This window comes from Ranitomeya variabilis, chromosome 2 (genome assembly GCF_051348905.1).
Source record: "Ranitomeya variabilis isolate aRanVar5 chromosome 2, aRanVar5.hap1, whole genome shotgun sequence".
Taxonomy (NCBI): domain Eukaryota; kingdom Metazoa; phylum Chordata; class Amphibia; order Anura; family Dendrobatidae; genus Ranitomeya; species Ranitomeya variabilis.
In genome coordinates, this window is record NC_135233.1 from 341,110,703 (window position 1) to 341,254,881 (window position 144,179).

General features: G+C 42.9%; 1 protein-coding gene and 1 pseudogene across 3 annotated transcripts; one reads left to right on the forward strand and one right to left on the reverse strand.

Moving 5' to 3' along the window:
* The first annotated feature begins 1,181 nt into the window (after positions 1–1,181).
* LOC143803737 (growth hormone secretagogue receptor type 1 pseudogene) lies at positions 1,182–10,826 on the forward strand (annotated as a pseudogene).
* Positions 10,827–19,126: 8,300 nt separating this feature from the next.
* On the reverse strand, positions 19,127–120,758 carry LOC143805766 (fibronectin type-III domain-containing protein 3A-like). 3 transcript variants are annotated; one of them, XM_077285396.1, is made up of 26 exons: positions 120,592–120,758; positions 67,998–68,135; positions 51,344–51,419; positions 50,779–50,855; positions 47,314–47,545; positions 46,658–46,936; positions 42,720–42,778; positions 40,582–40,739; positions 39,700–39,759; positions 39,403–39,541; positions 39,238–39,291; positions 38,023–38,144; positions 36,883–37,057; positions 36,705–36,791; positions 35,415–35,553; positions 35,258–35,326; positions 34,031–34,149; positions 28,156–28,261; positions 26,903–27,078; positions 26,387–26,500; positions 25,075–25,224; positions 24,005–24,288; positions 23,608–23,820; positions 23,055–23,221; positions 22,250–22,371; positions 19,127–20,717 (listed from the first exon to the last, which is right to left on the reverse strand). In XM_077285396.1, exons 2-26 carry the CDS (start codon positions 68,106–68,108, stop codon positions 20,400–20,402), a joined length of 3,606 nt encoding a protein of 1,201 aa, XP_077141511.1. In that variant the 5' UTR covers positions 68,109–68,135; positions 120,592–120,758; the 3' UTR covers positions 19,127–20,399. The 3 variants fall into 3 exon arrangements, with proteins under 3 accessions (XP_077141511.1, XP_077141510.1, XP_077141512.1); XM_077285395.1 differs by having other exon boundaries at positions 51,344–51,434; positions 120,592–120,727; XM_077285397.1 differs by lacking the exon at positions 67,998–68,135 and having other exon boundaries at positions 120,592–120,729.
* Between the last annotated feature and the right edge of the window lie 23,421 nt (positions 120,759–144,179).

The following is a 144,179-nucleotide window of genomic DNA, read 5'->3' on the forward strand; positions in this document are numbered from 1 at the left end:
AGGCATTGAGGACCTGAAAATTACGTCACGGCTTGCTGTGATTGGTCGCGTCGCGGCCACATGGGCGGCACGCGACCAATCACAAGCCGTGACGTCACGGAAGGAAGTAAACGCGCGCATTTTAAGCAAAGAACGCTGCCGGTCCCATCGGTGAGGTCCAGGCTGCGTCGGAGAGGTGAGTATAGCAATATTTTTTATTTTAATTCTTTCTTTTACACATTTAATATGGATCCCAGGGCCTGAAGGAGAGTTTCCTCTCCTTCAGACCCTGGGAAAGAAGCAATTTCTATGGGGCCGCAGCCGGCGGCCGGCGTGTCACTGAAAATGACTACGCATGTCAGCACTGACACGCGTGTCATAGGTTCGCCATCACTGATCTAGCCTCTCATCCACCATACTCCTCTGCCACTGCCTGACCAAGATCTCCAACCATTATCACAGCAGGTCTCACTCCTATTAGGTGCTCAGACAATCACGAAAGGCACCAAAAATAATAGCTTTATGAATGAACCTCAACTTCCCCAAACTCCCCAAGTCACTTGCTCCAATAATGGCCCTTTAATGGCGGAATGACATCAGGAATCATCAGCTAACACAGGGACGATGGGCTTATTGGTGCATGCAGTTCACCCCTATTACACATTCACTTTAATTCCCCTGTTGATTTCTGAAAACAAACTCATTTGTAATATATAAAAAATGGGTAAAATGTTACTAATGACTAAGACATGATGTCGTTACTCATGGGTAATGTATCACTAACGCTCCGTGTTGTGGCAGTGTCATGAGACTCTCAAAGCTAATGACTAAATATGTATATTTATCTTTCATGCTTCATGTAAAGAGTAATAAAGACTTGTTCAAAAATGGTGACAAATGTGATTTTGCAAAGGGTAATGGACTGTTAAAGCACACAAGGGCAGGTTTTTAATTCACTAATTGAGCATTAAAGTACATTATTATCAAATAAGGTCAGATACTCTCTCAGTTCTTTAAGATTTTCGGATCAAGCCCGACATCGAAAACTAACTTCCATCCTGACAAGACCTGCCAAAATTTTCCTATACTCAAGGATATTTTATACAACTGTCCTCTTTCAATGGGCACGACAGCTGAGAACACATTATCGGACTCCTCTATCAAAGACTCTATAAGGATTCTATCAAGATAGTGGTCAAAATATGGGTGTAAACCAACCTGACGTCGAACCTGCGAGTAATGAGATCAATACTCTGGATAAGACAACAGCACTTTTTGATATTTACATATTGGTTCCGGTTACAATCATTTGCATTGTGCTCTTCCTGTTGGGTGTGACGGGAAATCTGGTTACAATTTTGATCTATAAGAGATACAAGGACATGAGGTCCACAGTTAACATGTACCTTTCCAGTATGGCAGTGTCGGACATTCTGATTTTCCTTGGTCTACCATCTGATTTGTACAGAATCTGGAAATACAAACCTTATATTTTTGGGAACTTCCTCTGCAAGTTTTTGGTCTACCTGAGCGAGACTTGCACCTACTGTACAATCCTTCACATCACCACTGTTAGTGTAGAAAGGTATCTTGCCATTTGTTACCCCCTTAAGGCCAAAATCATGATCACTAAGAAGAGAGTGAAGATCATCATCATATTCTTGTGGATCCTTGCCTTAATCACGGCCGGACCTGTTTTGTTTTTGTTTGGAGTAGAACATCGTAATGGAACAGAACCGGAAGAGACCAAGGAATGCAAATACATGGAGCATGCCGCCCACAATGGCTTTCTCGGAGTTGTGGCATGGGTCTCAACCATATATTTTTTCATTCCAGTCTTTTTTCTCACACTCCTTTATGGTCTAATCTGTAGGAAGCTTTGGAAGAACAAGCATGGGGTACAGGGCCCTATCGCAGCCAATAGAATGAAACAACACAAACAGACCGTAAAAATGTTGGGTAAGTCAACTCTAGAGTTGCATGGTTCCTTTAGAAAATGATGTAGTCCCCTCTAGCTAATTTTGGAAAACTTTTATAAACTGGTGGCATATATTATAATATGTATAATTAGGGATAACCTTTGCTGGTGTATGGTGGGAAAAAAACCCACTTATAACTTTATTAGGTCAATTAAGCCAAAAATACATTCAAAGCTTTAAGACTAGTGATGAGCGAACATGCTGGGATAAGGCGTTATGTGCTAACCGAGTGTCTTCAACGTTCTCGAATACTATGTTCAAGTCCCCGCGGCTCGACAGCCACAACACATGCAAGGATTACCTGTTTGTTAGACAATCGGTGCATGTGTTGCTGCTGTCGAACAGCCACGATATATCCAGGCGCCGGGACTAAAGCATATTTTTCGAGCACGCTGACGACCCTCGGTTAGCACACGAGCATGGCGGATAACACCTTATCTCAGCACATTCGCTCATCATTATTTAAGGTATAAGAAGGAATCACAAAAGTGAAACTGGTATGCTAGAAAAGTTTTTTTTCTGTTTCTCTTTTCATTTAGCAATAGACATTGGTCCAATGCTATGATTCAGATATTTGCAATTCTAGAGTTTGTAATATCCCTGATGATGTCTATTTTTCTGGACTGACTGGGAGGCCTCTTGCACTAAGTAGTTTGTGGAATCACTTATGGGTCCATATTATGGAGATGTAGGCACTCTATGTGCTATGGAAAGATGCCCCGATATGGCACTATATTCTCTTCTAGGTCACTATATGCCATCATTTTTTCGTAGAAGCCATGTAAATCAGTCAGAAGAAAACTTTTTAAGGCTTTGTATGAATTTGGAGACACACAAATATACAGGATGGGTGGTTTCTAAGGGTGCACTGTCATAGATCCTTAGAAAGCGCATCCATAATACAACAATGTGCCTGCATAGTACCAAGAATATAAGTTGCCCCCTATTGATAGAATAAGATAAGTCATTGATCACTGGGTGTCCATCCAAAAGGAAACCCACCAATCTTGACAATGGGATTTACAAAGCTCTGTCAGAAAGAAGTGAAGGTTAAGAGTGCTCAACCTTCACAGCATATATTCTTCACAGGATTGCCGTAAATTGTCTAGCACAGTAATCAGCTAGCTCCAGAAGTCTCATAGAAAATAACAAAGAGTAGAAATCACTGCACTCCTGTTGATGGTGCTCAAGTAGGATCCTATCCCATGAATCAAATTGTAGAGAACTTGTCACTCAAGAATGGGCATGAAGAAACCTTATTGAGTGCAGACAATCCAAAGAAATAAATGTTTCGGTCGCATTGACCTTCGTCAGTAATACGGATTGCTGTGAGTAAAATAGAAGGCAATGCTGAGGAATGACAGTGTGACTTCAACTGCAGCGAGTGATGGCATTCCTCAGCGATGCCTTCTATCTATTCTGTTCACAGCAGATCATAGTACTGACGAAGGTTAATGTGACCGAAAAGTTTATTTGTTTGGGTTGTCTGCACCTAAAAAAAGTTTCTTCATACTCATCCTTGAGTGCCAAGTTCTCTACAATTTGATTCAGGAAAAATAGGCATGCTCTCCTCCATTCAGATGGGGCTCTGGAAAGTCACTTTATTGGGTCCCAGTGGTCCACTGTCCTATAAGTAGGCAATAACTTATGTACTTGCTACAGCCCCTTTAACCTTTTAACAGAAAATTACATGCATGTACACCACCCTTGGGGTCATAGTGGGCAGAGTGGACTTAGGAGCTGAAACTCTGTCCACACACAGTATACCGGTTATGTTACATAGCCAACATCTGTCTCTAACAGCATCAGCTGTGCTTCAATTTCTGCTATTAACCATTTACATGCTACTGTCAATCTCTGACAGCACAGGACCTTTCACCAAGTGTTTTATGTTGATCTGACACACATATAATAGAGGCTACAGAGCTGAAAAAAATATTTTTGTTATTTTTTTATTTCTCCTCTCCGTTGTGGAGATATTAGCAATCAAAATATTTGACACCTAATGAGTTAACTTTTGTTAAGTCTAAGTGGGTGTTAAGTTAAAGGGGTTTTCCCATGAACTAAAGTTCATTTTACTCAATAGATCTTGGAATAAAAATAATAATTTCCACAATTGGATGTGTTTAAATTAAATGTTCCTGTGCTGAGATAATCTTATAAACGTGTCCCTGCTGTATAATGTGTAATGGCCGTTTCTGACCGTGCAGGAACATGGTCTGATCATACCACATCTCCTGGGCAGGGGAGGAAAGACAAGAGAATGCAGACAGGACAGCATGGGATCACTAAAGTGAAGTACTTACTGAAGTAAAACATTCTTTAAAAAAAAAAAGGCAGGGAAATATTTTACCACTCAAAAAGAATCAGCTGCAATCCCCTGCTGTCCTGTCTGTACACTCTTTTGCTTCTTCCCCTGCTCAGGAGATGAGGTATGATCAGACTATGTCCCTGTGCCGTCCGACTCAGCCATTACACAGTACACAGCAGGGGCGCGTGTATAAGATTATCTCGGGACAGGAACATTTTATTTAAGTACATCCAATTGTGAAAATTATTATTCCAAGATCTATTGAGTATAATCAACTGTTGTTCATGGGAAAACCCGTTTAACTCATTAGGTGTCAAATACTTTGATTGCTAATATCTCCGCTCTGTAGTGACTATTATATTGGATGTCCAGGTAAACATGAAAAAATTGGTGTTAGGTCCTCTTTAAACAGAATCGTTGCTTATGTGCATACATCGACTCCCATCGGATTGCTAAAGTCACTGCCATCCTGGTATTCCTGTGAAGATTAGCCACAAGCTGAACTTCATAGGACACTACGATTTACACTGTATGCTGCAATACAGTATATAGTACACTGCTCAAAAAAATAAAGTGAACACTAAAATCCCACATCCGAGATAACACTGAATGAAATATTCCAGTTGTAAATCTTTATTCATTACATAGTGGAATGTGTTGAGAACAATAAAACCTAAAAATGATCAACGTAAATCACAACTAATATCCCACGGAGGTCTGGACTTAGAATGATGCTCAAAATCAAAGTAGAAAATGAAGTTACAGGCTGATCCAACTTCAGTGGAAATGCCTCAAGACAAGGAAATGATGCTCAGTAGTGTGTGGCCTCCACGTGCCTGTATGACCTCCCTTCAACACCTGGGCATGCTCCTGATGAGCTGGCAGATTGTCTCCTGAGGGATCTCCTCCCAGACCTGGACTAAAGCATCCACAAACTTCTGGACAGTCTGTGGTGCAACATGACGTTGGTGGATGGTGCGAGACATGATGTTCCAGATGTGTTCAATCGGATTCAGGTCTGGGGAACGGGCGGGCCAGTCCAAAGCTTCAATGCCTTCATCTTGCAGGAACTACTGACACACTCCAGCCACATGAGGTCTGGCATTGTCCTGCATCAGGAGAAACCCAGGGCCAACTGCACCAACATTTGGTCTCACAAGGGGTCTGAGGATCTCATCTCGGTACCTAATGGCAGTCAGGCTACCTCTGGTGAGCACATGGAGGGCTGTGCAACTCTCCAAAGAAATGCCACCCCATACCATTACTGAACCACTGCCAAACCGTTCATGCTAAAGGATGTTGCAGGCAGATCGCTCTCCACTGCATCTCCAGACTCTGTCTCGTTTGTCACATGTGCTTAGTGTGAACCTTTCATCTGTGAAGAGCACAGGCCAATTTGCCAATCCTGGTGTTGTGGCAAATGCAAGCGTCCTGCACGGTGTTGGGTTGTGAGCACAACCCCCATCTGTGGATGTCGGGCACACGTACCATCCTCATGGAGTCGGTTTCTATCCGTTTGTGCAGACACATGCACATTTGTGGCCTGCTGGAGGTCATTTTGCAGGGCTCTGGCAGTGCCCCTCCTGTTCCTCCTTGCACAAAGGCTGAGGTAGCGGTCCTGCTGCTGTGTTGTTGCCCTCCTAAGGTCCCCTCCACGTCTCCTGGCATACTGGCATGTCTTCTGGTAGCGCCTCCAGCCTCTGGACACTATGCTGACTGACACAGAAAACCTTCTTGCCACAGCTCGCATTGATGTGCCATCCTGGATGAGCTGCACTACCTGAGCCACTTGTGTGGATTGTAGAGTCCATCTCATGCTACCACGAGTGTGAAAGCACAACCAACATTCAAAAGTGACCAAAACATCAGCCAGAAAGCATTGGTACTGAGATGTGGCCTGTGGTCCCCACCTGCAGAACCACTCCTTTATTGAGTGTGTCTTGATAATTGCCAATAATTTCCATCTGTTGTCTATTCCATTTGCACAACAGCATGTGAAATGGATTGTCAAACGGTGTTGCTTCCTAAGTGGACAGATTGATTTCACAGAAGTTTGATTGACTTGGAGTTAGATTCTGTTGTTTAAGTGTTCCCTTTAGTTTTTTGAGCAGTGTATATGTGATCAGACAAACACAGGTATAATACCCCTAATGGGTCTAATAAATGTACTGACTCTGAGCTAATGTGTTCCATCCTGTGGATCACTTAGTTCGAGCCACTGCCGGACCAATTTCCAGCTGATCGGTGGGGGACTGACACCTGGTACCACCACTGAGTAGCCGGAGGTGTCGGACCACACTGATATATTATATATGGATGGATCATTAGTTCAGTTCTGGACAATGCCAGGGAAGTCAGGATTCACATTACTGCCTCTATTGACCGTAAGGAGCTAATTAGTATATAATACAGTAATATATGTACTATTTTTCTGTGACTAATAATGAAAAAAATTCTGAAACCTAAATCGACGGCGAAGGTGAACATGATGGTCATATTTGATTGTGTTTCCTTGGTTGTTCTCTATGAGTAACTTTACCAGCACTATAATACTAGAATATTTATAGTAGAAATTTTTCATTTACAAAAACAAATAAAGATAAAAGCTTTTCTAGTCATGTTCTACAAGCAGGTCATTGCGTGGGTTTCAAGAGTGTTCTGTCCAGAACACACTGAAATGAGACAATCAAAGACTTTTCACAGCACCGTGCGTTATGCCAGCTGTCTAGCCAGCTATTGACAAGAGGTACCGGTTATTTTTCTTCTGCGGAAACCATTTTTATATATTCCAGTGTTTTAATAAAATAAAACAATGGAAACATATTCCTACATAGTTTCAGGCAGATACAATACCTTTCAAAAGTGAGCAATTGGATAAAGATCACATATAAACAGATTCTTACACTGACTGGAGTCCAGAAAATACTAATGAAACAGAATGGAGTTTGCCATTTGTGGCTGCTTAACCTTCTCAGGAACAGGACATTTTATATTTTTGCTCTTTTTTTTTTTCCTCCTCTTCTTTCAAGTGTCATGCCTCTTATTTTTCCTCTCATAACTGTAGGATGGATTGCTTTTTTCGCAGGACAAGTTGTAGTTTTTAATGACACCCTTTATTTAACATATAATGCCCTGAAAACCATGAAAAGAATTCAAAATTGGATGAAATGGTCAGAATACAACCCCATGAGGATCCCGCTATTCAGCCCTAGTGGTGGAAGAAGCAGAGGAGGATGATCCCCTGACCCGATCTGCTTCAACATCTTCAAACGTGGGCAAATCTCCCAAGGGAAAGGACTCTGATCTTGCTGAAACATCTCTGAGGGAATTCCCCCTCCCTTCTGGACGTATTTAATGTCGTAACCAAAATTAACACCAATCTGGTCTCATTGATTTGCCAGGTAGGCCCCATTCAAGAAACTATTGCCATTATCCACCATGATATCCAAAAACTGGCGGAACGTGCTACAGCAGTCGAGGGGAGAGTGGGGCTGCCTGAGGATGCTCTCCCCCCATCCAGGGCGACATCCAAAATTATTTACAGTTGGTGGCAGCTCCCGTAGCCAAGGTGGATGACCTGGAAAACCGCCAAAGGCACAACAATGTCCGGCTGGTAGGCGTCTCGGAGAAACTGGAGGGAAGGGATCCTGATGGGTTAATCGAAAGTGGCTGTTGGATATTTTTGGAAAAGAGTCTCTCTCCCCATTGTTTGCAGTGGAGAGGGCTCACAGAGACCCTACAAGATCGAAAATTGGAAGATAAGAGTCAGGGAGACGGAGTAAATGTATATCTTAAACAAATGCTCTGAGAATTTGGCACAGCGGAAGGATGCTCAAAAGCTGCTATGGTCCTTCCTGCTGGAGCAGCAGTATGTTTTTAAAGCAGCAGGATTATGAGGAGGGAAAGCCAACCTGTCTGCTAGCTAATTTAGCTAAAGCACAAAGAGAAAACTCCTACATATATAGCTTAAAGGACAATGAGGGAAATGTTAAAACTCAAACAGTGGAAATATTAGAAGTATTATAGGGTTTTTACTCTTAATCACAAGAGGAGCTGGAGCTACTGGACAATCTGGGTAGGGTGGGTCTACCAGGTTCTGAGGGACAAGGATAGGGATGCTCTAGAGAGTCCAATTTCTTTTCAAGAAGTGCAGCAGGCGATGGGGAAGACACCTAATAAGACCCCAGGGTTAGATGGCCTGCAAATAAAACTCTATAAGCGGTTTAAGGAAGTGTTGGGGCAAAAATACCTAGATATGATTAATAATGCATTCCTGTCAGGAAGCCTGCCGAACTCTTTACGTGAAGCAACAATCGTAGTGATTCCAAAAGAAGGGAAGGAGAAAGATCTCACGGATTTATATAGGCCTAGATCATTACCGACATTCAAGATTCTAGCAAAAATCCTGGCCACCCGGTTGAATACAGTTACAGATAATTATTGCTAAAATACTCTACCAGACTAGAAAATCTATAGCCACACACTGGCTGGCAACCAGACCTCCCTATGTAGAACATGTGGTCCAAGCTCTCAACTCTATTATCTTAATGGAAAAAAGGGTTTATAGCAAGAGGGGATCGGTTGATAAACTTGGTAAAGTATGGTGAGACTGGATTAGGTGCTCAGCTGTGGTTTCGGCGGAGCTGGATAGAGGTCTTATTTTATTTAATGATCCTGTAAATTATGATTACCACTTGTCTGGGTAGTAGGATAATGTATTTGACTACTTGTCCAAGAGTAACACCTATGTCAGTATGGGTATGGTTTTATTGTAATGCAGACTGTGGGAGAGGGTGGGGAGGGTGAATGTTGAAGGGGAGAACTATTTGGTGGTTATTTGAATAATTGGATTATATAGGCACTATTCCTATATGTACTGTATGACGTAAAATAATTATTCTGTAAACTATGTTATTTGGCATTCAATAAAAGTTTGATTAAAAAAAATAAATATTACACAATGGCAAGATCCTACTGAGCATTCATCGGAATTGACAACCAATGCATACTCAGTAGAGCAGGGACTGGCCCAGCCTCTGACATGGGTACCAGAGGGCGCTTCTTTTCAGGCAGGGGCAGAGTCTGCAGCAGTAACCACAGTCTCTGCCCTAATGATGTCCAGTTTGAGTATCCCAGCATGCACTGGGATTCTCAAATGAAATCTCACCAAAAAGTAAATTGGTAAGAAAAAAAAAATTTGATGAGAGGAAACGGAAGGGACTTTTTAATCAAGGTATATTAGAAAAGAGATTAAATTATTACATTAAATAGATCATTATGATATGGCAGCCTTATAAAACAAAATGCAATATTTCTATACTATACACTAATGTATATAATGATATTGTGTTTTCCAGCTGTTGTCGTATTGTCCTTTGTGTTGTGTTGGCTGCCCTTCCACATTGGCCGGATCCTGTTTGCCTGGACTGGACAAGAAGTCATTTTATATCACCTCACTCAGTACCTTAATCTCCTCTCTATGGTTCTGTTTTACCTGAATGCCTCCATAAACCCCATGCTGTACAACATCATGTCACAAAAATATAGGGCCGCCATGAGTAAAATCCTCAATCCAAAGGAAGATCTGCAATCCAGGAACATGCCAAGAAGTGAGCAATCTTCACTAGAAGGGACAGAGATGACTTCTTTCATGTAGTACTGTTATTCACCATTCTTGTCTTCGGGGCCGAGCTCCTCTCCCTTCCCCTATAACTGATGCCCTTTGTTGTGCTCCAAGTCAGGTCCTACAAGTGACGTTCCTCAGTGACATCTCCCATTGTCAACTAAAGCCCAATTAGACACATCCCTGTGTCTAAGCATTGACTCTGTAATGTGTTAATTCTGTGTCTTCTGCTACCATCATACCCTCAGATTCCAGTCATTTGTACAATTTCCACCGTAAACGCCTCAAGACGCGATCATTCACCCATTTTCAGGTCAACTTTGTATACAAGACTGGTAGTGATGAGCGAGTATACTTGTTGCTCAGGTTTCTCCCAGCACGCTCAGGTGGTTACCGAGTATTTGTGACTGCTCGGAGATTTGTTTTTTGTTGACACAGCTGCATGATTTACGGCTGCTGGACAGCCCGAGTACATGTGGGGGTTGCCTCATTGCTAGGGAATCCCCACATGTATTCAAGCTGTCTAGAAGCTGTAAACCATGCACCTGCGTCAACAAAAAATAAATACTTGGGAGACCACCTGAGCATGCTAGGAGAAACCCGAGCAACGAGTATACTCGCTCATCACTAAAGACTGGCCAATGTAACATGTATTTTACCAAATTTTAAAATAAACTTGGTATTAGAATAGAACAGGCAAACTCTTACTGCAATTTTTATATTTTTTATTAGACATTAAATATATTATCTATTTCAAAGTAACAATTTAGTAATACATATGCAAGGTCATCTTATATTGTAGAAGATACCTGAAATAACAATGAAGTACAAAGCAACATATTTCTTACAAGAACACCACTAATAATTAAGGCTGGAATGTATAATAATTTGTAAATGGTATAATAGAAAAAAAAAACAGATTCAGGAAGGTCAAAACTGGAATATTTCAGAGGCCATATTTATTACAAGAACTGTAAAATATAGAACCAATATATCCCATAATTGCCTTAATGAACATATCCAGGAAAAAAAAAATATAGCGGTGTGCTAAATTAGTACATTTATCCTCTGAACAACTAGGTATCGTGTAGTGAGGGACAGAAAAAAATTGTTATGTAAAATGTATAAAGAGAAATAAAAAAAAAAGTGTCTTAATGCTTATGAGCTTTGAGTCCATTGTGAGAAGCGCAATAGAAATATTTGTTGTTCAGGATCATTCTTGATGTGTTTTGGAAAAATAAAAAAAAACCTTTGGCAATGGATAAAGTATTTTTTTTCCTAGGATGAAAAATGGTACAAAAATAAAAATTCAAAGTATGTAAACATGCCTGTAAACTACGGAGACTGATGTGTGTACAGAAACAAATGCATAGACATGAACACAGATGAAACGCATTGAACCCATTCCTTGAAATGACGATCATTATAGTGATGTAGTAAGGGGTAATGTGATTGGATGCGATATTTAAACTTTTTTTTATTTATTTTTTTCTTCCTTTTTGGTACAGTTAAAACAGAACATTCACACTTTTCATGACTTAAAAATGAAAATAAATAAAATACACAGATTATACGTGTAGGTAAAAAAAAATGTAATTTTTTTTTAGATTGCACCATGTAACTACTGTAATGAAAGTGGCAATACACGTCTCTATAAAATATTTAGAAATGAAATTATGCGCGGAAATATTCATAGATAACTGACATGAATCAGAAAAGTACATGTAATGTCTAATAATTCAGTATCGATGCTATACATGAATACAATTTTTTCTCTAGTGTATGTTTTGCGCAACTGCAAACAAAAAATAAATCAACAGGATTGATCCAAAAGTAGAGAAATATTCCTCTCATTAAATCTTAACGCTACAATAACATCTACAATTATTCTTTTTTATTTATTTTCTTTAATTGTAGAACAGTATTTTTATTTTTTTTAAATCTGAGATATGATTGACATGGGGAAGTTGAACACCAAATAAAAACCATACCAAGATTTCTGGTCATATGAAGACGCAATTTTAAAAATCGATGCAAATTACGCTTGCACAGCAGAAAGCTGCGCAAAACAGAAAAAACTATTCTAAATGAAAAAAACAAAACAAAACACAACGTGAGAGATTAAAAGAAAAAAATCTCAAATATAAAGTGATGGAATGTATATTTATATATATTTATATTTTCAGCATAATTTCTTACAAAAAAAAAAACATCTTACATGTAAAAATATTTAGGTTAGTAGATAATACATAATATGGGCATCTCATTAAAAAAACGTGCACTTTTATTTTTTTTTGCCTTTTTTAAGGTTATAGACAGTATAAAAACATTTGCTCAGTTTGAGCCAAATAGTGTAACATTTATAATAAATGCACTTTTTTTCTCCTCCATAAAACAAATCTGTGCTTTTTTCAGAAAGTGCTGCAATATATTCTTGAGAAGCACAGAAATTACATTTTTTCTCTTTTTTTGCGTAACACATAAATGAAATGCAAAGCAGGTCAACAGATGAATACAGGTTCAACGCCGGGATACGTAGAATGTGGGTAAGGCCTGTGTATATTGCAGTGGTAAAAGCATCACTAGGAATAACATTGACATATTGAAACACAACGGTATAACACTTCAATGTTGAGTATACGAGTAACCCGCTGGGGTGATAGCAGCTAAAGCCATGCAAAACATTACAGAGACAACCAAATATAGAAAAAGACTCTAATATTTGCATCAACGTTCACATGTATCCTCTACGCTTGGAGGAGAGGGGTACTTTCTCCGCTAGACCAACTTTCGAAACACCTATTTACTACAAACTAATGGCATCATAGAGGTCACTGGCTCCTAATGAATGATCAGACCCCATTCTTACGAATATGGACCATCTACTCTTGTCCAATGGTGCCATCTTGTATTGCAGCCCAGTCCCATTCTCTAAACTGTATTATGTGTGGCACCATTTCTAAGAAAGAAAAAAGTAGATAACCTTTTTAAGACAGGCACATTGTATTTCCTATCTTTTATTATTAAAGATGTGAAGGAGGTTCTCGGTGGCATTTTTCTGATGAAAACAGACATTCGCTGGTGTGCGACACGGAATGGGTCATGGCCAACAGTGACAATTATTAGGGTCATGGCCAACAGCGACAATCATTAGGTCATGGCCAACAGTGACAATTATTAGGGTAATGGCCAACAGCGACAATTATTAGGTCATGTCCAACAATGACAATTATTAGGGTAATGGCCAACAGCGACAATTATTAGGTCATGGCCAACAGTTACAATTATTAGGTCATGGCCAACAGTGACAATTATTAGGGTCATGGCCAACAGCGACAATTATTAGGTCATGGCCAAGTGACAATTATTAGGGTAATGGCCAACAGCGACAATTATTAGGTCATGGCCAACAGTGAAAAATTATTAGGTCATGGCCAACAGTGACAATTATTAGGGTCATGGCCAACAGTGACAATTATTAGGGTCATGGCCAACAGCGACAATTATTAGGTCATGGCCAAGTGACAATTATTAGGGTAATGGCCAACAGCGACAATTATTAGGTCATGGCCAACAGTGAAAAATTATTAGGGCCATGGCCAACAGTGACAATTATTAGGGTCATGGCCAACAGTGACAATTATTAGGGTCATGGCCAACAGTGACAATTATTAAGTCATGGCCAATAGTGACAAGTCTTAGGGTCATGGCCAATAGTGACAAGTATTAGGGTCAAGGCCAATAGTGACAATTATTAGGGTCATGGCCAACACTGACAATTCTTAGGGTCATAGCCAATAGTGACAAGTCTTAGGGTCATGGCCAATAGTGACAAGTATTAGGGTCAAGGCCAATACTGACAATTCTTAGGGTTATTGCCAATAGTGACAATTATTAGGGTCATGGCCAATATTGACAATTATTAGGGTCATGGCCAATAGTGATAATTATTTGTATTCTAAAAGGTTAGACTTGAAAGAACAAATCTAATAAAAACTACAGATCTCTATACATAGAATTATTTGGGATATATAGTGTAATATAGTATATTGTATAAAGTATATCAGTTTTTATAGCTTTATTTTCAGACAAAAAAAAAAACACACTAATTGAGTTAGCCGAATTAGGCTTACAGAGGCACAAACAATGTAGAATAAGGTTTTATTCTTTTGATCTAAAAAGTTAATCTAAAAAGGTGCATTTACACTGCATTAGTACCGGGAATGAGTGTTCCCAGAAATGCTCTTTTCTTAATAATCACACATTATAAAACAGACAGCTGATCACCTGATGAAAAACTTTTTTTTGGCCAACCTCAAAGATCATCGATCTCGGCAGCGCATCATCCTGTGTAAACGTACTGCCGAGAATAATAGCAGCAGCCTATGTGCACAAATCAATCTGTTACTGATAATTTTGTGCGTATATTAAAGGGTTTTCTAGGATGAGAAGAAAATTCTGCAGATTGCCAAATCATGACAGAGTGCACAGTTATGAATCCCATATACTCCCTTGTGTGAGTGGGTGGTCTCGTGACCAAATGTATGTAATTTGCATGCTTGTTAGGCTCTCCTCCGCTAGAGCATTGAGAAATGGAGGGGGCTAGTGGGCACGTGACTGCAAGTATGCAATTTTCCCACTCAAATAGGGAAAACAAGAGAATCATGACAGTGTGCACATCTCACAATGTCAAGCTTCAGCTGTCTACAGTAACAGATTGCCTGCAGACTTCTTATCTCACCCTGAAAAAAACCTTTAAATGTAGTCTGGTTGTCAAAAAATAGGCTACTAACAAACAAGTAGCTGATCGGCCATCGTTTAGCTCCTCCGGTTGGGCTGGTGTAAGCCTAGTTTAACAGTCAATCAAGAGTGAAAAGGTAACCACATAAATACCAGACAGTAGCCAAAAACTACAACCAACCACATTCCCTGTAAAGTTTACAGAGAAAAATGTTTTGCCAACATCAGCAGTGGGGTATCAGTTAGTCGAAAGACCTAGCGGCAGATCTGACCCTTCCCTTTTCTAAAACTGGCCATACACATTAATTGTTTATTGACTGAACCTTCATGCTGGCCAACCATCTAATGCGTATAGGGGTCTCCAGGTTGCTCCATATTGGTAGATTTCGGGGGTTAAATGGGAATAAAGACCAAATAGCTTTGTTCTTTGGTGAAGTAAGTCACAACCTGATCAATCATGCAGGTACATTTAGACAAGCCTATTAACCCACTATGGCATCAGGAATTTTAGATTTTTGCGCTTTTGTTTTTTAACTCTCCTTTTTGATATATAGCCATGTGAGGGCTTGTTTTTTGTGGAACGAGTTGTAGTTTTGAATTACACCATTTATTGCAACATAAAATTTACTGAAAAAATAAGCAAAAAAAATTACAAGTGTGGTACGATTGAGAAGCACTCCCACCGCAATTCAACCATTTTTTACACCATTTATAGTGTGGTAAAAATGATCTGGCATAATTATTATGGTGATACAAAACTTCTTTTTTTTCATACTTTAATGGTGTGAAAAAATTTGCTTTGAGAGGACATTTGTACTGATACCATCTTGGGATACATTTCGATCCTTTTTTTTTGGCGGGGGATGCAGCGATTCTGGTGTTTTGATTTTGATAGATCGGACTTTATGGGACATGATAGCAGCAAATATTTTTCTTTTTACTTTATTTGTAATGGTGGAAAATGGAGACAATTCTAATTTTTAGATTTCTTACTTTTTATATATAATTTTTTAGCTTAATTTTTTTCTTCCCCGTAGGTGACTTGAACCCAAAAATACTATATACTGCAAAAGTACAGTATAAGGAAAGCGCGGTTTTCCTATGGAACTCGGCCTGTAGTTGAGCTTCACTGGAGGACCAAGATGGCAGTTAACATGGTAGCCCATTGGTTCCCCTAAATTACATTATGTAAAGCCAATGAAAGTGTGCGCAGGTACTGGCACCATTTAAATGCTGCTCACAGATTGGCATGTAAGTACACTACAGCGATCGGATGTGGTTACATGCAGATGCCAGCTATGTAACAGCCGGCATCTGCTTGTTCTCGTGCGGGCTCAGCTCCTGAGATTGCTTCATGTACTACTTATTGACCTATGTAAAAATGTACATCATTAGTTAAGGAGTTAATGAGCACCAATCAACTACATAAAAGTAAAATTGACGCTTTTTTAGGGCCCTGTTTACTGGGGCTAACAAAAACTAATGGGAGCAGAATGATCGTAATTAGATCCCATCGAGCATCAAGTCGGCAGCACATCTTGTGTTTACTCTGGGAGATGTGCTGCCGATAACGATGATGAACGATTGACGCCAAGTTAACACAGGCCAATAATCAGAAACTCTCGTATGCCAAACTAATTTTACTTTTCCTACTAAGAACGTGTGTACGGGTGTACGCACGGTTTGGGAGAGTTCACCATAAGCCCAAAGATGGCTTCCAACTATCTAATGAGTAAGGCCAGTTTTTACTACCATGGGTCAAAATATCGGAAAAAGATTGTACGATCATAATCAAAACCAAAAGAAGTGAATGCTTTTAAGACAAGCACCCGGAAGGGAAATAGCGTGCCACGACGCTTGGCTGGGGTATTTAGATGTAAGCCTTTCCGCCGCCACCACCACAGATAAGTCTCCGATAAACAGTACACCCTCCATCGCTCTTATATCTACTGTCTGGAAGTATCTGTATACCTTTTCATGTTTTTTTTTTCTACAGTTATGTAGTATGAACGTGGGTTTTTTTTTTTATTATTACTTTACTTGCATGGTCCATATGCAAATGATAAATCTTTTTTCCCTGACAGTGTTAAAAATAGCTAGGAATTAAAATTACACAACCAGAATAGGGGAAAATGGTAACACAAAATTCACAATATCCACTGTTTCACGTTTACAAGGCACCTATGTCTACAAGGAATGATGTGCCCTGTTAAAAGTAGCAATATCTTACATTTCTCTCTCTTTTTTTTTTTTTTTGGTGTCATGTCTAACGAATATATTTCATTCTACCATATAAAAAGGCAACATGATCAGGATTGTGTTGTCTACAGATCTCATCTAATAAACACGACAGCTATGTTCCATAAAAATCAGTAATATATCCCATGACGGATCAGTTTATTTACCTCACCAAAATGCATGGTAGACTACCTCTATAAAACCGTTCTATAGTTAAAAAAATAAAAATAAAATACAGTATGTACATTTAAAAATAAAATATACATTCAGAGCTTAACCACCAGCAAGAAATACCAGTCAGGCTGCATTTTACGACACAACACACTAGGCCTCATAAAATGGCCGTGTTACTGTTGCCTATAGCAACCAGAGCAGGCGCTTCATTTTTCCAGTGCTGTTTAGTAACTGAACTCTGATTTTTTTTAGGACATAAAACCTCACGGATAACATAGCGTAGTTCCATTAGACGTATCGGTTACAGTGTTATTCCAGAAAGTGCTTTCACAGTGATTTTAATACAAAAGAAAATCCATGAAAAGCTTTAAAAGAGGTAGACAGACATTTTCTTTTTTTTTTCTTTTGGTCAGGCAAACAAAATGTAGTTATGTCTGTTACTATTCCTTTAGTTTTATGGGATGTCTGATCTCTCGCCTTTTTAGTGCAGGCCACATGTAATAACAGCCGCGCGACGGTCTACACACAAGTCTCATCTAAGAAAATAGAGATATTTCAATAAAATCACCTATATAATAAAATTCTGATAGAAGACTGAAATATATAAGTTGCATGAAACTAATGATTTTGCGTGATTTTTTTTTTATTTTTTTTTTTAAAGGAAGCCTTAAAGGGATATTTCCAACTCCAAGATCCTATCCTAATAATAATAATCTTTATTTTTATATAGCGCCGACATATTCCGCAGCGCTTTACAGCTTGCACACATTGTCTATCCTAATATGTAATAGGTGTAATAATAATATAAAATACCTTCAATTAGAAATGTAGTATAGTTCTTTCGATTCGCTGTCGCTCACCCCATGTTCGGGGCATTGCAGTAGCTTAGGTATCCATGGTTACGAACACTCTTAGTGGTTGTAACCATGGATACCAAAGCTACTGTAATGCCATGCACATGGGGTACGAGACAGAGAATCAGAAGAACTATTTATACTACACTTCAAATTGGAGGTATTTGCTAAAATTATTATTATACCTACTACATATTGGGATAGGATCTTGGAGATAAGAATACCCCTTTAACATTTACGTTCCAGTTATGAAGCACGTCAAACTTAAAACGGACAGCGGGAAATGTTGTATAGTGAAATGTCAGGAGTCCAAATTTTACCTGATGTATTCAGCCCCTGCAGTTTTTTTTAGGGGAAGATCAGTTGAGCTTTACAACTCAAATTACGCTTTAGTAATACAGAACTAGTAGGGCTTTAATGCACCCTTATGATCCCATCAACTTCTGAGGTACTCTCTTAAATTCCATTTCTCAAGTAACAGGAATTCTGGGGTATTCACTTATTCGTGCCTTCCGCTTGGCAATTATAAATGTGTGTATGTAGGGAAGAAAGCTGTCAGTCATGGTGACCGCGGTGGGGAGAAGCCGGCTGGGGATCACATACTATTCTTTGCTCTTGAAAAACGCAATGCTGGAAATAAACTGATAACTAGAGATGATAAAGATTCACAAGACCCTGATCCAGTAGTCCATGTTCGCCCACCAGAACACTGCAAACTTCCTCCAAACTGCCATAGGTACAGTTCACACATAACATCGCGCTGAGCCTACTAATCAGGAGAGGCGCTGGAACTGTCACAGGTAGGACGAGGTTCACAGTGCTCTTAGCTGGTGGTGAAGGGCTACTGAGGTCATCTCTACAGATTCCTATATAAAAAAAAAAAAACATGCATGACCTTCAATAATATTGTATATATCAAATTACTAAAGTATCTTTTTAGACACTAGCTCCCACGAGTAAAAAAATAATGGCCAATAATGGCTCAGCGTAATATCTCAAGAGATGCTTGGGTGGTTCCTCAAATTGACATACCCTGTATAATTAATGAAGTCTTAACAATCTGATAAAATTGACCTTCTCACACGTCAAATAGGCCACCTAGGGCTGCGGAGAGAGAGCAGTCACTCATAACTGCCAACAATATTAACATTTTAGAGCACAGGCGGCCACGCTTTACAGCACATTTACTTTCCATACATATCTCTCCATTGTTTTTTTTGTTTTTTTTAAGACCCAGCTCTCCTGAAACAGAACTAGAATTCACTTTCCAAAGCTTTTCCTGCCATCACTCCATTGATATAATCAATGTGTCGTTATCGAAATCTCACAATCTTTCTAAAAGCCTCCTACGGTTTCTATACCTTTCATCAAAAGAAACCACAGAGTTGGAGGACAAGACCGTGTCCCCCCTATATGAAACAGGATTTGGTTATTCTGCAAAAACAAGACCCCGAATTTTTAATTTGAACTTTTGATTAGTTGCACTAGCAAATACTGTAGCTTTATATGGACATATAAAAGCATAACTGGAGAATAAATAAAGATTAATGGGAATATTTTTGAATGTCCACATGGGAAGTGTAAGGTTTATTCATTTCATATGACCATCCAAGCAAGCCATGCCCCCAAGGATCTCTGGAATAAATAGGTTTTTTTAATAAAGAGAGGGCCAACATGGTTCCTCTCCACTAAAAGAATGGGAGTTGAGGAAACATGAGTGTGAAGACACCTTTCCAACAAAACCGGTACTGGGATCTGGTTGATCTTGAGGTCAAAAGGGTGATCTTCTCGAAATCAAATGGGGACCTCAGCTCCTGGATCCAATAACATGGATATTAGTGGATGATAAAATTATCAAAATGAATGAAAAATATTTTTACGTTAATCTTGGATTTTTGACCCAATTTTGGTCTACATTAATCGTCTCTGTTCCTTTTTGAAAATTGGTCAATAGCAGTAGAATATGGCAGTGAAAAAAACCCCCGGACGCACCCCAACACATATCTTTAAAATAAAAACGGTATCTTTGTAGATGCCACAAAATCGTAATTCACTAAGGTGCCACTTAGGAGTTAGATTTGCTTCTCCGTGAAGGCCACAAGAGAGCGGAAAAACGGCAAACTTGTGTAACAAACATCATTCTTTTATGAGCTACCACATGCAAAGCTGAACATTTAAAAGGGACACGCTTTGAAAGCAAATGGTCCAATACATAAACGAACAGCACCGTCTTGACCTTTAAGAGTGTATTAAGGCAATAAACACCATGGCCCTAGAAACACAGGAGTGAAGTTCCCTTTCTAAGAGTTTCATGATGTCTTATGTTCCACATACAGGAGGATTCTACTAACCCAGCCTCATGATGAATGAGCAGCAAGAATGGAAATGCACTTATATATAATACAATCATTTCCATCTATAAATTTAATTAAAATAATTAAACATAAATATTGAAAAAAAAAATATTGTACGGATAATCTCAGGAACAGGGCACTTAAAAGCTACTTAATTACAAAGTACTGGATGACGACGGCAAAGAGGAAGGCCACGACAGCGAACATCATGAGGAGCAAGATGGCGAACTGCTCGTCGCTGAGAGGCTTCCTTTTGCTTTTCATGGTCTCCAATGCAGCATTAACACACGGCAAATCCAACTCTGGTCTTTGAGATGAGAATATGGTGCTTGGACTGTAAGGGCCAAACAATTCTTGTAATCCATTGGAATCCTGGTATTGCCGTCCAGCACAAACTCGGAACCGGTATTCACAGTTTGTTTGAAAGTTTGACAGAGTGAATGAGGTGTCTGTTCCTTTGTATACCTGGTTGGGAGAAGAATGGAAGAGCAGTGGTCAGACTACAAGTATGTCCACAAACATGACCATAGGCATAAAACCCTGCCCAGAGTGAGCAGATGGCATATACATATGGTAAAAGATATCTATCTATCGTCTATCTATCAAAACAAATTGGTGTAATTATGGCTTTTATTGAGACAGAATGCTATTTCTTTGTGTGTATATATACGTGTGTGTAATATTATACATGTGTTATATACAAGTGCACACACAAGCAACCCCCCATATACATGTATATGTGTATATACACACACACTATGAGCAGTGCCTGGAGATAGAATATATATATATATATATATATATATATATATATATATATATATATATATATATATATATATATATATATATATATATATATATATATATATATATATATACAGGCACTGTTCATCACCTGCGCAATACAATCCCATCAGTGAAACATGGTGGTGGCGGCATCATGCTATGGGTGTGTTTTTCGGCTGCAGGGACAGGACCACTGGTCGTCATTGAAGGAAACATGACTGCGGCCAAGTACAGAGATATCCTGAATGAAAACCTCTTCCAGAGTGCTCTGGACCTCAAACTTGGCCGAAGGTTCACCTCCCAACAAGACAATGACCCTAAGAACAGAGCTAAAAACACAAAGGAGTGGCTTCAGAACAACTCTGTGACCATTCGCGACTGGCCCAGCCAAAGCCCTGACCTCACACTATTTGGCCAAATTTTGTGCAAAGAGTCTCATAAATATTTTTCCTAATGTTCAAAAGCCATTTTGTTATTCATGTTTCATGTATTTGATATTAGACATGCTTTGGCACGATAGAGTGCAACCTTTTTTTGTACATTGTATATGGAGGTAGCTGCTCCTGGTATGCACCTATTCACACTAGTTTGGATGTGCCAGTCCTTTTTCTGTCATTTCAAAGCCCTGACCTAAACCCAATTGAGTATCTCTGGAGAGACCTGAAAATGGCTGTCCACCAACGTTCACCATCCAACCTGACGGAACTGGAGAGGATCTGCAAGGAAGAATGGCAGAGGATCCTCAATTCCAGGTGTGAAAAACTTGTTGCATCATTCCCAAGAAGACTCGTGACTGTACTAGCTCAAAAGGGTGCTTCTACTCAATACTGAGCAAAGGGTCTGAATACTTATGACCATGTGATATTTCAGTTTTTCTTTTTTAATAAATTTGCAAAAATTTCTACACTACTGTTTTTTTTTTCAGTCAAGATGGGGTGCAGAGTGTACATTATTTGGGTCATTTGTAGAAAAAAAACAACATGACTTATACAGTGGTGAGAACACAGACGAGGAGGTCTTCCAGACATTGGATAGTTACCTCCATCGTAGGCTCTGAATATAATATGATTAGAGCCATGGAATAGACTATTAACATGCATCTTTAGCTCACTCTATACATGGGGGAGTTACAAATCTTGGAGGAGTCTCTGGCATTCTTTATTCTCTAGGGTCATACAGCTGGAAAAAGAAGAATCTCACAATCTCACCTGATCAAACTCTTTCCCATTGGTAAGTTGAAGGATGTAAACAATTGAATCTCCCCTCATCGGCGGCAGTGTCTCCCAAGATACTTCACATGAATTGCTATCTATCTGTTGTACTTTGGGCGCTATGATAGAAGTTGAGAATTATTTAGCAAACACCAAGAGGCAGTAACAACTATAATACACAATGCAATAGTCAAACATAGGCCAGAAAACGTAATGGCAAACACTTCTGACTTCATGGTCTTTAAAGTTAATCTGTCACCAGGTTTTTGCTACCCAATCCAAAAGCAGCATGACGTGGAGACCCTGATTCCAGTGATGTGTCACTTACAGGTCTCCTTGTTGCAGTTTTGAAAATATCACTGTTTTCTCTCTTACAGATCTAGCAGTCCTCTGAAAGCTGAGCTCTGTATAACCCCGCCCACACCACTAATTGGCAGCTTTCTATGAACACTGTGCATAGGCAGAAAGCTACCAATCAGTGGTGGGGTTATAAAGAGCTCGTGAATATGGAGGACTACATGACAGCAGTTTTACTATTCCACTACTGGTAACCTGCTGCTGATAAACCAGTGATTTTAATATCCGCTTGATCACTGGGGATCAGTGGCGCAGCTGTGATGCAGGAAGGATGGGGATTTAGCATGGCAGCAATTGTTAGCTTTTATTTTATACTGTTTCCTGCCAACTGTCTTCAAATCCTGCCCATCACATTTAACATGGTTGTAAAATATCGTCCTCCTTTACGCGGCCTCCTGGAAATCATCAACCTGTCTCAGCAGGCAGTGAAATCATGGCTGCCTACCTTTTAATGCAGCTGGAACAGATTTGGTCGTTGCAAAACTGTAGACTTCGGAAAACGAGCCTTCCCCTGCGTCATTGTACGCCTGGATCCTGAAGTTATAGGTCGTCGATTCGCTCAGTCTTTGCACCTTATACGTATGACATGGTCCATTGTAGATGGTAAAAAACCTATAACCAAAAAATATATATAAATCATTAAGTAATAAAACAATCTTTCCAATTCCATTTCTTAGTCTCACTAGTAGGTTTTTTTTCCCCTGCAATATTAGAGTCATTTAGGCGGAATGACATCTACTGTGGACTTTCGACAGCCTCCATGGACAAGGCAGAAATCCAGCGAGCCGATAGTAATGAGCAAACATGACGGGATCCCTCCAAGATTAATGAGCTCGTCCGATGTCCATTAAATAAGAATATGAGCGCACCGATAATGTGAGCCTATTAAACAGTAACCGCTACCAGGTATGAAACTAATGGAGACCTAAGAAACCGAGCGGCTGGTGGTGAAGGACACATCCATCACGTGTGATGCTTTCAGTCGGCCGCGCACTCACCTGCTGACTTTGTCTTCCAATTGTAGATTGTACTGGGAGGTTTCCGTAGCTAAAGCTTTACTTGTCCCGTCCCCCCATTTTAACTTAAGGCTCTGGTGACTGAAGACTGCGCACTCCAGATGGGGAGGATTGGGAGGAGGCGGCTTGGTTTTGGCTTTAATAGACGGACTGAAGGGACCCGCTCCAAAGCTGTTTATCGCCTGAATCCGTATCCTAGGGAGAAAGAGAAAATTCTACTCAATTATCTGCAAACTGGCACAAAAAATGCGAAATAATAATCATGACCGCGGCAGTGATGACATATTGCAGGAAATGGAGGATTGCACCAGACAACAGTCACTCTGCTGAACCCATACGTGTACAGATACACACACACTTTTTTCTTCTTTTAATATACCTGTAAGTGCGGTCAGGGAGCAGATTTGTGAGAACACAGCTAGTGGCAGAGTCGACTGTAACCTGCTGCTTTTCGCCGTACTCGATGGTGTACCCAGTGATCTCTGCCCCATTGCAGCATGGCTCCTTCCACTGAAGAGCAAGGCACTCTGATGGCGGGGGTAAAGGAGTCTCCAGAAGATCTTCATCAACAGCCTGCAGTACAGATACCGCTGCAGGAGCAGATGCTGGCGTCGTGATGACTGCGGTGTCTCCGAACAGCCCTGTGCCGGCAATGTTCACAGCCTGCAACGGAGAGAAAACGCAGTCATATGAGATCTTCTTAATGGGAAAAAAACAAGCAAGGCTGCAATTTACCTATTATTTACTGCTCATTGTCAGCATGTTTTTGCTATTTAATTTGAGAGCAGCATGATGTAGGGGCAGACTGATTCCAGTGATGTTCACTTACTAGGCTGCGTGTTGCTGTTTCAATAAAATCAGTGTTTTATCATCAGGAGATTATCATTTGAGGACTAGACTAGGTGCCTCGTAGCTAACTTGTCCGTATAACCCCGCCCCCACCGATTAGCACCTTTTTGCCTATGCACAGGTATGTAGGTACCTGCTAATCAGTGGTCTGGGAGAAGGTTTATACAAGGCTCAGCATTCAGAGCACTGCTATATCTGCACCAGGGAAAACTGTGATTGTATCAAAACTGCTGCACCCAGTAAACTAAGTGACATATCGCTGGAATCAGGGTCTCTGCCCCTACATCATGCTGCAGTCAGATTCCATAGCAAAAACTTGCTGACAGATTCCCTTTGTATAGGTTTGATCTTTTAAAATAAATAAATTAGTATATATAGAATAGTACTTGTTTCTGGGTGACTACTAAATGATTCTACTGAAGCAGTTATTTTCTTTTATCATTATCTTGCCCAGCTCTGTGCAGAACATTGGTTTTGATGCTGCCAGTGTGATAATTGTTAAGGACTAATTTCCAAGATGGCTCCACTTACAGCAGCCTGCATGTCGCTCTATTGCAAATTTGGAAGTTAGTAATAAAATGCACCCATTACTATACATACCTGAACTCTACAGAAATACGTGGTTGCTGGTGTCAGACCTTTGACTTCATAGCTCGAGGACGCGCCGGTATAGATGACTTGCATGCAACCTTCCACCCGGCCCCACTCTAACCGATATTCTGTGATTTCTGCTCCATTACTTCCAGGAACCTGAAACCAGATGACGTTTATTTACTGCATATCAGAAACCAAAAAACAAACAGGAACAGACTACAAAGAGATTTGAATAGTGATCAAAGCAACCAAACAAATCAGGATGCAGAAATGGCCGGATACAAACAGGGGTAAACAGCGCATGGGATCAAATTAACCCAAACTATGCTCAGCCTGTGGGTTGTGGACTTCGCACGCTGGGCAAAGGAACAAGCCACAGGTCTCCGCAATGAAACACGAGCAGATGGCTTTATCTCATAAGCCTCTGAGGCTTCAGCCCAACCGGGAGTGTCTGAACACCGCGTCATCCTAACAATCCCTGCAAAGTTCCATCTATTCCCAGGAGACAGAGCACAAATCAAGGCAAAGTCTGTTCCACAAACGTGGTCTGGGTCGGTCATCAGTCAGCTCGCCGCAATAAGTCCGGGAAGCATAATTCCTGTTCTGCCATAGATTCACAGCCCTGTCCTTATCATGGGATGGCAAGCTATTTGGATGCCATGGTGGAATAAAAATAAATAAATAATAATAATAATAATAATAAAAAAAGAGACGGTCGTGGAACACAGCCAGTGAGACAGAAAAGCAGCGATGGACGGTGTAAAGTGAGTATAACCCATTTCTTATTTTCTACTTTAATGGTGTTGTTTCACAATCCTTCTTCAGGAGCGCACGGCTCCCCTGCCTCCCACAGTTCTGCTTGCCAGTGGGCGCTGTGCTCCTGCTTAACTAATGGTTCAAACCAGCTGCATGATCGGCCTGATCTGAGCACTGTAGGGTCCTGCAAGCACAGGCAGCTATGCCTCCGCAGCATCGGAGGAACGTACGGGCGCTGAAGATCCAGAACAGTGCTTGAAAGCTCCATCAGTAAGAGCACTGCGCTCCTTGCCTAGGAGATCGGCCACCTCTTAAATACTGCAGAGGTGGCCAGTTAACTGGGCAGTAAACATTAAAAATCCCTCTGTTCTTGATAATGCAGAGTGCTGTTCACAAAAGGTAAACTGCAAGAGTTGCTGGCTTATACAAGCACTTTGCAAATTTAATTATATATATATATATATATATATATATATATATATATATATATATATATATATATATAATGCACGGATGGAAAAGTCCTGTTTTAAATTTTAAAAAAAAGTCAGTCTTAACTCACCTCCCAGCTTGATAGCACACAATTTGCACTCTTGCATATTACTAATGGGATTTTGCATCTTTCTGGCGGTCCGGGTGCGGTGCAGAACTCAGATGCTTCTGAATAAGGGCCACACTATATAAAATAAAAGAAAAAAAATTAAAGGATCCAGAATAAAATACAAGTATCAAATGGGTTTAATTAATTCCAAATAATATGTATCATCTGTGAATGTATAAGCTGCAGATTGCTGGGTGGAACGCTCTGCAACTTTCCCATTCAGATGAACGGAACCGATCTCCAGTGGCCGAAGTTTCAGAACTAATTTACACTAAGTATCTGGGCACAGCCGCTTTAGAAAACACACATGGATTACTGGTCATTGCAGGTTTTTTTAGCCAAAGGCAGGAAAAAATAAAGGAGCATATTTACATGCTGTGATCACATTGCAGATCTCGAGAAATAGATCCTGTTACTTCTCGGTTTTTGATTTTGTATGAATACCTGCATGTATGGTCAGCCCATGAAAACACATACCCCAGCCTTATTGGAAGCCTTTATCCAGAAGCTGTAGGTCTGGCCTGGCAGCAGGTTGCTCACTGTACACTCCAGGTCGGGACCTTGATAGACCGCTCCTCGATCTTCTTGTTCCAAAAATGCCATCTCTACCGTATAGGACGTTACTGTGGAGCCGCCATCTACACCGGGAGGATCTGCAGAAACGGTGGAAGGTTATTAAAAGGAGAGAAACAACAACAATAAGACATTTAGTCTACAAAAACCATTACCACAAAGTCTGAGATCTTTAGGGTTGCAACAATTAAAGGCTATTTCAAAACTTAAACAAAAATTTGCCACCAAAGACGTACATCCCCTTTTAATGTCAACGAGCTCTTTCTAAGGCCACGTTCAGTATTTGGTCAGTATTTTACATCAGTATTTGTAAGCCAAAACCAGGCGTGGGTGATAAATACAGAAGTGGTGCATATGTTTCTATTATACTTTTCCTCTGATTGTTCCACTCCTGCTTTTGGCTTACAAATACTGATGTAAAATACTGACCAAATACTGAATGTGTGAACGTGGCCTAAGGGTCAGACAGGCGAATTTTTAACTCTTTGATCTGTCTTTTTCCAAGCTATTCTTGGCTGATTTAGGCTCATAAACTGCATCAAAGTTGAATGTACAAGATCCTATAAAAGCAAAACGATAATCCACACCGAATACACAGCACGAGTGCGCTTACTCCCATTAATTGAAAAATTGTTTGCATGAAAAATCAGGCCGCACTGGTCTACCAGCAAAGGCTGAGAAAACTGCCATACAAAAGCAAATTTTTAATTCGGCGCCAATCTGTCACCAGATTTCACAATACAATATGCGCACAATAATATGTCAGACCTGATTTAGACGTACGTACTTTTTAAAACCATGTCAGAATAGCTGTATAATCCTCTTTGAAAGTTTAATCACAATCTCAGCCCACCTAGCCCAATTGACAGCTCCTCAGTGACCCTCCTCCCTGCTGCTGGGAGAACTCACACTGCTCAGTACAAGCTGCAGCTCTCAGTCAGGCAGGGTGGGCGCAGACTGAATAAATCGGACTCTTGAGATCTCTCCCTTTTTTGCTGGAGTTATAAAATGCTCATTTTAATTTCAGGATTATACACCATCGATTTTCAGCAAGTCCACCAGTGACATATGCACCGTTAGATTTATTAGGTGTTTTTTTATTAGTTTTTATATCCCAATTGACCAATCAGACTACAAACAACACAAATGAAACATACCCCACTGCAGATTCAACTCCTTGGATTTGGCTTTTCCAGCTAAACGTGGTGGGAGACAGGGACCTGGAGGAACAACGCCTGTCTGGACTGTTAATACATCGGAAGGCTAAATGGTGAGGAAAAAAAAAGGGAAGAATATTTAGGGCTGTATGAGGTTACAAATAAATATATAAATATATATATTTAAGTTTAAGTCCTCTTTTTCTCAGAAGAGGCAATTTGAATATTTAATTTCCCAGAGGAGAATTGCACGGCGAATAAGCCTCCTTACCTTGACAAGCCAGCTGGTATGTCACTCTCCATAAGGAGAAACGTTACCCCTTAGACCCCAGTCCAGAGCCTCTCACCTAGCCAAATCAGTTCTCATGCTTCGCACTGACGAGGGTCCACAGCCCGAAACACCGTGTCTGCATATTGAGATACTGATTTGGCTTTTATCCTAAGTCATATTGCACGACTCAAAGGGTTGATTGTGACTTGTAGGATCGCTACTTCCAACAGGTGGCGCTATAGAGTTTAAGTCCGCTTTTTCTCGGAAGAGGCAATTGGAATATATATACAGTACAGACCAAAAGTTTGGACACACCTTCTCATTTCAAGATTTATCTGTATTTTCATGACTATGAAAATTGTACATTCACACTGAAGGCATCAAAACTATGAATTAACACATGTGGAATTATATACTTAACAAAAAAGTGTGAAACAACTGAAATTATGTCTTATATTCTAGGTTCTTCAAAGTAGCCACCTTTTGCTTTGATGACTGCTTTGCACACTCTTGGCATTCTCTTGATAACCTACAAGAGGTAGTCTTTTGGTCTGTACTGTGTATATATATATATATATATATATATATATATATATATATATATATATATATATATATATATATATATATATATATATATATATATATATATATATATATATATATATATGTATGGGGAAAAAAAAAGGAAAAAAAAAAAGCCAATCAGCACTCCCAATGTGAACACGTGCACGCTGCAAACTGCAACACATAGATAAAAAAATCACAGCAGCACATGTACATGAATCGGCCATGTGAAAACACAGACAAATATACATTTCTCAAAAATATTTTTTTCATAAAAATTTTTTCAAAATTTTTTTTTTTCATAAAACTTAGTTAAATGGAGATTCTTAGCGCATAAATTGGCCAATTCATGTATGCCCATCAACCACGGCAAGGTGATCTCCCCCTGATGGGTCCTACTCTACTGTACATGCCACTCTTGGGCCACCAGCCTACAACTCTGGACAAAACATGTCACTCTGGGCTAAGCCTACAATTTATGGGCAGGTAGAGTTGATTACCGCCACCTGCAAGGTCAATGGGAGGAGTGCAAGATAAGTCTGGATGCTGCCACATCCATATAAACAGAGGAAAAAAAAAAACAATCAGCACTCCAACAATCACAGCAGCACATGTACATGAATCGGCCATGTGAAAACACAGACAAATATACATTTCTCAAAAATATTTTTTTCATAAAAATTTTTTCAAAATTTTTTTTTTCATAAAACTTACAGTTAAATGGAAATGTATATTTGTCTGTGTTTTCACATGGCCGATTCATGTACATGTGCTGCTGTGATTTTTTTATCTATGTGTTGCAGTTTGCAGCGTGCACGTGTTCACATTGGGAGTGCTGATTGTTTTTTTTTTCCTCTGTTTATATGGATGTGGCAGCATCCAGACTTATCTTGCACTCCCTCCCATTGACCTTGCAGGTGGCGGTAATCAACTCTACCTGCCCATAAATTGTAGGCTTAGCCCAGAGTGACATGTTTTGTCCAGAGTTGTAGGCTGGTGGCCCAAGAGTGGCATGTACAGTAGAGTAGGACCCATCAGGGGGAGATCACCTTGCCGTGGTTGATGGGCATACATGAATTGGCCAATTTATGTGCTAAGAATCTCCATTTAACTGTAAGTTTTATGAAAAAAAAAAAATTTTGAAAAAATTTTTATGAAAAAAATATATTTGAGAAATGTATATTTGTCTGTGTTTTCACATTGCCGATTCATGTACATGTGCTGCTGTGATATTTATATATATATATATATATCAGGTTAGCATCCTCAATAATCAGAACCTCCCACTCCCGTCTCCAAGACTTTACACGTGCGGCGCCGATTCTTTGGAATGCACTACCTAGGTTAATACAATTAATCCCCAATCCCCACAGTTTTAAGCGTGCACTAAAAACTCATTTGTTCAGATTGGCCTACCGCCTCAACGCATTAACCTAATTATCCCTGTGTGGCCTATTAATAAAAAACAACAACATAATCACGTTCCTCCATCATGTTCTCATACACTTTATGCAGTTAATAGCCTCTGTGTCTGTACTGTTACATACTTAGGCAGTTAACTGGTTCATGCAGCTTTACATGAACACCCGAGCCTTACACTATGGCTGGTCCAAATAACTAAAGCAATTGTTACCATCCACCTCTTGTGACTCCCCTTTTCCTCATAGATTGTAAGCTTGCGAGCAGCAGGGCCCTCATTCCTCCTGGTATCTGTTTTGAACTGTGATTTCTGTTATGCTGTAATGTCTGTTGTCTGTATAAGTCCCCTCTATAAGTTGTAAAGCGCTGCGGAATATGTTGGCGCTATATAAATAAAATTATTATATATATATATATATATATATATATATATATATATATATATATAGAACCAGGGACTGCACCGCGCCAGAAGCAGGTGAGTATAGTGGAGAGGGGGAGCGCTGCGCGATATTCACCTGTTCCTCGCTCCGGGCGCCGCTCCGTCTTCAGCGTCTTCTGCAGTGACGCTCAGGTCAGAGGGCGCGGTGACGTGGTTAGTGCGAGCCCTCTGCCTGAACATCAGTGCAGAAGACGCTGAAGATGGAGCGGAGCCGGAACAAAGTCAGGTGAATATTGAAAGTGCCGGGGGGCCTGAGCGACGAGAGGCGAGTATGTGATTTTTTTTTTTATCGCAGCAACAGCAAATTTGGGCAAGTGTCCGTATGGAACATCTTATGGGGCCATAATCAACGTTTGTGCAGTACTATATGGGGCAAGTGTCTGTATGGATCATCTTATGGGGCCATAACGTTTGTGCAGCACTATATGAGGCAAATATCTCTATGGAGCATCTTACGGGGCCATAATCAACGTTTGTGCAGCACTGTATGGGGCAACTATCTTTATGGAGCATCTTATGGGGCCATAACGTTTGTGCAGCACTATATGGGGTAAATATCTCTGGAGCATCTTATGGGGCCATAATCAACATTTGTGCAGCATTATATAGGGGCAAATGTGTCTATGGAGCATCTTATGAGGCCATTATTAACCTTTAAGCAGGATTATATGGGGCATATTTTAATATGGAGCATCTTATGGGGCCATCATAAACTGTATGGAGCATTATATGGGGCTCCTGATTCAATATGGATATTCAAAAACACTTAACCTACTGATGTCTCAATTAATTTTACTTTTATTGGTATCTATTTTTACTTTTGACATTTACCGGTAGCTGCTGCTTTTCCCACCCTAGGCTTATACTCGAGTCATTAAGTTTTCCCAGTTTTTGTGGCAAAATTAGGGGGGTCGGCTTATACTCGAATATATATATATATATATATATATATATATATATATATATATATATATATATATATATATATATACAGTTAGGTCCATATATATTTGGACAGAGACAACCTTTTTCTAATTTTGGTTATAGACATTACCACAATGAATTTTAAACAAAACAATTCAGATGCAGTTGAAGTTCAGACTTTTAGCTTTCATTTGAGGGTATCCACATTAAAATTGGATGAAGGGTTTAGGAGCTTCCGCTCCTTAACATGTGCCACCCTGTTTTTAAAGGGACCAAAAGTAATTGGACAATTGACTCCAAGGCTATTTCATGGACAGTTGTGGGCAATCCCTTCATTATGTCATTCTGAATTAAGCAGATAAAAGGCCTGGAGTTGATTTGAGGTGTGGTGCTTCCATTTGGAAGGTTTTGCTGTGAAGTAAACATGCGGTAAAGGAGCTCTCCATGCAGGTGAAACAAGCCATCCTTAAGCTGTGAAAACAGAAAAAAACCCATCCGAGAAATTGCTACAATATTAGGAGTGGCAAAATCTACAGTTTGGGACATCCTGAGAAAGAAAGAAAGCACTGGTGAACTCATCAATGCAAAAAGACCTGGGTGCCCACGGAAGACAACAGTGGTGGATGGTCGCAGAATAATCTCCATGGTGAAGAGAAACCCCTTCACAACAGCCAACCAAGTGACCAACACTCTCCAGGAGGTCGGCGTATCAATATCCAAATCTACCATAAAGAGAAGACTGCATGAAAGTAACTACAGAGGGTTCACTGCACGGTGCAAGCCACTCATAAGCATCAAGAATAAAAAGGCTAGACTGGACTTTGCTAAAAAAACATCTAAAAAAGCCAGCACAGTTCTGGAAGAACATTCTTTGGACAGATGAAACCAAGATCAACTTCTACCAGAATGATGGAAAGAGAAAAGTATGGCGAAGGCGTGGTACAGCTCATGATCCAAAGCATACCACATCATCTGTAAAACACGGCGGAGGCAGTGTGATGGCTTGGGCATGCATGGCTGCCAGTGGCACTGGGTCACTAGTGTTTATTGATGATGTGACACAGGACAGAAGCAGCCGAATGAATTCTGAGGTATTCAGAGCCATACTGTGTGCTCAGATCCAGCCAAATGCAGCCAAACTGGTTGGTTGTCGTTTCATACTACAGATGGACAATGACCCAAAACATGAAGCCAAAGCAACCCAGGAGTTTATTAAAGCAAAGAAGTGGAATATTCTTGAATGGCCAAGTCAGTCACCTGATCTGAACCCAATTGAACATGCATTTCACTTGTTATAGACTAAACTTGAGACAGAAAGGCCCATAAACAAACAGCAACTGAAAACCACCGCAGTGAAGGCCTGGCAGAGCATCAAAAAGGAGGAAACACAGCGTCTGGTGATGTCCATGAGTTCAAGACTTCAGGCAGTCATTGCCAACAAAGGATTTTCAACCAAGTACTAGAAATGAACATTTTATTTACAATTATTTAATCTGTCCAATTACTTTTGGTCCCTTTAAAAACAGGGTGGCACATTTTAAGGAGCTGAAACTCCTAAACCCTTCATCCAATTTTAATGTGGACACGCTCAAATGAAAGCTGAAAGTCTGAACTTCAACTGCATCTGAATCGTTTTGTTTAAAATTTATTGTGGTATTGTCTAGAACCAAAATTAGAATAATGTTGTCTCTGTCCAAATATATATGGACCTAACTGTGTATGTATATATATATATATATATATATATATATATATATATATATATATATTTTGACCCAGGGGATTCGCTTTGGAAGCAATGTCTCCTCCGCTTGGACGTTACCAGGACTGGTGTCGTCGGATGACATGCTCTCTTAGACACCTGACCGCTGCAGGCAATCACAGGCTGCAGCAGTCCTGGTTACTTAAGAATGGAGCAGATATTGCTTCCAGAGCAGACGCAGATCGCTGGATCCACAGGGGGTGTATAAGGGCACACATGCCTCTGTTTATTATTTGAAAACCATCCATGCCTACAAAAAAATGTTATTCAAATGTCAGACCAAACATTTACATTTTTATCTATTTTTGCCATATTTTGTGCAGCAGCATCATACATAATCATAGAAAAGAAAGTGCTGTTTGGCGGTTTTTGAAGGAAATGGACCTGACTAGACGGTGACTACCACAAACCCATGAATTTTTTTGATACTTGGAAGTATACATAAATGACAACAACTTTTACACCAGGGTGGAGGAAAAGCTCTCCTTACCTGACTGGAGCCCACAACATTGGCGCAATACACCTTAAACCTATAGGAAGTACCAGGCTTGAGATGATCGCACACATGTTCTTTACAAGGGCCACTGTACATGGTCTCCCATTTACTCCCTGTAAGAGAAGAAAAAAAAACATTCAAGGATCTTCATAGACTTTCCTTCGTTCCCTCAATTTTTCCCCTTAATAGCAAACCCCGACTATGCAAGGAACTGCAACAAGCCCCATTTAAGTACAGTATATGGGTGTAGCTGCAACTTCCTGCAAAACCAGGTTGCCAGGAGTGCTGCCGTGCCAAAAACTATGACGAATGAGCACACCAGAGCTGTGCCCACTTCATACACAAAAGCGCCAGGATATGCTCCCCTCTGGGACCCCGCTAAACAATAAGAGATGGCGTTTTACGAGACGGGAACAGCATTTTATGTAGTTCCAAAACTTAAAGGAGTATTCCCAAGTCCAAGATCCCATCCCAAAATGTAGTAGATGTAATAATAATAATATTGGCAATTACCTCCAATTAGAACTGTAGTATAGTTTTCCTGATTCACTCTGTATTTTCCTTCATGTACAGGCATTGCAGGACCTTAGGCATCCATGGTTACGACCACTAGCAACTAGCTGCCACTATATCAGTGGTTGTAACCATGGATACCTAAGGTCCTGCAATGCCGCACATGAGAAAAAAGACATAGCAAATCAGAAAAACTATACTACATTTCTAATTGTAGTTACAGTATTTGCTTAGATGATAAGTACTACACCTACTACATACTGGGATAGGATCTTGGAGATGGGAATATCCCTTCAATACACAAGTTTCTGCACACTAGTTTAGCCCAAAGAAGGACTCAGAGATTAACATTTGGACCATCAGAACGACTGCACCATTGGCCCAAACTGGCCGCTACCCCATGCAACAAGCAGAAGCCGCATCAGAGGACTGGAGCTGAACGAATCCAGCCATCCGGCGAGCTTAAGAGCAGCAAGCACTGCACTCCCTGCCTAGGAGACTAACTGGTGTGGGTAGACGGCAGAGGTGGCCGGTAACCTTGGCATCAAGCAGTAAACTACAGAATTCAAAGAAAAGAAAAAGATCTTGGGAACAGAGAGAGTTTTTAATAAGCAAATTTGCAATTTTAGCCATTTAACCAGTGGAGAGAACCCCTTTAATTTCAAGCCCCCCGCTCCATAACAATACACACGATTCTGATGCGCTCACCATTTAAGTTTTCGGCCATTTCGAGGACGTATTTAATAACTTCGGAACCTCCGTTGTCTTTTGGGGCGTCTGCAATAAAATATGACTGTTATAGGGATTCAAGAGAAGGAAAAAAAACAGAAGGGAAAAGCAGCGTGATCACACAGGTCACACTCACCCCACGTGACTTTTACGTTGTGCGCGTGGATTTTGCCCTTTGTACTTGGCTTACATGGGGGTCCGGGTTTATCGGGGGAAGTTGTGTATTCTACAATGTCACTCGGACTACTTCTGCCTTCACTGTTTACGGCAAAGACCTGCCAAGACAAAGCACTTCATGACACAAAGGGCGACACGGGAACCTTTGTAGTTACTTCCCGAATCAATGCGAAACTTCACCTTTTATGGGAGATAAAGTATAGTTAACATTTTAAAGGGGTTACTAAACTGTAAAGCTTTTGAGACAGGACATGTAGAAAAGAATCTTAATCACCGGGTAACAAGTCCGTTCATGACATTTCTTCCCTCCTATATGTTCCCCCATCATTTGTGAGTGATAGAGTGGAAAGAACTGCAGCAGCTCAGCCTCGAAGTGGAGACCCCGTAACATTACAGAGCAGGGGGCCGAGTGCTGAGGGGCAGAGGGCAGAAGAGCCACCAACGCTCTGCTGACTCCACAACTGCAGAGTCCAGGCCTCCTCTGGTAATAACGTCAGCACAAACACTGCGTCCCCGCCGGGAGCTTCATAGCCAAGCAGCTGTATGCAGCCTTACATCACCAAGCACAATACCGAGCACTGAATGGAGTGGTGTAAAGCCACCACCACAGGAGACGTGTTCTGTGCAGTCACGGATCACACTTCTCTATCTGGCATTTGATGGATGAGTTTAGATTTGGTGAATGTCGGGGGAGAAAAATTCCCGCCTGATTGCATTGTACAGCTGTACAGTTTGGTTTGTTTTTCCGGCATGGGCCCAGACCCCTTTGTTCCAGTCATGAGAAATCCTAATGCTTCACTGCAAGACATTTTGGACAATTGTAGCCTCCAACCTTGTGGGAACAGTTTGGCGAATGCCCTTCCCTGTTTCCCATAACTGTGCCCAGTGCACAAAATCAATAAAAAGATGGTTGCATGAGACTGGTGTGAAAGAACATGACCCGCCACACAGAGCACAGACCTAGGCCTTATTGAACACCTTTGGGATAAACTAGAAAGGAGGTTGTGAGCCCGGCCTCTCCCAACTTCACAAATGCGCTTTTGGATTCATACAAACACCTCCATAACCTTGTAGAAATCTTCCCAGAAGAGCAGAAACGGTTATAACAGTAAAGGGGGGCAGAAACAACTATACATTAATAATGTGTATGAGCCTAGAATGGGGGGTGACAAAAGCTCCCAGATATGGAACAGTGTACGGCAATACAAAGGGCTGAGCACACGATGCAAATGGCAGTCACACAACGTACCCTAAACTTGTAGGAAGTGTTCCTTCTCAGGTTTCGTAAAGTGCATGTGAGGTCTTCACTGTTCTGTTTAGGTTTGAAACCATAACCCTAGGAAATAAAAGAAAACGGGTGTGAAATTCCCAAGAGCTGGTGTGGGATAATCCGGCAGCGCGAGAGATACATGGCATGGAGCACTCACCGAGCCTTCCTCCTCCATTTCTAGGACATATGTTAGTGTTTCATCGGAGAGCATGTCATTCGGTGGACTCCATTCTAGGCAGAGCCAGGATATGCCAGCTTGCCTAAGCCTTGGCGGTGAGGGCACAGGTGGCACGCTCCCGGCGGTGTAGTACACCACTGCTTCACTGAATCCACTGAAAGAGAAATACAGTCGCTGCACACGGCTTCATAGCAAAAATCTATTCCAGGCATTAAAATAACAAATGTGATGAAAGCTTGTCAGTTTTCTAAATATATATGTTTTTGGCACCCTCTGTTATTAAATCAGTTGTCAGTGTGACCCGTCTTTACTGTCCAAATAGTGCCGATTGTGTCAGACAGTGAAAGGACATCCTCAAAGGGAATCGGTCAGCAGGTCTTTGCAATATAATCTGAGAGAGAGCAGCATGATGTGGGGGCAGGGACCTGGATTCCCGCGATGTATCTCTTACTAGACTGTATTTTGCGGTTTCAATAAAATCAGTCTTTTATCAGCAAGAGATTATCACTACAGGACTAGGTGTCTCGTGCCTCCTAGTCCAACCCTGCCCTCACCACTGATTGGAGGCTTTCTGTCAGTAAACAGTGTACATAGAAAGCTGCCAGTTCACAGAAAGTTGCTAATCAGTGGTATAAGCTGAAATACACAGGGCTCAGCATTCTGAGCTCTGCTAGATCTGTAGCAGAGCAAGTTGTGATAGTTCTCAAAATGACAGCATGCAGACCAGAAAGTGACACACCGCTGGAATTAGGGACTCTGCCCCTACATCATGCTGCTCTCAGAATACATAGCAAAAACCTGGTAACATATTCCTTATAACAATGGAAATGATAGCGATCAATTGTTAATTTATTCAGATATATACATGAAAAGTAACAGAGGAAAGACACAATCCAAGCAAGCTAGGAAAGCCCGGAGAGCGGAGAAGGTTAGGAGGGTAGCATCTCTTGACAAGCCCAGGCACGCAGCACCCTTAGGGATGTACAAGACAAAAACTAAAGAACTAGAACGAAAGAAATCATCACAAGGAGATTTTTATTTTTCTGTTCTAACAAGGCATCTGAAAAGCATTTCTCTTGTAAGACAGACGGCTAGACATCGCCATGAAATGGATCTTACCTCATTCCAATGTCATTTTTGGCTGCTATTCTAAAGGCATACTTCGTGGATGGAGACAGCTTTGTTAACTTGTATTGCTTAAGGTGACCGAAGTAGCATTCTTTATATGGTCCATGTTTCCCCTGAAGAACGAGAAAACCACAAACTTCTTATTAGAATGTGTAAAAGGTTTCCACTAAATCCCACTTGGTTGTCTCTACCCTTGGCCAAAATGGCTGCAGCACCCCTTCCACTTAATACAGATATACATGCATTTGTTACAATACACAAGCAGCTGCTCGGTGCTGTTCAGTCTCAATACTCCCTGCTAGCGCAGTCAGCGGCCCAGGTGTCCCTCCGGAACGGGCACGATTGGGTATGTTTTGAGCTTAGACATGTGCAGCCACAAGAGGTGAGATACAGGCTACAGGCTGAGCCAATACGGAGCTGCCTATTTGAATTGAGACTAAACAGAACGGAGCAGCTTGCTGTGGCTTGTAATACATGCAGGCTGCAGAAGAAAAATCTTAAAAAAGGTTTTAATAAAATGTAGTAAAACTAGTTCATCCTATTATTCTAACATCAACAGCTTAAAAAAAAAAAAAAAAAGACTTGACAACTCAAAACTTCCTCTTCCTGCTTTGTAGCAGCAGCACTGAAATACCAGTATACTGTGCAAGTTAACAGCAGAGGTGCATTCAAAAGCATATGCAAGTTTTGTTATAGGAGCTTCAAAGTGCTTTAGTGATTGTTAAAAGGAATCTATTTGCAGTTTTTTTCTATATATTCTGAAAGCAGCATGATGTTGGGCTGCTACACTGACTCCAGCGATGTGTCACTTAATAGGCTGTGCATTATGATTTCAATAAAATCAGTGTATTAGCAGGGGATTATCACTACAGGACTAGCTGCCTTGTGCCTCCTAGTCATCCTGTTCTGTGTAACCCCACCCACACCATTGATCGGCAGCTTTTAGGCAATATACAGAAAGCAGCCAATCAGTGAGGTGGGTGCGGTTACTCAGAGCTGAGTATTCTGAGCTCTGCCAAATCAGCAGCAGAGAAAACTGTGATTGAATAAAAATGACAGCAAGCAGCCCAGCAAGTGACACATCGCTAGAATCGGGGTCTCGGCCCCTATATCATGCTGCTCTCAGATTACATAGCAAAACCTGCTGACAGATTCTCTTTTAAAGTATATGTGTACGTGTGCCAATAAAGCTACAAAATCCATTACCTCATCCCATTCCAACAGGTAGCCATTAATTTTGGATCCATTGTCATTAGACGCCTGAAAGTTAAGAAGCGAAAGATACATTTCTAAATGAACAATCAGCAGGATCTGAAATAATAAGTTTAGCTAAGATAATAAGATAACTAAGGATAACCCGGCTTCACACACCTTCCACTGCAGGTTTAGATAATTTCGACTTCTATTAATGAGTTTTGGCGGCGCTGGTGAATCCGGCTCACAGCTTTCCGTAGTAAAACTCACTAATTCAGAGATGGATCCTTCTAAAGGCGGACAGGTGACAGTAACTCTGCAACACAAATATCAGCATCACCCATTATATTCAGCAACAAATCCTCCCCCAGGCGAACCGGCCAGGAGAGACACTGAATATAGGAATGGAAGATTCTTGGTTCTATCAAAAATAAAGATTTGGCCATGCATAGCGGGTCAGTCCTAGTTACATACCGCACATGGTAGTCCGTGGCTGGCCGCAGGTCTGTGAGTGTGCACGTCGTGATATCTCCTCTGAAAAAGAAAAAACACAATTCTTTCCCAACCAAAAAGCCAACTTATGTAAGACCACACACATAAGGGGGTATTCCACGCTCAGAACGCTAGGTTATGTCATCACTTCGTAGCCAGCGGTGGTCTGCAGATCTTGAGAATGAAGGGACACTGTGCTGGCCTTCACAAATGGATTTCTCATAACTTAGAGGTGGACGCAGCGTTAGAGTATCACTAAAGCTACTTCAATCGGAGAATCGTCAGGGTCTCAGAATTTGGACACACAATGTAAAATAGCAAAATGCTAGCGATATTCTATTACTTTATAATAAAAAAAAAAAAAAAAGCCAACATCAACAATAACCCAAGGACGTTGGTGTGGTGGACCTGGTGTTGGCCAATACCCATCCTCATAAGGCAGCTCCTAGATGATTAAAGCATGGATACAACCGATTTCTAGTCATTTTCCTCATGCAAATGAAAACCTCTTGGACATTACATACTAGTCACCATCAAGAAGCGCCACAGACTGTCAAGAAAGTCAATGATGCCTTTCCCCAGATCTGGAGACAGGTCCCACAGGACTCCATCTGCCGCATCAATGCCCAGAGGTTGTCGCGAACAAAAGAGGCACGTTGGGGTCGTACACACTACAGAGTCACACATTGGGTGATCAGTTTTGTTTCCACTGACCGTTGATGCATCATTTTGTTTTCAACTAATTCCATAATTTATATTTTCATCTTGAATCTTTGATCGAGATCCTCCATACAATTTAAGTAGCATTTACTGTCCCCAAATCCCCGGTTCTCAAGTTCATAGACAGGACGATTTACTACTTACGAGGAAGCAGGCTTGAACTTTCCGTTTTTGCCGCTGTTGGATACAGTGACCTCATACATAAATGCTCCTGGTGAATGGCTGCTGGGACTGTCTCGGTTCTGGGAGGTGATCTGCACGCTCCAGGACAACACAACGGACCTAGCTTCCAAGTTTGAAATCTATATGAAAAGGACAAACCAATATACATAAGAAGCATGTCAGGTTATAGGGTCTTACACACAAGATCTCTCACAAGAAACAATACACACAACCTTTTCTACTGGAGGTATATAAGCAAAGCAAAGTATAAATACAAATAACCAAGAAAAATGATTTCCTTCTTTCTTAGATTACTGACAAAATGTAATATGAGATAAAAGAAAAAGCTGAGAAATGGCCGGCTAGGTTACAGTGAGAACCGCCAATGAGAATGAAAGCCTTTATTCAGGAAGTGTGGCTGGAGAATGCATTGTTAATGGAGTGATGTAATGTGATGAGAATGAACTGTGTGTCCTTGAATACCCCCATAACATACAAGAAATAGAGCCATCTGACTGGGTCTGACCTCAGAGCACATAAGGCTGCAGCCTACGGAGGCCTCCCTATCCAGAGGAAGGACTGGGCAGAATTCCAGCCCTTGCATTGGGTTGCGCAGAGTGACTTCCATAAAAAAAAAGTGCATCTTGAAGTGGTTGGCCTGCCATAACTTCCCAGCTCTCCTGTGGACAGACAACTTGCAGATCACTGGGACCACAACTAATCCAAAGTATGGAGCTCTTGGATCTCTCATTTTTGATGGTCCTGCATGTGCACCACTGATGCACTTAGTCTCTAAGGAACTGATGGAGTTAGTGGAGCTCTGTACTCGTCTACTTCCTCCTTTCTAGTAGAGAATCATGGAGGCGGAGGTGTGAATGCAAGACCATCAAAAACAGGGTACCCCAGAGCTCTATTCTTTGGATCAGTGGAGGTCCCAGTGGTCAGGGTAACCCAGAGCTCCATACTCCGGATCAGTGGAGGTCCCAGTGGTCAGGGTAACCCAGAGCTCCATACTCTGGATCAGTGGAAGTCCCAGTACTCAGGGTACCCCAGGGCTCCATACTCTGGATCACTGAAGGTCCCAGTAGTCAAGGTATCCCAGGACTCCATACTTTGGATCAGTGGAGGTCCCAGTGGTCAGGGTACCCCTGCCCTCCATACTCTAGATCAGTGGAGGTCCCAGTTGTCAGGGTAGCCCAGGGCTCCATACTCTGGATCAGTGGAGGTCCAAGTGGTCAGGGTACCACTGCCCTCCATACTCTGGATCAGTGGAGGTCCCAGTGGTCAGGGTACCCCTGCCCTCCATACTCTGGATCAGTGGAGGTCCCAGTTGTCAGGGTAGCCCAGGGCTCCATACTCTGGATAGGTGGAGGTCCAAGCAGCCAGCACCTAGGAACCAATTCACCTATCCTGTTGCTTTGATGGGACAACCTTTTAATTACGCTCACCTGTACTATCCCTAATTGTTTACGACAAGATCACTTCCATATTGAGAGGCGAATGGTCGGGTGGTGTCACACCTACCAATTACTTCTATTAAAATGGACAGGTGCATGATACCGACTGATCACGTACGTGTTCCTTGATGAAGACATCACCTTCCCTGCTCACCTTTATACTGGGAAGTGAGACGAACGGGACTAACTTATGTAAGCAAGAAAACATACGACACTGAAAAAAATATTTGTATTTCCAAAAGTGTCTGTATCAACAGTTCTAATTAGAGATGGTGAAACTTGCCAGTTTCGGACAGTAATCTGTGGACCCTAGACAGGAGCCCAGCAAATCACTTACTACCTGGCGCATGTCACATGTGCATCACGCTACCACGATGACAGGGCACCACGATGACGGCTAATCAAAAGAGGAGTACAGGGTGTCAACCTCTAGCTCTGGTCGCATGTCACGGCCAACACGCCATACATTGCTCCCGTGATCCCACTTGGCTGATTGAGCTTCCTAATGTGCAGGATGTCATCCTTGATGTTTCTTACAAGGGGGGAATTTATCTAGTACATCTACTAAGCTTGTGCTCTTCAATCATATGCTCAGAGTCCTGGCACACAAAGTCAATAGGATGGCAGGAAAACCGCCATTCTTGTAGATCAGAATATACTTACAACTGGTTTCGCCATGCTGGGACTTAAATGTTGTAGCTTTTTCGGTTCTGCTTCTCCATCTAATACAAAGACATAGAATGCAAAATATCTTATACGTCCTCTGCACACACACAGTAGGCTCACCGGCCAAAAACGTTTTCTGGGTTTATTTTTATCTAAAGCTTTTAAGAAACCGCCGACTGGTATTGATTTCACAGTCAGGGGACGGGCGAGAGGCACAGGTGTTATTCTCTAATCTGTTGGGGACTAGTATTTGCATATGAAGACAATGCACTTTACCACCATCTGAGCACAGGAATGATGCAAGCACCAAGCATTGCAGGACACAAGGTATTATTCATCCGGAAAATCCTATCCCACACTTCCGGCTCGGCTGCGGCCATGCTTGGGCCAGTGTCTCCGGCTGCATATCCTGGATTAGTGTTGCCAAGAGTTGTGCATTTCCAAAGAAGTGTAGTAAAAGTTCATTGATGGCACAAACAAGTGCAAAGGGATGTGTATATGTGAGAAGGGGCAAGAATTGGGAAAACAAGGTAAGAGCACAATATGGCTGCCATATAAAAGTCCTATAGACGTTCTTAAAGGGCTTGCCCTACTTTGTAAACGCCTGTCCATATAATGGGGCCCCTACCTATAATCACATGAGCTGCACAAATCACAAGGGATCTTCAGATTAATCTGTCTAATAAACTAAACATCGGGGAACGAAAAATTGTGATACAATAAAGGAGATTTTTAATTCCGAAGACTGGGACGTTGTTCCATAAAGGAGCAGTGATGGTTCTTGGTCATTAGCAACAGATGTAAGAAAAGAACGTGATTACTAAAAAATTTGTTTTCCAGGATCTTTATAGATTACGTGCCATTAGAAAATTACCTATAGTTTATATCAGGTTTTTATATTGAATGTCATTTTTATAGCTGTTTTTTTCATATCACAATCTATATTTAAAATAAATAAATAAATAAAATATTAGACTTCACTTACTCCGGGGCATACTGATATTATCAGCAATCAACTTACTCAGATCCTGTCTGCATAGAAGCATATCACTGTGTAGAGAGGGGGGAGGCGAGCTGTGACATCACCTATAGTGAATGGTGGATCCTGTGTTATCTACTGTATATAGAGGTGTTATCAGTCTTTGCACAGGAGGAGGTGAGGTGTGATATCACCTATTGTGAATGGTGGATCCTGTGTTATCTACTGTATATAGAGGTGTTATCAGTCATTGTACAGGAGGAGAAGGTGAGCTGTGATATCACCTATTGTGAATGGTGGATCCTGTTTTATCTACTGTATATAGAGGTGTTATCAGTCATTGTGCAGGGGGAGGAGGTGAGCTGTGATATCACCTATTGTGAATGGTGGATCCTGTGTTATCTACTGTATATAGAGGTGTTATCAGTCACTGCACAGGAGGAGGAGGTGAGGTGTGATATCACCTATTGTCAATGGTGTATCCTGTGTTATCTACTGTATATAGAGGTGTAATCAGTCATTGTACAGGGGGAGGAGGTGAGCTGTGATATCCTCTATTGTGAATGGTGGATCCTGAGTTATCTACTGTATATAGAGGTGTTATCTGTCATTGTACAGGAGGAGGTGAGCTGTGATATCACCTACTGTGAATGGTGGATCCTGTGTTATCTACTGTATATAGAGGTGTTATCAGTCATTGCACAGGAGGAGGAGGTGAGATGTGATATCACCTATTGTGAATGGTGTATCCTGTGTTATCTACTGTATACAGAGGTGTTATCAGTCATTGTACAGGGGGCGGAGGTGAGCTGTGATATCCTCTATTGTGAATGGTGGATCCTGTGTTATCTACTGTATATAGAGGTGTTATCAGTCATTGTACAGGAGGAGGAGGTGAGCTGTGACATCACCTATTGTGAAGGGTGGATCCTGTGTTATCTATTGCATATAGAGGTGTTATCAGTCACTGTACAGGAGGAGAAGGTGTGCCGTGACTTCACCTGTTGGGAATGGGGGATCCTGTTTTGATATAGTGTATATAGAGTTGTTACTGTGTTCACAAAGGACAGACATTTTTTGCTAAAATGCTCAACACAATTCTATATTGAATTTACATGTGGATTTTGCTGCAGATTGACCCAGAACGTCACCCTTTTACATAAAAGTGATGAATTCCAGCGAAAAATCCGCAATAAAGCCTCAATGGCACAAGCGTTCTTACACTCCAGAATGGAAAGAGCTGAAAACTGTGGTAGAGAATTTCTCGTTTCTCATTGCAGATATTAACTGTGCAAATATAAATCGATAGCAATTCCGTCTTATGTGGATTTACCCAAGCTACACACACTGCTATTTCATTCTGCTACCATCTGGGGGTCCTAGGGGCCAGACCCTAAGATGGCTTAACAGAAAACCCTGGAAAAATAAAACTTAACAGATGCTACAAATGGAGGGCAAATACATTTACTGGTAGCGGTTTTATAGGAGTGTCAATGTTCTTTACATACAAAAAGGAAATAACTGAGCAGATGTTATGCCCCGAATTCCTAATATACACTGTGCAAGAACCTGGATCGCAAGGGCGGCCTCAGCTGCAGGGGTCGTGTTTACATCCACATGGACGGGATGCAGACTGAGAACATATCCTGGATCGGAGGATGATGGATTTACATCTGATTCTCACATCTGCTTGTAATTTAATCAAAGAAAGTGACCATTCCAAAACATTTCTAATCTGCAGGCAACAAGAAATGATCTCTTCACACATAATTCTTACATCCATTCTCTCACCAGCAAAATCATGGGGGAGCAGAGTAAAAAATGCAGGCAACCGCAGCAGGGGATGTTTCAATGGTGATAATTCAAGTAAAGTTGACCAACACCTTAGAGAACTATTGGATGAACACACATTTGGCCAACAGCTAATCATGTTGAAAAAAAGATAATAAGCCAGAGTCAGACATTTCTGGCACTAGCTTATTTTCCGAGAGAACAAGAAAGGATTGGGCTTACTGAATTCCATATGCTTGATTTTTTTTCACCATCCGTCTGTCGTGAAACCACCATACGCATTAGATGATCCCACTCCGACAATGTTCATTTCATGTTTATGGCCACTTTTACAGCCTTAAAGAGATTGTCTGGAACACCCTTTTTCCAAAGAGAGCACCCGAGCCTTAGGGCTGTGTGTGGTATTACAGCTGCAGCTTTGCACCATCACTTTAAGGTTACTGAGCTGCAATATTAGACACGACCTGTAGATAAAGTTAACGCTGTTTTTGGTTCCCCCATAAAAGGGACAGTCACCTTTGCACTTTAAGGGGTTATTACCACTCTTTATTAGATGGATATTTTATCGGATAGTGTTTGTAAAAACAAACACTTTTGCAATTCACTGCTTAGTAAAATTTGCAGCCGTTTGTGAGATATTAACATTTTTCTTTATGGCGAGTTGTCAAGAAGACCGACCACCGGTGCTCTTTGCTTACAAGCTCTTTGCTTACAAAGTCTTTGCTGGTAAGCAAAGAGCTGAAACCGGCCTGAATTAGGAGGCAAAAGTGCGATTCACAGATTGTGGTCACCTTCAAAATCAATGCTTACAAGCTCAACAGAAAAGAGCACTGCAATGTTGTATCTAGCAGTGGTGGTCGGTCTCCAAGGAGACGAACTGTAAACAGAAGAAAAGGATGAATATCTCAAAAACGGATGAAAATTTTAATAAGCGATAAACAGCAAAATTGCTTGTATTTACAAGTACTATCTAAGAACATAAGAATAATCCTTTAAACTTGATCCCATGATAAAGGGAAATCAACACCAAAGAAAGGCAATTCCGCTATCCCATGAAAGCGCCAAATCCTTCATGGTGGTCTATACAATATATGCTTCAGGTGTCAATCGGTTAGCCCCCTCTATATACAGATGATGCAGAGGACACATGCCGAGCACCACATACCTCCCGACTCATTCTCCGCAGGCGGACTGCCTCGTATTCGGGTTGCTTGCTTCAGTTTAATAGGCCCCCCTGCTAGGTGCGGACCTTTGGTGTATCCGTTTTGCATGTGTGAATTGGCAGCAATGTGTGCTTTGTGAGGGGAGGAGGGTGGGCTGTGCAATTTGTTGTTGTTGTGGGCGCTAATCTGACGGTCTTTTAATTTTTTCCGAAGTTGCTCTTGCACTTTCATGCTTCTCTCGTCCCGCTGGGGGAAGTTCATCCTCCCGTGCGACCGTAGTTCTAAAGTGGGAAAGAAGATTGACAATCAATAACACAAGCAACAAGAAATAAAAATTAAAAAAAGTAGACAAATAACAACCCTACATTAAAAAAAAAAATAATAATAATAATTTGAAGATTACTCTACAGTGCCAGTGCGTACAGTGAGTCCTCTGCTGCTACTAGTGTCTGCTACTGCTGGCATCACATTGACGGTGCTGCAGCCAATCAGAAAACCCCTTTAAGTCATGTAGTGTATTCACATTTAGAGGGAGGTTCAGATAGAAGGGGCTGCCGAAGTGCAACTACAGATGGTCTGTAATGTCGGTTTTATCAGTCACATTGTGGATGTGAGTATGCAACAAAACCAGAGAGAAGAATCCTGTAAAATGACTAACCTTGTTCCTGGAAAATATGTGGTGGGGGCGGAGGATGCTGGTGTATAAACTGAGGCGGCAGCTCTCCTGTGCCAGGCACTGGTGGGTACACGTGATGGGGAGGATGAGGGAGCAGAGCCGGGTGATGGTGCATGAAATGGGTGACGTGAGGTGGCGGTGCGTGCATCGATGGATGGAACTCTGTCGAATGTGGCAAGACCAGCACTTTGCGCACTCCATTCTCTTCCACAACCTGTAACAATAGAGATATAGGATCAGCTCTCCAGCAATCACAATCATCTGACACTTTTACAATATTCTGCACTGTAGTATTCTTAAAGGGGACCTGTCACCAAGTCTAAAGTGGCCAGTTTTTGCTTTTATTGTTTTCCTGCTGCTCCTGAGTAATCATTTTTTTGTCTTCTGTATATCCTCCATGCAGTTCCAGAGATATGTTCCTTTTTTAACTTTATGCACATTTTTAAGGTCTTTACAAGGAGGCATGGCTCAAATGATTCCTCGGGGGCGTGTCTTTACATTTGGTAAAGAACATAAAAGTTAGCAGTAAATTAAAAGGCCCGTATCTCAAACCGTATGACAAATATTAAAGACAAAACAAACTGGGATACTCAGGGGAACAGATCAAATAAAGTACGAGTAAACTCTGGCACTTTTAACCTGGTAACAGGTCTTCTTTAAAGGGGTTGTCCGTTCAAAACCGCAAAGTCTACAGTCACTCTGCACAAACTATGCGCTGCAGGGATTCACTGGTTTTAGCCCCGGGAATGAAGGGTATGTATGAGTTATGCAAACCCCCGGCCAGTGGGCGAGGGCCCCACAATAAGTCACTGATGGGGTTTGTATGAGTTATGCATATCATATCCCTGGCCAGTGGGCACAGCCTCTCTCCATACACTTGTATGGAGCGAGTCCGCGCCTTCTAGTAGGACTCACCCACTGGCCGGCTAAGTCACTGGTCGGGGTGCGGAGTCACGCCATAAAAGTGTATGGGGCGAGGCTGTGCCCACTGGCCGGGGATATGATATGTATAACTCATACAGACGCCATCAGGGACTTATTGTTGGGGTTGTAACTGTAGCAGGGTCCAACCAAGGGGGAAAAAAAAGGTGGGGTGATTGTCAGCTCACCCGTATAACCAAGACCAATGCAGGGGAAACTTGCAGTGCCACAAAAATTGGAAAATGGAGAAAAATTCCAGCATCCAAATCTTCATAAAATTATTCTTTATTGTAGAGAAATATTTAAAAAGTCACAAGGTGATAAGCAACGGATTACAAGCATGCTCGTTTCAGGCTGCTGTCTTTTGTCTAAAGACAGCAGCCTGACACACGTTTGCACTGAAAGCATCGGTCCGTGCACACATCCTTATCCAGGCGCCTCTGGAGACTTCTATGTAGGAGTACTCGTTGCTCGGTTTTTCCAGAGCACGCTCGGGTGGTCTCCGAGTATTTGTAACTGCTCGAAGATTTAGTTTTTGTTGACACAGCTGCATGATTTACGGCTGCTACCCAGCCTGAGTACATGTGGGGGTTGCCTGGTTGCTAGGGAATCCCCACATGTAATCAAGCTGTCTATCAGCAGTTAATCATTCAGCTGCCGATCTCGAGCACTTACAAATACTCGGAGGTCCCCCGAGCATGATCTGGAGAACCCGAGCAACGAGTACACTCGCTCATCACTATCAGCTATCTAATGGCCACTGGATCAGGGTAGTGATCTTTTTGCCCATTTCTCGTGATTACATATGATCTGGGCCATGTAATGGAACAAATGAACATTTTAGGTACTTGCAGCATTAACATATTTTCCAGTCTGGTTTCCAACCGCTGAAAGGATGGGAAATACTTAAGACCCAACCACAAATTCTACATAAGCACAATATAAAGAAAAATCTGTCAAAATGCACAGATATAAATGTAAGACAGCAGGCCTAAAAATTGTGGGGAAAACACGTTTTTTACCATTTAAAGGGCATGTATCAGTAATAGCGCAAATAGGCCGCTGGATGAGAGTGCGCGGGCGAGAGAGAGTGCGCGGGCGAGAGAGAGTGCGCGGGCGAGAGAAGAGTGCGCGGGCGAGAGAGAGTGCGCGGGCGAGAGAGAGTGCGCGGGCGAGAGAGAGTGCGCGGGCGAGAGAGAGTGCGCGGGCGAGAGAGAGTGCGCGGGCGAGAGAGAGTGCGCGGGCGAGAGAGAGTGCGCGGGCGAGAGAGAGTGCGCGGGCGAGAGAGTTCGAGTGTGTGAGAGAAAGTGTGAGAGTGAAAGTGTGTGAGACAGAGAGAGAAGAGGAAGTATGGCATAGCTGGCAGCACTACAATTGATAATGTGTATTGGGTTTTGCCAATAAAGCCAATGTGAACTTGAGATTGGAGCTACTAGAAGTGTTTGTGATGAGACTCCACTTCTGCTGTTCTACCCTTTCCCTCACACTGACTGACAGAGATGAGAGCTGTCAATCACACTCAGGTTTGCTGTGCTCCAGCACAATCTTGCACAAATGAAAAAAAAAACGCAAACTAATTATTAGGTAACGAATACTTTGACAGCTAATACATCTACAATGGAGAGGCACACAAAAAAGTTTTATTCTAATTGGCAGCAACTATTACACTGTTGGTGAAAGATCCTCCTTAAACAATTTGTCACTTTCTGATGACATTTTCTAGAAGAAAACGGATTCCTGCTTTCTCTTCATTTGGACGATTGCTCAATTCCATTGCAGCATTTCCTACACAGGCCAAACAAGGACTTGATTTTGATGCCAAAAAATGTTTTAAGTTCCCATCTGGGAAGATAAAAGCAAAAGGATCCATCCAATCAACGTGCAATACAAAGCTGCAAGAATGCCTTCCTAGCAGACGAAAACTTTGTGGCCCTTACACAACTATCCCCACCCTAGTTGATCAAATACTATGCAATGTTAAAGGGTTCTCTCACCAATAACATTCATCACCTATCCACAGGATGGATGATACATGCATGAGTCGTGGGGACTGACCACGGGGACCCCCCCACTGGTCACAAGTTTGGGGCTTATGTCTCCCATGAAAATGGAACTATTTGACCACAGCTTGTAAACATGAATAGACAAAGCACACATGTAATCGTCAGCCAAAAAAGTGCAAAAAAAAGTCATAAAATGGGCGTTTTTATCGCAGTATTTTTACTGCCAAGAGAGCGGGTTTTGGCTGCAAATACACAGAGTGTGAACATAGCTTTAGGCTCAGCCCAGATACAAGCCTCTGTATCAAGAGAGTAAAATCTGCAGCTTTTCCGTACAAGAATGAGCAAGTTGCAGAGGAAAAAATCCACACCATCCTTTTTTTTTTTTTTTTGTGCACAATTAAATTACAATGACTGGTGTATGGTTAAACATTGAGCCTGGTAAATCTTTTCTCATCAACCATAATAACCATCTCTGTCACCATAAGAATAAAATAATAATATAAAAATGAGAAGGGAATTATACCTGAGACACATAACCAGGCGGCACAAATATGGGAGGCATGGACCCATTTGGCGACATCATAGGAACGTGTGCTGGACCTATAAAAGAGTAGAAAAGCAAAAAGGGTTTTACAACGGAGTTAAAATTAGCCCTGGAGGCAATATAAACCATGTATTATGGAACTGTTCAATCAACTGGGGTATTATCAGCAATACATCGCCCCAATTTCTCAAAATAGTGATAGTTCTATGGAAATAAATCGGGGACTCAAATTTACTGCACATAAAAAAAAATGGAAAATCCCTTCACCTTCCTGACATAAAAATGACATTATCTTTTTTTAAAATATAAAACCAGAGTTCGGCAAAGATGTTTTATGTAAAAAACCATCAGTGGTTAAGTGACCTCACTTTACATCTCAGTATCCGAGAAAGGGCGGCAGTGCTGATAACTAGGCCTGCAGTTCTAGGAAGTTCTTATGTCTTAAGAGCTGTGGTCGGCCTATAGACGACGTTTCATTCATCTCAATGCACAAGAGAGGAAACACCAGGAATGGAGAGCGTGAATGCTTAGTCACGCCGCTTACCTGGGATACACTGAAAGTGTCCATCTTCTGTGCGGATGGTGAAGGTCTCCCCGGGGTTCACTTGCACCACAATTACCTGCAAATAAATAGGCTGTTTGGAAAAGTTCGAGTTTTTACCAGTGTCAAAAATATATGATTTTCATTACATTTATAGGATTGGAAAAACATGGCAGCTTTCTTCCAAAAACAGCACGACAACTGTCCATAGGTTGAATCTGGTAATGCCGCTCAGGTCAACTGAAGTCAGTTGGGTTGAGGTGCAATACACAAAGCCTGAGGACAACTGGTTTAGGGAGACGCAGTCATGCTTTTTTTAATCCCTATTCAACAGCTATAAAAGATCAAACCCTATAACTTTTTTTTTTTTTTTTACAAACAGCTGATAATGTTCTACATCTAAGATAACCTTATCAAACCCTAGATGCTAGTCCTTTGCCGGCCGCTGTTCTATCAGTAATGAAAGGTCAGCAAGCCTTGTGACTCCTACAGCCAATTACTGGCCCCAACGGTGACCTTAGAGGTATTGACACCAGTCACATGATATTAACGGAGCCCAGTAAATAAACCAGCGGGAAATCGCGGAAATGTTAGTGCCATGCAGCAGTAAGTACCATTTTGGTTTTTTGGCGGGATGTAGGAAAATAAAAAATATTGGGGTTGGGCAACCCTTTTAAAATTTTCTGTCTAGATCAAGGATGTCAAAGTCAAATATACAGAGGGTCAAAAACTAAAAAACTTGGACAAAGTCGCGGGTCAACCTTGCTATTTATTAAAAAAAAAATGTCTACAATCGAGGACGTTATTCATGAACCTTTTCATATGGAAATAATATTAAAGTGGTTGTCTCACGAACAAAGCACATTTTAATTGATAGATCTTCATATTAAATAAACACAATAACAAATGGGGCATACTGGAATAATAAAATATGTCATGAAGGAGCAGCAAAAAATATATGGCCCAAAGGCATAATTTAAATATGTAATTACAAAGAATAAAAATCCTTGAATTAACAAATACATATAATATATGATGCCAACAAAAGTGCCCCCCCCCAAACACCGTGTGATAGCCCCACAGTGAATTCCTCCGCATGCATTGTATGATGACCCTACTGTACCTCCCAGCAAAATAAGTTGACCCCAACACAGTATGATGCCTCAACTGTGATCCCCCCCACAGCCCTTTACACAGTATAATGGGCCCTACATAGTCCTCTAAACAGTACAATTGACCCCACAATCATTCACAGAGAATATTGGGCTCCACATTATCCTCCACACAGAATAATGGACCCCACATTCTCCTACATACAGAATTATGCACCCTACATAGTCCACTATACAGTACAATGGACCCCACATAGTCCTTCACATAGAATTACAGGCTCCACATTGTCTTCCATACAGAATTATGGACCCCACCAGGTACGGACTGGGGTTGAAATTCAGTCCTGGCATTTGAAATCACACAGGCCCATGTTGTCCCTGTCTCCATGAACCAGATGGGATATATTACTAATATTACCCTGGATGGAGGAAAGGAAGATTTACTACAAGACCAATATTTCTATTGATACCCGTGGCCTGCTGGGGTAAGTGATAGAGTTAGCAACTTTGTTCTCCATCACAACTCTTAACAGTATGGGTATCTTGAGAACACGGATTCTGTTAACAACGTAGCAGACAAGGCAGCCCATGTCCAGACAGGCCCTTCTGGCATTTGCCAGATGGCCAGTCCAGCCCTGGACCCCACAGTCTTCCATATAGTATAATGCCCCCCACATCCAGAATGTCAATACAGCTGAAAGTGTGATGCTGAGTGGGGATGGGAAGGTGGTGTCGGCATCGCGGGCCAAATATAATCACCCTATGTGCCACATTTGACCCACAGGCCAGAGTTTGACAATGTGGTCTAGATGAACCCTTAAGTGGAGATGCTGAGAAACAAAAGCGTGTTATGAGCAGGCCACCAAAACATCGTCTTTCGGAAGTTGATCATATTCATTAATCAGTCTTCCACTTTACTTTTTCTAATCTTACAGATACCCATGACGACTCCTCCATTTATGCAGGTTTCTACATAAAGCTCAGGATAAAACATATCCATGTCTTAGCTAGACAGTGTAGAAGTCAGCAATAAGGAGACAGTCTTAACTTTCAAAGTTAAAAAAATAAAAATCAATTAAAGTCAGATGCCTGCCCCAAAGATTCTGCAGTTTATCCAGCTCCAACTTCACAGAATAGTCCTGCAATGTGTCGCCGTTATGTAGCCTACCAGCTAACGAAATCAGGTACAGAAGGAAGAATTGGTGACAGTTCTTCGTGTAACACTTGTATAGTGCCAAGAAAACATCTGAATTATTTGAAGTAATTTAAAAGATCAAAGAAGTGACCTAGTACGGAGTGATGGATAACCTCCAGCACCGGTATCATGGTCTGCTAGTTTTATTAAAAGAATGTAAACACGGAGGTCACCAGACAGCCCAACAGTCCGGTACCCCAAAGTATCCAGCGGTGGCTGTGCCAAGAGATCTGCTGCTGCTCTTTTCAAGGATACAGGCACATACAGCATAGACTACTAGAATTTACATTAGAGCAAAATACAATCATTGTCCTCAAAACTGGTGCAATGAAGCCCTATCCAGATCTACTGGCCTCCAAGAGGTAGACAATGACCGAACAAAGAAAAGAGCGAAGAACGAGAACTCTTGTGTTCAGCTGTTAAATGAGTTGTCAAGTGAAAATTATAGTATCACTTATCCACAAGACGGGTGATATCTTGTTGATCACTGGTGGTTCCGACCACAGGGACCAGCACCGATCCGCAGAATGGGGCACTTTTATCCCCGTTAGAACATGCGCAGTGCCGCTCATGCTATCTCCAATCAGTTCATTCATTCCCTACGGGGTTATTTTTTTTCCATCAGCCGCAAAGAAAGTATTTTTATCGGGAATATGACCTGCCTGTCCATTTTGTAATGGGGCTAAAAAATTCCTCTTTTGCAGATAAGTGCAGGTCATTACTGCAGAGAGCCCCACCGATCAGTAAGTTATTAACCATCTCAAGGATAGGTGATAACTTTTAAACGCCTTTACGTCGTCATTAGAAACAAGGTTAATCTAGACCTTCCAGCTGTCAGGGGAACACCAACAGTTTTCAATTAAAATAAAAAATACAAAATTCTTTTTTTATTTGCTATGAAAAATCTTTTTGCAGAGTTTTCGGAGCAGATATTATGGTAACCAGGAATCTCAAAGTTTTGGAGGAGTCTTGAGACCTAGAGGATTTTCGAGAGTTTTCGCTCCATAAAATCCTCAGTGTGAACTTAGCCTTAGAGAAGTTGTGTAATATCAGATAAGGAAGAGCAGATCAGAAATGATTAGATGGCATTACACATCATGTGATGACAAGACATTGACCACCAGCTCCTTCAGAACAAAAGCCCAAATGTATCATGACGGCGCACCTGAAAATCATCCCGTCATGATGACTAAGAGGTGGTACAGTGACTCAAAGGAACATGAATTTGAGGGGTTCTCACATGACTCAATGATATCCGGAAACCTCCCCAATGCTTGAATAAAGGGGATCCTGCCCCAGTGAAGTCGACGGAGTAGTGTTAAGTTACAGTTGCCTGCACAGGGTTACCTGGAAGGGTCACTGTGCAAGGAAACCCTGTGCATGCTACAGTCTTTCTAGATTGCAGAGCAGGGGTGTTGAGGAAAAGAGGTCAGACTTGGAGCAACTTGATAAGGGTTGTCTAATCACAGATATTTCTGCCATAAATTTCTAATAGACTCAAGTCCTTCCTCTGATATGTAATCGGCTGAGCATGCAAGTTTGTTTCAATAATAAAACTGGAATAATTGGTGGACATACATCTTAGACACCTAAATAACACTTTAAAAACGGTCACCTTAAAGGAAACTTTTCATCATGAACATGCCGTCCAATCTGCAGGCCCCATGTTATAGAGCAGGGAGGGAAGAGCAGATTGATATATAGTTGTGTGAGAAAAGATTCAGTATAACCCGAGTTTTCATCATTTAATCCTCTGCTTTTGGAGATTTTCGGTCCAGTGGGCGGTCCTAGCAGTGATGACAGCCCTTCTTGTATAGGCGTACATAGAGAAAATACCGCCCACTGGACTGAAATTCCCAGAAAGAGCAGCAGACTAAATTATGAAACCACAGATTATACTGAATCTTTTCTCACAAAACTATATATTAATCTACTCACCTCCTCCTGCTCTATAACATGGGGCCTACAGATTGGACTGTTCCTTCGTGGTGACAAGTCCCCTTTAAGCTCGACAGACTTCTTCCCATGGGAACAAAGGCCATTGTGCGAACCGATTGCTCCCACAAACTTGTATCCCTGTCGAACACTATCTCTGTATGAACGGCTTCTGCAGTAAAGGATCAGCAGAAGAAAAAAGCTGAAATGTACCTTTTAATATTTTAGGTACTTTACAAGAAAAAACAGGAAACTGCATGAGCAATTATATCCAAGGAGCAGTAGAAGCAATCTAAAAATATAAAAGAAAACAAGCAGGTTACTGCAGGAAAGTTTCCCTATCTGTTCCCAGAGATCATGGGCAATTTGCAAGACCGACATCAGGAAATATGCAAAGTGCACGTGCCCAATTAATCTAACTCCACAGGAACCGAGGGGGCGGGCATGAACCAGAAAATAAAGCCACGCCCAAAACAATGATTATACTCTGCCCCCTAGGGCACTCTAGTAGGCTCCTGTAAAGTAAAATGTGCCAGCAGTAAGATAAAGTCATTACAAAAAGTAACATACACGAGTGCGCCAAATTTATTGTGTTTTAGAGGCGCTTGAAGTGTGTCTTACCAACGAGGATTCTATAGCTGGAGGTCTGACTAACTTCAGGCACCCCGGGCGATCATTTAACGGGGGCAGCAGCAATGTGTTAACTCAAGTCTGAAGGCTAGTGCTGTACTTTTCGAGACAGCGATGCCAAGTATTGCCCCATGGCGGCTAAGACAACCATGATGCATGCAAGAAAGTAAAGGCACGAGCCGAATGGTAAGGGGGTGTTGGGTGTGAAAAGTTTGAACCCCATAAATGAATTAGTGGTCTATACTAAGAAAATGTCCTAAATTTAAGAAATTGGATACACTCTAAGGCTGTATTTAGACATCGGTGAAGTATGGACCATGATGCACGGACTGAACATGGGTCTCCCAACACGAATTCACCAACCTCATTGTCACATATAAAACTTTTGAGACCCTAGATCAGTTTGTACATCGTGGTCCATGCTTGGACATCTGAAGGCTGCCACCAATGTATCGGCTTGCCCAAAGTGTTCCTCTAAGAACCAGCTCATTCTTTACTCTCTGCCAGAAGCTCAGCGCACACAGATGTAAGTTTTGAGCCGCGGATGGTTGATATCCGGAGGATAGAGCTTGAACTTTCAAAGTAAATAAGTGCATATACCAGATGGGAGGACGCACAGCTAGCTGCACCTGCAGATCATTACAGTGGGCCTAGCCAAACGGTGAGGGGGCAGGAGGCCTCAAGACCCATGGAGAAAGACTCAAAGGTCCAAAATTCTGGGATAACACCGGTTCTTCACGCCTGCACGTCTGTGCTCTCCAATACAAGGTGAGGCCTCACCATGCAGAAAAGATGGACGACTCATCCTTTCCATAAAAACAAAACAAAAAAAAAAACATATTTCTAGTTTCTAGCAGCTGCTGGTTTCTGAGTATGGCCCGTCTGTCACAGGCGGGTATTTCAGAGAAATGCTAAACAATTAGAAGCTTATTTCAGCCGTACTTCTTGCGCAACTGGAGGCTTTAAAAACAAGAAAACATCTGTTTCACAGTTGCAGAGAAGCAATTTGTCCATTCGAGCTGCCAATGCGAGTTTATTCGCGTGGAAATTCATTTCAGACTCGTTTGTACAATCAACAGATTTTTACGCAAAAAATTTTATTTTAGAAAGAAAAAGAAATAGAGATTTGGAGGCGAGCTATAAGTTTCAATAATGTTACTGCTAGATTTATGGCATTGTTCCTGGCTGCCGCTTCCCACATGTAATTAGTGGTGTGAAGTCATGGAAAATAATAACGAGGGAGCCAATGAAAGCGGCGAGTCCTCAGACATCATTCCCTATTAGTGCGAAAGGGAATAGCATCTTAAAGTGGTACTGCAAATAATGCTAAGTGGGGGGCTAATCAAATGCTTGATTGGTGCGATAATTTACCTGGCATCTATCAACCTACTGAGGACAAAATAACATCACCATCAAGTCGTATAGAGTCTGTCAGCACAAAATGACTGCTCAAACCAAGCACAGTGCACCTTCCCATTTACTTGTTTTCCATCTATCTGGCTTCCGTAAAGCCAAAGCTGGACATCAAGAAACAGGTGGTTGTCGACAGATGGAAAACAAATATGCGGGAAGGTAGACTAAACTGCTCGGCCACAGCAAGGGTGCTCCCAGCGCTTGTCCTTGGTTTGAACAGTCATTTCAATAGTAACCTGTAAACTGGAATCCCAGAAATTGCTACTTAATAATAAATAATAATTTTTATTTATATAGCGCCAACATATTCTGCAGCACTTTACAATTAAGTGGGGACATGTACAGACAATAAATTCAATACAAGTTAAGACAATTTAAACAGTGACATTATGGGTGAGGTCCCTGCTCGCAAGCTTACAATCTACAAGGAAATGGGGGGACACAAGAGGTGAAAAGTGCTTGTTATTTCAGGTCTGGCAATTATAATAAACTAGATGGTGGCCCGATTCTAACGCATCGGGTATTCTAGAATATGTATGTACACGTAGTATATTGCCCAGCCACATAGTATATTGCCCAGCCACATAGTATATTGCCCAGCCACGTAGTATATTGCCCAGCCACGTAGTATATTGCCCAGTAACATAGTATACAGCACAGAGCCACGTAGTATATTGGGCAGTCACGTAGTATATTGCCCAGCTACATAGTATATTGCACAGCCACGTATGTCACAGGTTAAAAAAATAAACATATACTCACCTTCCGCAGGCGCGTTGTAGTTCTGTCACCTGTGTGGGGTGCAGGCGGCAGCTTCCAGTCCCAGGGTGTGATGACGTCGCGGTCACGTGACCGTGACGTCATGGCAGGTTCTTTTCGCGCAGGCGCGCAGGACCTGTGATGACGTCGCGGTCACATGACCGTGTCGCGGTCACATGACCGTGACGTCACGGCAGGTCCTTCTCGCGCAGGCCTTGCGATGACCGTGACGTCATGGCAGGTCCTTCTCCCAGACCATCCTTGCCACTGGAACGTGCCACTTGCATGGACCGGCCGGAGCATCGCGAGGAGCGGGAAAGGCGGCGGAAGGTGAGTATCTAATGATTTTTTATTTTTTTTTAATCATTTTTAACATTAGATGTTTTTACTATTGACGCTGCATAGGCTGCGTCAATAGTAAAAACTTGGTAACACAGGGTTAATAGCGGCAGTAACGGACTGCGTTACCCGCGGCATAACGCGGTCCGTTACCGCCGGCATTAACCCTGTGTGAGCGGTGACCGGAGGGGTGTATGTGGGCGCCGGGCACTGAGTGCGGGGATTAAGGAGCAGCCATTTTCTTCCGGATTGTGTGCGTCGCTGATTGGTCGTGGCAATGGTCGTGGGCGTTTTGCCACGACCAATCAGCGACTTGGATTCCATGACAGAGGCCGCGACCAATAAATATCCGTGACAGACAGAAAGACAGAAGGATAGACAGACGGAAGTGACCCTTAGACAATTATATAGTAGATAGGGATTTTCATATAAAGCTGCATGATCCGGTCATCAGCCCGTGTGTTTAAGTGCAATAGTCAAGTATCAAGTGCAGTTATGTGCATGGAGGGTGTGGAGACAGATTAATAGTAGGGTGCAGATTCAGAGTAATATTTGGAAGGAGGGAACAGGGCAAAGTTAGTTTACTGAGTCGTTGATGTGGTAGGCTTGTTTGAAGAGATGCGTTTCAAAGCATGCTTGAATAGGTCGGGGCTAGGTATCAGTCTGATCGTCTGGGGAAGTGCATTCCAGAGAGCTGGCGCAGCACGAGAAAAGTCTTGGAGACAGAGGTGTGAGGTTTGGAGTACGGGGGATGTTAGTCTTAGGTCATTTGTAGAACGGAGGGCACGTGTAGGGCAACAGACAGAGATGAGAGAGGAGATATAAGGCAGTGCAGAAGTGTGGAGAGCTTTGTGGGTCAGAGAGATGAGTTTATACTGAACCATGTAACGAATGGGTAGCCAGTGTAATGACTGGCACAAGATGGAGGCATCGGTGAAGCGGTTGGACAGAAATATGACAATGGCTGCCGCATGGATTGGAGTGAAGAAAGTTTGGTAAGAGGGAGACCGATCAGAAGAGAGTTGCAGTAGTCCAGACGAGAATGAATTAGAGCGACAGTAAGAGTCTTAGCAGTTTCAAAGGTGAGAAAAGGTCGGATTCTGGAGATGTTTTTAAGATGCAGGTGACAAGAGCGAGTGAGTGATCGGATATAGGGAGCAATAAGTAAAGTAAAGTAAAGGAAGTTCGTAAAGGAAAGTTCGGTATCGAATATGACCCCAAGACAGCGGGCATGCTGCTTGGGAGTTATGGTTGAACCCTCCAGGGTAATTTCGATGTTAGGTAGAGAGAGGTTAGTAGAAGGGAGAAACACAAGAAGTTCAGTTTGGGGGAGATTTAATTTCAGATAGAGGGAGGACATGATATTAGACAGCAAACAGACAATCCTTGGTATTTTGAATTAGGGTAGGGGTGATGTCAGGGGAAGAAGTGTATAATTGGGAGTCATCAGCATAGAGATGGTACTGGAACCCAAATTTGCTGATTGATTGTCCAATAGGGGCAGTGTATAGAGAGAAGAGGAGGGGGCCTAGGACTGAGCCCTGCGGAACCCCGATAGTAAGGGGACGAGGAGAAGAAGAGGAGCCTGCAAAAAATACAGTGAAGGAGCGGTCAGAGAGGTAGGAGGAGAACCAGGAGAGGGCTATGTCCTTGAGGCCTATAGAGCGGAGCATAGGGAGGAGCTGGTGATCCACAGTGTTAAATGTGGCAGAGAAATCCAGGAGAATCAGCAGGGAGCAATGACCTTTGGATTCAGCTGTTATTAGACTTTAGGCCATGTGCACACGTTCAGGATTTTTCGCGTTTTTTTCGCTATAAAAACGTGATAAAAACGCGAAAAAAACGCTTACATATGCCTCCTATTATTTACAGGGTATTCCGCAATTTTTGTGCAAATGTTGCGATTTTTTCCGCGAAAAAATCGCATCGCGGAAAAAAAAGCAACATGTTCATTAAAAATGCGGAATTGCGGGGATTCCGCACACCTAGGAGCCCATTGATCTGCTTACTTCCCGCACGGGGCTGTGCACACCATGCGGGAAGTAAGCAGATTATATGCGGTGGAGGAGAGGAGACTCTCCCCCACGGACTGGGCACCATATAAGTGGTAAAAAAAAGAATTAAAATAAAAAATAGTCCTATACTCACCCTCTGATGCCCCCCGAAGTGTTCCCGCCTCTCCGGTGCATGCTTTCTCTTCCGTTTCTATAGATGTTGTGGTACAGGACCTGTGATGACGTCGCTGTCTTGTGATTGGTCGCGTGACCGCTCATGTGACTCACGCGACCAATCACAAGCCGCGACGTCATCGAAGGTCCTGAACCACACCGGCATCTATAGGAACGGACGCCGCTGAGATCGGCTGTCTGCAGAGGGTGAGTATAACCATTTTTTTATTTTTTTTATTATTTTTAAACATTCTATCTTTTACTATAGATGCTGCATAAGCAGCATCTATAGTAAAAAGTTGGTTACACTTGTCAAACAGTATGTTTGACAAGTGTGACCAACTTGTCAGTCAGTTTTCCAAGCGATGCTACAGATCGCTTGGAAAACTTTAGCATTCTGCAAGCTAATTACGCTTGCAGAATCCTAAAAAAAACCGCGAAAAAACCAGAAAAAATATGCAAAAAAAAAAAATGCGGATTTCTTGCAGAAAATTTCCGGTTTTCGTCAGGAAATTTCTGCAAGAAATCCGGACGTGTGCACATACCCTTAGTGAGGGCAGTTTCAGTGCAGTGTAAAGAGCGGAAACCAGATTGTAAGGGGTCGAGAAGAGAGTTATCCGAGAGATAGCGGATTAGACGGGAGTGGACCAAGCGTTCCAGGAGTTTAGAGATGAAGGAAAGGTTAGAGACAGGTCTGTAGTTAGCAGTGCAGTTCTGGTCCAGGGATGGCTTAGTATACTTGTATAGAGCTGCACGATTAAGATGCTGGTCAGTCGGACTCGCCTCTGGAGGTGTTATACGCCAGTATCTCCACCCTCCACAGGGAACACAGAAAAGGAGGGTAAAAGCACCCAACACACCAATGGTGCCATCTTCTACTACAAAGTGCAAAACAGCACAACAACAACAAAAAAATATACACAGCGCTCTGTTCTGGTTTACTGGCTTCTGCCTGAATCCCTGGGGAAAAAAATAGATTCCGACGTGCCCCTGACCAGCCATTCACTCCATATTGGGTGTCTGTATTTTCATAGGTGGGCAAGAAATGACGAATATAAAGCATAAAAAGAATGAGTGTCTCACAAGGGGCATTTCAGAATACCCATTTTTCAGGGATTTAGTTGCAAAAGCATCAGAAGGAAAGCCATCAAAACTTTGTCTAAAAAGAGTAGTACATTTTACTTTCTTGTTTAAAAACTTTCCACCTGCATCCCCCAGATTTAGAACCCACAGACACAGATTCAACATACAGTAAACTACCGTATTTTCCGGCGTATAGGACGACTGGGCGTATAAGACGACCCCCCAACTTTACCAGTTAAAATATAAAATCTTCTTAAAAGTCGGGGGTCTTCTTATACACCCTATGTCGTCTTATAGGGCCGGTGAATATGTGCCTTTTGGGGGGGGGGGGGGGGAGTGATCCTGATGACGAGGGGGCGTCTCACAGGAAAGTGAGTATCCCCCATTACCTTATCGTAGCGGTGCAGCGTGGGGGTCTCAGTGCTGGGAGTGGCGGCGGCGGCTGCTGTGCTCTGGTGCGGCGGCTGCTGTGCTCTGGTGCGGCGGCTCCTCTTCTGTGTGGGGCCTCTGTGCTGTGGGGTGGCGGTGGCGGCGGCATATCTTTATCCAGTTGGGGCTCCTCCGGCATCTCCTTAGCCCTGGAGGCCCCGCCGCAACTCCATCGGTGCAATGCAGCGGCCATTTTCCCGGAGGCAGCTCAATAGGTGCGATGCGGTGGCCTCCGGGAAAATGGCCGCTGCTCAGATTCAGATCTCGTCCCGAAATCTCGGGACACGAGATCTGAATCTGAGCAGCGGCCATTTTCCCGGAGGCCACCACATTGCACCGATGGAGTTGCGGCGGGGCCTCCAGGGCTAAGGAGATGCCGGAGGAGCCCCAACTGGATAAAGATACGCCGCTGCCGTCGCCACCCCACAGCACAGAGGCCCCACACAGAAGAGGAGCCGCCGCACCAGAACACAGCAGCCGCCGCCGCTCCCAGCACTGACACCCCCACGCTGCACCGCTAGGATAAGGTAATGGGGATTACTCACTTTCCTGTGAGACGCCCCCTCGTCATCAGGATCACTCCCCCTCCCCACCCACCATATACACCGGCGTACAAGACGATTCCCGGCGTATAAGACGACCCCCGACTTTTAAGAAGATTTTCGGGGGTTAAAAAGTCGTCTTATACGCCGGAAAATACGGTATATGTTTAAAAAAAAGATTTTCTATTGAGCCATCTTCTTCCTGGTTTTATGACCAAAACTAATAATCCAGAACTATTAGACCATGTTCACACGTTGCATTTTTGCTGCATTTTTTTTTTCTGCAGGCAAAACCTGCTCTCTTAGCAGTAAAAAAGCTGGTTATAAAAATCAGGCACAATTTGTCCCTTGTGCATGCAGATAAAGTTTAGTGAATTAAAAAAAACCATGCTGCAACTTCATAAGGTTTTTGCGCCAAAAATGCAGCAAAACCTGATACCTTTTTTAAAAAATAAATAAATAAATAAATAAATAAATAAAAAACAAACACAGAAGTGACATGCTGCAGTTTGCAAAAACGCAGCAGTTTTCCAATTCAGTCAGGGGAAAAAAAACAATGTGTGTGCATGAGTTTTTTTGAAATCTCATACCTTTTGCTGGTACTGTAAAACGCAAAGTTTGCATAAAAAATGCAGCAAAATGACAACGTGCGAAGATAGCCTAGGCAGAGTGCACAGGAATTTTTGCTGCATTTTTTTCAGTGCAGATTTGTCACAAAACCTACAGGGTTTCCTGATGCCAGCAAAGAGAGTTAGAATTAATCTTAGAGTTAAGATATCACAGTGCTTATGTGTGACTTGTTCCACTCCTCATTTTGGCTTACAAATATTGAGGTGAAAAACTGACCAAATGATCAATGTAGGAACGTGGCCAAAAAACTAAACATGCTGCAGATTTAACGCTGCAAGGAAAAACTAAGCAACGTGTGCATGAGACTTCAGGAATCTCATTCACTTTGCTGGTACTATGAAATCCTTCAGGTTTTGTGACAAATCTGAGTAGAAAAAAATGTGACAAAACCACAACGTGAGCACAGAACCCTTAGGCCATGTGCTCATGTTGAGTATTTGGCAAATTTTTTACCTCAGTATTTGTAATCCAAAACCACCTGGAGTGGAACAGTCAGCATAAAAGTATATTAGAAACACGTCACCACTTCTGCATTTACCACTCACTCCTGGTTTTGGCTTACAAATACTGATGTAAAATACTGACCAAATACTGAACATGTGAATGTGGCCGAAGAGTCAGGTCTATGCAAGTCTCGTGCACACCACTTCATAGAACCATTATGGTATCAACGCCTATCACATGTTACTTTGGCAGGTCAAAATTGTTGATAAGGACAAGTCAGGGTTGGGCTAATGTCTGATGATCCCCTGGAGCACCATCAAATCCATTATCAAATGGAAAGTACATGGTACCACAACAAACCTGCCACGAGAGGGCCACCCACCAAAGCGCTCAGCCCAGGCAAGGAGGGCATTACCGTAATCAGAGTGGCACAGAGAAGAAAAGCAACCCTGAAGGAGGTGCAGAGTTCCCAAACAGAGACTGGAGTATCTGTACATACGACCACAATAAGCCATACACTCCACAGACGTGGCCTTTATGGAAAAGTGGACAGAAAAAGCCTTTACTTATGCACAAAAATTGTAATGCTTGTTTTGTGTTTGTCAAAAGTCATGTGGGAGACTCCTCAAATGTATGGAGAAAGGTGCTGTGGTCAGATGAGAGGAAATTTAACTTTTTGGATAACAAGGTAAACACTTTGTCTGTCACCAAACCAACAGAGCTCATCGCCCCAAGAACACCATCCCTACAGTGAAACATGTTGATGGCAGCATCATGCTGTGGGGATGTTTTCAGCAGCAGAGTGAGGGAAAAATAGAATAGTCCAAATTGAGGGAAAGATGGATTGTGCGGAATACAAGGATATTCTTGAGCAACACCTGTTTCAGTCTGTCAGTGATTTGAGACTGAGACGGAGGTTCACCTTCCAACAAAACAATGACCCAAAGCAGACTGCTAAAGCAACACTCGAGTGGTTTAAGGAGAAAAGTGTAAATGTTTTGGCGTGGCCTATTCAAAGACCAGACCTTAATCCAATTGAGAATCTGTAGTCAGACTTAATGATTGCTGTTCACCAGAGGAAACCAGCTAACTTTAAGGAGCTAGAGCACTTTTGCTAGAGGAATGGGCAAAACCAACTAACTTGAAGGAGCTGGAGCACTTTTGCTAGAGGATTGCACAAAACCAACTAACTTGAAGGAGCTGGAGCACTTTTGCTTGAGGAATGCACAAAATCCCACTGGTAAGATGTGGAAAGCTTATAGAGACTTATACAAAGCGACTTGCAGCTGTAATTGCTGCAAAAGGAGGCAGTACAAAGTACTGACTTTGAGGGGGGGGGGAACAGTTATGCACACTGAAGTTTTCAGGGTTTTTCTATATTTTTGCTTGCATCACAATAAAAAGAAAACAAAATGTTCACAGTTGTAATGGCATGTTCCTTACATGAAGTGATACAAACCCTCAAAAAAACCAGTGAAATTCTAGGTCGTGAGGTAGCAAAATACGGTGAGATGCCAAGGGGGTGAGTAGTTTCGCAAGGTGGAAAAGACTAGACGGGGGTCGAGCGGCACAGACTAGACGGGGGTCGAGCGGCACAGACTAGACGGGGGTCGAGCGGCACAGACTAGACGGGGGTCGAGCGGCACAGACTAGACGGGGGTCGAGCGGCACAGACTAGACGGGGGTCGAGCGGCACAGACTAGACGGGGGTCGAGCGGCACAGACTAGACGGGGGTCGAGCGGCACAGACTAGACGGGGGTCGAGCGGCACAGACTAGACGGGGGTCGAGCGGCACAGACTAGACGGGGGTCGAGCGGCACAGACTAGACGGGGGTCGAGCGGCACAGACTAGACGGGGGTCGAGCGGCACAGACTAGACGGGGGTCGAGCGGCACAGACTAGACGGGGGTCGAGCGGCACAGACTAGACGGGGGTCGAGCGGCACAGACTAGACGGGGGTCGAGCGGCACAGACTAGACGGGGGTCGAGCGGCACAGACTAGACGGGGGTCGAGCGGCACAGACTAGACGGGGGTCGAGCGGCACAGACTAGACGGGGGTCGAGCGGCACAGACTAGACGGGGGTCGAGCGGCACAGACTAGACGGGGGTCGAGCGGCACAGACTAGACGGGGGTCGAGCGGCACAGACTAGACGGGGGTCGAGCGGCACAGACTAGACGGGGGTCGAGCGGCACAGACTAGACGGGGGTCGAGCGGCACAGACTAGACGGGGGTCGAGCGGCACAGACTAGACGGGGGTCGAGCGGCACAGACTAGACGGGGGTCGAGCGGCACAGACGGGGGTCGAGCGGCACAGACGGGGGTCGAGCGGCACAGACGGGGGTCGAGCGGCACAGACGGGGGTCGAGCGGCACAGACGGGGGTCGAGCGGCACAGACGGGGGTCGAGCGGCACAGACGGGGGTCGAGCGGCACAGACGGGGGTCGAGCGGCACAGACGGGGGTCGAGCGGCACAGACGGGGGTCGAGCGGCACAGACGGGGGTCGAGCGGCACAGACGGGGGTCGAGCGGCACAGACGGGGGTCGAGCGGCACAGACGGGGGTCGAGCGGCACAGACGGGGGTCGAGCGGCACAGACGGGGGTCGAGCGGCACAGACGGGGGTCGAGCGGCACAGACGGGGGTCGAGCGGCACAGACGGGGGTCGAGCGGCACAGACGGGGGTCGAGCGGCACAGACGGGGGTCGAGCGGCACAGACGGGGGTCGAGCGGCACAGACGGGGGTCGAGCGGCACAGACGGGGGTCGAGCGGCACAGACGGGGGTCGAGCGGCACAGACGGGGGTCGAGCGGCACAGACGGGGGGCGAGCGGCACAGACGGGGGTCGAGCGGCACAGACGGGGCGAGCGGCACAGACGGGGCGAGCGGCACAGACGGGGCGAGCGGCACAGACGGGGCGAGCGGCACAGACGGGGCGAGCGGCACAGACGGGGCGAGCGGCACAGACGGGGCGAGCGGCACAGACGGGGCGAAGCGGCACAGACGGGGCGAGCGGCACAGACGGGGCGAGCGGCAGACGGGGCGAGCGGCAGACGGGGCGAGCGGCAGACGGGGCGAGCGGCAGACGGGGCGGGCGGCACAGACAGGGCGAGCGGCACAGACAGGGCGAGCGGCACAGAAAGGGCGAGCGGCACAGAAAGGGCGAATAGATAAGATTCCACACCCCAGGTATCTTAGATGAGCAGGTGGTCACGTGATATATGTGCATGCACATGACAGGACCTGACATCTGGGCAGTTTCTCACTCTCATACACTCAGGATTTCTAAGAATAATGCTGCACTTGTGAAACCTGCGGACGGTTGGGTGTCAACGATTATGAGAAAAATAGAATGTCACTGACTATTGAAGTGGAAGGAAGCGATACCACTTCACAAGCCGTGGCCGACCTCAGCTGGAGCTGTACAATGCGTTCCCACTGGACTGTCTGTATAATAATACATATAATTAAGTGGGAGAATTTAATTCATTTTCTCAACCAATAAAATGCAGGTCTTTAGATCCACGTGAGCATCTCCTCCTACAAACGCCATCATATCACTCCATTCTGACTCAAATTGGTGAATTGTTGGAAGGCTGATTAGCTGCCCATACCAAATAGATTAAAGGGGGTCTTCCAAGGATAGTCCAGTGAGTATCACTCTCCCCATAGTGGCCTGTATTCTTGTGACAAGTAGATTCTAAATCCGTTTGCTATTTTGATAATGGAGCCAATCATTAGCACAGCCTGTGAGGTCTCTGGTGCTGGGCTGTGAGGGTCTCACTTTGATGCCATGATCTCACGTGGGAACTCCGGCCTCTGACTAGTACATTATCGTATGAAATATGCCCAAAGGAAGCACAAAACATCTGCAAAATTATTCAGAACATCAGGTATCTCCAGCCCCAACCTTCGCACTAAACACTAACTAAAAGGTCAAATTGCAGAAAGGTAATAAACCGAATAAAACAAGTTCACCTGTTGCGTGCTATCACCATTCACCATGTGAGGTACAAGCGAAACTTCATTCATTAAGGGCGTAGCTTCCAACGGAGGAGGCTGGTCGGCCATCATGGCTGAAATGATCATTCATCGACAGATGTTCACATCCACCACCTAGACATAAAAAAATATATAATATCACGGTTTATTAACAATTTCACATGTTTACAAATGACCATCTATCTATAAGATTAAGTGGTAACTAATTGATCTGTGGGGGGTCTGTCCACTGTCTGATTGGAGCTGCATCTCCTTTACAAGTTCCAACTTTCAGCTCCTATATGGGCACATTCCTAGATCGAACCCCAATGCACGGTCTGGCCACGGGTCTCCCAACCTGAGTGTGACAGCTCGGGCCATGAAAAATGCGGCCGTCCGTGCATTGTGGTGCCATCTTGGACTGCTTTGTTTGGATGTCTCAATGTGCCTTTGGGCAACAGAAATACAGAAGTCTGAACGCCAATGTGAACCCAATCTTAGCTTGAGATGAGAGTTTTGACAAGTTCTAATAAACCCGTGGTCTGGCCACTCATTTTTAGATTCCCTGCAATGATGATGTACTAACTAATCATCAGCGATTGACTGCAGTGGTCATGGTATGTCACAACTGGAACAGTGGGTAATATACCAGGCGAGGAGAAGGTTTTTGCTTATTTATTTTACCACTTTTCCTGATTCAAAGGAATAAAATTATATATATATATATATATATACATATATATATATATATATATATATATATATATATATATATATCAGACATATGTATACACATATACATAACATACACAAGAGAATTAACCAATAATTCATGGGTTAAAGGCACTGAGTATTCCCATGAATAAAAAGATAAAGAGATGACAGGATGCAAGAAATTTGTCATGCCATACTACAATTATCTGCTATCTTTTTTTTCCACAGGGATATAACAAAAGGACTACTGTGCTCCACAGCGAGATTTATGACACTCGTTCAGCAATCTCTGATTCAGGGGACCACTGCGGATGATGCGAGCTGACACTTATTGACCCATATATACCGCTGATCAATAAATGAAAATGCACTGGTTTCTGTGGGTGATTGAGACAAGCTTTTATACCGTCAGACTTCCACCATTTTCCAGAAGTTGGAGCTTTGTATCGGATGTAACTCCAGACAGAGCAGTTATGCGTCATCTCAAAGTGCAGTGAAAAACAAACTCTCGATAGTCTGGAAAGTGAATAAATAGGTTAAAAGTAAAGATCACAAATGGCATCACACTGAGGATAAGTCACCGTAAACTGGAAAATTCCTGCAATACACAGGCACGGGGTGACGGCCATACTGTACAATGAATCTTTGAGACCAAAATGACTGATCTGTGATTAAATGGTGTGTGCCAACTTCCTATATATTGCACAGGATCACGTCATAGTCAGTGCCAGCATTGCCTCACATAGGCACATCACTACCTCGGGCTGCAAGAAGATAGTGAGGGTTGTTTAAAGGGACAACACCCCATTAATTAGGATCTCCAGGACATAGTAAATAGGCCAACACATCTGCCCACATTATGTAGCACCTATAACCCTTTGAGGTCTGTGCAAATGTATCATTTTTTACCTCCTATTTCTCCAAGAGCCATAAATAATTTACGGTATACACAGTACTGGTTAAAAAGTTTGTACTCGTCTGATCCTGCAATTGCTTTGCTCATTCTTATTGGAATGTGCACATTGTAGATTCAGACTCAAGGCAGCAAAAAAACACGAAGGAAGACATATAGAAACAGGGAGTAAAGAAACAAGTGCGAGACAAACCAGAATATGTTTAATAATCATCAGAGTACGCCCTCTTAGTCTACGTTCACATTTGCGGTCTGCGCCGCAGCGTCGGGCGCCGCAGCGTCGCCGCATGCGTCATGCGCCCCTATATTTAACATGGGGGCGCATGGACATGCGTCGCACTTGCGTTTTGCGCCGCATGCGTCCCTGTGGCGCCCGCGTCCGGGCGCAGAGGACGCAGCAAGTTGCATTTTTGCTGCGTCCAAAATCAATAAAAAAAAAGGACGCATGCGGCGCAAAACGCAGCGTTGTGCATGCGTTTTGCTGCGTTTTTGTTTGCGTTGTGCGTTGCGGCGCCGACACTGCGGCGCACAACGCAAATGTGAACGTAGCCTTACTCGGAATTAAAGAAGTTATCCGCTACCAGGACATCCCCTTGTCATATCCCTCGCTTGGCCAAGCTAAAATAATAAAGCCTATACTCACCTCCCGTGCCTTTCCCGCAGTGTCGGCACTCGCTCTCCCCGTGGCTCCCGTGCCGTCTTGTGGCACATGGTGCCCGGTGGCCAGTCAGAATTGGCGTCACCGCCTTCGGACAAACTGAACATGAAAGTCTGGACTGCAGTTGACCTCTGACTTCCTCTTCATGTTCAATTTGTCCGAAGGCAGGGCTGGCGGGGCCAGTGACGACAGCGCTGATTGGGCACCGGGGTCATACAAACACATGAGAGCCCTGGCGAGAGCGAGTGCTGACAGTGGCGAGTATAAGCTCTTTAATTTTATCGTGGCCCGTCGTGGGGCATGAGAAGGGGTCCTAGTAGTGGACAACCCCTTTAAAGTGGACCCGTCACCAGGTGAAAAGTGTATGGGTTTAGCTCTTACTTTATTCCCGCTGCTCCACTGAGTATCCTGCTTTTCGTTTTTCTATGGTCTTTTTAATTCAGTGCTAATTTTTACGGTCTTTTTTTAAGGGAGCGTGTCTTAGGCTGCTTTGCATCATTACCCTGTGAACCACGCCCCTTTAGAATAAAAAAATCACCACTAAATAAAAAGGCCCATATCTCTGGAACCGTATGGTGGATTTTAGAAGAAAAAAAAAAAAAAAAGAACACTCTGGGGACCAGCGGGATTAAATTAAAAGCAAAAACTACCCAGTTTACCCTGGTGACAAATACTCTTTAAAAGCGGCGTGGTTAAGCCGCGAAACGCGCGTCGGGGCGTTTTGCTTGTTCCGGTGGGACCCCCCCTTCTTGCCCTCTCTATTGGTAAGCTCATCGGCGGTATTATATCATTATACACTATGTACCATTTACTGTAGCCTTTTTTGGCTACCGCACTAGCTTAGGATGTACCGTGGTTAGCTGAGCCTTACTTTTTCCATGGGGGGCTTTTTTGCTCTCCTTGTATGACTACCGATGTACTTATTTATGGGGGCAATATATAGGGGGGCATTCCCTTCCTGTGCCTGATTAGGTAACACCAACTATGTGTAATGTATTACTGTTTTAATATTTTGTACTAATAAATGATATTTCATTGTGCAATACTATACGCTCCTTATTTTCTCCTGTTCATAAATGTACTACCCTACTGGTCAGACAGTGAAAGGTTGTTCAACTTGCCTGATGTGTATTGTGGTGCCCTAACTCCTCCCTGATGGCGGATAAGGGGGAAAATGTATTACGGAGGCAGATAATCTGCAGCCAGAGAGGGTCTGAACACAGTATGGACTTTGCTCCTCTGAAAAATACATAGCAAGCGTGCCGAGGATTAAATGGGACAAGTCGTAATATGGATGGGTTTGGATGACATTACTCTGCGGCATCAATGAAGCCTGGACCTAACAATCTGAACAATTTTGGCTGCTCCAAATGCAAAAAATTACATTCCGCCTTCTTGACACATTACTATGAACAATTTACTTTGGCACTGAACACGAAAGAAAAATGTAGTGTAGAAGGCAAGTTTGACATTGTGCGCAGAACAATCTAGTTTCTAGATCTCAAGTAGACATCCTATCTGGGGAGGCTGAACTCTGGCAGACACAAAGCAACGAGGAACTGGGAAAATCCCTTCTTTGTTAAGACCGGAGGAAAAAAGGTTCATATATTCAAATGATTTATTCTAAAATAAGCCTTTGTGAAAAACGAGACAAGCCACAAAGCATCTGCTGTTCCAGCACCTAACCCGGTGGTTTACACAAGCCCAAAACATTCTGTCATGGGTTTTTCGGGTCGCAAATCTGGAGAACTCAACTTAATCGATGCCCGACACTTAGCGGAGAAAATGGGGACATCTAGAGAGGACGAAAGTAATTGATAAAAGGAAATTTTATACTTTCTCACACTGATAGTGAATGAAGAGTCGAGGGCTTGCCCTTCAACAAATCAGAGTATTTTGTGTTGGGTTGGTCGCTCCTACTAACCCAAGTACCATGGCGGCACAGTTATGGTGTGGGCACCGGAGTTCTGTCCAGGGCTGTGGAGTCGGAGTCATGGAAATTGAGGAGTCGGAGGTTTGGCTTACTGACTCCACAGACCTGGCAGGGCTGTGAATTCGGAGTCATGGAGTCGGAGCCCATTTTGGTGGTCGGAGTCAGAGGTTTGGCTCACCGACTCCACAGCCCTGGTTCTGTCAACCCAATCATTTGGATATGCCGGCTGTATAATATAGAAAACACCCTAGTGCTCAAATAAATTAACCCCTTAGATACTTTAAAGTAACCGAGGAACCCAAGAGGTTTTACAAAGTGTTAAAGATACTCCCACAGAACACCTAAAGATTTTTCATAGCAACTCAGAAAGAAAAAACACCCAGAAAGCCATGATTTAGAGCAACCATTTTTAACTCAGTACCACCAAGTACTGGTAAAGGTTGATCAAGAGAAAAAGATTTCTATAGAACCCATCAAAAATAAAAAGACAGAATTTCCAAAACTGGCTACATGTGTCGAGTCCAAGCTTCCCATTTATCAGAACGGCACACAAAAGGGCAAGACCCTCCAATGCACTTTTCCTCTTTTTGCAGGTCTTACACTTAGGCCATTCACATCACAGAGATTTTTTTGGTAATGCAAAAGACGCTCAATTTCATCAGTGTTTTGGTTCTGATTTATATCTGTGATTTTCACGGACTCAAAGACTTGTAGGATAATGTTGTTCTGTGACTGATAAAATATAAATCAATGTCCAGATGTTATGGGCAAGAAATCATGAATACAACTACTTTTTTTTTTTTTACTAAAGGCCATATTTTTTGTTTTTTTTCTTCATTTTGCAGTTTATCCTATCCTTGACTGCTTTCCCCTTTCCCTAATTAGAAATATTGCATTAGAAACGTAAAAGAAAAAAGTTTACACACGGAGTGATGGACATGTGTTTTTGGAAACAAACTAGGAACAGTAGGAAACAGAAAAAAAAAATTGGTCGCTTAGGCTACGTTCACATTTGCGTTGTGCGCCGCAGCGTCGGCGCCGCAGCGCACAACGCAAACAAAAACGCAGCAAAATGCATGCACAACGCTGCGTTTTGCGCCGCATGCGTCCTTTTTTTAATTGATTTTGGACGCAGCAAAAATGCAACTTGCTGCGTCCTCTGCGCCCGGACGCGGGCGCCGCAGCGACGCATGCGGCGCAAAACGCAAGTGCGACGCATGTCCATGCGCCCCCATGTTAAATATAGGGGCGCATGACGCATGCGGCGCCGCTGCGGCGCCCGCCGCGAATGTGAACGTAGCCTTAAAACTTGTTCTCCCCCCTGGAAAAAAAAAAAAATGAAGGGCTGTTCCTCTATGGCTTCCTCCACTGCCTCCGAGTCTGCGCTTCAACAAAGAAACCAATTAAATCGAACTGTGAATAATGAAAATTTCTCACTAATTAAACCCTCCACAACTAGTATATTTAACAGTCTGTTCTTAATTTGAAGATGGGTAACGGCAATTACCCTTTTGCCAGGATTTGCTTTGGGGAAAAAAAAAAAATGATAGGAATAGAGTTTACAGATTTCATCACCATATTAGAAGATTCTGATTCAATCACAGAAGGAAACTGAACGAATGACGACTGAGCTGGGCACCAAGCAATGCTTTTGTCAGTGGGCCGTAAATTTATCTTCAAAATCAAAATCTTCACATACCGTACTTACAGAGCCACAGCTTCAGATTGAGGCCATCTTAAAGGGGATGTCAGCCTGGAATTAACTCACTAAAGTCATTTAAAGGAATGGCTAGGTCACATCTTGAATGGCACTTCCTAAACTAAATACACAGCACAGCGGTTGTTCAGCAATCAAAAAAGCAGAGATAGTAATAAAACATCTCTGCCTGCCCTATGGGGGAGTCTGGCTGTGTCTGACAGGCTGTGTGACAGCAGACTGCCCGCTCTTTCAAGATCTCATGCAAGCAGCTTCCTCTGCACTGAGATTTAGAACCTCAGTGCAGAGTAATGTGGACCGCCAAGATGTTTACAAGGCCTTGAAAAAAAAAAAAAAAAAGGTGGAACCTCCAGAACATGTTTCAGTCCCTACCTCCTCAAGCCCTAGGAGAACTACAAAGTTTCCGCAATCACACATTTCTGGGAAGTTTGCTGGATAAAAAGGGCTAGGGTGGCCTGGCAAACAGCAAAAATTACAACAGTCACAAATCAAAGACCTGACAGCTACAGTGAAAGTTGGAAAGCATGCTTTATAGTCTGTAACCATGGGAACACTTTGGCTGGCATTGGGGCTGCAGACAAATACAGTACTGATGTCCTACACACGTTTGGGCTGAAATCACACGATTTAATACTTCAAGCCAAAGCCAAAAGTGGTTACAAAAAATGCTGTGGAAAATTGTAAGAAAAATGTGGAATTTTTCCCGCAAACATGGGAGTTTTTGTGGTAACAAGATAAGTACCTTTCTTCTAATCCAACAGACTATTATACAGTTGAGACATTTACAATTACAGATATATTAAACTACTTAATGAAATGCACCATCTGAGCACCATTGTGAAAGCACTGTATAAGTGAGCAAAACAAATGTTACAAACACATGATGGAAAATAAAACTAATCAATGGCTTAGTAATCTGTGAGAAAATATTTTTCCTTTGAAAGCCGCAAAAAAACAAAAACAAAAAAAACAACGCTCCAGGCCCATTGTACCACAATAACATGAAATTGAGAAACAAACACTATCCTGGTAAGAAAACAGCGCGGCAGATTTACACTGAACTGTCACATACACCAATAAACCTCCAATCATAACAGAAACCACACAATATTATTAGTATGGGGGAAAAAAAAAACGGAAGAAATAAAATATGTTACAGATGTTGTCTCATACGGCCTGTGTGTGCGCTTCCGCCCACATCCACAGCCGGCAGTTCACGGTAATAGCCAAACTATGCAGAGCTCCATGCAAACCGCATAACAACGGAAGCACGGAAATTCCAAGGAGGAAATAATTCATACTTTGGGCAGCTGCGGAGCAAAACTAGAAAGACGATGTCCCAGAGCAACTCCGAACCGGCCACGTAGATTAAATCTGAGCCCCCAACTGTGGACGAGCAACAATCAGAATAGTGTAGGTTCTAATCTATACAAGGACCCTGATTTCAGAGGGAAAGGCCAAACAACTACTGTATATTGGGGCCTCCTGACAGAAGTTGAGAGATCCTTCTTCTTTCAGGGCAGATGAGTGTCTCACAGACCTGTCTGTCAGTGATTTTCTCAGCAATCTTAGGCCTCATTCACATGTCCGGATTTCACGTATGTGTTCTAACAGTTTTCCTCACAAACAGAACACGTACCCATTATGATCTGGGGTGCTCTTCAGTCATCACACGTTTGCGGTTTTCACAGACTGCGTATCCATGCAAAACTCAGAGACATGTCAATTTTTTTTTCTTCGGTATCACGGATGAAAAGGGCCAAGTGAGGCCTATGGGTCAGTGAATAACATGTAGAGCTCACGGATGTCGTCCGTTTCTCGCCCATGATTAACATTGCAAATCATACGAAAAGCTTTGGAATTTATCCGTCCGTGAAAAATACAGATGATAGATCAATGGTAAAAATGGACATATAAACCAATTACTGATAACACCAGTGCCATTTTTCACGTACGTGGTTAAACAAATAAGTGTGAACGAGGCCTTATATATAGGCTCAGTGTCAGAGGCTGGCTCAGGAGATTTTGTCGTATGTCATACTAACCCCCCCCCCCCCCCCCCCTCTATATAAAAAAAAAAAAAAAAAAAAAAAAAAAAACACCACAAAAAAACTGTGCATATTCATTTTACTCATTTAAGAACAAGAATGAATAAACCAGTCATTTAGAGGTTAATGTATTCCATGTATTATTTTGCAGAGACCCTTCGGACCTAGTTAAAAATCTGAAGTGAGCAGCCCCATACACTGTCATAGGTATGAGTATTATCCGTGAAAAATATGAAATGCACTCGTATGTGAATGCACACAGCTATCCTGGTGTATGTGCCATCTGTGGTCATCATGGATAGCACTTGCACCTATGACAGTCTATGGAGTTATTCCCATGTCTGTGATTTCTTCCTCGGACCGAGAGCTCTGTGCAAAATCATGGAGACATAGCCAATATTGACACGAGTGTCGGATCACAATTGGCAAAGTCTATGGGTCCGTAAAAAAAATTGGGAAGAACTATCTGATGACATCTGAGTGCAGTCCGATTTTCACAAACTCAGAAAGGTGCAGGATTTTTTTTTCTTATTTGTTTCCACGTATGAGAAAAAAAACTTTGACACAAACTAAATTATAAACGTTTGATAAAAAAAAATGCAGTCCATTTTTCATGTACGTGAAAAATACCGATGTGTGAATTATTATTATTACTATTTATTGTTATAGCGCCATTTATTCCATGGCGCTTTACATGTGAGGAGGGGTGTACATAGTAAAAACAAGTACAATAATCTTAAACAATACAAGTCACAACTGGTACAGGAGGAGAGAGGACCCTGCCCGCGAAGGCTCACAATCTACAAGGGATGGGTGAGGATACAGTAGGTGAGGATAGAGCTGGTCATGCAGCGGTTTGGTCGATTGGTGGTTACTGCAGGTTGTAGGCTTGTCGGAAGAGGTGGGTCTTCAGGCTCTTTATTAAGGTTTTGATGGTGGGCGAGAGTCTGATGTGTTGTGGTAGAGGGTTCCAGAGTAGGGGTGATACGCGAGAGAAATCTTGTATGCGATTGTGGGAAGAGGAGATAAGAGGGGAGTAGAGAAGGAGATCTTGTGAGGATCGGAGGTTGCGTGTAGGTAAGTACCGGGAGACGAGGTCACAGATGTATGGAGGAGACAGGTTGTGGATGGCTTTGTATGTCATGGTTAGGGTTTTGTATTGGAGTCTCTGGGCAATGGGGAGCCCGTGCAGGGATTGACAGAGGGGAGAGGCCGGGGAATAGAGGGGGGACAGGTGGATTAGTCGGGCAGCAGAGTTTAGAATAGATTGGAGGGGTGCGAGAGTGTTCGAGGGGAGGCCACAGAGCAGGAGGTTGCAGTAGTCAAGGCGAGAGATGAGGGCATGGACTAGGGTTTTTTCTTGGTTGAGGAATGAACGGATTCGTGAAATATTTTTGAGTTGCAGTCGGCAGGAAGTGGAAAGGGCTTGGATATGTGGTTTGAAGGAGAGATCAGCGTCAAGGATTACCCCGAGGCAGCGAGCTTGTGGGACTGGGGAGAGTGGGCAGCCGTTTACTGTAATGGATAGGTTCGTTGGGGGGGTCGCGTGAGATGGGGGAAAGATGATGAATTCTGTTTTGTCCATGTATGTGTTGTGAATAAGGCCTAACTCTAAAAAATAAGATGCTTGCAGCAGACACGGGCGGGCATGAATTGCGCCATGGTGATACAATCCAAAATAAGATTAATATTGGGTAACTTAATGTCGGTAAGATTATCGTACCTCAAATTCTTATCTGACCGCATCTTTTGAGAAGCCAAAGCCGTCAATCTGGCCGACATTGCCCTTGTATTTATAACGATATTATCTCATGTCTGGGAATGATTCCCCATAACTAAATGGAAAAATCAGATGGAAGGAAAAGCTGATGTCAGGCCTGGAAAACCAGCACCGATTTATCAATAGCGTCACAATTTATGACGTGTCCGGAAACAAAAAGATCCAAACTTGTTCTCGTGCTCGATGCAAAATCTTACAAAATCTCATTCACCCATTGCAGAAACCATCCACTCGGCGAATTCACCTGCAGTGTGGATTTTACATTTACGGCATGACAATTTATGCTGTGGATTTATCTTGCAAGGCAAAATGTGAAATCTGCTAATAAACTGCAAGATTTCAGAACAAAAATAAAAAAAAATTAATTGAAGAAAAACTGCAGCGAATCCATCTCGTTTGGACTTGTATTCCTAAAGTTAAGCAATCATTTTTTTTTACAGCGTTTTTCTTTTTATCACAGGAAAACGCTATGCACACTATGAGGTTTTTTTCACGAGTTTTTGATATTTTTTTTATGTAAGAAAAAGCAAGGAGAATGAAGTTTTAGGGTATGTGCACACGTAGAATGATCCTCTGCAGATTTTTCCGCAGCGGATTTGATAAATCCTATTGGCGCTATATAAATAAAAATTATTATTATTATTATTATAAATCCGCAGGGCAAAAACAGCATGTTTTTCCTGCGGATTCTCCACTGCGGTTTTACACCTGTGGTTTTCTATTATGGATCAGGTGTAAAACCGCTGAGGATTCCGCACAAACAATTGACATGCTGCGGAATGTAAACCGCTGCGTTTCCGCACGTTTTTTTCCGCAGCATGTGCACTGCGAATTGCGTTTTCCGTAGGTTTACATTGCACTGTAAACGCATGGGAAACTGCTGCGGACCCGCAGCTGTGGAAACGCTGCGGATCCGCAGCAAAATCTGCAGCGTGTGAATATAGCCCTAGAAATCCTATTTATTTTGTTGCTGCTGTAAAACATTATGGATTTTTTTCCGCAAGAAAAAAACTGCGTGTCAACAAGCCCAAAGGATTTTGTCCATATTATTTATACGTTGCGGGTTTTGGGTGTTTTTGCTCAAATTTGCATTAAAGAAATCAGCGGCGTATTGAAGTACTAGCCAAGAGGATGAGTTCTTGACAAATCTCATGACATGTTGCAGAACAATTGTGCGTAAAAAATAAAAATCAGCCGTGTGTCGATTCATTGTGCAGAATTCACCTTTTACAATAAACAGGGAGATTGATTTTATTACAGGTTTGCTGCATCTAACGATGGAAAAACCTTAGGGAACTTTAAGGCTATGTGCACACGTTCAGGATTTCTTGCAGAAAATTCTGGAGAATTCCGGACATTTTCTGCAAGAAATCCGCAAGAAAACCGCGTGCGTTTTTGCCGCGGTTTTGACGCGTTTTTGCCGCGGTTTTTTCCGGACACTTCCCAATGCATTTTAAGTGGGAAATCCGCAAAAAAACCCGCAAAATTAATGAACATGCTGCGTTTTTTACCGCGATGCGTTTTTACCGCGGAAAAAAACGCATCATGTGTACAAAAAGTGCAGAATTCATTAAAAATGATAGGATGCATAATATAAGCAGATTATTTGCGGTTTTATAGCGTTTTTATAGGGAAAAAACGCGAAAAAACCGCGAATAATCTGCAACGTGTGAACACAGCCTTAGGGTTTATGAACATGCTGCAGATTTTTTTTTTTTGCTGCTGAAAATCTGTTCCATTTGCCTGAATGGGGGATGTTTCAGATGAATAGGACAGTGAGAGAATTTTCCACATTATGCAAGCAATGTGTGAACACATCCTACGTGCACATTTTCCACTGTGAAATTTAATATGGATTTCACCCTATGCATTGCAAGAGGATGAAAACAGCAGCATAAACTGACAGGCTGGTAGTTAAAATTTCCACCACACGTCCTATTCTTCCACGTACGAGAAAAACGGACTGATTATTCTGATCAGACTTTGATTGGAGCAAGCTCCGAGTGTCATTGGTTTTTTTCTTATGTGGAGAAATTAATAAAAAAAAAAAAAGAAAAGAAACAAGTTTTTCCACCGTCTCCATTCTGACAGATCGAATTGCACTCGGACCCACTGACTTGCATTGCAGATTCTGATCAATCAAAATTGGACATCTCTCTGCGATTTTCCACAGACTGAAAAAAATCACGGACACAGACAATGACAGGTATGAGTGCTATAGGTGAAAAACATACGTGAAAATGGGATGGGAGAATGAGCCCTTATTCTGCAGTGTATGGATGAGATTCAGTGAAGATTTTTTTGGACTGCACATCCGGATAGATTATTCACAAGTACTCGAGGAATTTACGGCAATTCAGAGAAGACCATAGAGGTACGATCATTTGTCTGTCCCACAATCGACAGCAGAAATGTTTTAACATTATTGGAAATCTTAATTAGAGAACATATAATAAAGCCCCCTGAGCACCTGACCCCTCGCATGCCACTCCACGCCTGGGGCCAGGAATCTCCCAGCTCTAGGGTCATTCTTTGAATAACTGCGCTCTCAAAGGCTTCAAGGAACTGGATATCCTCTCAATACACAGATTAGTCAGCACAAAACTGGGATGTACAGAAAGTGTCCTTAAGAGGAACACAATACCATAGGGGTCTGCGCTGACTTGTGGGGGATGGGCAGCCCACACACACTCATACAGGAAATCCTACAGTACTATTTAAGGTCAGGAATGCAACAAAAACCCGGCTGGAATAAAATGCTTACTGCAGTGAGTAGTAGTGTAGAGACCCTGGAAATCCACATCGACAAACAAGCCTTGGTAAATCGGATAAAGGAAACCGGGGCCCCCCCCAAAAAAAAAAAAAGAAATTAAAAAAATAAATAAAAAAAATTTACATTGGTGGTCATTCTATAAACCAAATACAGTTTTTGGAAATTACAATCCATTCGCAGAAATGAAAAATTTTAGCTTACGCCCGGAGGACGACACACGACATCAAAAGCTTTCAAGCATCGTCAACCTTTGAAGCTTTCCCTTCAATTATTTTTCTACGTGCAAAGATTTATAAGGTTGGATGAGCAACTAAAACAGCAAAAAGTACAAAAAGTCCTAAAGATCAAAAAGCATCCTAAGAAATTACAGAAGGTTCTGACAGCAAAATTAAGCAAAAAAATCATTTCCTCCGGACACAGATTTTGCATGCAAAAATTATATAAAAAAAACAAACAAAAAAAAACACCCAGAGCAAAAATGCAATATATCAACCCGGCCTCATTAATGCATCAGAATTAGAAAACGTCACTTGATCTCACATTAATAGTCAAGATCCCCTTCAAGGTCTAACACCAGCTGTAAGAAAAAGGGGTTGGCAGAGCTACTGAAATGAGCCAGCCAGTCCCCTCCACATATGGCACAGAAAACTCGTGTCCATCCCAATCCATAAGTGAAGCTGTCGGGACCCAGAACTGTTTATTTTGCTTATTAATATTTTCTTCTTACTATTTTACTTATATAGCACCATCATATTCCGCAAACATAATTTCCGTCCCCACTGGGGCTCACAATCTACATTTCCTTTCAGGCGCGTGGCAACCGGAGGAAGCCCACACCGACACCGGGAGAACATAAACTCCTTGCAGAGGTCGTCCCTTGGTGGGATTTAAACCCAGGACCCTTTTCTTGATTCAAGTAAATTCGTTAAGTATTATAGAATTTTATTTTTAAGGCATCAATAAATATTAATTCCCCGACGAACACCCGCTTTACTGTGACAACTAAATTTTAAACTAAATATAACTTGGAGATAAAACATTTTTGTTTTTTTTGCATAATTAGTTTACTTAAAATACCTTAAATTTAACTACGTCTCCGGCAGAGAAAAATATCTATATTGTTGGGGAAACCAAACCACCAAGGAAAATCAAACAGGCGTGGCGTGAAATTACACCTTATGTGCTGTTCTTTCCAAAAGGAGAAAACACGTTCAAAATAAACAAAATTAACGCGTCAAACAGTCGTGTACAGTTCTAACTGCTACTGAAAAACCAAACAGCTGTAATCCATAGCACATCGCCTGTCAGCCGGAACGTGGAGTCGCTGTATAGGAGGCATTGAAAGAAAACACACAGCCCACATTCTGCCCCTTTCCAAACACAACCACCTGACAATCTCGCTGCACACTTTCAACTAGTCTAGACTGAAGTGTATGCGGAAGAGTGAGAAAGAGTGGGCAGGAGGTATGGCGACACGCAATCTAGACATGGATGGTCGTCTTTCACAACCGACGAGTGAGACTATAAAGAAGACCAAGTTCTCGCTGGGAGTTGACAGAATAAAGGTCAGAAAAGAAAATACATAAGGGAGCCATTGGAAAGAAAATCTGACTGACAGCTCTCCCCTCCACAATTCCTCTACAGATGCATTTTCGTTGGCGAGAAGGGAGAAAATCGCTGGCAGATGTGGGCACCACGTTTAAAAAAAAAAAAGACACTGTAAACTGGAGCAAGTTCAAAGAACTACCAGGAAGGATGGTGAGCGGGCTGCAAACTATGTCCTGCGAAGAAGGGTTATAAGATCTAGGAATGTTTAGCTTGTAAAAAAGAAGGCTAAGAGGAGACTTAACAGCAGTCTACAAATATCTGAAGGGCTGCCACAGTGTAGAGGGATCATCCTTATTCTCATTTGTACATGGAAACATGAGAAGCAATGGAGGGACACTGAATGGGAGGAGACACAGATTAGATATTGGAAAAAACTTTTTGACAGTGAGGGTGATCAATGAGTGAAACAGGCGGCCACGAGAGGTGGTGAGTTCTCCTTCAATGGAGGTTTTCAAACAGAGGCAGGACAGACATCTGCTGAGATGGTTTAGTGAATCCTGCATTGAGCAACTAGTTGGTTGGAGATGATGACCCTGGAGGACCCTTCTAACTTCTTAATATTCTATGATTCTGGCATCAACTTATCTCCCTGGAAAACAAAGGAATTGGATATTTAAACTTCTCATGCTCACCACCCACCAATATAATCTGTTGCGGGCTAGACAAGAGAGCCAATACCCCTCAGATGGTCAGCTGTTACAGCCAAATTTGCTATATGTATATGGGGCCCTTAAAGCAGTTTTTTTTCCTTTTGTTTAATCTGGTTTAAAAGCAAAGGGTCGCACATCACAAAGGGTGAAACATCAAAATATGAGCTTCTAAGTTTTCCTTAATTTTTTCATTATTTCCTTTTAATAAGCAGTGAGAATTTACCAAGACTCATTAGGGCATATCCACGTGCAGCGGATTAATACAGACATTTCAATTTTGACTTATCTGAATGGGGATGGAGGGTGGGGGTACAGTGGCAAACAAAAAAATCCTGCAAGCCGCATTGAAATAAATGAGACGGTTTCCAACATTTATGGAAAAAAAAAACATGCAAAATATGAAAATATCCTTACAGAAATTGATCAAATATAAGCAAGTGTTGCAGCAACTTAAGGGTTTGTTCACAGGCTTTTGTTTTTTTTATTACTGCTAGAAAAAAAACTGCAGCGCTTTACAGTACCAGCAAAGTGAATACAATTTCTAATATCTCATGCACACGCTGCTTCTTTTTTATTTGCGGAATTGAACCATCAATGCATTTTTTTCAAATCTGCAGCGTGTCAGGTCTTCTAGCGTTTTTCACCCATTCTGATTCTGCATAGAGTTTTTCCTGACAATACTCTGGATTTCTGCAGCAGAAACATCTGCTGGGAACACCCAACATGTGCACATAGTCTTATAGATTCCATTTTAGGGAATGTTCACACACCTGTATTTCACAGCTCAAGCACAGACCGCAATGCAAAGATCGGTCACGGGTCTCCAGACTTAAATTCAGCAGCCACAAAGATGGCCATAACGACAGGACAGGAGACCAGTGGCCAGTCCGTGCTTGGACGATTGTGTGAATATAGCCTAAGGCAGTGTCCCCAACTCCAGTCCTCAAGAGCCATCACCAGATCATGTTTTCAGGCTTTCCATAGTAATGGACAAGTGATGGAATTATCTGGGCAATACTATTCTGAAAACATGATCTGTTGGCGGGCGGCTCTTGAGGACTGGAGTTGGGGAACAGAGGCCTATGAAATATACTTGCACCTCCTTGAAGCACCATATGGTGGAACACAGTTTCGTCAAGCTCAAAAAGGAGGACAACTTGTATTGCCAGATATTCAGTGCACACGGCTGTGAAAAGTACACGGAACCTTAACGAAATGACACAGCTCTGACAGTTCCCCAATAATAAATCTGCAGATAATTATGTTTAAACGAAAAGGGAGAAGAAAATGGTTGGTAATGTGCGCTCAATATGCTCAAAAATAAAAAGCCTAAGAAAACATAACCAGTTCCAGTTAAAAGTTTCACTTGTACTTAATATCAAAGTGTGATAAAACTATACTGACAGACGAGTCATGGGCTGGAGCGCTAACATCTGTGCGAAGAAATTTGGGTGGTATTCTTTGTAGTACTTGTGCGCCAACTTTTTTCTCAATGTTAGTCCACCGCTATCAGACATCTTGGCACCATAAACGCAAAAAGACAAAACAGACTAATTTTATTACCCAATCAATGGGCGAAAAAAACATAAAATGTTAGGATTTCAACTGGAAAATCAGAACGTTTTGGAAATCTAGACATACATATGAAATAGAAGCTGGTCTAAAGAACAAGTAAAAATCCACTGTTCGAGATAAACATTTCATGAAAACTTCAGCGTTTGTCTAATTTTGACATCTTGAAATCCCCACAAGTGAAACTGAGTACAAGCACAGAATAATTCTCCATATTGTGGTCAGATTGCACAATTTATAGCAGTTTCCACATTATATGATTACAGAAGCAAAATCCAGAACTTCTAACGCAAGGGGAGATATTGGGGGAGAGGGCAGTCAAGTCGCCTCGATCTCCATTTTATTGTTGGCACGCCAGTTTCTAAGAAAGAGGTACGTAAACAAGGGAAACCCTTATTGGGAAATGGACAGCAAAGAGAGTCCCTATAAATGTAGTAAAAAAAAAAGACCCAGAGAGCCAAAAATACGTGAATGTCCTTGCATATTATGTAACTCCTAAAAGATCTGATTCTTCCGAAATTATTTCACAATTGACCGCAGCAAAAAAAAAAAAAATGCAAAAGCAAAACAAATCACCCCACGAGTTTCAAGTTGCACAATTGTGACATTGGTTTGCATTCTTCTACTCTACTAAATTAGTACCAAAAAGGGAAATCTGCATTAGATTAGAGTTCATGAGAAAGTAAAAAGCCATTAACGGAGTAAAAGGACAACTACCTAGAAACCAAGTAAAGCTCCCCCATATTTACCATCTGTGACCTCCAAAGACCACAGTGCCAACCAAGATCCACACCGACATGAAGACGGAACGTTCTCTTGGGTGCTTGCATATGTTCCAACTATAACCCAAAACAGAAGGGAACTGGATTCCTATAAAAGTGGACCGGGTGTGTATGCATAGTTGCCAAAATTGACGGGACTGTTCCGGTTTCATTAAGACGGCATATCGCTGTCTGAAAAGGGTCGTGAAATATGAACACCCCAGTCGGAAAAAAATGTTCTTAAGTATTAGTGTGTTTTGCAAACTTTTTTGTGTTTTTACTTCCATGTATATCTACAGCCCGACTTTTGAGTCAACAGCTGATGCGTCAATCACGCTACACGCACCTGATGTTTGTCTGTGATCTGGCCCTAATACATACCTATGAAAAGGAGGAGTCAATATTTACTTGGCCCTTTTAAAGTTTACATAATGGTCAGTCACAAAACATGAGTCAAAAAGAAAAAACTATTCCTTTTGTACATTGCCCACAAACAAGGCAATACCCAAATATAAGGTTGGCGATGAAACTAGGGTTATCCCAGGAAAGCGCGTTTCTGATAATCAGCCAGTATAAAAAGGCTGCCAATCGCATGCTCATTCGTCGGGTGAAATTTTAAAGCTTGCTTAAAAAAATCATTGTTCTCGGCAGTACACTGTCGTGTGTAAACAGGATCTGCGTTGCAGAGAACAATAATAGATGAACACAAAACGATCGTATAAACCAGGGGTGGGGAATATTTTTTCTACCAAGGGCCATTTGGATAATTATACCATCCTTCGGGGGTCGAACAAACTCTGCCCACAAAGTACATCCTGACTCTGGCACTGGTGTCAGGATGTAATCTTTCATTGCATGCTTTTCAGTGCTCAGTAGTGAACACTGTGTGTGCGCTAACAGAGCAAGAAGAAATGAGCTGGCGGCAATCAAAATACAGCTCCCTGCCCAAGAATGTGGTACCTGAGAATCTGCCCGGGGGCCTGATAAAAGGTCATCGAGGGCCGTAAATGGCCCGGGGGGGCCTGAGGTTCCCCACCCCTGGTATAAAGGATGGTTCTGTGCACATGGAATGACTTAAATAGATGATCATCGGTCGTCTAGTGTCTGAAGGTTGGCCACTGTAAATGCACCTTATGTAATACACATATTTATCATCATCACCAATCGTGACACTCAAGAGTAGAGTTTCAAAATCCGGTTTCGATTATAATCGGCGACAAATATTGTATTTGCAATAGTCGCCGAACGTCATTAAAGTCAATGGGAGAAGAAATAAACGAATATGTTCAGAATCTATCTTCTCTTGGCATCAAAGACCTTGCCCTGTCCTGGATTGCCTCATACCTTTCCGACCGCACATTTAGCGTTTCCCACTCCCTCACTACCTCCTCATCCCACCCGCTCTCTGTTGGTGTCCCTCAAGGATCTGTCCTGGGCCCCTACTTTTTTCCATCTATACCCTTGGCCTAGGACAACTCAAAGTCCCATGGCTTCCAGTACCAGCTGAATGCTGATGACACTCAGATCTACCTCTCTTGCCCAGATGTCACCTCTCTACTGTCTAGAATCCCGAAGTGTCAATCAGCCATATCCTCCTTATTCAACTTTCGCTTCCTAAAACTCAATGTAGATAAAACCGAACTCCTCATCTTTCCTCCATCTCGCGTATCTCCCCTACCCGATCTATCTATTATGATAAACAGCATCACGCTCTCTCCCGCACCTGAAATCCACTGCCTCGGTGTAACTGTCCACTCTCTTCTGTCCTTCAAACCGCACGTCCAAACTCTTGCCACCTCCTGTTGCCTCCAAAAAATATTGCCAGAATCCGTCCCTTCCTCAGCCCTCAATCTACTAAAACTCTTGTGCATGCCCTCATCATCTCCCGCCTCGATTACTGCAACACCCTCCTCTGTGTCCTCCCTGCTAACTCTCTTGCACCACTCCAGTCTGTCCTCAACTCTGCTGCCCAGCTTATCCACCTCTCTCCTCGCTACTCCCCTTGTTTCTCCCCTTGTTTCTCCCCTCTGCAAATCCCTCCACTGGCTCCCAATTCCCCAACGAATTGAGTTCAAACTACCAACACTGATCTACAAAGCCATCCACAACCTGTCCCCTCCCTATATCTCTGAACTAATCTCCCAATATCTTCCCTCACGTAATCTTCGATCCTCCCAAGACCTCCTACTCCCCTCCACAATTATTCGTTCCTCACACAACCGCCTCCAAGATTTCTCCTGAATATCCCCCATCCTCAGGAATTCCACGCCTCAACACGTCCGACTATCCACCACCCTCAGATCCTTCAGACAGAACCCGAAAAACCCATCTCTTCAGGAAAGCCTACAGCCCGCAATAACCATTCTGCCACCTCACCACCACCAGAGCTGCTGCACCCCCGACCTTCTGTCTCTTCTCATGGCATTACAAGATCTATTCCTTAAATAATAAATAAAAACACAACACAGAATTTATTGAGTGGAAGAAAAATGGCCGTGATGTTTATTTAGGGTTAAACCAGTTACAAACAAAATAAATAATGTAATCACAACTTCCATATTTCCATAAAAATACCAAATCCAATCCGCCCATACCAATGGGCGATTTTCCCACAAACAAGAACATCACGACGGGGACTTAACAAAGAAAAGGGGAGGGAGGGTGGGCTCTTCTTTTCTTCACTTCTCCAGCGGAATGATGTTCCCTGGTAAAAGCTGGCAAATATATAGCAGAATAAATCTGCCCAACAACCATAACCACCAATAAAAATCCTTTGAAATGGGCGCCAAAAACACCAGTTAAAACCAGAGCTTCTAAAAATAGCTCACCATGGACATTTAAACTGACCTGAGATTGAACCCTAAATTAAAGACCAATGTGCATATCTGATAACAACAATATTCCTAAGATCTGTAATGCCATGAGACCCCCCCTTTATTTCATTTTTTGGCGGGGGGGGGCTAGCATGGCATTACAAGATCTATTCCTTAAATAATAAATAAAAACACAACACAGAATTTATTGAGTGGAAGAAAAATGGCCGTGATGTTTATTTAGGGTTAAACCAGTTACAAACAAAATAAATAATGTAATCACAACTTCCATATTTCCATAAAAATACCAAATCCAATCCGCCCATACCAATGGGCGATTTTCCCAAGAGCCAAGCCTCAAAGAGGCGAGGCCCCCCCATAACCACACAGCCACTTTTCAACCATTGATTGTAAATTTAAGTTAAAAATATCCAATCCAATAACTGATAAATGGACCAAATCATTCCGAAAAAGTCCTGGTAAAAACCCTTCTAAATCCTCATGACGAAAAGAAAAACCGCCAATTAATGGTAAAAATTTACTCATACTCCTATTAATTCTTTTACGAATCTTATCCAAAAATAAAAACTTAGAATCAGACCATAAAATTCTGGGGACAATTTCAGAAAAAACAAGACCAACAGACGGAAAAGACTGTCTAATGCTGCAAATATCAGACCTCATAAAAGCTAATAAATCTAAAGTTCTCATTTTGCCCAGATCGTTACCGGACAGATGAAAAATCACTAAATCTGGAAAAGGAAACATGTTAATACATTTTCTAAACTCAAAACAAAAATTTGACCATTTCATGCCCCGAACACTGTGCCAGAAGATCTGAACTTGAGAAGAATTAAATGATAAATTCTCAGTATACATTCTCTGCCTGGCCCTCTTCTCTGCCCAAAAAATATACGAGTGTCCAATAATCCACACTATGAATGGACCTGAAAAATAAATAGATAATTAGTAATCGTAAAGTTCGTGGCGAACATACAATTTGAATCTATTAGATTCCCATCTACCCAATTTCTGTATTGAAGCATCCTCTAAGCCTGATCTGGCTGCTTCGGTAGCAGCTCCTATATGGAAAGAATGGGAAGTGATCCTAAGGTGTTGGTAATTCAAAGAACATAAGCATTTTTTTAGAACTGCATTGAATTGAAATATAGTTACAGGTAAACCATCCAAATGAATAAATAACGGGCCTGAAATATCAGGCCTAATAGTAAGCCAACGCCTTAAACTAGATACTGGGCAGATTAACGGCTCAGGGAAAGAGTTAATAATTAACCTAGAACCTCTGCCCATCTGGTCTGTTTTTGATTGTCTAATAAATAAAACTACTTGAGAATTATCAACTCTGACATCAGACCTGAACAGACCAGAAGGTTCCGATTTTTTAGTTGAGACTACCTCGCCAACCCGCAAGGCACCGAAAAATGTGAGTGTGAATATTGAATAAAATAAAAGGCTCTCCTCTCTAGAACTACAAACATCAGGGAGCGCTAAGCATAATTCCTTCAAAAGCTGGAAAGAGATCGGGCGTCTTGAATCTGGTTTAAAGTTAGATCTCTTCAAGCCCTTCAAAAATTGTTTTAAGGGAAAAAAACTAGTTAGCGGGGGGTTACCCCTTAATTTTAGAAAAAACGATACCCCTGCAATGGATTTAGCTATAGCTGAGTGGGAGAGGCCTGATTCAGACAGAGATACTGCAAACTGCAGGCCGGATAAGGCATTGGATACATTACAATTTAAGTTATGAAGGGCGCAAAAATTCACCCATCTAAGCCACGCGGCCGAATAATCGGCCCATGATCTAGCAGAGAGGGAATTCCTAATACACTGAGGAATCAAATCGAAATCAGCTCCCAAATTGACTGCGGGCAAGGAGTTGGCTCCAAATCTGCGTTGGGTACCTGTAAGCAAAAAATTGACCGCTCATGTTTGCACAGTGAACCCGCCACTGAAGCCCATGCACTCACACCTTGTTTCGCTTTGATCCAAATATTAAATTTTAGGCATGTTAAAACCAACTGTCTTATAATCAAAGAAGCACATTTATTTTTAGAGGACAGGGTGTTTATGGAGAGAAGTACTCCTTGATTCAATGAAAAGATGCTAATCCTGGAGTTTTGAATCAAAGAGCCCCATAAATAGAGCCCCAAAAAAATTGCAAAGAGTTCCAGCACCATCTCATTATTTGTGATATGAGAATCCAACCAATGAGATGGCCACTGAACATAACACCAATGATGTGACAAAAGAACACCACAGCCGGAAGTGGAATTCACTGAAACAGAGAAGGGGATTGAGTCAGCAGAAATAAAAGCAGTTTGCCAGCAAGACTTTCCGTTAAAATCTGAAAGAAATTCTAACCAAATTTTTACATCCTCCTTCATCTCAGAAGAAATTCTGATATGAGAAGTAGGAGACGTTAATCCTTTGGTAGCATCATAAAGCCGTCTAGAAAAGACTCGACCGATTGGAATAATACGCAAAGCAAAATTTAGTAGGCCGAGTAAAGATTGAAGATCCTTTAAGATCACCTTCTTTTTGGTAAGACAATTATTTAGTGCAGTGGATAATTTTACAATTTTGTCCGGCGGGAGTCTGGATTCCATTTTAACCGAGTCTAACGTAACGCCTAAAAACTCGATACAATTACAAGGAAAAACGGTTTTCTCATGGGCAATGGGAACGCCAAAATACTCGCACATTTTAATAAAACTATTAAGTGTATCTAAACAAATTGAGGATTCAGGGGGGCCTACAAACAAAAAATCGTCTAGATAATGCAAAATATTGACGTTGGGGGAATTAGATTCCAGTATCCAATGCAAAAATGATGAGAAGCTCTCGAAGTAAAAACAAGACAGGGAAAAACCCATAGGGAGGCATTTGTCAAAGAAAAACTGGTTTTCAAAATAAAAGCCTAATGAATTAAAACCGTTAGGATCTATAGGTAATAACCGAAACGCCGACTTAATGTCCGATTTGGACATAAGAGCGTTCTTACCCATAGTCCTAAGCATGTCTATGGCCAAATCAAATGATGAGTAGCTAACAGAACAGACGTCTTTATCTACCTCATCATTTAAAGATGAACCAGTGGGGTACGATAGGTGGTGAATCAGGCGGAAAGATCCCGTATCTTTTTTGGGTACTAAACCTAACGGAGAAATACGAAAATTTGGGAAAGGAGGGGAGGTAAAAGGACCTGCGACCCTACCAAGTTCCAGCTCGCTAAAAATTTTTTCTCTAGCTATTTCGGGATTAAACGCCAGAGAGGGAAGATTCCTTAACAACTTACAGCCGATCCCTTTAAAAGAAGGCACAAAAAAACCTTTAGAAAACCCGTTAAAAATTAATTTACTGCTCAGAAGATCTGGGTACTTGTTTAGCCAGTACACCAGTCTTTCCAGCTTCACTGGGGTCGAGGCTTTTTGCATTACTGTCCCTGGAAAGTGTTTGCTGAGCGGACTGCTTTTTAAAGCATCGTGACATAGAGTGCGCATTTCCGCAAAATGAACACTCATGTCGAAATCTGCAGTTAGTATTCCACTTACAGACAGAGTCATTAAAAGCAAAACAGACGCCCTTCTTAGGGAGGGCTGATGACACCTGTTTAGTTGAAGACTGTCTCTGAGGCAGCATCAGATTAATCCAAAGCCCCACATCCTTCGTACCCCAGGAGAGGTCAGGATGAACAGCTAACTTTTGCCTAAAAGATTCATCATAATTAATCCAGGCAAAACCGCCAAAGTTGCGGTATGCCTCCAAAATTATGTCAATGTGTTGAAACAATTTACTACATAAATTGGGTGATTTCTCGCCCAGGACCGCCGAGTAAATTGAAAAGGCCTGTATCCAATTGTTGAAAGATCTGATGTGACCACGTTTAACGTCATCCGAATCAGATTTTTCATCGCGCCTCTCCAACCTACCCAGCTGATCCCTGCGAGGAAGCAGAGAAAATAAATCAATGTATTGGTTACTCCAAATCAGCTCCTTTGTTGCTGAGCTGAGATGAAAACCAAGGGGAGAAAGCTCACAAGTCAGAGCTTCTTTAAAGTGATTTTGAGGAATTAGCGTAGAGGATGTGGAAATTCCAGGACTGTTGTCAAAACTGACAACTGTGGGAGAAGGAGATTTAAAAACCTCCCCCAGTGTCTCTGAAACCACATCCTTGATCATGTTTTTAAAATCAGAGTGCGAGACAGACAGGGGCACATGAATGTTCTCACCCCTACTGATGGCGTCGCTGCTGCGTCCAGAAGAGTTGCCAGCACTCCAGCCCTCCATGTTGGGCGAGCGCCGGTGCGAGCCAGCTGATCCTGACCCGATGGAGTCCTCACGCTGCGGGAGCACGCGATCCGGTGCGGGAGCTGGGATGCTGGAGGAGGCCGCAGCCATCGCCGACAGGGCGCCTGACAGAGGGGTTCCCGCAGCGCTTGTACGGCTGCATCTTACCCCTGTTCTGCCAGCGCTCACTGATGACGCGGCTGGCGACGGCTGAGGACGCTGTGTGAGCTCTCGCGCTGGGCTGCGAGATCTCCTGGATGCAGCACCGCGAGGCTTCCTGGATGGCGCTTGAGAGCGGCGTCTGGTCCTCTGCGACGGGCCCGGTCCATCCTGAGGTAACGGCAGGGCCGGAGAGCCTGGAGCTCTGATGACCAATGGTGGCTCTGCAGCGTCTTGACACGGGGACTCAGCCTGGGATGCCGGTAAGGGAGGGGGGGAGACGGCTTCGGATGCTACCGCATAAGGTTCTATAGCGAGGCAGCTCCTTAGCCAGTCAACCCCGCCCTCAGCGCCGGCTCTGGAGATCAGCTGCTGCAGCAATTCTTCCATCCTGGAAAGGGGTCTCTTCTTTTCTTCACTTCTCCAGCGGAATGATGTTCCCTGGTAAAAGCTGGCAAATATATAGCAGAATAAATCTGCCCAACAACCATAACCACCAATAAAAATCCTTTGAAATGGGCGCCAAAAACACCAGTTAAAACCAGAGCTTCTAAAAATAGCTCACCATGGACATTTAAACTGACCTGAGATTGAACCCTAAATTAAAGACCAATGTGCATATCTGATAACAACAATATTCCTAAGATCTGTAATGCCATGAGACCCCCCCTTTATTTCATTTTTTGGCGGGGGGGGGCTAGCATTATCCCAAAGAATTTAAGTCCCCAAGGACAGGGTCCTCTCCCCTCTGCACCAGTCTGTCATTGTAAATCTGTTTACTGTAAACGATATCCATAATTCTGTATGTAACCCCTTTCTCATGTACAGCACCATGGAATTAATGGTGCTATATAAATAAATAATAATAACACTATGTTAACAAATTTTTTTTATTTTTTTGTTCCTGGGTCCAAAGTTTGTTTTCCTAACCCGTTATGCTTAAAACAAATAGAAATTAGTTGTTGTTCCACAAAAACTTTGCTTCTGTGATCAGGACATTGAAGACTACTCATTATTGAATATGAATGGAGAATTTTCCCGAAAACAGACAAATTTCAAAATTTCATTGTCCTGATCACAGAAGCAAAGTTTTTGTGGAACAACTATTTTCTATTTGTTTTAGGCATAACGGGTTAGGAAAACACACTTTGGACCCAGGAACAAAAAAATAAATAAGAATTTGTCACAGTGTAATTTCCTTTTTTTGACACAATAAATACGAAAAAAAAATTGGCCTGTGGTCATAAATAAAATCAAAGTTTGTGCTGAATGTAGTTTTTCCATAATCTTTACACATAAGCAGTTGAAATATTACACTTGGAAGCCAGAAAAAAAAATTGTGTTACATAGTGTAATCTATGGTCAAACAAAGTCGGCCGAACATATTCGCTCAACTCTACTCAAGAGAAAAAGTTGGCGTGACAATATCCTATAAGACCCTGATCATCATTTTATGGCAGAGAGAACAAAATCTCCAAGGTAAAATTTCATCTGAAATCAGAAAAAAAAGTATTCTGCTAAAATTCCACAACAATCTGGATGAAAGCCAGGAGTGAAAGTGATCAATACACAGGAAACCACAAAATTAGCCGAGGATCTGGAAAGAGTTATAAAAACATCAAGGATGGAAGAAGTTGTACAAAGCAGAGAGATGGTAAAACCAGCCAGATTTCTTCCAAAGTTTACAACAAAGGATTAACAAAGAACACCAGGGCACAATAGCTCCAGGACCTTGTTTCCGGCCCTGTGTTTGCACAGAAAAAAAAGCAAAGGTCGCCAAGTCTGAAAAGCCCAGTGTGCCTGGGAATCCACCGCGACTGTTTGTTTTGATGCTGATGTGAACTCTGACAGAATGCAAACGCTTTGTTACATAGGAAACATTTGGCCAACGTGTCTCATGGAAAGATGCGGAGGTCGGAGTGTCGCGGTACGCAACATCAGAAATCTACGAGGCTAGGACTAGTGTCTAGCTCATTGACCGATCTCAGAACTAGTGGTCTATAAAGCAGGAAGAGGTCTGAAGTTCAGCTCTGGTCTCACCCCAAGAAAGTCAATGACCCAAACTAGGTGGCCAAACCAATGCACCACCAGTGCCAACAAATGAGTGCACAATCTGGACTCAATACTTCTAGTCCTTTGATATATTGGACAGCACTGAATAGCAGAACCTCTCACGCTATTCCATACCTTTTTCTTTATGACATACCAGCCGAGCGGAGGCCCAAAGGACATTTTTTGGCACCCAATGAGTTACTGGAGCCCTACGGATACCCTTAGTGTGCACGCCGAGCCCGCCTACCTGTCTGCCAGCTAATGGTACGTCACTAATGTAATATATGAGCAAGGCCTCAAAGCATGCAAAATGCTGGACCTTACAAATGTAGGACAGCCTAGCAGATGAGACATGCAAAAATGTAGTAAACTAGAAAGTGGGCAATTGGGTAAATTTGACCAGATGATAAATGTTGCTAATTTTTACAATCAAAACTGACATTAAAGGGTCCGTCCATGAATGACATATTGACGACCTGTTATCAATATCGAATGAGTGGGGGGTCATCACCTACACCCCCAGGGATTTCTGCTACTAAAAAATGGTAGGCTATACGAAAGGAGATAAAAAGAGGTTTCCAAAAGAGGTCACGCAATCTGCTACACATGCTATTTTATGGAGGTCAATTAGTCTAGTAAAAACTTAGGGTACTGTCACACAGTGCAACTTTCCAACGATCACGACCAGCGATACGACCTGGCCGTGATCGTTGGAAAGTCGTTGTGTGGTCGCTGGAGAGCTGTCACACAGACCGCTCTCCAGCGACCAACGATGCCGAAGTCCCCGGGTAACCATCGGGTTACTAAGCGCAGGGCCGCACTTAGTAACCCGATGTTTACCCTGGTTACCAGCGTAAAAGTAAAAAAAAAACAAACAGTACATACTCACATTCCGGTGTCCTTCAGGTCCCTAGCCGTCTGCTTCCCGCTCTGACTGAGTGCCGCCGTAAAGTGAAAGCAGATCACAGCGGTGAAGTCACCGCTGTGCTCTGCTCCGGCCGGCAGTCAGTCAGAGCGGGAAGCAGACGGCAAGGGACCTGAAGGACACCGGAATGTGAGTATGTACGGTTTTTTTTTTTTTTACTTTTACGCTGGTAACCACGGTAAACATCGGGTTACTAAGTGCGGCCCTGCGCTTAGTAACCCGATGTTTACCCTGGTTACAAGCGAACGCATCGTTGGATCGGTGTCACACACACCGATCCAATGATGACAGCGGGAGATCCAATGACGAAAGAAAGTTCCAAACGATCTGCTACGACGTACGATTCTCAGCAGGGTCCCTGATCGCTGCTGCGTGTCAGACACAGCGATATCGTATGGATATCGCTGGAACGTCACGGATCGTACCGTCGTAGCGACCAAAGTGCCACTGTGTGACAGTACCCTTACAGACCTTTACCTAATCAGCACCAGATAAGGCTGTAAGTCATTCATAGGTACACGCTCATTATCTTAAGTGTTATGGAGCTGCCAGAAAAAGATTAGATAACACGCAAAAAAGATGAAAATGATAATTACTTATTTTGACAACTCTTGAGCAGTAATTTAGGCTGTTGAGTACAATCCGAGACGTGTGATAGTCAAAGCAAAGTCGGGTCTACATGCAAGTACCGGTGGCAGACATTACATTACATTATGGTGACTTTACATCTATGGCACTAAAAGGGGTTATCCAATTCTGGACAAGGAGGTGAAAAAAAAAATAATCATCTCCCAGACAGGAGTATTCCATTAGAGTGGACATTGGCTCTAAGAAAGTAATATTCAGTAGTAGACAACACCTTTAAAGAAGTATATACCAGTAGTTTTGTCTTTTTTTTTTTTTTTTTTTTAACTAGGTCTACGATTAAGAATCAGCCAGACTCGAAATGCGTCAACATTATGCCCACGCTACCATTGTAATGCAGTCACAATAACAAATTTTTGCTTTTAAATTTGCTTTGCTGGATTGAAAAATCTCTTATCGTCACTTTAAAAAGTAACCATCCTTTTAAATAATTTTCTTTTTAATAAATCAATAGTACATTTGACGAAAAAAAAAAACGTAATATATCTTATCAGAGAAATCTGCTTCATTCTTCTCTTGAACCTATTATCAAAATTCTAAAATCAAAGGCAAAATGTGTCTTTCGGAGAATACAGATTTTTCTCATTACTGGATTAGGAGATGACAGTTGGTGCTCATAAAGTTTTATGAAGAACTGTAAGGGTACCGTCTCGCAGTGGCACTTTTGTCGCTACGACGGTACGATCCGTGACGTTAAAGCGATATCCATACGATATCGCTGTGTCTGACACGCAGCAGCGATCAGGGATCCTGCTGAGAATCGTACGTCGTAGCAGATCGTTTGGAACTTTATTTCGTCGCTGGATCTCCCGCTGTCATCGCTGGATCGGTGTGTGTGACACCGATCCAGCGATGCGTTCGCTTGTAACCAGGGTAAACATCGGGTTACTAAGCGCAGGGCCGCGCTTAGTAACCCGATGTTTACCCTGGTTACCATCGTAAATGTAAAAAAAAAAAAAACTGTACATACTCACATTCCGGTGTCCGTCAGGTCCCTAGTCGTCTGCTTCCCGCACTGACTGACTGCCGGCCGGAAAGTAAAAGCACAGCACAGCGGTGACGTCAACGCTGTGCTCTGCTTTCACTTTACGGCCGGCACTCACAGTCAGTGCGGGAAGCAGACGGCTAGGGACCTGACGGACACCGGAATGTGAGTATGTAGTGTTTGTTTTTTTTTACATTTACGATGGTAACCAGGGTAAACATCGGGTTACTAAGCGCGGCCCTGCGCTTAGTAACCCGATGTTTACCCTTGTTACCCGGGGACTTCGGCATCGTTGGTCGCTGGAGAGCTGTCTGTGTGACAGCTCCCCAGCGACCACACAACGACTTACCAACGATCACGGCCAGGGCGTATCGCTGGTCGTGATCGTTGGTAAATCGTTTTGTGTAACGGTACCCTTACTGTCGTTTCAGGAGAACTTGTAGCTCAGTGTCTGTGTCTGCATCTAGTTCCTCCCTTTCCACAGAATTTTAAAAGCACCAAATGTCATCGAGGGATTCTGGAGCGATGCCTGTCTGCCGTGTGAATGCTCGGCCTTTGGCGATGACGTGTGTACGGCCAGCTTTAGTCAGATACCAACGGAAATCAGAACAGTCTAGAAGCTCAAGCAAGAAACCCTACCACAGCTCCGCACAACCTTGGAATTTTACATATCTATAATATGGACAACATCTAAGTCTATGGACCCTAGTGAATAAAAAAAAAAAAAAAAAAAAAATCAGGCCTTCGTGAACCAAACATTGTACTACAGAAGTGTTCTTCCTTAAAAGCCTCTAGAACATTTCAGAAATGTGGTGCCATTTGGAGCACATGACAGTGACGCACAGACTGTCGACAGCTCAGTAGTAGAATGCCAGGGACTTCGTGTGAGGTCTAGGAGCAGTTTGGCCATTTTAGACCCAAAATAGGATACGAGTGTTAGGTACTGACGTACAGGCCGGATGACGATTGTAACAGAAGAACTTTCCCAAAACTGCAGATGGAGATTGTCCAACTGATGAATATCGAGAAATTACATGAGAACACGGCGCAATCTCGGTCATTGTGTAGTCTGCAAGGGAGAAGCCCTCAGGCTGGAGACTTGGTAAGTGAGAGGAGATAAATGACGACGAGGCACAAAAACACAGAGGAGGAGAAGCTGGCACGGAACAGAAGGTGAAGCAGAACATCCTAAATACAACTATCCTGAGGTGCCAGTTCTGTACCAGGACATGACACATGATTGATGACACAAGCATTATATCTGAGGCGAGCAAACCTACGTGGCTTCGACAGGATTAACCCCTTTAATGTCCAAAAGGCGGAGGGGGGAATAATAATTGTAAAATTATAATAACAAAATTTAGTCTGCCCATAAGACATTTTCTATTAAGCCAACTGTAGAGAATCCGTCATTCCCGATAAGAAACAATAGATTAGCACCATCTACTATACCCCTCAAATGAGTTACTAGGCCTTTTCCACCTCTCCTGGAAAATATAGAAATATCCACGTATAATCGAGGTGCTTTCTGACAGTAATCTGTTTGATGAAAGCAATCCAAAAAGAAAACTTGCCCCTATACACATTAAAGTTGGCCAACAGTCTGTCAATGACAGCTGACAATTAATGTGAATGAGGTCCTCCTGTCTCATCTCTAACCAGTGATATTGAAGGGTGGATTCTGTCAGCACAAAGAGTACACCCTTGGCGCAAAAAAAAAAAAATCCCCCCCAAAAAACTAGAAAACCAGGTTACTCCTCTCAAGTCCAAATAGACCAACTGTGCAGCTGACCGAACAACGGCTTTTACATTTCATGGTGTAGTGGTGCGTATGACAGGAAAAGGGGATCCTACCCTTTACATGTGTTTTGATGACGTACATGCGGAGGTATATGCTAATCCATGGATGGCATGACCAGCTGTCATTGGTGTGGGAGCCCAACACAACGGGAAAGCAATGTAGGGTCCAGCCACACACGAGCCGATATTTATCATCGATGTGATGGGGTCGATAATTGTAAAAGTGTCAAATGCAATGGTCTAACATTGCTCAGGGGGTCTCTAAAGAACTTTGTCAGGTTAAGTTGATAAATCTTAGTTAAAATCTTAAAAGTTATACAATACTTTATTCTTATGAATGAGGCATGGGGGGCCGGTGATTTCCACCTACTGATGAATGTCGACAGCCCACGTGCAGATTTATGAGTCTCCACAATCACGGATCACACAACAAAAACCTTGTGGACTTTGTTGGCTAGCAAGGAGGAGAACTGTAGTACTAGGGTTCATTCACACATCTGATTTTTTTCCATGTGTGACAAACACGGATCAGTGTGGTCGGAGAGTCATCTATTTTTCTAGTACATGGAGAAATTAAAAAAAAAAAAAAAAGTATTCACCTCCTTTCTGACAGTCCATGTAAACTGGACCGCACTCAAACGAGTGCACTCAGATTTTTATTCACTGACCCATTGACTTACATTGCGATTTTGATTCGACCCTGGGATCAAAATCAGATAGATTTCCGATATTTTCTGTGGAAAAATTTGGACATGTGCACAGCCCCATAGAATATCAAAGGTGGAAACCACAGATAGCTCTCGAACGCGAAAATCGGACACCACGCAGACACATAGGTGTGATTTCGAGCTGTAGACAGAAAATAGTAGAATTTTTAAATCAGAACTACGGTATGTGAAAAGTCACTCCGTTTTTTTATTTGAAAGGTATTAAAAAAAAACAAGAAAGGAAGAGACATATTAATAAGTATATTTTCCCTATTAAAATTGCATTATGGGGTCAGAGGTAAAACCATACCAGTTAGCAAACAATTTAAAAGGTCATTCAATCAGAGGGCATCTGAAAGCATGCAAACTCTCCGCATATTCTCAGAAGCCATCGCAGTTCTTTCTCTCTTTTAACCTAAAGGCTTCTGGAAAGGTCAGCAAATTCAGGAATCCTAAATATGACAGCTTTTACTTTCTGCAAAGATAACACCTTTTTTCCACCAATGGCATTTAAAACGCAGGGCTTGACATGACAGATCAGATTTTGAGAGGATGATACCTCTGCTGCTAACAGGAGTTTCACATTACGCGCCTTTTTTTTTTTTTATTGTGTTTTTTTTAATATGTGTTCAAAACACAGAGAAAAAAAAAAGCGCGGAAAAAAAGCCTACAATGACGGATTCTCATTTAACCAATTCTGCAGCCAGCGATAACCAATGCAGAATAAAAATTATGGGTGCAAGGGAAGTAGAGACAAGCGGATCTGACAAAAATCTAATTCACCTATTTCTTATTATTGTACTGGGAAATTCAATTAGCAGAGAACTTATTTTCTGTGAATTTAATGTCATTTAATAATTGAGGTCACTGTAGACCCCACAGCATAATAAACGCAAGATGTTAAAAATAAAAAAATATCCTTATACTCTCCTCACCGCTAACCTCTCTGGCACATTCCGCTGCCCCTTATCTGCTGTCCGTGCCGGTATTCACTGTAGGCCGTGGCTTCTGGAGCATGTGCAGTGAACTCCGGGGATTGCTCGCAGCCGGGTGCGCCGGCCTAAACTGGACATTGGAGGTGCGGACAATGGGCAGGGAGCAGCAGCGTTGGCCGGAGAGTTGAGCAGTGAAGAGTATATAAATTTTGCATTGCTCCCCTGGGAATATAAATATGCAAATGTACTCTTAAAAAGGAAGAAGTCTGGAACACCAGCGGCACCTATTGGGGGTAGCAATCCTAAAAGCAAATAGCGACCAGTTAACGAGGCTTGCCACATGACAGGATAAGAGGCCTGAGGCTAAGGTCATGCATTATTTTCATCCGGATACGCCTAGTTGAGATGGGCACTAAGCCTAGTCTCTGTATTAGACAGTTCTATTAAACATGCTCTTTGTTCCATCACAGTTAAAAGCAGATTGCTGGTGGTCTCACTGGGGGACCCCTTTTAAATATATGTATATAGTTCTTATCTATTTTTGCCCTATTTATTTTAGTTTTTTGTGCTTGAAAAGCTACAATTTTATTTTACAATTGCAATAAATTTGGTTAACTTTAACTTGAAATGCTCCTTAAGATGAGCGAGACCCTATGCTGCCGGTGGAGGCAGAATGTGGCTGTTCCCGCGCTGGCAGCAACATGTCTGATAATTCCGATCTCAGGTCCTCGGGCCAATTTGTAGCACTGCTCATGTGAACAAGAGGCGTCCAGGAATTGGGATCAACGACCTCAGTGCTGAACTCTCTAACAGGAAAACATTGACAAGCAAGAAGCTGCAACGCCAGCCTTATGGCAAATTATAAAGCTTCTCGAGTGATAAGGACTTCATAACTAGGGTGATATGAAGTCTTCTAAAATTCTTCGGCCATTCCAGAGTCATCTCAATCTCTACGGCTGCGTGCCCACAATCTGGAATAGCAGCGTTTTGGATGCAGCTTATTTGTGCTGAGTTTCCGAGCCGCACCATCTAAATTTTTGTAGCGGAGACGCTTAGTCTTCTGTGTGTATTCTCCCCAATAGATGGTCATTAGATGTGGTAAATTCGCATAGTTCCAAAACACAAGTGCGTAATGTAGAATGAAGCGTTTTGGACAACAAAAATACGCTACATCCAAAACACTATTCCTGATTGTGGTCACGTAGCCGTACATGGATATTAAGTGTCGACCTGTCCATAAGCTCTACGAGAGTACATGAATGTCAAAGTATTCCACAGTCCATAAAAGGACCATCATGCCCAGGATGACCACAAGTCTCCTAACCGGAACGTACAGACTCATAGGCAGATTTAAGGTAATCATCACAGATCAGGAGACCTCATGGCCAAGCAAAATATTACAACCCGAGAACAGTCCGCTTTTACAAATGTTTGAAACTAGCTTATGATTTATACACGGGCCCATACATACAATAAATTGGTATCCAGGGCTTTTCCAATGTGAATTTAACTAAAAACTAAAAATAATCCATTGTTCATCATCTGACTCCGTGGAAGGCTAAATCTTCATTAAAATACCTAATGTAATTTCACAAGCCCAATAACGCCAACGCCTTTGGAACTCCAAAGAGTTGTTGTTAAAGAATGGATTCCACAGATTCTAGAACAGTTGGTCTTTCGATTCTGTGCCTCTATGTTAAAAAATTTTCTCTTCAACCAACTGGGCGTACACAAAAAAAACAAAAAACTATTCTGTGGGCGTTTAACGACCGAGGGTGGCTTTCGCCGGTGCAATTTATTTGGGGGCTCGTGAAGCCAGACCCATGATCAGATACTTGCAAGGTCAGCCTCTATTTAAAAAAAATAAATAAATAAGTGATAAATGTATGGTCAATGGCGGTCAGTCCACCTCTTGGAATCCCACAGATGTCCAAAATAGGGATGCCGAAGACTCATGTGGAAATGGAGCTGTGATGTGCATTCCCAACTGCAACTCCTTTTGGGACTGATGGAGACACTGTAGTTTTCACACTTCCTTTGTGGATGAATGTAGCCATAATTGCCCAGAATATAGATATCAGAGGTACGGTATATACGGTCACACCATAAAATACAAGGTGAGACAAAAAAGTCATCCATGGCTCGTTGCATCACCCGGAATATTTCTGTCTCAGTTATTCCTTCTAGGACTGAGGACCCTGGAGATCCATCCCTGGTGTACCGCTCTGGCTTTCTCCCATGTAAATACTACAATGGATGCATCTCAACCTTTCTAAAAAAAAACAAAAAACGATTAGAGTACAGATGACACCCGGTACGTGACATTCTTTGGAAACATTGGAAATCAAATCCACGTTGAGGCACAGGTAACCACCACCACCTGCTCACCTTACTGACGTGCAAGGCTGCCGCAATATCTGACACACGAGACAGGGAAACAAAGAAGTAATAATCCGGGCCGGTCACCGGTAACCTTTTAATGTCAAGGTAATGACGTCACAGAAATATTCCTTCCCTTTGTGAAGATTTCTGGACCATGGGAACAGTCGGCTCACTCGTAGGTTGACGTGTTCTTAGCTCCGCGTAATGTGGAAACCGATAACAGATTAATTACAGGGCTCGCTCTAATTTAATCCTGACAATGGTTAACTTTAGGGCAGAGCTGAGCTGTAACGCTACAGCGGCTGGGAGAGTGGATTTTAGGCCCAGAGTTTCGTTCTGCTCGGGTACCCAGTGGAAAATTGGCAAGTGCTTCCTTAGGATTTTGCACTTTAAAGACCTAAAAAGCACTAGAATTTTGTTTTTCTTTCTTTTAAATCAGCTTTTAAGAAATTAAGTGACCCTTATCTTAGAAAACTAATGCAAGGGGAATGAAAAATGTAATGTCCGAGTCCAGCCTTGATTCAAAGGAGTGAATCTGGAGCATCTTTTAGCTGTTGGATAAGAGATTTTACTCGAGTTACGGATTGGGTACATTTCTGTCGTAATTGACACCAATTTTGTAGAGTAAATTATGTCGCCCTGCTTGCCCTTGCCCGCACCTTGATTAGCTCTGCCGACTTTTCAAAAAGTTGCAAAAACTACAAAAGTCAACATTTTTTGCACAACAGTTGCAGAAAATTTTTTGCGCCATTTCAAAACAGTTTTAGACCTGAATTCTGGTGCAAACTAATGCATTGAACCCTTAGTCTACAGAAAAATCTCAGCACTGCTGATCAAATCATATTTATTAGGAAATGTGCTGCTGGGGGAGGTGGGGCCCGTATAACCTTCCCTGAAACAGTATATACGGGCACATAAACGACTCTTCAAGATGGCGTCATGGATTCTATATTTACAGGATTCATGATAGATCTGTTGTGATTTCGGTTTAAAGGGAACCTGTCACCACGTTTTTGGAAGATGGGATAAAAATAGCGTTAAATAGGGGCAGAGGTGGGCGTTACATTAGTGTGTTTGTTATGCGTTTATTACCCACCTAAGTTGCCGAAATACCTTTGCAAAGTCTCCGTTTTCGCCTGTCAATCAGGCTGGTCTGGTCAAAAGGGCGTTGTCTTCCCCCAGATTTTGCGTAGTTTTCCGTTGGTGGCGTAGTGGTGTGCGCATGCCCAAAGTCCTGAATCCTCTGCCAGGGGATTTAAAAGAGCGCGCTGTTCGTTTTCATTGGTGATCGGTGGGCGCGGCCATCTTCCTTTGGCCGCGCGTGCGCAGAAGCGGCGCTCTGCTGGCCGCGGCTTCAGGAAAATGGCTGCGGGATGCCGCGCGTGCGCAGATGGATATCGCGGCGGCCATTTTCCTGAAGCCGCGGCCAGCAGAGCGCCGCTTCTGCGCACGCGCGGCCAAAGGAAGATGGCCGCGCCCACCGATCACCAATGAAAACGAACAGTGCGCTCTTTTAAATCCCCTGGCAGAGGATTCGGGACCTTGGGCATGCGCACACCACTACGCCACCAACGGAAAACTACGCAAAATCTGGGGGAAGACAACGCCCTTTTGACCAGACCAGCCTGATTGACAGGCGAAAACGGAGACTTTGCAAAGGTATTTCGGCAACTTAGGTGGGTAATAAACGCATAACAAACACACTAATGTAACGCCCACCTCTGCCCCTATTTAACGCTATTTTTATCCCATCTTCCAAAAACGTGGTGACAGGTTCCCTTTAATGAATTGATCCTCTTGATCAGTTAGGAGTTTTACATTACTTTGACTTAAAGAGGGTTTCCGAAAATCATGTTATCATCTGAGTCTATTGCTGGCTGCAGAATGAGTCAACTACCCCTCTATGAGGGTCTGACAGAGAGTTTGTAACTCAATGTCTTTTTCTGAGCTCCTCTCAGCTGATTTCTGACCACAGACCACAAAAAAGTTGAATGTTGAAGAGCCTATAAAAGCCAAACTGTCCAAAAAGTTTCATGAAACCCAGCTGCAAAAATTGAGGGATAAAAAAAAGTCCTAAAAAGTGGACAACTCCTTGGCGTATAACACTGCAGTGTTTCATCGGATTGCACTCGGCCCAATGTTATACTGTGGGCAGTGCAGATCTATGATTATTTTCTCATGCATATTAGGCATGAGAGAACAATCGCAGCATGCTGCGTGTGCCTCTGATAATCAGATCACAAGTGTATGGGTGCGGGTGAAACGTGGGACTGCACTCTTTACGTCAGCAGAGTGCAGGATAATGTACTCACAAAGAGTCAACGGTGAAGATGGAGAAATTAAGTTTTCCGTACCAGTGCTTCGATTCTCTCATGGAGGAGAATTGGATAACGATCAGAGGTCACTCAGTAGTTTGATCGGAGTCTCATTAGGCTACGTTCACATTTGCGGTCTGCGCCGCAGCGTCGGGCGCCGCAGCGTCGCTGCATGCGTCATGCGCCCCTATATTTAACATGGGGGCGCATGGACATGCGTCGCACTTGCGTTTTACGCCGCATGCGTCCCTGCGGCGCACGCGTCCGGGTGCAGAGGACGCAGCAAGTTGCATTTTTGCTGCGTCCAAAATCAATCAAAAAAAGGACGCATGCGGCGCAAAACGCAGCGCTGTGCATGCGTTTTGCGGCGTTTTTGTTTGCGTTGTGCGTTGCGACGCCGACGCTGCGGCGCACAACGCAAATGTGAACGTAGCCCATCATGATCGGCCAGAAAGAATATACAGCAGTGAGAGCAAGCCCTTAAAGGGATATTCTCAAGTTTAAAAGTCATTCCCCATCCATGAACGACCTCCGCTCCCATTCATTCATTCCCATTCTCAGGGGGCCAAGGCAGTCAGACCTTCCGCGACCGGAAAGTTATACCCTATCGTTTGATCTACTGTCTAAACGTAGGAACACCCTTTTATTGCACCAGAGTAGCCTGGGCTGCACCCAGTCAAGTTCTGACAAACTACCAAAGGTTGCATCCATAACAGAAGCATAAAAGGGGGCTTGTATTATTGACTTCTAGAAGTGGCCTTAAGAAGCCCAAACCTATTGATGCAAAATACTTACCTACTTGATTATGTAAGTGTGAATATGACCCAAATCCTCTACGATCTTTCTAAACATCCCACATTTATTTTTATAGGAGGGTGCTGTAGAAATATCCTTAATTTAATCCTACCAAAGCACCGAGACACTAGTCTTTAGGTAACTTGATGAGGTTTTTTTTCTGATCTAGTTTTACAAAGTTCTGGAGTAGCCTCGATGAGGAGCCAAGAAAGGGTTAAAGAATACTAAGGAGAGACCTGGACAATCCCCTCAGGCCATAGTTTCCTCCACATCTCAGTGGGTTTTCCCCAGTCCAGAAACATGCTTAGAGTTACATAAACCATCTCCTCCTCACTTCCCAGGGGACAGAGACAGAGGACAGAAAGGAAAGATGAGAAAAACATGGGGTATTGCTCTTTGCCTCTAATCACATGGAGGCTTTCATTTTTCCAGCAAAACTAGTTCTGACAATTGTGTCAAGAGGAAAAAAAAAAAGAGGCCTCTTTGGGATCACAGATCTATGGACCCATAAGGGACCTCTATGTGCCTCCAATATTACTCAGAGCTTTGCATGCTGCATTAATATAATACAAGCTTACATAGTCCCCTTACCGATCCCCAGTTGCCCTGACTCCAATACTACTTGGTCCCCCACAGGTTCCTGCACTTTTTGCTGGAGTGGTGACATCCCCCCAAAAATATGCAGAAAATACAGATTGGTGCGGGACTGGAAAGCAGAAGAATGGGAGTGGTGGAGGATCCAATTCTGATGCCGTCTGGCCCCCACCTGTCTCTCCTTATCCATTCCCATCACTCCTGTTCCCAATCTTAAGATGCAACTAAGCAGTGGCGGACACAGCCAGAAAAGGGTCCCAGTGCAAGACCAGTATGTGTGACCCTCACAATCCAATAGTTCTGTTCAGAATCCAATAGTTCTGACAGAAACTGCTTTGGGGGTGAAATGGGCCCCGTTACCGTTTGAGCCCCAGTACGGTCGCACCAATATTATGTCTGCCCCTGCAACTAAGACACCATCAGTGTGCTGCCCGAGCTTTTCACAGACCCATAGACTTGCACTGACAAATTTGATCATAATCAAAATATGTCTCAATTATTTGCGGATGAGCCTTTATAGTGAAAAAAAATAATTCTTAAAACAAAAGAATAAAAAAAAAGTTGTCAAGATGAAATTGAAGTTGCAATATTCTTTGGAAAGTCATACGAAGCTGCTCTTTTATTCCCATTGGTTCTTCTTTTATTTGACAGGTATTTTATCACCCCTTACATCCTCAAAATAGAGGGGAAAAAAAGGTCTCATCCTTCTTTCTCCTGAATTGATCTTTCATTATCAAAATTCTCAATTCATTGGTAAAATCGGTCTTCAGTGAGGACACTGTTCCATTTCTGAAAGAGAAGATGACGGTTGGTGCAGATCTATGGAGAACTGGAAGTGACTTTTTAAGAGAACTTGCAGCAGACGTCTATGTCAGCCTCAAGCTCCTCCTTCAGCCATAGAATTTTATAAGCACCAACTGTCATCTATCTCAGTAATGAGATCTATGTTCGCTGAATTTACCCATGAATTGAGAGTGAATGATCAGCAGTCAAAGAGGAGAAAGAAGCAGATTTCTCTGAAAAGATATAGTGCAAAATCTCTTATTTTCATTTGTACTATTGATTTACAAAACAAAAATTAAAATGATTGTTACCCCACACGTAAAGATACCCGTGGGACAAATGATCGTTCGGCTGACAGCCATCTCCCCCTAAACACGTACTCGGTCGAGCACTCCTTTGTTCTCTATTTGAGATTCCAGACTCCTCTGTCGGCTTACCTTACGGATACACAATAGAGTAGGAGTCAGAGATACTTGTCTCCCTGACATTATCTGTCGGGTAAGAGTCCCCGCACATGTGTGTGCTCAGTCCACAGGACCCCTGAGCACACACACAGCCCGCAGGCCCCCCACGAATACACACGCACAGCCCACAGACCCCCACCCACAGTCTGTAGGCCCCCCCATATATACTAGATTGCTTTTCGAAATCAGCAGGTACAGCTGACTGATCCAATGACTACGTGGTGCTTTGATAAGGAGATGTGAGCGTTCCTCCGGTCCTACTCCTATCAGAGCACGGCAAAGCCTTCAGAAATGAGCCACAATGTGCCCTTGTCCGTAGAAACCATTTCTCCTTCTTGCGGGTATTACAGGACAAAGACATATATATGGAGTATTGGTGTCGCACGTTAAGACATTCATGACCCACGAGAAGCAGTCCAGAAGAAACGGTCAAAGACTCTAGCAATGGAGAGGTTTCAAGAGGTAGACGTTCGCTCTTGACGGTCAGGTTTTCCCTAGAGTTACACTTTAATGGCCCAAACTTAAGAATCTTTGTTCGACAGTCATTTTAAGAAGCACTTAGCATTGCAGAGCGGCGAGCTAATCACTGAACATCACAACGACAGGTAAAGGAGATCTGATATCTTCTGGAGAACAAGGAAATCTCTGTTCTTCTATGGGAAAGAGAGCATCTATATGAGCAAAAATAAAGCCAACCCAGCAAAGTATTAGCTTACTCATTTTTTGAAAAGGCTATTTATAGGGAGGCAGAAGGTCTGCCAGGAAACACTTCTAGACGTTCATTATTCAATGTCATTGCCAAGGTATTGCCTGAATCCAGCCCAGGCCAAGAGAAGTGATGAGGATGGGTGAGGGGTGGGTAAGCTAGTCCCAACAGTACGTGAGCAGGTAAACCCAAGACTCGCGCTTGTGACGGCTTGTTCCATGTAATCATGTGGAAAGAAAGACTAGGTGGGGGGAAAAAAAAAAAAAAAAAGAATGTTTGCAGATCCGAGCAACGGGCGGCCCACGTCGCCATCAGCGCAAATTCACTGCAGTACAATTTTTCAAGATGGATCGGGATTCATTGTTGTGGAATTCAACCTCAACGCCCTGGGACGGCTTGGAGAATGGAGAAGATGAGGCTGAATCATATGGTAGGGAAGGAGCCGGTGCCAATTCCACAGCTGTTCCACTGAAGCAGTCTGTACTTGCCAAAGATGAGAACATATAGGTGGGAACAGCTGGAGAGGAGAGTCACCCATTTCTAAAGAAAAGGAGGACAATGCGGATCTTAAAGGGGAAGTAAAAACGTACTACTTCTTCTGCACAATCCGCCACCGCAGAACAAGTGGTTTGGTCACTCCACACCCTATGTCAGATTGGGTGGGAGACGGTCAGTGGAGTGAAGCTATATGCACACGTTGCAGATTTTGCTGCGGATCCGCAGCGGATTTGATGCAGCTGTTTGCAATGCGCTGCACCATGTAAACGTATGAAAAAAACAGATCCACAGTGCACATGCTGCGGAAAAAACGTGCAGAAACGCAGTATTGTTTTTTCCGCAGCATGTCAATTCTTTGGGCGGATTCCGCAGCGGTTTACATCTGCTCCTCAATAGGAATCTGCAGGTGGTAAAACGCACAAAACCCGCGGGTAATCAGCAGTGTGGTTTACCTGCGGATTTTGCAAAAACAGTGCAGAAAAATCTGCACACCAATCCGCAACCTGGGCACATAGCCTTACACTTCCAACTATTTTTTTTAATATAAAAAGAGAAATTGCTTACTAAAAAATGGTAAGAATTGATCCATCAGAGCAGGTCCAGTGGCTACAACATCTGCAGTCTGCGAACTGCCTCTTATAATACCGAATCTCCTGCTCCTTTTTAGATTAGCCGGCCTAGCGGGACGTCATTACACCAGGCCGAGTAATCAAAAGAGCCGAGGGTGCAGACAGGTAGGAAAGGGTTTGCACGACTCACGTCCGGCAAACAATTTCTGTTACATGGTAAATCTTCGTTGTTTCAGTTCCAATCTGAAGAATTCATGACTGTCTTTGTGACCACTGCAGCCAATCACTGGCCTCAGCGTTATATTGCTGAATGCAGTATTTGGCAGCACTGGTCATGTGGGTTGTCAGGGATGTATGGTAAACAAACACAGGTATGTCCAGCAATTACCAGGGCTGTGAGTCGGAGCCCATTTTGGTGGAGTCGGTGTCATGGAAATTGAGGAGTCGGAGTCAGAGGTTTGGCTTACCAACTCCACAGCCCTGGTATGAGGGAGTCGGAGGTTTGGCTCACCAATTCCACAGCCCTGGTATGAGGAAGTCGGAGGTTTGGCTTACCGACTCCACAGCCCTGGTATGAGGGAGTCGGAGTCGTGGAGTCGGAGGTTTGGCTCACCAATTCCACAGCCCTGGTATGAGGGCGTCGGAGTCAAAGGTTTGGCTCACCAATTCCACAGCCTTGGTATGAGGGAGTCGGAGGTTTGGCTTACCGACTCCACAGCCCTGGTATGAGGGAGTTGGGAGATTTGGCTTACTGACTCCACAGCCTTGGTATGAGGGAGTCGGAGGTTTGGCTTACAAACTCCACAGCCCTGGTATGAGGGAGTCGGGAGGTTTGGCTTACAGACTCCACAGCCCTGGTATGAGGGAGTCGGGAGATTTGGCTTACCGACTCCACAGCCCTGGTATGAGGGAGTCGGAGGTTTGGCTTACGAACTCCACAGCCCTGGTATGAGGGAGTTGGGAGGTTTGGCTTACCGACTCCACGGCCCTGGCAATTACCCCGCTAACTATCCACGTGACTGCTGCAGCCCATCACAAACCAATATTACTGACTGTCAGATACCTTCATGTGGGTAATCTGGGACTCTTCACCATGCAAAAGACCAGCATGGAGCTCCTCCACACATAACATAGGAAGCGAGCAGATTTATCAGGCATGTAATGTGTGTACTTTATTTCATGCCATTTCCTTCTGGTGAAACAGAATTTACCATTTTCAGTAGCGAATCCTAGATGGTAATTCTGCCCCACTGCCGTCCATTTTTCATTACACTGCGGAATTTATTCTCTTTCTTTCCCATAAATTGCAATACTCAGACTCACATGACTGATAAAGACTATATTTGGCTAAACTGTTGAGTCAGGCATTTCCTCTCGCTGTCATTCTGAGAAGGACGCTCATTTCCAGATAAGTGCCAATAAGGAAATTACGGCAAGAATAATGTGCGACATGGCACGAAGCGTCATTCTGTGCAAAGGCAGCAACCAAAAAGGAGAAAAAAAGGACATGATGACTACAACACACTAACAGATGTTCTCTATAGCGCTGAGGTCTTACAAAAAAAAAAAAAAGTCTGAAAGAGTGGCACTCCGACTGACTGAGCGGCCCCATCACACCGACACTGTAGGGGCTTGTTTGCTCTCATACGCACTATGGTACATACAAATATAAATTGATGAAACGGATCAAACTTTGATGGAAAAAACTCTGATCAAAAGCACGGAAGAAAACTTTTTTTTGCGTATGTAAAAATAATCACTAATAACTGTATGAGGGTAAAAGGCAGCAAAAAAAAAGAAAAACAAAGATTACATTTCATGCTCCAAAGCTGCCAAATATTGGAATACGGTACACTAATACTAAGTTCACATGACCAAAAGAAAAAAAAATATATAACTGTCTGATTTTCACGCAGAAAAAAAAAAGGACAATTTTTCCACCAGTATTGTCATGTATATGACGTCCACTTTTATAAATAAGAAACTAATAAAAGATAAATACAGTTTTCTATGTTAAGAATCGTAATGTATCCGTAATGATGCTTCGCGCTTTATCAGTTTTTTTTTGGTGCAACTTGAATGGGCGATGCTCGGCTGAAATATGGTAGACTAGTGCATGCTGCGATTTTTTTTCACGTGGATATTGGATCCATATGAAACTGCCCGTTGGTCCTTGTCCTGTCCATGTGATGTTAGGTTTTTTGGGGTTTTTTTTTTTTTTTTTTTACAATCGTCAGGTCTCCATCACAACAAAGCACATGGTCAGTAAGTGGGTTGATCCATGTGAGCATGCAAAAGGCATAGTGATGCCTAAATAGTGTAAGTATCCAAACCAATGGTAGCCCCAAAGCTAATCTATCAGCAAATTAACCACTACCCTTGTCAACCACTGTTGAGAACTATGGATGAGAACAGGTCGTTCCAAGAAGACACTTGTTGTGCAAAAATTCCATAATCCTATGAATTCCATGTATTATTTAAGAATAGAGATGAGCAAACGTGCTGGGATAGTGTTTATCTAAGCATGCTCGGGTGCTAACCACATGTCTTCAGCGTGCTCGAATATGTTAAGAGTCCCCGCGCCTGAGTCTCTTGCGGCTGTTCGGCCGCATGTGTTGCAACCACGGGGACTCTAACACATTTTTCGAGCACATGGTAGACTCTTGGTTAGCACCCGAGCATGGCAGATAATACCTTCGCCCATCACTAATTATGACCTTTTCCTGCACTTTACATTTACTTGCATCACTGTGTTTTTCACAGATAGCACTCATACCATTAATAGTGAATGGGGTAGTGCACATATTCGAGCCTTTTCGTGGACTGAGCAGTCAATGCAAAATCAGTGAGACGTCTGATTTTGACCCTAGTGTTCGATCAGAATTGGCAATACAAATCTATGGGTCCCTGTAAAAAAAACAAAACAAAAAAAAAAAAAAAAAAGGACAGCACTCAGATGGCATCCAGCTGTGTTCACATGTTAAAGCACCACTGCAGTATTTCAGTTTTTTTGTTGTTTTCCAATTGCTGGAGTGGTGCTTAAAATCCCAGTCCCCTGTCTGACACTCACCTTCCAGTGTTTTCACAAGTGTTTCATGGTGCGCGCCGGATGTCACTAATCTATGCAAGTCTATGAGATCCTCCTTGTGGCCCTTATAGACTTACACTGAGAAATTGTGACGTAGCTTCAGGGTTTCAGCTTCTCAGACGCTGCGCTCACAAGATGACGCCACAGGATTGGACAGGAGACGAAAAATGGTGAAGACGCAGGAGGGAAAGTTTATAACCGGGGAAGTGGACTTAGGGTTAAAGTACCACTCTAAGTACAACACTAGTGATGAAAACAAATGTTGGAGCGGTGCTTTATGTATGTGGTGCAGAAATTTCTGCACCATTCCTGTATCTCTTGGCAGTAAAAACACAAAGAAAAATCGGTGCTTTTTTTGTTTGTTTGTTACATGTGTTTTTGTTGCACATTTTCTTCATTCATTGGTGTGAATGAAATCTGCAGCAAAAATAACAAAATTAACATGTGGCAGATTTATATGTGGACCAAATCTGCAAGGAAAAAAATAAGCAACATGGGCATGAGGCTTCAGGAGTCTCATACCAGGAAATCCTTCAGGTTTCTGCGCAGGAAAAAAAAAACAAGACAAATCTGCAACATGGAGGAAAAGGTGGAGAAATTTTTTTTTTTTTATCACATATGAGAAAAACTGATGACACTGTGATAACTGCGCCAATAAAACTTGGTCCATTTTTCTTGCAAAAAAAAAGCGTGAATGAGGCCTTACTGAAATGTCTCGATATGAACAATAAATGGGCATGTTGAGAGGTTCTATAAAATTACTGTCAATCGCCATAATTGGGATGAGAACCACAGATACTTTACGCGTATATTCAGTACTGGATTTCAGCCACTTTTATAAGCCCTGTTCAGAATCATATTTGAGAGAAAAATAAAATATATAAAAAAAAAAAATAAAATATATAAATATAAAATACATAAAAAATATGGATCTGAAAATATAGTAAAAGCAAATTAATTGCATGTATTTTCTTTATAGACCCATCAAGTAGGACCATAAAAAAGTAAAATTAAGTCTTTACTGCCTGGGTAAAAACCAGAATGCCAGGACATTATTTTTTTCTTCCCACGGACTCTTCTGACATTTGGAGCCACCATGGCGCGGTGCCCTCCTGCCCTGCACAGGTTGTATAACTTCAGGGCGAATATTCCTGTAAAGTCCAGATTTCTCCATTCTTACAGGGAAGACCACATAGAAAGTGCAGAATTATTACAAAACCCCATTAGTCCATGAGCCGGGCCAGATATCGGTACCACCCGGAGTGACTAATTTTCTTTGGTATTTTTAGGTAGATGCATGTCTGTAGTTTATTTTTTGATATGATAGCCCTTACATATACGTAGCTTATTAACCCCTTCAGCCCTAGGCCTATTTGTACCCAAGTGCCTAAGCCAATCTGACCTGTGCCACTTCATGGGCTAATAACTTTGGAACGCTTTCACCTATCCAAGCCATTCTGAGATTGTTTTCTCGTGACATATTGTACTTCACGTCAGTGCTAAATGGGAGTCAATATATTTTACCTTTCTATATAAAAAAATGCTAAATATTCGGAAATTTTGGAAAAATCGGCAATTTTTTAACTTTGAAATTCTCTGCTTTTTACAAAAATACTGATACCCCCCATAATAGTTATTAATTTACACTCCCCACATGTTTACTTCATATTGGCATCATTTTGAAAATGAAACCTTATTGTTTTACGACGTAATAGGGCTTATAGTTTTATGCGCAATTTTTCACATTTACAGCAAAACCCACTTTTCAAAGGACCAAGTCACTTCTGAAGTCACTTTAAGGGGCTTACATAACAGAAACCACCCATAAATTACCCCATTTTGCAAACTACACCCCTCAAGCTGTTCAAAACTCATTTTTAAAAACTGTTAACCCTTTAGGTGTTCCACAGGAATTTTAGCAGAATGAAGGCGAAATTTCAAAATTTCATTTTTTTTCCAGATATTACATTGTAATCCAATTTTACCTGCAACCTAGCAAGGGTTAACGGCAAACCCAAACTTGGTTACCCTAATTCTGCAGTTTATAGAAACACCCCACATGTACTCGTAAACTAAAGTATGGGCACACAGCACAGCTCAACACGGAAGGAGCGCTATGTGGTTTTTGGGTGGCGGATTCACTGGAAGAAATCTAGGGGGCCATGTCACATTTGAAGGCTGCCTGAGGTACCCCCACAGTGGAAACCCCAAAAAGTGACCCTATTTTGGAAACTACACCCCCAAGGAATCTTTTAGGGGGTATAGTGACCACTTTGACCCAACCAGTGTTTCACAGTAGTTGGAAACACTTGGTTGAGAAAATGGAAAAAGTGCATTTTTTACATGAAGGTGTCATTTTAGGCTCATTTTTTTATTTTTAAGAGGTGTACCAGCAAAAAATGCACCCCACTATTTGTTCACCAATCTCTCCCGAACACAACAACACCCGATATGTTGTCGTACACTGCAGTATTGGGGAACGGCAGGCCTCGGAAGGGAAGGAGCGCCAAATGACTTTTGGAGTGCAAATTTTACTGGAAGAAATCTAGGGGGCTATGTCACATTTGAAGACACCCTGAGGTGCCCCAACACACGCACACACACTGACACATACACGTTCTGTGCTGAACAGGACTCTCCGGTCTTCTCTGCAGAGCTCCTATCTCCCTCTGTAGAGGCTGACACCTCCCAGGCTTGTGACTGATCACATGGCCGTGACATCACCACAGGTCCTGTAGTCCTGTACTGTGTGCTGCTGCTGGTAAGGAACTTGTGGAGAGAGGGGGAACAGTCACCTAGCACCAGCGCTCCCAGCTCTAAGAACGAGCGCCTCATGAAGGTGGGCCCCTGCCTCCTCCTTCCCTGCGCGGCGGCCTTTCCCCCCGGCGGCTGTATTCGGCGTATAAGACAACCGCCCTCTTGGAGCCATGTTTTTCATGGCTAAAAAGTCGTCTTATACGCCAGGAAATACGGTAAATAAAATTTTAATGTTTTTCTTTGTGTTTGCAGGTGTTTACTGACTATCTAACGGCATGATGGAAGTACCAGCAAGGAAGAAATCACGGATCGACTGTATCATACACTGCTCTAATGATGACAGCGATGATCTGGCGTCCCTTAAGGATTTGGACTCCTGGAAAACATTGCTTAGGGCTGCAGAGATCAGGCAGCATGAATCAGTCCTGGTAGCAGCTAAGGGCCTTGAAGAAGGAGAAATACCACACATACAATATCACCGTAAATGTCGTAGTATCTTTACAATGAAGAAGTCACTGGATTCTATCCTTGGCAAGGGTGAATGAAGTCTTGGAGCAAACACATGCCATCATGCAGACCCTGAAGCTTAACAGAATTGTGTGTGTGTTTGATCAAGCACTCTATGCCAAAGCTGCCGAGGTTATCTGGAAACAGGAGAAGTTCAAGAACATTATAATTAGAATGGGTGTCTTCCACACAATCTGTAATCTCCTCTCTATCATAGGGAACAGATTTCAGGATGCAGGCCTTAGAGATCTGTGTGTTGAATCCGGTGTAATCGCTGAAGGATCAGTGTCTGGAGTGATGGACGGCCGGAGGTACAACAGAGCAGTGAGACTACACAAGCTGGTCTATGAAGCACTTATGAGGCTTGCATGGAAAAACTTCCTTCCATGGCTAGAAGAAAACCATGCAAGGGACCTTCACCATCTGGATGAAACACTGAAGAACATCACAAACTTTCGCATCAGTGTGTCGCAGGGATCCTTCGAAAAGCTCTTGGATAATGAATCTTGCACACTTACCCTGAAGCTCTTTCAAGTTTATCTTGAGACCCTCAGAAATGAACAACTCTCAGCATTCTGGATGTCATACTTGGACATGGTCGAGACCATGCTGGCCCTGGTTCGAGCTTCAAGAGAAGGCAACTGGATGCTTCACCTAGGAGCAATCCGACAGATGATACCATGGTGTTTTGCCTATGACAAGGTCAACTATGCCCGATACCTAACCTATTACTATGCCACAATGTCTCGGCTGCCCATAGAACACCCAGAGGTCCATGAATACTTCATGCAAGGTGGCTTTTCGGTCCAGATCGGTAGCAAGAATCCTTTTGGACGAATTCCTGTGGACCAGACCATTGAAGAGACAATCAACAAAGACACCCAGACACCAGGGGGCACAAAAGGCTTCAGCCTCAAAGTTGGAGCTGTTTCCAGGTTCTACCTGACATCAGAGTACCGCAGTATGTACTTGAGGCAGCTGAGGGCCCTGGTAGGCCAACAATATACTGACTTCAGCCATTCAGACCTACAGGTGTCTAGGATTAGAAGAGATGAAGCCGATGTCCAATCTTTCGTTCAACTGCTGGAGACAGGTTGGGTGAACCCCTTCAACAAAGAGCATAATGGTGAACTTATCAGTTTGTCAACAGCGACTGTAGCACCACCAGATGTAGCCAAAGACCTTCAAGGGGCATACAGTATAGGAGAGGATGCATATCAAACATTCAAGGATGAGCGTTTGGGTACCGATAAGCCAACTACATTGTTTCATGACAAGATGACGAAGAACAAACTTAAAACGTTCTCTAACATCCAAATGAAGACACGCAGACAAGGTCTTGGCAAGGAGGTAATTTTGAAGGCTGACAGAAACCTATTTGGCCAGATGATACTTGTAGCTGAGAACAGAAAGCTACAAATGAGTGATGTCTTGACTCATCCCCTGGGTCCATTGCCATGGGCACTTGCCAATGGTGATGGGTCTATCTGCAAGACCAACAAGGCTGCCCTCGCAAGGGAGTTGGAGAGGAATGCTCGTCCTGCAGAAGTGATCCCCGAGCCCTCTGCAACCATCATTGATGGGATGAGCCTGGTTCAGAAACTGAAGGGAAACAATGCAACATTTGGCCAGCTAGCAGGCACAGCAATGAGTCGCGCTATCCATGAGGGTGCTAAGAGCAAGCGCATTGATATTGTCTTTGACGTCTACAAGGAGACATCCATCAAAGATACAGAAAGAGTCAACAGATATGAAGGCACAGGGATCCATTTCAAGAACATTCAACATGGGCACAACATCCAGCAGTGGAAAAAGCTTCTAAGTAGTTCCTCCAACAAGGCAAGTCTCATAAAGTTTCTGGTAGAAGAATGGAAGGCGAAACACCACAGGGAGAAGCTTGAGGAGAAGGAGCTGTATGTCACATGTGAGCAGCTCTGCTTTAAGATCACCAAAGAACAGTGGGAAGAGGCTGCTGACCTTAAGTCAAATCAAGAAGAAGCAGACACACGCCTCCTTCTCCATGCTCTTCATGCAGCAGAATCTGGTTACAAGTCGGTCATCATCACTTCGGAGGATACTGATGTCATGGTCCTGTGTCTGGGCATGTGCCACAAAATCCCATCCCACCTGTTCCAGAAATGCGGTACACAGAACCGGACAAGATTCCTGGATATCACCACTCTGAGCCGAACATTGGGAGGCAGCGTATGTGATTCATTGATTGGTATGCATGCATTTACAGGCTGTGACACCGTCAGTGCATTCGCTGGCCGTGGGAAGATGACGACACTCAAGCAGTTGAAGATGAACAAGACATACCAGGATGCCTTTCAGGAAGTTGGTCGTTCATGGGAAGTGTCTACCGAACTTTTTGAGAAGTTACAGGAAATCACCTGCCACATGTACCTGCCAACTACCCAAACAACTGAGGTAAACAGGCTCCGTTATCAGCTGTTCTGTGCCAGACGTGGAGTGGTAGAGTCAAGTCAACTCCCTCCTTGCCAGGACTGCCTTTTCATGCATGCACTGCGTGCAAACTACCAGGCTGCGATCTGGAGGAGAAGTCTGCAGAGCCAGCCATGGGTTGCAAACCCAACAGACTGCGGTTGGATGATAGATAACGACGGAAAGCTTGTTGTCAAGTGGATGCAAGGGGCACCAGCACCAGAAGCTATTATACAGCTACTGTCCTGCAAGTGTGTGCGGTCATGTGAACTTCCTCAGTGTACTTGCCTCAGCAATGGCCTGAAGTGCACAGACATGTGCAGATTACAGACATGCCAGAACAAGGGTACTGAAGACGAGCCAGTAGAACAACAGTCAGATTCAGAGTCCGATGTTGAAGATATTATGGAGTAACATATATATATATATATATATATATATATATATATATATATATATATATATATATATATATATATATATATATGCACATGACATGTTCAGTGTGTATTTACATAACTTGGATTAAATTTTGTTACAAATACTACATCTAGTCACTCCGGGTGGTACCGATATCGTCATATTTGGTTCTTGGCTCATGCTAAAATTCCTGTGGAACACCTAAAGGGTTAACAGTTTTTAAAAATGAGTTTTGAACAGCTTGAGGGGTGTAGTTTGCAAAATGGGGTAATTTATGGGTGGTTTCTGTTATGTAAGCCCCTTAAAGTGACTTCAGAAGTGACTTGGTCCTTTGAAAAGTGGGTTTTGCTGTAAATGTGAAAAATTGCGCATAAAACTATAAGCCCTATTACGTCGTAAAACAATAAGGTTTCATTTTCAAAATGATGCCAATATGAAGTAAACATGTGGGGAGTGTAAATTAATAACTATTATGGGGGGTATCAGTATTTTTGTAAAAAGCAGAGAATTTCAAAGTTAAAAAATTGCCGATTTTTCCAAAATTTCCGAATATTTAGCATTTTTTTATATAGAAAGGTAAAATATATTGACTCCCATTTAGCACTGACGTGAAGTACAATATGTCACGAGAAAACAATCTCAGAATGGCTTGGATAGGTGAAAGCGTTCCAAAGTTATTAGCCCATGAAGTGGCACAGGTCAGATTGGCTTAGGCACTTGGGTACAAATAGGCCTAGGGCTGAAGGGGTTAATAAGCTACGTATATGTAAGGGCTATCATATCAAAAAATAAACTACAGACATGCATCTACCTAAAAATACCAAAGAGAATTAGTCACTCCGCTTGGTACCGATATCGTCAAATTTGGTTCTTGGCTCATGGACTACATCTAGAACAACAACCACCACCAAATCTCAAAATCACCAGCGCCAAGATGAGGAGCCGGATGAAATGACAACACAAGTGGAGAAAACAGCAGCAAAACCTTCTGATCATCCACAAAAAATAACAAAACTTTGTCACTTCCCAAAACTTTTCACAACTGTTTACAATTAAAAGAAAAAAAAAAAAAAAAAAAAAGTCAGAAAGTTACAATGTATCCACCCAGCGATGAGCAGGGATTAGCAGCTCAGCCCCAAACCCATTCAATCCCCCCAGACAGCAATATTTCTGCACCCCCAAAACTCACTCCCACCCCTTTATAACTGACATTAGAGCCCGCCTGCAACAAGTAACTGTCCATAGCGGTGACGTCAACCTAAAAGTCAATAGCCCTTTGTTATGACTTGGACCAGAAGGAGGGGGCAACCTGCGCCGCCTGAATGACGAAAGAGTTAAAGGGGGGAAAAAAAGTCCTAAAATAAAGAAGAAAAGGTAAAAAAAAAACAAAAAAAAAACTAAAGTTCATAACTAAATGCAAGAAGGAACTGAAGGAGGAAAAGGAGGAGGGGGGAGAAAAAAAAAGTGAGCAGGGAGGGCGCAGGAACCTCTCCATCTGCAGTCACTGAAGCCTACGTGGCATTTCCAGGAGGCAAAGACAAGAGGGAGGGGGGCTACGGGCTGAGAGGGCACAGAGGGGGCAAATCCGGGGGGCTGCACCCACTATTAACCCATTCACAGCAATGCACTGACAACAGCAGCGCAATGCGAAATAAATCGGTGCAAGTCAGGACACAGCACGATCGTGCTCGGTGCCTAGAAGTGCAGTGTGTGGAGGAGCAGGGCCAGGCCGCCTCACTCGTCCGCAGGCATGAGGAGCTGGGTGGAGGGGATGCGGGGCAGAGCCGGGGGACCGGGAGGACCGGAGCCTCTTACCTGTGCGCGGCCGGTGCCCAGGTGCCGGGAGGTGAGAGGAGATCACCCGGTGTCCGTTTCTTCCCGTGCTCCGCTCCGTGTCCCCCGGGGCCGCTGCAATCTCAGTGCGCAACTCCTCCACTGCCGGGCTGCAGCGCCATGCTGGAATGCGGGGAGTGCGCAGGCGCAGAGGGGGCCGGGCACAGGCGGCCAGGCAGGCAGACAGGAGCAGCCCCCTCACTGGCGGCAGGGAGACGTTACACTACGTCCCCCTCCTCTGTGCACTCTGCACTGTGAGGAGAATCCGAGCGACCCCCTCTCCTCCTCCTCCTCTGTGCAAATAGTTTCACTGCATGGGAAATCCACACACAGCCCCTCATTGTGCACTGTTCTGGGCTGCACACAGGCTGCCCCTTCAGGCTAGGCTTTTTTTTGGTGGATCTGCTCCAAATTCCTCCTCAAAAACCGCCTGGAAAACTCTTCCTATTCATCTCTATGGGAAATGCAATGTTTTTTTGGAGCAGAACTGAGCGGCAAACGTCCAAAATCCACCTCATGGCGCTATAAATCTCTGTGGAGAGCACACCCTTAGGATACGCGTACACAACGTCGGCAAAATTGATCTGTCGCCAGTTTTTTGCTGCACTACAAGAGCAGCATGCTGTAGGGGCAGAGACCTTGATTCCAACGATGTGTCAGTTACTGGGCTGCTTAGCGTAGTTTTGATAAAATCATAGTTATATCTACTGCAGATCTCTGACTGTTGAGTTCTGCATAGGCAGAAATCTGCCAATTAGTGGTGTGGGCAGGATTATTTAGATCTCCGCAGCAGATAAAATAAGGATTTTATCAAAACTACAGCACGCAGCCCAGTAAGTGACACATCGCTAGAATTAGTGTCTCTGCCCTTGCATTATGATGCTCTCAGAATAGGTGGTGAAAACCTGCTAAAAGATTCCCTTTAAATCTGCTGCAGAGCTCTGAATGTTGAGCTCTGTATAGGCAGAAATCTGTCAATCATTAATGTGGGCGGGGTTAAACAGCTCAGCATTAGAGCTCTGCAGCAGATAAAACAAGAAATATTAAAACTACAGCCCAGTAAGTGACACATCGCTGAAATCAGGGTATCGGACCCTACAGGATTTTGCCTGCTTTTTTACACCTGCGGATTCCTATTATGGAGTAGGTGTAAAACACTGCGGAATCCGTACAAAGAGTTGACATGCTGCGGAAAATAAACCGCTGCGTTTCTGCGTGGAATTTTCCGCAACATGTACACAGCGTTTTTTGTTTTCCATAGGTTTACATGGTACTGCACACCAAATCCACAACGTGTGCACATACCCTTACACTACACCGCAATATTACAGTATATAATTATTGGTCTCCAGAGATGACGGGCTTCCTAGCCAATACTATGGCTATAAAGCAGGCCTGCCGAAGACCAGCCATCCGCACCCCGCAATCTCGTCTCATGGTGGGTTCATAGGCTCAGAACTGACGGTGGCCATCTTGAGGGGGGCTTTTAAATGCCATTGTCAAGTTTTACAGAGGTTAAGATAATGCAATCATAGTTCACTCCGATCACAATAATGTGTAATACAGCTGGCACCCATGTGTTGTTAAAGGGTTAAAGATGGCCCATGGAGTCAGAACCTACGACCATATCACGTGCTGCCGTTCAAATGAATATGCGTCCTTGTAATATAAAAACAAGCCACGTCTGACCGCACAAAATCCACCCTATGTGGCTAATAATGGAGGATGTAAGGTTGGGGTGTCTTTATGCCCTAATAGGACATGAGACATAGTATATTAATGCTGGACAAAAGGAGATCTAGTTGGCTCTAACATGCTTAGCTCTCTGCAATCGATCCCTTTAAATCCAAATTTCCTATTGGCCATATATCTATATCCCCCTCTTCCTTTTTTGCCTTCACTTTTGATTCCTCAAAGTCATTAATGGTTTCTAAGGTTTCATTGTATGGAAATATGCCGACATACCCCTTATACCGCACGTACTGTATGTGACACACCGGTTTGTACTTCCTGATAATAAATCTACACATATCTCTTCTGCAGCGAAAGGTCAGCAGCGCACGTGTTCCATATATATGAACCGGTTGAGCTGGTTTTGTGGGGGATTCCATGCACCTGTAATCGCCGGTGTGATTCCCTATGATCCTTGCTGGCCTTTGATGAAATGTAGGACGGTCACTCGCCAAGTTCGGTCACAGGCCTGGAGCTGAGCCGCACGGCCATCATCTCCTATGAACATTAGTAGATGACTTATAGATATAATCTACATGAATAGACTTAGGGCTCCTGCAGACGTCTGTGGATCTCGGGACGAATCACAGACAGGATTGTCCATGAGACTCCCGACCGGATCATGACCGCTTCATATGTTTCCATGAGGCTGTCACGCACCCCCGTATATTATACATGCCAGCCACCTGATCTGAGAAAGATGGCCCCTTGAAAGACCACTCTGATGGCAATTGTGGGTGGTCATCAGGTTTACAGTACATATATTATGACTGTGGTCACCATCTCTCTAGTAGATGAATTTGAAGCCCATAGAAAAGTAATTCTAGACGAAATGAAATAAAAGGTGCCATGCAGAGTAAGGCCCCGATTCATCCTTGCTTTTGTGCCTCTTTTTTTGGTCTAGTTTTGTGTGTTTTGAACCCAATTCATTATTCCAATTGTTCTCTTTTAAAGCTTATTTTACAGTGGCTTGCAAAATTATTAACCCCCTTGGCTTTATACATATTTTGTTACATTACCACCTGTGTTTAAATATTTTTGTAATCCGAATTGTGTGTGATGCATCAGCACTAAATAGTCTAAGTCGGTGAAGTGAAGTGAAAAAACTTTAGGGATAAATTACTTTTATGGGATCAAATAACTAAACATTTGTATGTGCATACAGTGGGGCAAAAAAGTATTTAGTCATTCAGCAATAGTGCAAGTTCCACCACTTAAAAAGATGAGAGGCGTCTGTAATTTACATCATAGGTAGACCTCAACTATGGGAGACAAACTGAGAAATAAAAATCCAGAAAATCACATTGTCTGTTTTTTTATCATTTTATTTGCATATTATGGTGGAAAATAAGTATTTGGTCAGAAACAAACAATCAAGATTTCTGTCTCTCACAGACCTGTAACTTCTTCTTTAAGAGTCTCCTCTTTCCTCCACTCATTACCTGTAGTAATGGCACCTGTTTAAACTTGTTATCAGTATAAAAAGACACCTGTGCACACCCTCAAACAGTCTGACTCCAAACTCCACTATGGTGAAGACCAAAGAGCTGTCAAAGGACACCAGAAACAAAATTGTAGCCCTGCACCAGGCTGGGAAGACTGAATCTGCAATAGCCAACCAGCTTGGAGTGAAGAAATCAACAGTGGGAGCAATAATTAGAAAATGGAAGACATTCAAGACCACTGATAATCTCCCTCGATCTGGGGCTCCACGCAAAATCCCACCCCGTGGGGTCAGAATGATCACAAGAACGGTGAGCAAAAATCCCAGAACCACGCGGGGGGACCTAGTGAATGAACTGCAGAGAGCTGGGACCAATGTAACAAGGCCTACCATAAGTAACACACTACGCCACCATGGACTCAGATCCTGCAGTGCCAGATGTGTCCCACTGCTTAAGCCAGTACATGTCCGGGCCCGTCTGAAGTTTGCTAGAGAGCATTTGGATGATCCAGAGGAGTTTTGTGAGAATGTCCTATGGTCTGATGAAACCAAAGTGGAACTGTTTGGTAGAAACACAACTTGTCGTGTTTGGAGGAAAAAGAATACTGAGTTGCATCCATCAAACACCATACCTACTGTAAAGCATGGTGGTGGAAACATCATGCTTTGGGGCTGTTTCTCTGCAAAGGGGCCAGGATGACTGATCCGGGTACATGAAAGAATGAATGGGGCCATGTATCGTGAGATTTTGAGTGCAAACCTCCTTCCATCAGCAAGGGCATTGAAGATGAAACGTGGCTGGGTCTTTCAACATGACAATGATCCAAAGCACACCACCAGGGCAACGAAGGAGTGGCTTCGTAAGAAGCATTTCAAGGTCCTGGAGTGGCCTAGCCAGTCTCCAGATCTCAACCCTATAGAAAACCTTTGGAGGGAGTTGAAAGTCCGTGTTGCCAAGCGAAAAGCCAAAAACATCACTGCTCTAGAGGAGATCTGCATGGAGGAATGGGCCAACATACCAACAACAGTGTGTGGCAACCTTGTGAAGACTTACAGAAAACGTTTGACCTCTGTCATTGCCAACAAAGGATATATTACAAAGTATTGAGATGAAATTTTGTTTCTGACCAAATACTTATTTTCCACCATAATATGTAAATAAAATGATAAAAAAACAGACAATGTGATTTTCTGGATTTTTTTTTCTCAGTTTGTCTCCCATAGTTGAGGTCTACCTATAATGTAAATTACAGACGCCTCTCATCTTTTTAAGTGGTGGAACTTGCACTATTGCTGAATGACTAAATACTTTTTTGCCCCACTGTATATATTCACCCCTCTTGCTATGTAGCCCCTAAAAAATTAAAGTGCAAGCGATTACCTTCATAAGTCTCCTGCTTAGTGAAAGTCCAACTGTGTGCAATCTAAGTGTCGCATGGTCTGTCAGTATATACACTTTACCTTTTCTGAAAGGCCACAGAGCCTGCAACACCATTAACAAGAGGCACCACTAACCAAACACCACGAAGACCAAGGAGAGCTCCAAACACCACAATGAAGACCAAGGAGATCTCCAGACACCACCATGAACACCAAGGAGAGCTCCAAACACCACCATGAAGACCAAGGAGAGCTCCAAACAGCACCATGAACACCAAGGAGATCTCCAAACAAGTCAGGGAGAAAGTTGTTGAGAAGAACAAGTCAGGGTTGGGTTATAAAAATAAAAAAATATCCCAATCTCTGATCCATCAAATCCATTATCATTAAATGGAAAGAACATGGTACCACAACAAACCTGCCAAGAGAGGGCCACCCACCAAACTCTCAGCCTGGGCAAGGAGGACATTAATCAGAGAGGCAGCACAGAAACCAAAGGTAACCCTAACGGAGCTGCAGAGTTCCCATGCAGAGACTGTCTATACGACAACAATAAGCAGTACACTCCATAGAGCAGTGTTCCTGAACTCCGGTCCTCAAGAGCCACCAACAGGTCATGTTTTGAGGATTTCCTTAGTATTGCACAGGTTATTGAATGCTTGCCTGGCCAGGTGATGCAATTATCACCTGTGCAATACTAAGGAAATCCTGAAAGCATGACCTGTTGGTGGCTCTTGAGGACCGGAGTTGGGGAACACTGCCATAGAGTGTAGAAGGAAGGTTCAGTGGTCAGATGAGACCAAAATTTTACTCTTTGGCCACCAAGGTAAACGCTATGTCTGACACCAAACCAACACAGCTCATCACCTCAAGAATACCATCCCCACAGTGAAACATGGTGGTAAGAGCATCATGCTGTGGGATGTTTTTTGGCCACAGGGACAGGGAAAATGGTCCGATGTAAAGATGGATGGTGCGAAATACAGGGATATTCTAGGGCAAAACCTCTTCTAGCCTGTCAGAACTTTGAGACTGTGACAGAATTTCACCTACCAACAAGACAATGACAGAAAACATACTGCTAAAGCAACACTTGAGTGGTTTAAGGGGAAACATGTAGATGTTTTGGAGTGACCTAGTCATAGCCCAGACCTTAATCCAATTCTAGTCTTGCAATTCCAGATGTTTTAGCCTACCTCTACTCCAGTTCCCCTCTCCATTTATATTTTTGAGTACAGTAATTCTTGCGACTTTTGTTGTCAGAAGTCTCAAAAACAGTTCAAGATAGGAAGAAAGACCTTTTTTTTTTAACTTTGCACCAAAGTCATAAATCTCGTGCTCATTTTGAGGAATTTAGTGTCAAACGTAAAAACTAATGTCACAAGACAAAAAGGAAAGTGACTTTAAAAAAAACGCAAATGATAAATCGGGAGGCCTTTGTGTTTTCTATTTTCTACTTCTGAGACCTCCACTGTTGCTAAATCGATCTAAATAATTGTATATGTAGCTTTCGAGGCAAACCTTGATGATGGATTCACTTCATAGAGCTCGAGGGCATTGACAAGCAAAATGAGTCCCTGTACCAAATCAGAGTCAGACGCCCTCCCACTATTAGGGCTCATGCACGTGACCGGATTTTCGGTCCCAGTGGTATCCATGAAAAAAAATGGACAGTGTTATTCAATAGCGCAGTGCAAGTGAACATTTTTTTTTTCACTGACTGAATCTATGTGTGAAAAACATGGCAGCATACGCTAGTTCCGGAAATCGGATGAGTCTCAGCCATTCAAGTCTGTGGGTGCGCAAAAAGAAATCGGATGCCGTACAGAGACAGTGTAGCATCTGATTTTTACGCATACATTACAATTCTGTATCACAGGAAACTGTAAACGTTCTTGTAAATGATTAATACCTGGTGCTGCTGTAAAAAATGTATTGGACATGCATGACAGGTGAGAAAACAGTCATCCCACTTTTCCGGATGTGACTCTGGATGATTTTTTTCTACGATCGTGTGATTCTAGCCTTCGGGTATGTGCACACGCCGATGGAACCTCTGCAGTAAACTGCACTGCGGATTACCTGCGGATTTATTGTGGAATTACCGCAGATTTTGTGCGGATTCCACCTGCGGTTTTACACCTGTGGATTCCTATTATGGAGCAGGTGTAAACCACAGCGGAATCCGCACAAAGAATTGATATGCTGCGGAATAAACAATGCAGCGTTTCCGCGTGTTTTTTTCTGCAGCATGTGCACTGCAGATTTTGTTTTCCATAGGTTTACATGGTACTGTATACTCGGAAAACTGCTGCGGATACGCAGCAAAATCCACAGCGTGTGCACATAGCCTTACGTGGCCTTGCTTGCATTTATCGATTTGTAATTAGCCAATTTCCAATTTTCCACATTTATTGATTTTACCAGAGAAACCCATGTAATCTGCAGTAACATTTGCAAAATTTGCAAAAAAATTTGGATCAAATCTGCAAGGAAATCTCGCAAACTGAAATTGCCATGCGAAATCTGCATCGCAGGTGGAAAACATTTGTACCAATGTCATCCACAGTGCAGCGGTCTGCAAATCCAGAGTGTAATCATAACCGTTCATCGATTGACTGTCTGCAAAAGGGGAGAATGGCAATCATGCTGCATGGAATAATGAAAAGCGAAAAGCAGCCGCAGTGTCCTAAGGTGCCCGAGTCCCCTTACTGTAGATCATCTGTGTAGTTCTATGAAACCGGTAACTTTCGAGAAACTTGACGTTTCGGATTTCAGTATGACTCCACCTCGTCCTCCGAGGGACGTGTCTATAATACAAATGCATAACCTCAGGACATAAACCTGTCGATGTCGCATAGAAGGTATTTTTCTACTCAACCTTCCACTTGGATTTAAATATTTTTTTGGTAATTCAAAGATTTTTTTTTTTCTTTTTGCCCACGCAGATCAAAGTGCTTTTGTGCTGCAATTGCTGAGGGACTTGTTAAACTGCAGTATTTACTGTGTAAATGTGTAATTTACCCAGAAGTGTAAATTACGGGCAGCCTAGATACACATTTCCTGTATGGAAGAAATGTCCGCTCCCCAGGATCATCTCACAAAACACTGCCTACATTGTCTATAAAAAGTGCCCGAAGTTACTCATTGCCAAATTACAATTTCCTTACTGCGCAATAGGACATTTTTTGGTAATTTTATTCACTGGGCACATTTCTTAAAGGGAACCTGTCACCCCCCTCAGGCGTTTGTAACTAAAAGAGCCACTTGTGCAGCACAAATGCTGCATTCTGACAAGGTGGCTCTTTTAGTTATGATGCCTGCACACACTGAACTAAACATTTATAAAATGTGCCCCCTCATACCCTGTATTCGTCACGGAGGTGGGACTTTCCTTCCTAATCAGACGCAGAACAGCCGTCACTCCGGGCCTGTGCGCGCCGCCTCCTCTTGCTGCAGTATCGTCCCCGGCGCCTGCACTGTATGTACGAAGGGCAGCGCAACTGCACACGCCCGGAAAAAAAACTTAATGCGCAGGCGCCGGGGACGATACTGCAGCAAGAGGAGGCGTGCACAGGCCCAGAGTGATGGCTATTCTGCGTCTGATTAGGAAGGAAAGTCCCGCCTCCGTGACGAATACAGGGTATGAGGGGGCACATTTTATAAATGTTTAGTTCAGTGTGTGCAGGCATCATAACTAAAAGAGCCACCTTGTCAGAATGCAGCATTTGTGCTGCACAAGTGGCTCTTTTAGTTACAAACGCCTGAGGGGGGTGACAGGTTCCCTTTAAGGGGCTTAGCTCTATTTTTAAACTTGGTAATATCTGTTCCTAAAGGGGTTGTTCACTACACTTTTTTTAATTACAAATGGGCCCATTGAAAACTTTCACAGCAATTTTTTATTTTAACTGAATATCTACTCTTATTGGCGCTACTTTTCTTGGCGCTTTTCATTTTTTTTCAGTGCCCCTCGGTTCCACAGTTATGCCCCCTGGTAATAATTTTGCAAATTTTCCCTTTTAGGGAACCTGTCACCCCCAAAATCAAAGATGAGCTAAGCCCACCAACATCAGGGGCTTATCTACAGCATTCTGTAATGCTGTAGATAAGCCCCCAATGTATCCTGAAAGATAAGAAAAAGAGGTTAGATTATACTCACCCAGGGGCGGTCCCGCCCCGATGGGCGTCGCGGTCCGGTCCAGTGCCTCCTATCTTCATAGGATGATGTCCTATTCTTGTCTTCACGCTGCGGCTCCGGCACAGGTGTACTTTGTCTGTTCTGTTGAGGGCAGAGCAAAGTACTGCATTGCGCAGGCGCTGGGCCACTCTGACCTTTCCTGGTGCCTGCGCACTGCAGTACTTTGCCCTCAACAGGGCAGGCAAAGTACGCCTGTGCCAGAGCTGCAGTGTGAAGGCAAGAAGAGGACGTCATCCTATGAAGATGGGAGGCGCCGGACTCAGACCGCGACGCCCATTGGACTGGGACCGCCCCTCGGTGAGTATAAGCTAACCTCTTTTTCTCATTCTTTCAGGATACATCGGGGGCTTATCTACAGCATTACAGAATGCTGTAGATAAGCCCCTGATGCCAGTGGGCTTAGCTCATCTTCGATTTTGGGGGTGACAGGTTCGCTTTAATCACCTGGGCGTTTACCACAGAACATATGGGTGGATTTATTCTTTTTTTCCTCTCAAACTAACCAATCCATAGCTTCCAACCATCTCAGATTCAGCAGGACTGTCCCAATTCAGGGGCTCAGTCCCGCAAAAGAGCTTTTAAGGTATGTTTCCACGGTCCGTAAACGCTGTGGATTGGACGCTGCGTACAGCCACAGCGGTCAGATGTTACATTTTATGAAATCCCATCTCCACTATGGACGCCTCCGGCTTAACTGCGGATACGCACATGCGGCGCGTCTTTCTAGACTGCAGCATGTCAATTTATCTTGCGGTGACGCTCCATCTCTGCAAGATAACTATCACAGTCCAATGTATAGGATGCGGTGATTCTGCATGGTTCTATTAACACATGCGGAATCACCGCGCGTACAAAAGCCGGCAGCGCTTTGGACGGAGCAGACATATGCTGCGTCCAAAGCGCTGCCTAATACTGAACATGGAAACATAGCCTGATACCCATCACTTTGCATAAATTAAATTAGGCTACTTTCACACATCAGGTTTTCGCTGTCAGGCTCAATCCTGCTAATTTTCAAAAAAACGAAACTGGCGAATGTTGCCGCCGGATCCTTTTTATCCCATAGACTTGCATTAGCGCCGGATTGCGCCTGATGACCTTGCGTTTCGTCCGGTTTTCGCCGGATCCGGCAAATCTGCCGTTTCCCGGTGTCTTGAAAAAACGTCCATAGCAATGTTTTTTGTCTCCAGCGAAAAAGCCGGAACCAGCGCTTCCAGCCGTTTGCTAGAATGGAAGTCTTTGGGAGCTGGAAGGTGCCGGATCCGGAAATTTTTTTTATCCAATAATCTAGATTTGCTAGTCGGATCCGTTGAAAAAACGGATCCATCGCATCAGTTTTTCACAATATGCTCCGGATCCAGTTTTTCCACCATTTGCTGGATTGTGCCTGATGAAAAAAACCTGATGTGTGAAAGTAGCCTTATTCACTTTTTTTGCTTCCCATGTTTAGTCTCCCAGGACTTGAACTTTCATTACCATGTTTACAAGTTGTTGCTCTATCTTGGAGCCACAACCCACAATGATGTAAGTAGCATTTGGTAATCTTGACTTATATTGCAGGGAGTTAACATAGAAGTAGGTTACACATGTCCATAGAAATACATTGTATATATAACAATGTTTTTCTATGACCCCCTGTATATTGAGGTGAAGAAAACATTTTTTTTTTGTTCCTGTAAAAGTAGTAAAAATAATAAGCAGTTATAAGAATGTAGTTTCTCCAGATCCCAAACCCACGACCTTAACTTTACAAGCAAGCACATAAGCAACTGAGCCTCAAGCTCTGGTGATGAGATGGGCAGAATTATGTGTACTTAATCTGTATTGCAGGCTCTGACTCCACAGGCAGATTATACTGATAGAAACACACTGCTATATACAGTGCATGTATTGGTATTCTAGAGGGAGAATAAGAGATTTTTTTCATCCTAGAAAATTTCTAAAAATAATAATGAAAAACACTTGATAATGAAAAATAATGTCATTTTTAATGTTTTTTTTTTAAATAATAAATATTATAAATTAGCAAATAAGACTGACATATTTGGTGTTCCTGTAATCGTAATGACCTGCACAACACAGCGATCAGATTGTTTACGGGGATCGGTAAATGGCATAAAGAAATGGCGAGATTGATATTTTTCCCTATTAAACCCATTAAAAAAAATTAACAAAACCGCAATGCTGAGGCTGTATTCACATGTAGGGTAAATGCTGCTTTTTTGCACAGATGTCCACATCATACAACACAATAAGGGTATGTGTCCATGTTCAGGAAACGCTGCGTTTTTGACGCAGCGCTGAGCCGCAGCGTCAAAAACGCAGCATCCAGATGTTACAGCATAGTGGAGGGGATTTAATGAAATCCCGTCTCCACTGTGCATTAAAAAACGCATGCGTTTTTCCCGCAAAAACGCACATGCGTTGCGTTTTTTCAGAACTCAGCATGTTGCTACAATTAGCAAAACACGCAGGAACACCGCAGGTGACCTGCCAGTGACCTCAGGTGCATTTTTGGTCAGGATTTTACCAGCATAAAATCCTGACCAAAGCCTGAAGCAAACCTGAACGTGGACACATACCCTCACAGTCCTCTCTGATGTTTGTTGCGTCCCTTTTATGCCTTTTCTCGCTTATTTGATGCAATTTTGAGGCAGATATGAAGCAGAGATTTTTTTAATCGTACATAAAAGCTTTGATTCTGCACTTAAAAATGCAACAACTTTTTTTTCTTTAATTCTTTTTTTTTTTTTTTTTCCCCAGAAGAAGCCTATAGAGAAAAAATGCACCAAACTGCAGGGTTCAGCAGCGTCTTCAGACCACAGAGGGCGGAGATTTCATGGCGTCACATCCACTTTGCTTGGAAATTTAGGCTGTGTTCACATGTAGAGTAAGTGCTGCATAGCTTCAGCCACCGACGCTGCTATCATGAGGCGAGTTGAATACTTTGCCTCAAGCGGCAGAGTATTCCTAAAGACAGGGGGCAGCAGAGCGGCAGTCAGAAGTTAGAACACGTGGTGCCGACTCTCCCTGCAGTTCGCTGCCTGAGGAGAACTTGGCAGTTCGCCTCAGGCAGCAGAAAGGCTAGGTTCACCCCTGGCTTCAGCTGCTTTATTTGCACAAAAATTCTGCTGTGTTTAACTGTCCAAGCAAAGCGAATTTGATTTCATGAAAACTGCATTCACTGTGCGTCTGAAGACACTGGTAACAGTGCAGGTTGGGTGCTTTTTTTCTCTCTTGTCTTATATGTGGAGCCTAAAAAAACAAATGTAAAAAACTGCAGTTACTTTTTTTTTAGTGCAGAATCAAAGCTTTTCTGTACTATAAAAACACATTAAAACGTGGCTTCACATCCAAAAATGCATCAAATAAGGGGGAAAAGATTGTTATTGTGTAGTTTGGTGCGGACACCTGCAGTAAACTCATCTCTAGTCCCAACTATCCCAGATACAACGGACAGCGGACAGTCCCAGATTTGGGTCTACGCCTGCAGTCTTGGACGTCTGCTGAATTTCCCTCGCTGTCACTGCCCCTCTGACAGCTCCCCCTGCCAGGGGAGAAAGAAAAGACAAGGGGGGGTGGATTGGTATCTGTCCCTCTTTCTGTTCTTCAAAAGTTGGGCGGTATGGACAACATCTCTAAGATTGGGCATCAATATAAGATTGGTGGAGCCTCCTGTTCATAAAATCTCGCACAAGAGAAGATTGCCTGCAGCCGTCAAGTGACCTCCGAGTGTCACCGATGACAAGCAAATTATTATTTTTTGCCTTGTAAAATATTTGTTGCATTTTACTCTAGGAAGCTCTGGACATTTTGTATGCTGGTTTATGTAGTGTTACATTAGTTATATTAGTCACACAAAACTCCAGTATTATTATATCGCCCCCATTGATGATGGACGGGGTTGGTTTGATAGTGACTGATCATTATAATATGTCAATAGCTTTAATTTTAACCCCTTCCCTCTCTACTTGTAAGACACATGTCGAGTGTCGGTGCATGGAGCGTCTCAGGAGGCGTCTGTCTCCATTCACCTTTATTGACCCGTTAGATGACACTGACAATTTCTGACAATGGTATTTAAGACACTTTATAGCGGTGTGGGTCGGACTGGGTTGGCAAAGGCCCACCAGCAATATTGATTGATTCTTGGGGCCCACTGTTGAGCTACATGCAAAAATAACCTGACACTAATACATACATTTACTTTTGCTTCTATGTAATGGTAACCTGACTATCTTGTTTAATGAATGATTAGATTATACGTACGGTATTTCTGCAAATTGTGAACCAAGTATAATAATAACACTACTCATTAGTACTCTGAGTGGAGCAAGTTCAGAGAAGAGCTACCAGGATGGTGAGTGGACAGCAAAGTACGGTATGTCCTACAAGGAACGATTAAAGGCTCTAGCAATGTTTCGCTTGCAAAAAAGAAGGCTAAGAGGAGACTTATTAGCCGTCTACAAATATCGGAAGGGATGTCACAGTGTAGAGGGATCATCCTTATTCTCATTTGCACATGGAAACATGAGATGCAATGGAATGAAACTGAAAGGGAGAAGATACAGATTAGATATTAGAAAAAAACTCTTCGACAGTGGGGGTGATCAATGAGTGGAACAGGCTGCCACGAGAGGTGGTGAGTTCTCCTTAATGGAAGTCTTCAAACAGAGGCTAGACAGACATGTGTCTGAGATTGTTTAGTGAATCCTGCATTGAGCAAAAGGGTTAGACACGATGACCCTGGAGATCCCTTCCAGCTGTAATATTCTGTGATTCTATGATACTCCTTCACAGGGGCCTACCAGAGGATTCTCCTGTGGGTCAGTCCGAGCCTGGCGCTATTGCATCATTTTGGGCAAACATTGTGTCACAGCTCGGTTGTCGAGTGTGCCAGGACCAGGAGCTTCTTCCCTGTCCCTAACGCTGGGGCGCCCTAGCTCGCTGTGCTCCCCGTATTACTTCTGATGGTGAAGATGCCGGGCCATGTACCTTGCCTTAGCTCCTGAATCCACCCTCAGTCTGTACCCTTCCCCTAACCAGTGATGAGGGGAGTAGTAGTGTACCGTAGTACACCAACCAGACTAACAAGGTAATACGAACAAGGGTAACAAAAAAAAAAAAAAAAAACAAGCATACAAATATACTCACACATATAACAAAGTAAGAGAAGAAAGGGAATTATCACACACTGAAAACCTAGTAACAGCCACAGACAAATCCACCAAACGCCTTCTCCAATAATAACCACCAACAACCTCCAGCCATGCAGCATAAGCTACTCTGACAATGATTGCTAACCAGGACCCACTTTATATAGGAGACCGGAGTGGCTAACAGTGCACAGCTGAGAGCCTTAATACTCCAGGAGCTCTCAACAGAGCAGATTACCCTATGCACTGCTAAAAGAAATTAACATCGTTTAATATGAAGTTGAAGTGCTTCTAATCAGTGCAGGACTAGGAGAAATCATATGCTACAGTCTTCTTGCTACTCTTTTTCACGGTATACCGGTGACACATTGGCAACCACAACGTGATTGCAGGGTGCTGTCCCTATGGCTGTCATGTTGGTACGCCTGTGAAGTACAGCCACAGGCTGGGCTTCAGAGAAGACTATTATCTTACCTATATACCACAATACAAATGCAATTAAAGGTTAAAAATTTAAATCCCCTAAGTAGACTAAAAAATAAAGTAAAAAAATTATTTAAAAATATGAACAATTCTACTCAATCTTTAACAATGCAGAAATAAACAATAAACATTTTATCACCGCATCAATAAAATTTGCATCTATCACTTATTAATTAGTTAACCTGTGCAGTAAATGCGGTGAAACAAAAAAATACGTTTTTTTTATTAACCAAACTTTTCCCCAAAAAATGTAATCACTATAGTCACACTTACAATCATGTTGCCAGTTAATTTTTACTCTACAATGCACATCGTAAAAAATAAATAGTAAAATTGCATTACTGTTTTTTACAATTTCACCAGATATTTTTGTTTCCGCTTTTTCAGTACATTATTTGGTAAAATGAACCATATACATGAATAAATATCACTGGTGTAATGGCGTTCCCTCTGGATCCCCCAATAATATTAAGATTGTAGGGATCAATCTGTGGAGAGGAGTGGGTCACTATAAATTTATAAGAACGGAAATCTGCTGACTGATGCTGAATCACTTGTCACGGCCAAGCCGTGAGTCAGGATGGTCAAGGAGTCCAAGGTCAGAAGCCAGGATAGTATGTCATAAACAGAAGGAAGGGACAAAAGCATAGTCAGGCAAAGTTCCAAGGTCAGAATACCAGGAGGATAGCACATCAGAGCAGAAGAGGTTAAACAGACGGATGGTCAGAATGAGGTCCAAGGTCAAGCAACGAAAGATCTACAAACAGAGCGCAAATCACATAGATACAAACCACACAGTAGCTGAATGTACGTCTGGCAGAGGTCTGCGAGTAACAGCCCAGTTAAGTAGCCTGGCAATTACCTGGAGCAATGAACACCTGGAGACAGCCAGCGCCTCCCAGTCTCATATTGGATGGCTCAATCAGCACACTGACAGCTCAGCATGCTCTATCGCCAGACCGGATGACTGAACTGTCAGTCAAAGTACTTTCAACTTCAGCACGCCCATGGTACCAGATTGGACTGCTAAGCTGTCAGTAACTGTATCAATGACACACTGAGGGATGTACCTGTGACACCGACAATGCAGAGCAAAAGTCCACCCTATTTTTCAGGCTCGGCAGTGGTCTTAACATCCGAACCCCACATAAATTTTATAAAATATGATTTTTTTTTACATCTTGGCGTTCTTGATGGAGTAGCCCTCACACTTAAGTTGAAGAGGATGTATTAGAAAACACGACTAACGTCCGAGACGTTAGAGAAGTGACATCATTTACAAGGAAGTGGAAAGTGAGTCAGCGAGACATGAACATTTCTGTATTTAGCCATAACTTCACCATCTTTTTCAAAGAAAAGATATGACTCAAACATTTTAGGTTACCAAACATCCTGATCAGTGACTTCCAGCCTGAATAAAACCATCAATGTGTTTCTTTCATCACTGACGAACGAGGAAGAAAAAAACTCCAGTGGGTTAAAATTAGTGAGTAAATGTTTTGGGCTTTTTTTTACTTAATTGCTCACCGGATGAAATTGAAACTGGAAACATGGAGACAGTGGGTATACTGTACATATGCATAAATACAGTATATGGTAGATTCTCTATAGTTTCTGTAAATACAGTTTAATTACTATTCAATGAAAAGATCCACAACTTTCTGATATATTTATTTTTGTTTCCATTCCTGTTCCCTTTACAATGACCATTTTACACGCTCATTAGACACTTCACTACAAAAGATAAGGTCGGAGTCTGATCATTGTGGTTAAAGGTAGAGGCGTAGTTAAGGGAGAGGCAGGCTGGGACATGTGCCCCGGGTGCAGCCGGCCGGCGGTCCGAAGTGTCTTCCCATGCGGTTGCATTTTGTTGTACCCCCAGACCGGGAGTCAACTGTTCTCTAAGCCAGCTGTCAAGGGTATTTAGTGTGTGGGGAGAATTAGTGTAATGGGGTGGGGAAGATTTGAGGTCACAGTTTGGGGAGCAAGGTAGGGACAGGTGCAGACACAATATAGGGTAAGGGGGTCGATTGGGGCATGTATGAGGAAACAGTATGGGGGATGGATGCAGACACAGTATGGTGAGTGTGGTATGGTGCAGACATAGTATGAGAAGCGAAGGAGGGAATGTATGAGGGAGGTATGGGTGCAGACACAGTATGGTGAGTGGGTGGATTAGTGTGGACACAGAATGGGGAGGATGGGTGCGAACGCAGTATGGGGAGCGAAGGGGGAATGTATGTGGACACAGTATTGGGAGCGAGTGGGGGATGGGTGCAGACACAGTGTGGTGAGAGGGGGATGGGTGCGATGTATGTGGACACAGTATTGAGAGTGAGGGGTAAATATGTGAGGAGACAATATGAGTAGGGGGGAAACGTGGGAGGGGAATAGTGTGAGGAGACAGTATGCAGAAAAATTGTGAGTGGGCACAGAATAGTGTCCAAGTAGGGTGGGGGGGTGTAGCATGGGGAACACAGTGTAAGGTCACAGCCAGGAGGGCACAGTATGCCAAGGAGGGGGAGTGTGATGAGGGGGCACAGTATAGAGACTGTGCCCTATAGGGGGACACAGAGTGTGAGAGGACAGTGTGAAGAGAGAGCCAAGTATGGAAAGGAGGGAACAGTGTGGACGGCATGTACCATACGATTGACAGAGTGGGGGTCATATTTTGTGCACGAAATATAGTGAGGGACAATTATTTATTCAAGTGCTCAGCATATGACAGATATTGTTATACAGGAGCATTATAATAAGACTGCTATTTTTAATGGTATCGTGTCGGGATGTGCTGCACAAAACCGGAGAAGATGAAGTCTGGAGGGCGAGCTGTGGATGAGAAAAGTCATCATGGCGTCTGGACAAGATGAAGATACTTTAAAAAGAGAACGACTCCGATCAGAGACAAGTCATCTATTAGGCACCTGGATGTAAATGTTTTTTGATACTGACTAATTCTCATATTTTTTAATGTTAGGAGCATTAAAGGGGATGTCCAAGTTTGTGATGAGTCTGTAGTCATTCTATGCAACTGCAGACTTCTAAATTCTCACAGTGCGCACTGCACTCTGTCATGATTTTCTAATGCCGGCGATTTTCAGACATGCGGTCACGTGGCCTCACTCAATGAAAATCAATTGAGCGAGGCCAGACACGTCTAGCCAGAATGTGGCCAGAAATATACAAATTGCATATTTGTGCTGACATGACCATCCACTCTTGCCACCGGCAAGGGAGAATCCTAAAAGTGTGAAGTGCGTGCACTGTGAGAATTCAGAAGCCTGCAGTCACACAGAGTGCATACTTTCATCTCAAACCTGGACAAGCCGTTTAATTATTAAATTAAGCCCTGCAGTCAATCCTAACAATGTGTAATATACTAACAGTCAGGATTCAGGTCTGTTTACAGGTTCCAGCAGCCATCACATGGCCACTTGATATGCGATTTTCATACTTACTATGCAATTGTCATTTCAGAGAGTAAGAGGACAAGAACTCTAGTGCCACGTATTGGAAGTAATAATCCTAAAAGTCAATATCGACTCTCTAACAAGCCTTGTCACATGATTTGGGATAAAAGCCAAAACCTCAGTTTGCAGACACTGTGTTTCGGGATATTGCCCCTCGTGAGTGCAAAAGTGTGAGATCTTGTTTGGCTGAGTGAGAGGCGTCTGACTGGAATCCAAGGGGTAACGTTTCTCCTTGCGGAGAGTTACATGTACTCTTCCTCTCAGAAGAGACAATTTGCATATTTCCCAGAGGAGCATTGCGGCTTAAAAGTCTCCTCACCTTTGCATGTCTCCTTTCACACTTACTGTCACCTCTGATTGAAGGGGATATCTGTGACTTTGTAAAAAGCAAAAGATATACCTAGGCACTAACAGGCATGCAGTTGCTACCTACGAACATGTTGTGCCCGGCGCCGTGCTTCCCCGGCACAGAGCGGTCACAGACTGCTCCTGTCAGCGATTCAGTTGCCTGTGCTGACTGTTATGACCTGGTGGTTACGGAGCGGTACTGAGATGACCTGGTGGGTAAAACCAATCATGAACAAGCTCAGAGGAGGTGGCAGCTCCACAGACAGAAATCACTGAAATGACCTAGTGATTACGGAGCAGCACTGAAATGTCCTGGTGGGAAAAACAAATAATGAACTAGCTCTGAGGAGGTGGTAGCTTTACTGACCGCAATCCCTACTCCTAACACCAACACTAGAAATAGCCATGGAGCGTTCCTATCTCTGCCTAGACGCCTCTTCACAGCCTAAGAACTAGCTACCCCTGAAGATGGAAACGGAAAACTATCTCGCCTCAGAGAAACCCCCAAAGGAAAGATAGCCCCCACATATATTGACGGTGAGTGGAGAGGGAAATGACAAACTCAGAAATGAAACTAGAATTTTAGCAAAGGAGGCCACTACTATCTAAATAGACAGAGATAGAAAAGGCTACTGTGCGGTCAGTATAAAAACTAAATGTCCACGCAGAGTTTACAAAAAATAACCCCCACACCGACTCACGGTGTGGAGGGGCAAATCTGCAACCCCAGAGCTTCCAACTAGCCGGAATATATCATAATGACAAGCTGGACAAAAGAGACATAACATAAACTGAACAGAAGGTCATAAGCAGAGAAACACCCAAAAACTAGCAGAACTTATCTTGAGCTGAAATGGACTGGCCAACAGAGAACTTCCAGAAAAGGACTGAATCCACAGGAGAACATTGACAGCTGGCATCAACTACAGCCTACAGCCCAGTTAAATAACAAGGCCAGGGCACCGATTAGTGAAAGCAGCTGCTAAGTTCCACTTGAAACCACCAGAGGGAGCCCAAGAGCAGAACTCCCAAAAATACCATTCATGACCACAGGATGGAGCCCAAGAACGGAATTCACAACAGCTGACGTCAGATTGACAGAGTGGAGGCTTCATTTCTGTTCTGCTCTGTTGACTTCCTGTGTCATTCTTATGGACAGTCATATCCCAGCTGCCTAACTGGGGGAACCGGCTGTCAATCAGAATGACATCGGATGTCCTGCCCTATCAATAGAGCAAGGTGGAAGAGAAGTCTCCGCCCTGCTGACTTAATATTAGGACAGGCAGCTGAATCGCCGGCAGGACCGCTCTGTGCCGGAGAAGAATGGCACCGGGCACAACAGGCACGTAGTTAGCAACTACCTGCCTATGAGTGCTTAGGTACATTTTTTGTTTTTCACAAAGTCCTGGATATCTCCTAAGCCCCAGTGACTAGTGTGAAAATTGTAATATTTCTATTTTTTTTATTTTTAATACAGATTGTGATAAGTGAACATTTAGCATCCTTTACCCTTACACATGCTTTCATGGATGTCCCTGATTAGGGGATGTTCTACACACATGGTGGTACTGTTCTACTCCTAAGGTAACCTGGTTTTGGAGCTTGATTTTTGTATTTCTCCAGAACATTTTTTGTTTTTCTATACAAAAAAAATCCCAATAAGAGAAGTTGCTATATCTTAGTGAATGCATGATAAAATAAATGCACTATAAATTAAAAAAAAGGTATAAAATTATTTTCTTATGTATATTATTATTTATTTTTCTATTATCTATATTAAAAAATAATAATCTTACCTATTTCCATTCTCACATTGACTTGATATTAGACTCTGGCTTCTTTTTTTATGCAGATGCCTTTTCAGTAGTCTCATTATCTTTGGAGATATCAGTCAAAACCTAGAAACATAATTCTGCAGCATTTTTAAATCTGCATCATGTTTATTCTTTAAACATTTTTGCAGCAGTTTTTCACCCATAGAAAGCAATGAGAAAGTGGCAGAAACTCTGGAAAAACCCCCACAGCAAACAGGTTTTATTGCATTTATGCTGAGTTTTTTTTTAATGAATAAAACTAACTTTATTAAATATGTACTGTAGACAAATCACACATGTAATCTGCACCAAAAAAATCGCACCAAAAAAGCATCAAAGCCTGTGCTTTGAATGCAGTGTTTTTACTGCTGAGAGATCAAGTTTTATCTGCTGTTAAAAAAACTCTGCATGTGAACATAGTCCAAGGTTGCTTATGCTATAAGATAGCAAAACAAGCAGTAATTACCCTCTGAAGTCCTTGGCTGCGGCAGTGACGTGTTATGTGACGTCGTCACCCCAGTCATTTTATAGACTCACAAGGCAATGGAGCCGCAGGAGCTTCAGTAGGTTATGTATTTCTTGTTACTAAACAGCTCAAGCAGCCTTGACCCTGGTTAGTAATGAAACCCGACAACTCCTCTAATTCTCCTGTACCCTTGCAAATTAAATATTTGGAATTAAATTACTTGATATTATTATTATTATTTTATCTGCTAAACAGACAATTGCAGACCCCTGGAAAAAAGACTCCTTTCATGAAGTCAAATCTTGACTTTATAGTATCGGTACTAATGAAAAAGTCATATGTCCATCCGCATATTCAGATGTAGTGCTCCTAAACATTACAAGCAATGCACAGTGTTTCGTTATCATCAGGGGCATAACGATCACGGTCGCAGACGTTGCAACCAGGCCTGTGCGGGTGAGGGGCCCGCCGACGCCAGCGCAAACTTCAACTGGATGTGCGTCCTCAGATGCACATTCTGCTGAAGTGTACTGCAGCGCATGGGACCCGTTGGGTCTTTGCACTGCAATACATGCTGCCGGCCAATCAGAGACCAGCAGCTGACGTTGGTGTGCACGTAACTGGGAGTTGAGCAGAATTATTTAATTTTTTTCCATGCATTAACAGTGGCAAAATGGAACACATATTCCAGGATGAGGAACATGTATACCAGGATTGGCCCAGGATGGGGAACATACATATACATCAGGATGGGCGACATATATACAAGAATGGGGCCCAGGATAAGGAACATATATATACCAGGTTGGGGCCCAGGGTAAGGGACATATACAGTATACCAGGATGGAGATGATACAGTGGGTACGGAAAGTATTCAGACCCCTTTACATTTTTTACTCTTAGTTTCATTGCAGCCATTTGGTAAATTCAAAAAAGTTAATTTTTTTCTCATTAAAGGAGGGGGCAGGAATAAGCACAGCTCAATGTAGGCCCCCCATGACTGTGCTTGGCCATAGGCATCTTTTAAATTTGGGGCCGGAGGATATGATTGGGTAAAAGGGGGAGCTTTGGGAGGGACTTTAGTGGCAGGGGCGTTGGTAAAAGGGAAAAAGTGCGGGAAAACTGTCACTTGGTGACTTGAAACCAGTGTGAAGAGACCCACCCACCCTCCCTATATATTTTTTGTCTTTCTTTATTCGGTAATTTTATCTTGGTGTTGCCAGAGGATGGGGCATATTGATGGATGGCAGTGGACGGTTATGGGAAGGCTGGTGATTGCTTTGTCACAGTGGCGAATAGGCGGGGGGTGGGGTTCTTGGAGTTGATGCTGATTCAGCGGGGAAGGAATTTTAAGTAAAATTCCGGACAGTTAAAATGGTGTTTGTTGATCTGGCATTTTGGTTACGGGCTCTGGACGGGGTTTTTACCCTGGGAGCTGGTTGGTGGTTAATTTTCCCGGAACGGGATTTATGGTGCCCTCGAGCTGGTGGTGTACGGCTGAGGGTAAATTGTGGTGTTTAAGTTCTTTTTTGGTTTTTGCCAAAATATTTTAAGCCAGATTTTTTCCCGGGGGGCTCCAAGAACCCTCCCCTCAATGTTTTGCATAAATGCTTATTAATGCTTAAAGTAAATGTTTGTTATTGTTTGTTAATAAACTGGCCGCTGTGGCCAAAGTTTATCCAAAATAATTATTGTGTCTCGTTTTTATTTAAAGAGTGGTGTTTTTGTTATGCATGGGCTAGTGGGTGGTGGATGTTACAGGTAATAAGTAGCCATATTGGCCATACACGGTCATGTACACTCTGCACCCCATCTTAGCTGAAAAAAAACAGAAATGTGGTATTTTTTGCAAATTTATTAAAAAGGAAAAAGTGAAATATCATATGGTCATAAGTTTGGTGCCACCTATGTGGACTGTACTGGATGAGATATTGAGTTGAGGAGGAGAAGAGGCTTCGTGAAGCTGCGTTTCCCATCCACTCGAGCACATGCTCTTTCTGTGCCTCATCAACAAAGAGTACTACTGTGCGTTTGCCAAAGAAAGGTAGTGGAGTAGCCCATCCAGTAACAGAAGTTGTCAGTTGTCTTTGTATACGACGTGATGTTGTTGGTTCACTAGTGCTTTCCGAAACAATACCACTTACCCCAATAACACGTTGAACACCAAGCCTAATTCCCCTTCCACTACGACCTCAGTTTTTTCCAGTCATGTTGCTCAGATAGTGTGGTAGGAGCACAGTATTAGCAACAAAAATCTAGATTTGAAACTCTGCACCATCTCTGCAAACAGCTGAATTTTAGCAAATGACAGGGTGAAATATGGCATGCTGAATCACATTAGTCACAGAAGAAAGAATTGTTTGAGTGTGGATGAGACCTGTATGACAAAGAAGATATGCTCCAAACAATTTTTAAAGGGAACCTGTCACAGAATTACAGAATGCTGTAGATAAGCCCATGATGCTGGTGGGCTTAGCTCATCTTCCATTTTGGGGGTGACAGGTTCCCTTTAAATTAGATTTCCCCTACTGTATAACATTTGGTACACAAGATTTTTTGGGGGAGCCTGTGGATGAGGCCTCTATAGCATTGACTAGATTCTACAAACATTTTGAAGGTGAAATGTTCCATACTATATAGCAAACAGCTTGCAAGCACATGCTCCTTGCCTAGGAAGCGGGTCGCTGCTAATAGACTGCAGAAGTGGCCCGTGTCTTAGGCAACGAGAAGTAAATTAAAGAATTAAAAATATCTGTGATCTTGAGAATGGAGACATTTTTAATAAGAGGTAAATTACTCATTTGGTTTTTTTTATATGCACTTTACAATTTTACCCATTTCAGAAGTTGAGAAAACTTCTTTAACTCATTCCGCAGTGTGATATGTATCATCTAATATATAGTTGTCAATCGGCTCTGTCACAGCTTCTGGCAATTGTGTCACTACCACAATCCACCGCGCCGGAAGTAGCAGACCGCCATATTGGAATACCCAAGTGATGGGTATTCCAATATGGCACCCGCTGGTGGTTCTAGGCCCTTACGCAGTACCACCAGTGGGTCATATCAAACTCACCTGCT

Excerpts from the sequence above, each read along its gene's own strand:
- LOC143805766 (XM_077285395.1), bottom strand. The coding sequence starts at position 68,108 with ATGATCATTTCAGCCATGATGGCCGACCAGCCTCCTCCGTTGGAAGCT. Across the intron at positions 51,435-67,997 it reads ATGGTGATAGCACGCAACAG|CCTATTTATTTGCAGGTAAT; the intron begins GTGAACTTGTTT and ends TTTTCCAAACAG. Across the intron at positions 25,225-26,386 it reads GTGTGCTATCAAGCTGGGAG|GTTCCTGGAAGTAATGGAGC; the intron begins GTGAGTTAAGAC and ends ATCTGGTTTCAG.